Source organism: Dermacentor variabilis, chromosome 4 (genome assembly GCF_050947875.1).
Source record: "Dermacentor variabilis isolate Ectoservices chromosome 4, ASM5094787v1, whole genome shotgun sequence".
NCBI lineage: Eukaryota > Metazoa > Arthropoda > Arachnida > Ixodida > Ixodidae > Dermacentor > Dermacentor variabilis.
Window position 1 is genome coordinate 108724908 of NC_134571.1, and position 131563 is coordinate 108856470.

The 131563-nt window shown below is 48.4% G+C and overlaps 3 protein-coding genes and 1 non-coding gene across 4 annotated transcripts; all 4 read left to right on the plus strand.

Moving 5' to 3' along the window:
- Positions 1-29410: 29410 nt before the first annotated feature.
- Positions 29411-32291, plus strand: LOC142578292 (bifunctional arginine demethylase and lysyl-hydroxylase JMJD6-A-like). The gene is made up of 2 exons (XM_075687690.1): positions 29411-30273; positions 31997-32291. Exons 1-2 carry the CDS (start codon positions 29411-29413, stop codon positions 32289-32291), a joined length of 1158 nt encoding a protein of 385 aa, XP_075543805.1.
- Positions 32292-40331: 8040 nt separating this feature from the next.
- TRNAL-CAA (transfer RNA leucine (anticodon CAA)) lies at positions 40332-40448 on the plus strand. Its single transcript has 2 exons — positions 40332-40369; positions 40403-40448. It is a non-coding gene; the product is annotated as a tRNA-Leu (tRNA).
- A 7425-nt stretch (positions 40449-47873) lies between these two features.
- Positions 47874-63820, plus strand: LOC142577875 (uncharacterized). The gene is made up of 4 exons (XM_075687306.1): positions 47874-48931; positions 51136-51305; positions 60087-60392; positions 63428-63820. The coding sequence occupies exons 1-4, from the start codon at positions 48289-48291 to the stop codon at positions 63734-63736; spliced, it is 1428 nt and encodes a 475-aa protein (XP_075543421.1). The 5' UTR covers positions 47874-48288; the 3' UTR covers positions 63737-63820.
- Positions 63821-66826: 3006 nt separating this feature from the next.
- LOC142578293 (uncharacterized) lies at positions 66827-100727 on the plus strand. The gene is made up of 5 exons (XM_075687691.1): positions 66827-67036; positions 86986-87351; positions 90464-90780; positions 94175-94529; positions 100133-100727. The coding sequence occupies exons 1-5, from the start codon at positions 66827-66829 to the stop codon at positions 100400-100402; spliced, it is 1518 nt and encodes a 505-aa protein (XP_075543806.1). The 3' UTR covers positions 100403-100727.
- The last annotated feature ends 30836 nt before the right edge of the window (positions 100728-131563 follow it).

The window sequence follows — 131563 nt, forward strand, 5'->3', positions numbered from 1 at the left end:
TCGCAGTCACTACTATCTCCTTATGTTGCGGTCATCCAGCATCGTCGTTGTGTCGTAGGCATACATTCATTGCCGTAGCGTCGTCGAGATGACGTCACGGTTGTTCCATTGTTATTATTCTATTTTCTGCATCCGACTATCGTCATACCGTCGTCACGCTGTCGGTCGTTTTACCATCATCATCACTTCACTTCAAACCGCCTTCGCCGATTTATCGATGTCATCTTCTCTCATCGTTAGGTCGCGGCTATGCCGCCATTGTCATGCCTTCGTCGTCATTGCGTCGTCGTCAAATGGTAGATATCATGCATCCAATCTCATACGTACTGTCGTCGTTATGCCGTCATAGGCATGTCATATATCGTCGTCACTCAGTATCGTCATCCAGTTGCCGTCATACTTTCGTCGTCATGCCATCTTTTTCATACACTCTTCGTCATCCTAGGTGTTATATAAGGCGTCGCTGCCTACCGCAGCGCCATTAGCAGGCGCGCGCTTGGAGCCGCCCAAGGGGGAGGAAGAGGAAGATGGAATAAACGCAGAGGATGAGTAATGTCTCCATTTCTGTCGTACTGAGTAATATGCACGATATAACACTAGGGTCCTCATATCGTGGTCCTAACGCTGTCGTCGTTATACCATCGTCATCATTTCAGACTCATCTCATTATCGTCATGCGACTGTCGTCATACCGCTTTGTCGTTCCATCTTTGTCATTCCATCATCGTTACTGAGTCGGCGTCATCCAGTCATCGCCATGCCGCCAAGCTCGTGGGTGACCTTGGCAAGCGAGTGACATAGCAAAGCGGGAAGACACCGGAGTATGTCGCATACACCCGAAGCAACGGAAGTCTCAGAATGACCACATGCATACGTTAAATAAACGAGACTTGAGAAATACGGTGTATCGCTACATTATTTGAATGCTAATCGCATTACCATCGACATTCATCGTGAGACGAGTTTTTCTGCCGTAATCTCGTGTGTGTCTAGGCGCCGCGCACACCCCACATGAAAAGGACTTAACATAGACATCGAATGGCACTCAGACAAGAGTTCTGACCTTTTCACCACGGCAGATATTCTCCTTCTTCTTCTTCTTCTTATTATTATTATTATCTTATATTATTGTTACAATTAGTAATTGTTGTAGTTGCAGTAGTTGTTGTGCAGTGCCGGAATAGTAAGGCCATGGTTATACTGCTCGACGAAGAGATGATCCACCTTGTACGTATTTAGCGGAGGCCTGCATAGAACGTGGCTCTGCAAGCACTTCGAGTGCTACGCACGGCGATGTGAAGGCTGCGGTGCATGCCCTTACAAAGGTTGACCCCATCTTAAAGGGGTACTGAGAGGAACACGAGGTTGAATTGTAATAGTAAATTACGCTTCTGCAATAGCAGAACCCACTGGTATATTCTGAGAGGGCGGCTTGACATATAAGCCATGAAATACGCAAACACGAAAGACGGCAGTGGCGACAAACCGCCTTCAAGTTCCCACACCAGGGATGCTATTCCTGACATTGGACACCATCAAATTCCACCGTATTGTCAAATTCGCTGTCTCGCCAGTTCTGGTTTGGTCACAGGGTCGCTAGCTACGCCCTCTCTGATTGGTACAAGAAGTGAACACGTCGGAAGTAGAGAACATCGCAAATTTTTTAGTGCCAATAATAGCCCTTTGGTTCACCGTGACGTCATGCATTTTAACAGCGTCTGCACCTGCACGGATATAGGCGATTTCGAATTGGTAACCCAACTCCGGGTACCCACTGGTTCAAATGGGCAAAAGTGAACCACGGCCTGTGCTGGCGTGCAAAAAAAAATAAATAAAAAGAAAAGAAAAAGAAAAATACATATGTTTGGACCACTCCCATGGCGGCAATTGTTTCCTAAAGGAAATAAACGCACAAGGTAGGAAGCTTCGAGAGCTAGCGACAAGATGACCCAAAGAGGAGTAGATATACTTTGACGTCACAAAGACGTGCCGACGCTGATGTCATTACGATCAATTCAAAAAAGGGGGAAGCTTTTCTTTCATCGTCTTTAACAATAAACAACCTTTTCCGCCAAATGAACTAAAATTGGGTTTCGAAAAATTATGTTACCAGTATAAACTCCTTTAGAATCCAGAACTATGCTCCGTAATGCCAAACACAATAGAACTTCTAAACATTGCGCAAATTCCCAAGCCCAGAGACCCGCGTAAACACGCAGACAAAGGGTTCAGGGCAGCCAGAACCACACCCAAAGAAACCAATGCTTTGCACACATATACACTGATGTTAGCGTCAGTGACGAGGCCCCGGTAATAGCTGACAGTAACATCACCCTTGTTAAAGGATGCGTGCCCACAATGGAAACTATAACGGGCCGAACTCGCAGCAGTTCTTTCAACATACGCCTAACCGAATCACCCGCACAACTATATGGATTTGCAAGCGCGTAAGATCCTGCAAAGAGGGCAAGTTCCCAAAGAACTATGCACGAGTGCTATCAAACACATCCGTATACTAACAGACGTTGTCTGAATATCTGAGCACGAGGGACCGTCAGGAAATTAAATAGCTAACTAGCTAACACGCCCTATACACCACACCGGGCGCTTGAAAACCCATGGAACAAACCAAGCAACCTCGCAACCGATATGTGACTCTTCTTACGCACTTGCCAAATGATAGAAGGATCTTTCCTAAGATCAGTGTCAAAGTAAGCCGAAGACAGGGTTCAATATTTCAACAAGCGCAAACAAACGATTTGCCAACACCGGCTCGATTCCATATGGTATGGGGCTTGATCAAAGCAACGGAGTCCAGCGAAACTCGCTTGTGTGGTAGGACCTTTTCAAGCACTAATGTCGACATGCCACCTGCCGTGGTTGCTTAGTGGCTTTGATGTTGCGCTGCTGAGCACGAGGTCGCGGGATCAAATCCCGGCCACGGCGGCCGCATTTAATTCGATGGAAGCGAAATGCAAGAACACCCATGTATTTAGATTTAGGTGAACGTTGAAGAATCCCAGTTGGTCAAAATTAATCCGGAGTCCCCCACGTCTACACCATTCCCCACTACGACATGCCTCATAATCAAGTCCTGTTTTGGGCACGTAACATTACATAATTTAATTAATAGCGTTGACTTAGCGAAAACAAAAAGGCGTTACATTTTTATTTCATCTGCTTTGTTCAGTCGCTGTATATTGCATATAGAAATTATTGTGTTCTGGAGGTTCAGCGCCATTGGTGTCTCAAACCCGTAACTGCCACATCGTATGCACAAAGTGTTGACTTTAATTTTGTGAGCTATGGCTGTAACCATACGGCACATTTGGACCTCTACTTGATCTCATCTTTGCATTAAATCGCAAGAAGATAAAGCGCAGAGACTGCAGATCGCCCGGACGCCATATTTTTGTTGTCCCTGTAGACCACAACACAGCAGAAGGAAAGAATCAACATATTGCAAGTTCTCGAGTGACATGAATTATAACTGCAAGGCAAAGGGATAGCTGGACACAGCAGCGTTTTGACAAACCGATCGAGGCTCCGGCTCCGTGAATTCCGGCGGAGAGATGGCGATGTGGCTGCAGCACACGGCATTCGTTTTTTCTGCATAACAATTAAAAAGAAGAACCTAAAAAATGAGCGAGTGTTTTCCAAGACAGCTCTCATACAAATTCTACTTGAAAAAGCACGTTATACTTATGTAGAAAGAGATCCGCGATCTCGATTTTTTGTCCATAACGTGCCCCCCCCCCCCAAAAAAAAAAAGAAAGAAAGAAAGATAAATAAAAATAAAAGAAACATTCGCCATCATGTCATAACGGTATAAAAATCCGCATGAAAGAAATAATTCTCAATTATCCCACTCCATTTCCTCCCTCCGCAGTTCGTTCCCCGTATACTAAACGATTTTTTGACCTTATTGGACATTAAACCCATTTTCATTTACTGCGTGTCAGTTGGATGTCAGCCACAGGTTCATTGTGGCAGCTTTACATAAGTTCATTGAAGCGCCCGGCTGGTTACGCTGCTAGGGGTGACGATCGGGGACCTCATATGTTTTCTTTTGATTTAAGATGTAAAAAAAAAAATACGATGGTAGGTCCTTTTTAGGGTCGGCTACTATGAAAGTAATAATGAAGAATACAATCAAGGAAAAATTCTAGACACGTATTAAGCACACTATCACAGCACGCACACAGACAGTATCACTATACGGCAGTAAAGGTATATAGTAAAGGGCCTCTCACCAGGTCTGGCCATGTTGAGCTGACAAGCGCAGAGCGCACAATGCGCGCTAACGTTCGTGTTTGCAAAGTGTCACATCGCTACGCGCCGCGGAAAGGTCTGAAATTTCAATCCGAACCCCGTTTTCCCTTACCCTCGCGGCGACCGCACTCCAACAACACCCTCTAGGGAACTTCAGGCCTTCTGGCTGTACCCTCTCCCTTTGAGCTACGTTCAGCCTGCTACGAAGCGGCGCACCTGTGTTCGCTAACCATTGAAGATCCTGGGGACGTACCAACTATCTCTGTGAACGGTGTTGTGTCTATGCTGCGTAAACTCGCAGATAAAAAATCCGCGGGTCCCGATGGGCTTCCAAATGCCTTTCTGAAGCGTTTTGCAGCACAGGTATCTGTTTTCTTAACGAGGATCTTTCAAGTCTCGTTACTTTCGGGAGATGTGCCGGAGGACTGGAGGATGGCCCGCGTTGTGCCAATTCTAAAAAAAGGGGACAAGCTAACCATTTCTAATTATCGACCAATCTCAATCACTTCCTCTTGTTGCAAGCTGCTTGAACACATAGTATCGGGTTATCTTAACTCCTATCTTGCTGAAAATAACATTTTATCACCTGCACAGCATGGCTTTCGGAAAGAAATGTCCACTGTGACACAGTTAGTTACAACAATTCATGATTTTTCTGTTGTGCTTGATAAATCAGGGCAGATTGATGTACTTATTTTAGATTTCCGCAAGGCATTTGACACAGTTCCCCACAGTAAACTTATTTATAAACTGGAAAGTATTGGCGCCCCTACTTACCTTGTTAATTGGATTAATGCTTATTTAAAACACAGGACACAGTATGTAGAGGTTAATGGTTGTAAATCTGAAGTGCTTACAGTTACGTCAGGTGTACCCCAAGGAAGCGTTTTAGGCCCGCTGCTCTTCTTAATTTATATTAATGATTTGCCGGCTGCTATTTCCGAAAATGTCTCTGTCAGGCTTTTTGCAGATGACTGCATTCTTTTCTAGAGCATAGCGAGCGTAATGATCATTACCTCTTACAAAACTGACTATTAGCTGTTCACCAATGGTGCCTTAAATGGAATATGCAACTTAACCTAGATAAAACTGTCCTCTTGCGAATTTCGCGCAAAAAACAGGTTTTTCCTTTCTCTTACAGCCTTCTAAATCATTCTATTATGGAGGTCACACATCATAAATACTTAGGGGTTACAATAACAAACGATTTAACCTGGTCTGCGCATATTGCAGACATTTGTTCCTCATCATTTTCCAAGCTGTACTTTCTGAGGCGAAAGCTTAGAGGCGCTCCAAGTAAGCTTAAACGTCTTGCATACATAACATTCATCAGATCAAAATTAGAGTACGCGTCGGTCTTATGGGACCCGTTCATAAAGAAGGACATTTACCAGCTTGAGATGGTGCAAAGGAAAGCGATTAGGTTCATTTATAACAAATACAGAAGGCTTGATTCACCTACGACACTAATGAAAACAAATAACATCCAACTACTTCAAGTACGTAGGAAAATGTCCCGTTTGTTGTTCCTGCATAACCTTTTAGCACATAAACTAAACATTTCGCATCCCGCAGAACTTAAACAGTTATCGTCTAGACGAACACACCACACAGGAAGTCATTTACTGGAACCAATTTTTGCAAGAACTGAAACATTCAAACACAGTTTTTTCCCGAGGACCGTTTCCGACTGGAACTGTCTTCCAGGGGCCATCTTCCAGTCCCCTAATTTTTTTAAAGCTCTAGAAGAGCATTTGTTTGAGTGAATGAGTGCTGTATATGTACGTATGCGTATATATATGAATGAATATGTACATGTTGTATATATATTTTTCTGCTTGTCTATTAGCGGCAATCTGTTAAAGTGCCGTTCTTTCTTTTTCTTTTTTCTTTTTTATGTCACAGTGTATTTACATGCCTTGTATAGCCCCTCCTGCATGGGCCATAACTGTTGGCCTGCAGTATTCTGAAATAAATAAATAAATAAAATAAATAAATAAAATGAGGCGTGGACGACGACGGCGATAACAATTCGATTAGTTCCGAGAACCCTGCCGTTCCTTGGATAACTTCGGGGTTAGAAAAGTCCTGGCATGGTGCGCGACGTGCTTCCCAGCGCACTTTTTTTCTAGACGTGAATCATGCATGTAGTTCTCTGCGCTTGTGTGTCCCGCAAGCATTCACTGCCGCGGAATGTGGATTACGTTCGTGCCAAGATATGCCTAATAAGTGCTGCGCGCCCAATTGCTGGAGCAATTACAAATCGGGGTCAGAAAATCATGTGTTCGTGTTTCCGCAAGATGCATGACAGAATATTAGATGCCAGTGCTAAGGCAAGGAAGAGAAAAACTGGAACTCTGCGGAATAAGGCAGCTGTTTCTTTGTAAATAGTTTCGCGAATATGTTTTGTATCTCCATTGCTAAACTCATTTGGGGTGTTGTAAGTATGTGGACTGCGGCACTGTATGTAATAATGCCTCGAAATCGAAATTATTCGTTTAAAGCCTAATCTAGAAAGGAATAAATACACGTGTCCCGAACGCGAAGAAGGACACAACAGTGAAGTTGTCATGAGATATGTGTTATGGGGCAGTGCTAACATTTTGTTGAAGAACTTCTGGGGTCACATGAACGGCAAGTCTTTGACGCCGACGGTACATCAAGGCAAATAAGCTACTCTGAAGAAGAGGGCAGCACCGTGAATTCTCAATATAAGCCATACTCCCTGTCATCGTGTACCCGGAATTCGTTCTCATTCCTGAGGTTGAGCCATTTCATGTTTTAATGGATGGGCTTTTTAATAAAGCAGCGCGAGAATAGCTTTGCATAAAGAAAATAATCTTGGAACACAATCTATGCTCTGCGGGCCATCTGTTCAACTGTGCCTGAAAAAGAAAACAATAGACAGTTTTAGTTTAGCGTACGTAACTATAGCGTACGCTATACGCTATTATATAGCGTACGCTAAGCAGCGCACGTTTTCTACAATAGAGAGTTTTAGAATAGGGTCCCCAAACGTTTTGGGGCCCCAAAGAAATAGCGTCGAAGCCACTGCGCATGCGCAAGACGCAAACTCCGTTTGGGTTTTGCGTTGGGAACGCTATTTCACCGATTTAGCGGGAGCCCAAATAGCGGCCCCAAAAACTTTGCGTCGGAAAACATGGCGGCACCCATCGAAGCGACGGCTCTAACCTAGCACAAAACTGGGTTCGATTCGCGGTAATGCGTGAAGTTCGCAAGCAAGGAGAAGTGAGTGCAGTTATCGCTTTCTCTCAACTAGCGTGTGTTATGAAGATTGACTCATTAGACGCCGTTGATTTTAAATTCGATTGTGGATTTTATGGCTCGTAGGCCTAACACGGCTAAGCTTGGCTGGTGAAGGCTAGTAAAGTTGGTTTGCTCAAAACTAAGCGCAACTAATTGTTTGCTGCTTACAGAGAATAAGCTCTAAATTGTAATTAAACGCGAATACACGCAAGTAAAAATTATTATTCCTATCATAAAATCGTATATTTTTTAAAATTATTTCTAACAGTTTTTCTTTGACGCCGTAGTGGCGCTGTCAGCGCAAGACGCTATCCGCAAACGTCAAACCGTATTCTAAAACTCTTCACTCCTACGTGCCCCAACGCTAACACCCGCAAAGCTCTTTGGGGCCCCAAACTATTGGGGCCCCTATTCTAAAACTCCCTAATGTTAGTTGGCCGGCAATATCTTCGAATCTCAGAGGCCATATGCCATCGTTGCGGCTATTTCGCGCCTGTAGCGATAGGTGGCGCTGACATCTCGAACGTTTCTTTCGTTAGGCTTCGACTCGTTCGAAACGAGAAGCGATCTTGAAAACACCACGAGGTTATCCATAATACTGTGTCGACGAAGCGGCCTGAGACTAAGTGAAAGCCGTTTACACAGTCATTTGCTACGAACGAAGTGCATTTTACAAAAGCAACGCCAAATTCAATTCGAAGCGGGCAGCCGGGACCGCCGCCATGTTTCCCGCAAACTCCGCAAAAACGCTAACGCTAACTCATTTGCGTTGCGTACGCCCGCTATACCCGCTATTTCGTTTAGCGTTCAGCGCATGCGCAGTGACGACCCGCTATTCTTTAGCGTACGCAATGGTATAGCGTACGCTATACTAAAACTGTCTGTTAACTGCGCTCCGGTTAACGTTGTACGCAGGTGCGCGATCCCTTCATTTAGTCCGTATCCCCAAGCGCGCCGTCGGCCTCTTCTCCGTGACGTCACTCGCCGAGTGCTCAGGCCTTCTCTTGTCTAGGTGGTGTTGGTTCCAAGCCGGGCAGGGACGTACTCTTGTGTAGAGTGTACTAGAATACGGTTGAGTGAGGCGAGCGGCTGTGGCGGTGTATGCTTTGCAGTGAGGCGCGCGGCGACGAAAAATACTGTGGCAGCGCTGCAATCGAAGTGGATTGGGCCGTTTCAAGGTCGCACCATTGGAAACTGCTGGCGATACTTCTCGTAAACGGTGTTTATATGACATGTGCTTATGCTTTAGTAATAGATGCATTTCTTTCTCTTCTTTATTTCATTTTATTCATTTTTTAATTGATGCTCGGTGACTGCGCGTGCATTGTGGTCGCAATGTCGACTTTCATTCTACTACGTTATTGTAGGATTCCCTCTGTAGAACAAATATTTTTCTTGATCTTCAAGCTGTATGTATCTCTCGTGTGTATTTTTGCGCATACAGTTTTCCATTGATAGGTCTTGCGAAAGGCAGGCGCAAAAACATATGAAACTCCCTGCCCTCGCCGCTTCAAACGAATAAAACATATCTGCCCATCCGGTGCCCTGTATTCGGATTTACGTAAAGTATTCTGATAGGAAAAGAAAAAGAGTTGCAGTGCAATGTTCCATTCATGTTTCCGTCTTCCTCGCGTAACAGAATGTGGAGTAATTAATACGGGTTATCTTATTGCGGTCGGACCTCGGGCGCCGAAAACATTTGCAGGTAGCCATTATATATATGCGAATCATTGGCCTGTAAGCCGTATGAAATTTTTGCCCAGTCCGTACTTAACAACAACAACGAAAACAAACAAACAAACAAACAAAAACAAGGTGACGTGGAAGCCTGATTAGTGGCCGTATAGTGATATGGCGTTGCGCTGCTAAACTCGAGCTCACGGGTTCAAACCAGTTCGCGGCATTCGATGGGAACGAAAGGAAAAAAAAACACTCGTGCAGGTGCACGTGCTTCAATCATATTGTCACGTGGTAGTAACGTATAAAGAACACAGTAGTAATACTGTGAAAGACGAAACTAACTTTTATTGGGCGAACGTGTGCCCACAAAAACAGGCTGCATTTAAAGAACGGCGAACACAGTCGGCGATCGTGAAAATCTGATCAGCGGGTCAAGCGCGTCGGCTTTTATACATCAGTCGTCGAATGTTCCAGTCTAATCGCTGGGACCCGCGTGTCTTCCACAAAGTTCTACACCATTCGCGTCACGCGATGAAATCAGATAACACAAGGCTATAGGTAAAAACAGACAGCGGATAGAACGATCGATAACTTTCGAGAAACTTCCGATACATGCAGGCGCGTCCTGTGCTGTGCGATAAGATTTGTTAGGCGGTGAAACGTGGTCGCCCGATAGAGATATAGGTACACGTGTCAATATCGCCAGACATAAAATGCCAGAATTTGTTTAATTAAAGAAATAAAAAAGTGGTAGCTACGTCCTTCGGCTTTTTATCAGGGGTGTAAACGAATGAAATTATTCTTAGAACGACAGAAAGCTGAGCTAGTTGGTAAGGATTCATTATGCAAGAAAGGTCAGGCGTGCAGACAGGACACAAGAGTAGAGAACTGGACAATGCGAACGCCAACTCTCAATTGAGGGGAGCACTGAGGCGAAGAAAAGAAATAAGACACAAAACTCATCTGCGCAAGCTCTGGAATGGTATCAAGATCTAAGCATACGTGGTATCATGGACATGTCCATGATACCACGTATGCTTGGATCTTGGAACTGTTCGGTAGCGAGGTCAGCGAAGCAGACAGCGAAAATACAGAAGCAGAAGGTGGCAGGAACATCAGTAGTATCGTCTGGGCGGTGGTACAAGCAGTTGGCATCTTGGTGTAAAGGCGTAAAAGCAACTGTTTACGAGCATTTTTGTACGCGTAGTGCCCAGTGACCCAGGCGATCGGTAGGTTCTTTGAGGGACGAAAGTCAGCAGAGCGCATGGTGGTTTGTGGTGAATGTAAAGGGCCGACCATATAGGTAAGGGCGAGATTCCGCCACTGCCTAGAGAAGTGCAAGGCACTCACGTTCAGTAATAAAATAATTCCGCTCAGCTGGAGAAAGCAGATGGCTGGCGTAGGCAATGATGCGGTGGTGGCGTCGTTACTTTGGCCAAAAACGGCACTGATTCCATGACCACTGGCATCAGTGCGGACTTCTGATGGAGCAGGCGGGTCGAAGTGCGCAAGGAGGAATGAAGATGTTCGGAGAGAGGTAAACTTCTAGAAGGCAGTTCAGGTCTCCAAGAAAATGAAACGTCTGCCTTCAGAAGAGCAGAGGGTGGGTGACTTCCGCAATATTGCGCATGAAGTGGCGGAAATACGAGCACAGGCCCACGAAGTTCCAGACATCTTTATGCACGATGGCACGGGAAACTTCTGTACGGCACGAGCTTTGCCCGAGTCTGGGCGCACACCAGATGAATCAACAAGCTCACCGAGGATAGTAATTTGGCGGCGTCCGAAGTGACATTTAGACGAATTAAGTTGAAGGTCAGCACTGCGAAATGCAGAAAGAACGAGCGAGAGGCACACCTGGTGCTTGGCAAATGTAGGCGTAAGAAGGACGGCGTCATCTAAGTGGCAAATACAGATGGGCCACTTGAAGTCATGAAGGAGTGTGTCCGCCATGCGTTCAAAAGTAGATGCAGAATGACATAAGTTGAAGGGCATAAATTTGAACGTGTATAAGCCATCGGGTGTTATAAAGGTGGTTTTCTCGCGGTCCATGCCGTCGACGGCAGTCTGCCAGTAACCGGAGCCAAGGTCCATGGAAGAAAGGTACTTTGCACCATGGAGGTACTTTGCGCCATGCAATTTGGCCATTGCAACAAGCGATGTATGGGACGGAGCATTGTCTTGGTGAAAGAGGAGTTTTTCCGTGCTGACCCGTGGTCGCTTAGAGCGCAATTATTTTTTCAGTTGACCTAGGAGTGTTACATAGCATGGTCCTGTTATCGTTTTGCTATTTTGTGAGTAGTCTACGAAGATATTTCCTCGTGAATCCCAAAATACAGTCGTCATCACCTTTACGGCTGAACAATTACAGTTTTAAATTTGCCCTTTTTGGAGCACCTTCATCAGGCCCAGTCCATTGATTTGACTGCTGTTTAGACTCTGGAGTGTAATGCTGCATCCACTTCTCATCAACTGTCACAAATAGGCGCCAAAATTCCTCTGGATTGCGATCAAGCATCGATAAACACTGCTTCAAGATGTCTGCCCTTATGCGCCTTTGGTCGATCGTCAGCCGTCGCGGCACCCCACGTGCACAGACCTTCTTCATCTGCAATTTCTCATGAAGAATATTGTGAACTCTCTCTGCCGAGATGCCTACAATTTCAGTTATCTCACGTTCTTTTCACTCGGCAGTCCTCCATGACAATTACATTAATTAATTTTCGATATCATTTCTGGCGTGGTGACTTCCACTGGACGACCAGGGCGTGCTTCATCTTGCGTCGAAGTTCGGCCACATTTGAATTCATTTACTCAGCAGTAAATGATCTTCAGTGATGGTCCAGAGTCTCCATGAACTTGTCTCAACACGGCTTTAATTTAGGCAGCCATCCAGTGTCTTAAATAAAAACGTTTGATCCACTTCTTTTTTCGAATTTGGCGGGAATCACCACACAGCTCAGTGCCAATGCCTGTCAGAAGCTTGCTAACTGCCAGTACCAGCGTAAACAAGTTCTGCCGTCATATGAAGGGTGCTTATCGCGTGCCACCTAGAAGAAAACAGCATTGTAGCGCTATCTCTTGTATATTTACCGCACTTATCAAATGACCCTCGTATAAGGCCAATCTCTATCTGTACGTATAAAATCCCGAGGAACTAAGTTTCTCTTTTTTTTTTCAGAATTAGAATCGTAACGGTTGCGCATAAATAAAACATTCCATACCCACGATAAGTGATAGAGGATGTTCCAAACTTAAACACTGGTGGGGCGTGCTCTTATGAGTTCTAGATTAAAGATATGTAATTAATACATTGTCAGTAGTAAAATAATACAAAGAACAATGTCGAAACACTAACGAGGCAATACATTTCCTTCAATTAGAAAAATTGCAAAAGAAAACTGAAAAAACAAAGAAACGCGAGGGTTCTTCTTGGATATTTTGATAAGGCGGGGTTTCCTAATGTTCAACGGTAATGATTTAAATAACCGAGAACTAAGTAGTGTGGAGATGCTGGACTTTCACGCGTCCCCCGATGTTGTTTTCCCCGCATGGCTCTCGCGTCTCCTGTATTCCGGCTTCTCCCCGTAGCTAAGCGCCGGTGGCGGTCGGTGTGGTGTCAGCATATTACGAGAGATGGCGCAAGTGTTGCGCTGCTAGCGCCACCTAACGGCGGGGTTAGTCCGGCGCGATAGGGATAGGGTGGTTAGAATGTCCATTCTAACAGGGAGTAGGACCTTCCTTTTGGCTTGGGAAGCTGGCTCTTTATTCTATGGCTTGTGTATAGTGAACTAGAAAGCTTTCTAGTTCACTGTAGCTTGGGGCCGGCGAGCCGCGTGGACCTTTCCGTGCGTGCGCCGATGCGCTTCGCGGGACCGTCTCGCGAAAGGCTTGGGAGCAGCTAAGACACCGAAATGGACTAACACGATCATTCGAACGCGCCACCGTGCGCATGACCCTATAGACACGAGCGATTAGGCGTTGGTGTATAGCATGCGGGCGAACATATTCGCTCGCTGTACGGTCGCGGTGAGTCGCGCTTTCCCAATTTGTTGCGCACCAATCGGCGTGTTCTGAGGATAGTAATTCGGCTAGCATGGCATTAGTCTACGAAAGGTGCAATGAACGTCCTGTGATCTTTTGCACTACTGTGTTGTGGTTCCTTTGTCCCAAGAGCATGCATGAGACCCCACAGTAGAAAAATTCCGGTAGTTACCTTTCTGTGTGGGAAGTAGTTAATTACCGAAAACAAGGCGGATGGACCTGGAAGCAATTATTGTTTTGTAATTGTCGTGAATTACTCGATAATTGTCTCCTTTTATGAACTGGCGCATTAAAATGTGTTTGTTGAATTCGGGACCATTATTTTCCTTGCCGTATGTATTTGTTTCCTTCCAGGCCCTTTTTTTTTTTTCTGGGTGATGTCGATGATGTGGAATGCGTGTCCTCAGGTGGTATTATCTTTCTGGCACGCGGGCCGCCGTCGCAGCTACGACACTCAGGCTTTTCTTATCAACACGTACGGTTGCTTTGTTGGCTGTCGGCGATCCCGTCGGAAAAGTGGCGTGGCCTCACGTGGTCGATCCTTGCGGCGAAATTCAGTGTCACGTGTTTGTTCGAGCGCATCGATTTCGTCTGCGTGGCGGAAGCAACGGGCTGAACATCCGTTGCAAACCGCGGTACACGTTCTTTCCACAGAGTTGCACGCGTAGAATGTTACAACTGTGCAGGGTCAACCTAGCACTATAGTGTTTACGCGCAAAGCAACTAGCCTATCACGGAGAAAGAAAAAAAAATGGTAGGAAGCTTATGACGGGATGAAATTGAATCTCCACCTTCCCCTAAAAATTTTAAAATATATTAATGGAAAGAAGTTCAGCACGGGACCACGTCGAAGTAGGCTTTAGTTTAATTTCAGTGTTGCCCACCACTGGGGTCTCTCAGCGCGCACACTTCCACTATTTGAGGCTCGAGCTGGTTGTGTAAGGACGAAAACATACCGGAGCAACCATTCGCAACAATGTGGGGCATGTGTCTGCCGCAGCGAAAATTCGGAGACCACTCAGCACATCCTAATGTAGTGCGAAGGAATTCGCCCAGTGAGACCCGTATATAGGTAACGTACACCTTCCAGAAGCGCTTGGATTTCAAGCGAATGGAAGCATCAACCGGCTAGCAGTCGAGGTAAGCAAAAAACATTTGGAGTATTGGTGTAAAAATAGTAGGGAAGAGATTGATACGACCGGATCCGTTACAGGCATAGAACGTGGTACAAGGTAGACAGACAAGTTTTGAGCAAGTGAAAAAAAAAGATTAAGGATATGTATACAAAATGCTAGAATGAAACGCATGTATAGCATACCTGATTAACTGAAACAGGATAGGTGACTATTTGTCACGGCCCCGTTTCAAAGGGGATGCAAAAGATCGTTGTCATCATCCGAAAAGACAATCAACGGTGCGAGATCAACGGGCGGCTGCCGCATTCGCACGCTGCGAAGAAGGCGATAAATGAGTACGTTGCAATATTAACGATTGAAGCTGTACAAGCGTATGGGGAGGAAACGTACAAAGAACATTTCACAAAGCACCGGAACAATTGCGCGTTGAATAAAACCTACCATGAACCAAACGCCCCGGGCGGAGCCTGATAAGAGCAGGTTCACGTTTTTGCGCCGAATTTCGGAAACCCGAGGAGGAGAAAAAGTGAAAGGGGCGTACGGCTTCACAGAGCGCTGGCTGCATGGTGTCAGGTTTTCTCCCATAATATAAAGTTAATTTCCTTCATCTGTGACCAGTATATTCTAGCGCAGTACACAGACATCATTGAGAGCTGAGTGAACATGGGAATGGTGGACAACACGCGGAGTTCAGGGAGGTGTCGGCGTGCACGGGCTAGTCGGTAACCTAGTGACGCTGCAAGAGAGAGAGAGAGAGTAAAACATATTTATTAATAATATTTGAATGGCGAGAGCAGTGTGGAAGGAACCCTCAGTCCAGGGCCCCTAAGATGATTCCGGCGATGTTTCGCTGCAAGAGGCGCTCAGTGGGAGAATCGTCATCCTCGATCGCAAGGCTAAACCGACCTGATCGGTCGTCAGACTTCTGACGACCGAACACCATATATGCGTTATAATTGTACCATGAACCGCGTCTCTATTTTTCGTTTTTCGTTGAGCAGCTTGGCTATATCGTTAGCTGGGACACACGGTACACCACGACCTGTACCAACGCTACAAGAGCACGTGCAAATGAACAGTCCTTTGTGAGCTTGTTGATCAATGACAGCATGGAATGAAAGCACACACCGACAGCCGCGGCGCTCCTTCCGATTTTTTTTTTTTGCCGCAACTTTACGACATTGGAGAACCTTTCATTGTGGTATTACACAATAACCAATAACAAGACGACAAAGCTCCGCCGACGAGTCGGACTGGTTTCAACGACTGAAACGATCGTACCTTCCAGCAGCCCTTGGATACTGGATGTGTTCCAGATTATTGGAATTCCGCCATAGTAATTCCTATATTTAAATCAGGTGATCACAATAATCCTAATAATTACAGGACCATCTCGCTCACGTCAACATGTTGTAAACTACTAGAGCACATAATATACACGCACGTAATGACCCGCATGAATAAAAGAAAGTTAACGTACGCTAAAGCGGATTAAGGCGCGCGTTCACGAGACATTCATTAAATTACTTGACATTTTCATTCGAATGCGTTGTTACTTCCTATTACTTGTTTTGTCCCACCAAAGGTTATGGGCTCGAGTGCTGTAATTATACATCATAGGTCGCAGGTACGACCATCAATGGCGGCACCATAAATTTTGTTGCCACCAAAGGTCATGGGTTCGAGTGCCTTAATCAGCTATATCTTAATTAACTGTGTCTTAATGAAATTCACCTTAACGCCAAAGGGCGTGGGTTCTACTCCCATTAATTTTGGTGCCATAACGCCTGACGGTAAATTTTTCGATAATGCCGGACATCGGATTTTTCGGTCCATGAGCCGCTTAAGGATTCCGCCTTCAATAACTTGCTTATTGAAAATCAACACGGCTTTCGGCATGTTTCAGACTCATACCAGAGGCAGCTGTTCGAGCCTTTGATCGCGTGCCTCACTACTACCTACAAATAAAAGATACGCGACGTTCAGCTCGATGACAGCACAACGCGACGAATAAAAGAATTTGTCACGAACCGAACTCAGCCAGTTAGAGTAGACCACTTAATTTTCAGAAGCAGACAAGGCATATCCGGAGAGACTCAAGGGTCAGTTCTAGGCACCTTATTGTCCCTAATTTATATTAACAGTATAGCAACTAACAACACTTCTCCTCTCCACTTGTTGGCCAATTAATGCGTAATATATAGAAAAATAGCTAACCAGGATGACGTAATTAACTTATGATCAGATATATCCGAACTCCAGAAATGATACTTGGCGAATAGAAATAAATGCCAGCAAGGCGAAGCAAGCTACGTTCAGAAATAGGCTCACCAATTCACCTAACCGCTATATAAAATAAATAACATAGAAATACAATTCGACCGTTCCCTTAAATACCTAGGCGTGTTTCTTAGCTCACTCGCCTGCAGGTTCGCGCACGGCTACAGAAAGCAGCAACACAGGCATCTGACTACCTTCACACACAAGGCCTTACTATCTCAACAGAAAAATGTGCGTTAGTCGCTTTTACGCGAAATGCGATGACTCCTTATCCAGTATGCATCAATGGTCAGCCTATCTCCTACAAGAGAAATCACTTGTTTTTGGGCGTCATTGTAGACCGGGACCTCACTTGGAGCTCTCATGTTGCCCACTTAAAGAAGAAGCTCACATCTATTGTTCACGTCTTCAAGTTCATCGCCGGCAAAACATGGGGATCGTCAGTGGGCTCCATGCTGCAGTTATATCGAGCACTGTTCATCGGATTCCTACGCTATAGCTCCCCCGTGCTTGCTAAAACATGCAAGTAAAATCTTCGAGAACTTCAGAGCGTGCAGGCGCAGGCACTTCGTGTTTGCCTAGGCATTCCGCGCAGCGCCTCAATAGCTGGAACCATTATAATGGCTCAAGACCATCCGATCACGACTTACATTAGCACCGAAACGCTTAGAGCCCATGTTCGTCATGTTTCACGGATGCAGTAAAGCTCTCTTGCGTGCCTGCCAGAACGACGACCACAGGCGTCCTTCTCCAACAAGGTCAGCATCCATCGTGCCTCCTTACCATCGGGTTTCACCCCCTCAGCACGTTCAACCTCAGCTTTGTGGTGTTTAAAACAACCTCAAGTGCATCTTACGGTTCCAGGCATAAGAAAGAAGACCGACCTGCCTATCTTGGCCTTGAAGCAAGCAGCTCTGGATTGTTTGCACACTTTCTACTTTGATCGAGTCCACATATATACGGATGGCTCTTCCACTCAGACCAGCTCCACCAGCGCAGTGGTTATACCATCACGATCACTAAGCATCCAATACAATATTTCTCACTTGAAAACATCGACCGGTTCGGAGCTTGTTGCCCTCCGAGGTGCCGTTGATTATATTAATAACAAACTGGCTAATCGGTGGGCTATATTCTGCGATTCGAAGACGGCCTTACAATGTCTTCTGGCATCTCTTCGTCGCGGGTCATGTGAACAACTCGTGTCGGAGATACGAGAAATGCACTATCACATGATCGCGAAAGGACACGACGTCGTGTTTCAGTGGCTGCCTGGTCATTGCGGTATCTCCGGCAACGACCTCGCTGACGAAGCTGCTAGAAAAGCACACGAAGGAGCAACCCTTGTTTCAATACCTTTATCGCGGACCGACGCAGCCCAACACTTAGGCAAGCTAGCACACTCATTTGACATTGGAGAAGTGGCACACACTTGAATTCACTCAACATCGCTTGCATTCCCTCGATCCCTCTATGCAACTGCGGCTGTTACCAGGTCTTCCGCGAAATGAGGAAACAGTGCTGTGCCGCTTACGTTTGGGCGTCGCATTCACCAATGCTTATGCATTTCTGATTGGAATGGCTGATAGCGCCGAGTGCAATGCCTGCGGTGTCGAGGAAACCATAGAACACCTACTGTGCTACTGCCCATCTTTTGAAAATGAAAGGCAAGACCTCTGCACAGCTCTCAACCAGCTAGATGGACAGCCGTTTACCTTGAACAAGATCTTGGGACCATGACCTCGCATGTCGCAGCTACAAAAGGCCACAAAAGCGCTGCTGCGATATTTGAAAGCGACCGGATTGAGTCAGCGTCTGTGATCCGGACTGAGTGACCGACTGATATCTCCAGTGGACTTTCTCTTCGTTTAATCTTTCCGTCCCCCTTTCCCTTTCCCCAGTGTAAGGTAGCCAACCGGGCTCAGTCCTGGTTAGCCTCCCTACCTTTCATTTATCATTTTCTCTCTCTCTCTCTTAGCTCAGATTTAAGTTGGTCTACTCATGTTGAATACATCACTGGCAAATCCCTGAAGAAACTCGGTCTCCTCGAACGACGCCTATACTTTGAAAATAGCTAAACCAGACTTCAAGCATAAGTCTTTAATCAGGCTATCACTGTAGTACGCATAGGTCATATGGCATCCTTACCATGATAACTTCACCCCCATGTTCGAATCAGTACAAAAAAAGGGCGGCAAAGTTCATCGCATCATGTTACTCGCAAATACAGTCGCTTGCAATGCGCAGAAAACCAATACCACCTAGAAGGCACAAGGCCTGTTCATTCCGATTCATGAAGTCATGCTACCTGGCCCGAAATTTCTTCTGCCAAGGCTGGCATGATTAAACCGTGATGTCAAAACCACCACGGCTTACTCGGATGGATGGATGGATGGATGCAAAACTTTAATGAAGGTCCTGAGGTACGCGACTCAGCGCGCTGCGGGCCGCTCCCACGTTGGGACAGTCAGGCCATGCCCGACCGCCGCATCGTGGGCCCTCTGGACAGCCCATAGTGGCGCCCCGGCATCGGGGCTCTTGATAGCGGAGAGCCACTTGTCCTCATTAATTTGTTCTGTGCCTCGTAACGAGGGGCAACGCCAGAGCATATGGTCTAGGCTAGCGATGTCATTACAGTGCCTGCAAGAATCAGTGGCATAGGTGTCGGGATAAAGCTTGTGGAATAAAGCTGGGCTGGGATACGAGTCTGTTTGCAATAATCTGAGGGTCAATGCCTGCGCTCTATTTAACTTCTTGTGTGGAATCGGAAAGTCTCTCCTGCCGAGATAAAAGTGCTGCGCAATTTTATTGTATGTGGTCGGTTGATCTCTGTTCTCCACCACTGCGGGCCGGCGTTGGAGTTCTCCATTGTCGCGGAAAGCGAGACCTCGCGCCTTGGAGTGGGCCAGCTCGTTATCCATGCCCATTATCCCCATTATCCCCATTAGACTCTATGGCAGTCGGACCAGCTAGCATGACGTCATGGATCGGAGTGAACAGGCCTTGTTCTGTCCATGTGGTCTTGAGAAAACGCGCCCGCTAATCATTCTTTCACACATTGTGTCAAAGCAAATCACCCTTTGCCGCGACCCACATTCAACAAGCTCATTATAATTCTGAGCGGATTGACTATAATCAGAAGTTAAAACCTATCTTTGCGCGAACAAATAAGTTCCAATACTGCCCTCTTCTTGAGCTGTCCATTAACGGACGGAATTCATTACCAGCAAATGTAGTTGCACTAACAGAGCCGTCGTCTTTTCAAAAGGCATTGCTAACCCATTTGGAAAGCGGCAGTGATTTTTGAGTAAATACCGGTATCACCACTCATTCTTTCTTTCTGTCTTTGTTCAGTTTCATTACAAAGACACGGCTCATTCATTGAACTAGCTTTTTCTCGTTTTCTTTTTAGTAAGCTTAGTGTTTGTATAATTTGTTAAATGTGTCACGCGTTGTATGATTGCTCAAGTGGGTTTTGTTGTTTTAGTACACTTATATTCTCGTATACATTTCTAGGTGTACTAGTTTGTGCATTATGACTTATTACTGATCAAGTGAATGTTTTTGCTAACCCTCCCCCCTATGTAATGTCCGGCAGGGCACTTAGGGTATCTAATAATAAATAAATAAATAAATAAATAAATAAATAAATAAATAAATAAATAAATAAAAATGGATGACGTACACAAACGCGGTAGTTAATCCAAGAGGAGGGCAAATATCTTTCCGAAGCCCGACACTAGAGCCAAGCTACCCGCAACTATACAACGGCTTTCAGATCCGTTATTACTTGAGCTTCAGGCCATACACGTACGATACGATTGAAACTACAGTCAAATTGCCTAACGCCAACGAAGCCCATATATCTATACTGACCGCCGCAGTGCAGTTTGGCAGCTCGAAGAAGCGACAAAGGTCTGCGTATTTGTGAACAGATTCATAGACTTTTAGCAACTTTTCACGTGTTGACATATCACTCTGTGCTGGAAACAGGCACATGGTCATGACCGCACCAATGAACTTGCCGACAGCAATGCTCCCTCTTTCTCGCCATTTGCGACTCCTTCTCTCCCCTTCAGAAGAGTATATATAGCTGGTTGGTAATACATAGTTATACTGGAAGCATAGCGCGGGAGGGACGATCGACAAAGACTAGACAGGACAAGCGCTAACTTTCAACACAGCGTTTATTGCGGCTTTTATGTCCTTCTTTCTATTAGCAGAATCAGTTGCATGCATATGCTCCTCTTCCGCAATAAACGCTGTGTTGAAAGTTAGCGCTTGTCCTGTCTAGTCTTTGTCGATCGTCCTTCCCGCGCTTTGCTTCCTGTATAACTCTTTCCTTTGTTAGTTGATTATTCATCATGGTCCCCAAGACCGGGCGGCGCGCGTGTTCGCGCCGCGCGATCTCGGAGGCAATGTGTTTGGGTTGCATAATTGAAAAATATTGATTGATTAATTAATTTTATTGGTGCAAGGGTCACATATATGGCGAAATAGCGCCAGGGACATGAAACCTTCAGGGCCATAACGGAAGACAGTGCAAAAGGCACGATCGTCACTGCCTGTCGCACCTGATTTTGTACTTTTACGTTTCGACATGCCACAATTTCCAGCTTTCGTGGGTGTGCTTGTGCCGTGCCGCCTCGCTGAAGCTGATGACTACCATCATTAATTGCTTCTTCCCTGTGCGCCTTTCACTGCGTCTGCAATTTCTGTCCCACTGTATATTTTAACGAGTGCAGGTTAAGGCCTTCATTTACCAGTCATGAACGTGCAGTCTTAAGTAAACTCGGCGTACGAGCATTTGATCTAATTCCAGCAAATTTTAACGACGACGGCAACCACCAGGAGAGCACATCACTGAAATTGAGAGCCTACAGCAGTGCTCGCATACAATAAACCCCCTCGTTTCTCTCCAGATGAAATAATGTTGTCTCTGTGCTCCTGAGCCTGTCTTTGAGAATGGGTGTCGCCACATGTGAAAAACGGGCTTAATTAACTAAAGGTCACTATCGCGCGGTGTGCGCGTCTCATGGTAATGATTTCTTTCGTCCACGGCTTTCGTCATAAGGCTTGCCCGCGTCAGCTCATACGATATATAAACCGACTGCGTGACAACAGTCACGTGAATCCTGCACCTATACCTCCGCGGTTATCCTGGAGGCACACAGGTGCTCATACACAACGCTCGCACCGAAGCGACCTATATACAGAGGACGTCCTCGCCAAATTCAAAATAAATGTCAGATATGTATAGTGGGCCGCCCGACCTATAAACTGCATCTATGACGAAAATGAGATGTTATACCGCCGGTACGTTCGACCTGCCACAATATATAGCGTCAGAGTGACAATTTACCACCCATTGTGGGAGTGTGTGGGCCTGCGTCAACCATGCAGCCAGTTTCTCACCACCGATATCAACTGCTTGATGAATTCAATAGTACCTCGAAATCTCGCTCGCCCCAAGGACACCCTGCTATCGCTATGTGGGCTTTCGCGCGCAACACAGGCGGTCGACCACGGAATTTTTATCCCCCTCCCCCTCGCCTTTAGAATAACTAGACCGAAGAGTCATTCTTATCGCCATTAAAGGAATACAAGCAATCAAAACTTACGAACAGGCTGGTAAATACTTCAGCATTCACGCACGCCGAACTTTATCTCCTGCGTTTGAAATGAAAAACAAAATCGAGATAAGAACTGCGTCTTTTAAACGCGGCCTTCTTTCGCACTTGCCTCGCACCGCGAAAATCACAGGCAACCGTGTTGACAGCCGTGTTGACAGCTTATGCCGCCCTGATAAGACCTTTATGCGATAAGGACGTGCGACGGTCCTCATCTCCCAAGGTTCCCGACTGTATGCGTATAGAGGGCTTTAGTTTTCACCGGCGAGGCTTAATGCACTGTGCACAATCTAAACCCATACGCGTTTCACGCAACGAAAGCTTAGCCGTTGAAGAAAAATATGCTAGCTCTCCCGTAGACTCGGCGATCAAGGATGCGTCCAGGTGGGAGGCTGCACTTCGCAGCCCGGACCTGGATGAACAATTCTGGGCTGTCCAGTAGGCTCACGACGTGGCCGTGAGGCTTGGCCTTCCGGTCCCGACGTGGGAGCGGCCCGCTTAGTGGTTAATTATCACTACTTGCAGGACCAAATAAAGTTTTCCTTCCTTCCTTCCCGTAATCGAGAGTAGATGTAAGCATGAAATAGCTATCAGCAAAGTAGATTGGTTGGAGCAATTACGACGATTACTCACAGCCATCTCAGAACCATTCGGTGCGCTGTATCTGCTTTTTGAACGTCGTTATTGGAAATGACAAATAAAACTTCAGCGTACTAGAAGTTACACGTTGAGTGGTATTGTGAACAAACATTAGAAAGAACTCGGAAGCAATATTTTTTTATGTTTTGGCAGTAACTAGCGTAAGTAATGCACGGTCCTGTGCAAAGGGTCGGGGGGCCAAAGACCGCATTTTCTTAAGCTTTGACTGGTTTCCCGGATGATCTCATTTTGTTCTCGCAACCGAGCTAACTGCCACGCCAGCTGTCTTTCCATTTGTTTCACCAGCTGAGCCGCCGGAAGTTTGTGACTCATCCATAGTCGAGGACGAACTCTTTTCGGCTTTGAAGTCTATGAAGCATATTCGCAGATACAGGATCCGATGGTTTGACAGCTGAATTTTATGTTTAGGTTCGGAAAATGTTATGAAAGCCGTTCACATCATTGGTGAACAGGCTACTCAGTGCGGGGACTTTGTCAGCGTCTCAAAGAAAGGGGCTAATCACTCTCCAGTGTAAGGATGAGCCGAGAAGCACCGATCTAAGAGCATGGCGTCCAATCACACTTCTGAACTGCGACTACGAGTTCATTGCAAAGTGTTTGTGTATGTGTCTCACTCTAGTGCTCAACATTGCTTTGGTCCCATACTAGGCATGTTGTATCCAGGGGCGTTTCACTCAACTTCACAGTTAAGCAGTAAGGGAATTCCTTCAGTGGGCGAATGCAAGGAAACGTCCGGTTGTTCTCTGCTCCTTCGACCAGAAGAAGGCTTTCGATATCATTAGCCACAGGTACCGTTTTCCGGTTCAAGTTGGAAGAGGCTGGCTTTAGCGTGGGTTTGCGGCGAATGGTCCAAGCTTTGTATTCTCGACCGACTTTTGCTGTTCTCACACAGGGTCGCGTCTCGGAAGCTTTAATTGTGGATTGTGGTGTGCGGCAGGGGGTTCCTCTCTCACTTGCACTCCACGTGCTCGCTTTTGAACCGCTTCTGCAGAGGCTATCCTGTGGCAGTAGAATTGGCAGGTTCCTACTTCAACCAGGTTCCCTTCCAGTTGCACTGTTTGCCTATGCGGACGACTTGTCTATTGGCGTCCCGGACGACTCATCAGCTTGCACCATCTCGAATGTCATGGACAGTTACTGCAGGGCGAGTGGTGCAAGGTTGAATAGGTCGAAAAGTGCAGCCATGTACTGGAATTCCACTCCATCCAGTCCGTAGCCCGTTCATCGTGTACCCGTGAAAAGGCGGTCGCGAGTTCTATGTTTCCAATTCGATCCATACGGTCTGTTTGCTGAAAACTGGCAGCAAGCTAAGGATAAGCTTGAAACCAGGACTCAGGAATTCAGCGCGTTGTCGTGTCCATTGACAGCTCGAGCGACAATTCTTCGGTCACTTCTCTTTTCCTTTCTCACGCACGTAGCATGTGTGTTTATTGTCCCAACCCGAACCAAACTTATCTTGGAGAGGGTTCTTTTTCGTTTTCTTCGGAAAGGGAGAACTGGCTGTGTAGCTCGGCAGGTGCTTAAGTTGCCCAAGGATAATGGAGGACTCGGAATTCCCGACCTGGGCATCGTGGCTACTGCACTATATACCTGGTGGACCTAGGTAGCTCTTAACTCGGATATGCTCCTGACACAAAGCTTTACTTCTTTTTTTAGCACTCAAGTCCGTTTGTTTTCACAAAGCACATTTTCTCACTGTGTGCCTCGCTCAAATTCCCCGTCCGCCACTTATGCGGCCGCCGCCAATTCTCTGGTACGCCTCCGCAAGATTCACCCTGGCATCAATGTAGTTTCAACTCCAATTCAAGAACTAGTCCATATCCTCACCCCAGACCTCCCCCGCATTGCCAAAGGTACGACCTGTCCTTCCACAGGCCAAGCTGGAAGGTCATTACCGCCAGCTTCCTTGACGCCAGGCGAGCTACGTTCATGTACCGTCTGGCACAGGGCTGTCTGCCGGTAAGCTGCATACGCTGCACAGCCATCCAGACGCAAGGGGTGTGCCCTGTTTGTGGTGGTCGTGAGGATATGGTCCATATTTTTTCGCAGTATTTGTTTGCCGCAGCTCTTCTTAAACGGATAGCTAGTATTTTTAGCAACCCAGATGTTCTGTTTATGACAGTTCGTTTTTCGCACCCTTTGCCTTAGCAGGCGATCAACCAGTTCGTGATTCTTGTCGAGTGCTCATACTGGTTTTGGTTAGCACGCTGCGATGCAGTTTACGGGGGGTGGGCGCGGGTCTTCCCGAAGTGCTTGCGAAGGCACGGAAGGAGGCCTGGTTCCATCTCACTCGGGAGCAGCATCCCTTAGGCGAGAAGTTTCTCGAAGTGTGGGCTCGCCCTGCCATAATTTTTGACGAGTCAAGTGGAAAGCTCTCCATTGAAGCTATGAAACATGCCTCTAAAGCCGCTCGAATTGGCAGTGCGAGCCAGGCGATCCACGTGTTTTTGTTCGCTTTAGTGCAACCCAGAGTCAGAACCGGTCGTGGCGCACCCTCGTGCTGTCGCGCTGCCTAGCGGACGGATTTGGTGGCCTCTATGGCTGTTTGCTTCGACCTCTTTTGTGTTAAGGCAAACCGAGGGACCGTCAGGCCAGAGTCCTGCAAGACCGACATGGCTGTTTTCGTGTGGAGCACAGTAGCTCAGTAGCACAGTAGCTCAGGACCGTTGACCCGAACCAAAGCCTCCCGCCCAGTCAACCCGGCTGGAAGGGGGTTGCCGGGGTCAGTGTACTGAATGATGCTGGGTTGATGAGCACATGTAAGCTCTGGGCTGTGGCACCGCCGGTTGCCAAGTCCTCTTCCCATCTGACAATGGCAACAGTGCGCGGATGGTCTCGTATAAAGGCTCTGGCTTTTGGCTCAAAGTAACTTGAAGGTTGCTGACAACGGGAGCTAAAAGCATTTCATGCTTAAAATTCATCCTGGTCTGGGCTTTCCTCTTCTCCGAACTTTGTTTCTCCAAGGGGGTCAAAATGGCTGTTTCGTGGCATCACGAAGTGAATCATTCTATATAGGAAGCAATAATAAACAATTACGGTATAAAACTGTGCTAAGCGCTATGTATAAATAACGGAAATTTTGTAGACATTTCCGTGTATCCAGCGGCTCGTTAAAATCGGGTTTTTACTAAGTATTTCATTACAGCCTGCAGATGTCACACTCGGTGCTTGCGAGAAGCAGCGAAGTACAGGGCGATGCAGAATCAAGCTCGTCGCTTCTGTCCGCCGCCAATCAGGTTGTCCAATATTGCACACACCTGGGGGTATGTAGTCGGAGCCTGTAAACAGCGTTCTTTAGCACTCGGTGAAGCGATGACGAAACAATGTGACGTCGAGACAATGCTCCGGCGAAACTGCCACAACAATATGACGTGCAGAAACTATTGTTGAAGGGAGCGAGGCAATTTCTCGGCCGTGCACTTGGCGTACCCAGGCATTTTGTCCCCAAAATTCATCGATGAATACATTACTGTTCATTTTTTGTCGCCCAGTGTGCAAGGAAGGCTTCGTTTCTATTATATATTGACATGCTTTGAAAAATAGGAGGTAGGTAGTTATGGGTATAGATCGATAATAAGAGTGAACAGGTACGCAGCGGTGGGCAGCACTTTGATGACAAAAATAGTGAACTGTGCGAGTTCACTGGGATTCAGGGTTAGGAAAACACGAAGAGACAAAGACGACAGAAAAAGCATGACGAGTGCTTTGTTCAGCAGCTCGCTTCGAGAGACACTTAGAATAAGCACCCCCACAGAGCGGCTTTTGCTCTTCTTATTATTGTGTGTGTACGTGCTCTTCTTATTTTGTGTGTGTTCATGTGCGCTGCCTTTCATTTTCATAACCGGCCCATCAGTGTACCTGTCAAGCGAACGGTGTAGGCAACATTATTTAGGGCACTCCAAGGCCTTCACTTACAGACCTCCGCTTCTAGCAAGTAACGAAAAGTAAAAAAAAAAAATTCAAGTCCACTGCACGCGATGAGCTTGACGATTAAGCTTCGGCCGTTTCCGAAGGGCAGCTTCTGTCTGCGACTGAGGCGCCATGCCGCGCAACGTTTTGCTCCCTCTAGACACCGTGCGCGGTCCAGCTTCGCTGAGCGCTGAGGCCACGGCTTGCTGCGCTATTCATGGCACGCACGCTCAGGAATAAACAAGCACAGACGCGCGCTGAGGGGCACGTTGTCGAAAGACGGAGGCCGCGAATAGGAATGCTGGAAGGGCAGTTATCTCTTAAGAGGCCAGTGGACTCGTCGCGCCGAAGGCATCACTAGTCGAGGCCGAGGAGAACGCTTTGATGGGAAGTACTATGTCGTTGTGGGACCGGACACGGAAATGCAGCGGGGCTTTTCCGTCCACCCCTCTCTTGCTTCGTGCACTACGCGCTCGTGAGCGCGTGTGTTTTCTTGAGCTCTACTTCAGTAAGGTGGGCGCGTTTCCCTCGGTTCCTCGTTTTTCACCGCCCCTTGAATGCGTAATGATTTAATTGGAACATACCCGCTACAGTTCTGCTTTCTACTGAGCTTCAATCGCCTGTTCGTTCCTACCCCCTCCCCCCATGTGTTTAAAATCCATGCTATGATTAATTACGCATAATGGGAAGTTTGGGAACCAACCGTTAAAGTACACTTAATATGAAATGAACGAGAAAAAAACAGGGGCAAGGGGGGGGGGGGATCCGAGGGGCTTGATTTTGTGTTGTCACACCCATATATTAAACCAACAGATAATGAAGACAACGAAAGTACGGGGGAAATCATTTGTTATTTTAATTGAAAAATAGAAGTGATAAGCTAAAGGGAAATTAATGAGGATGAGAAAACAACTTAATTGCCGCGTTAATATGAAGTGTGCAATATTGAGTAGGGGGCGTAAAGAACTCGCAACTTGTAAAGCCCCTCCAAGTTTGAGGGGCTTTTGGAACTTGCGTCCAGGAAATGCGCGAGCTGCTTCAACATTCTTGCATCGCGAAGAGAGTTGCAGGTGCCCATCGGTTTACTCACCACCGTTCGCTAACCACCTGCAAGGCCCCTGTTGCTAGAAATAGCGCTCTGAGGAACTTATCTCTGCAGAAAGGACGGGTATATTCAGTTCGGTGGCACCGAGTGCTTAAATTATTCTAAAGCGACTTTTACTGAAATCACAACATTGCACACTTGTTCAACATGCGACAATTTTTTTCCGCACAAAGAGGAGACTTTCGCTCTGAAAATCACACCTATTACTCATGAAACCAGATTTGCGAGTCTTCAATCGGTTGTAGAGTTTCGTACGGCTATTACGAAAACAAAATATTGCTTTTTATCCAGAACTTTCATAATTTTTTTGCTCATTTAGTGATCAACGAAATAAAGGAATGCTTAGTTTTGTACACATGTACACTGCCGTGGCATTATTTTGCGTCGATGGCCTCATGTTAGCTTAGTTTTATCCTGATCTAGTTTAGAGTGCAATTCAGCGTCGAAAAGTCAACTCTGAAGTTTCAAAAACCTTGACGAGTATCCTTACAAGGATGGTCATTCCTTTTTCGCAACAGCGAAAAAGACACAAAACGCAAATGGACTCTTGCACTCGACCCACGCAGACGAGTCGAAGCTCCAACACGATGAGGCAACTTTCGACAAAATGTGGAAACAGGAAAGAAAAGCGGCAAGAGAAGGGGAGAAAATTTCTACACCGGCCTTCTTCTCACACAACGAGAAGTCAATTTTATATGCGTAAGGTGATGGCGATGTTGATGCCAGACATTGACTCATACCCACAGCGGGGGATGTGCCAACAAGCAGGCGGTAAAAGGAAAGAAAAAAAAAGAAAGAGAAAAATAAGGCGCGGATAGTAGTTACAGTATAATAAAATATTAAAGCTAGATCTTATTACTAATAATATTTTAAGAAGAAAGTGTTGTTTAGCAGTCAGACGGAAGTCAGAACAGGGTAAAGAAGAGCAAAAAAGAAAGAAACGAAGGAAGAGAGAAAGAAAGGAGCATGGAACCCAGGATTACCTGAAAACGAATGATATATTTTTTCAACAGCGCAAAGGACAAGGACGACACGAGTGCACATACACAGCGCTGTGTATGTGCACTCGTCTCATCCTTGTCCTTCGCGCTCTTGAAAGAGAATCTCACACCAACTTGCCCAAGCTTCAACACAATGATATAATAGTCTGAATGTGAATGTGCAACTTCTTGTAAAGAAAAATAAAGACCTATGTTTTACTAACGCAGGATTTTTGATATTTATTTTTTACATATAAGTATATTTGAACATGAACGGAACACCTCCTCGTCTTCTACGTACTCCGTGACCAAGAAGAAAGAAGACACACGCTTGCGCAGCGAAGGCGACGGCGCGCGGTCGGAGGAGCAGCCGGCGTCATGGTCCGCTCAGAAGATTAGGCCAGTACGGGACGGTGAGGCACCCTTTCTTCCTTCAAAATTGGCGCCATGTCGTCGCACTACCTGCAGTTCCAGAAAGTGGCCATTGACCGCGTCGAGCGGGTCAAGGCCAAGCTGGGCCTCAAGGACCGGAAGCACCACACGTCGCAGGCGTCGGCCGCCTCATCGCAGCACGACAGGTCGCAGCTGCTGGCCACGCTCAAGACGGGCAAGTCGACGCCCTCGGACACCATCGAGCGGCTGCACGCCAAGGACCTGCCGCTGGACACGTTCCTGCGCAAGCACGACAAGCTATGCCGGCCCGTGGTCATCCAGGGTCTGCTGGACGAGTGGAAGGCGCTCGAGCGCTGGTCCCTCTACAACCTCGTCTCCAAACACAGCGACGACGAGTTCCTCGTGGGCCGCGACCAGAACCAGAATAGCGTGACGGTCAAGATGAAGTACTTCGCTTACTACCTCAAGGAGTACCGGGACCCGTCGCCCTTCCAGATTGTCGACGACCTGGCCTCCGGCGGCAAGAGGCGGCTTCGCGACGACTACGAGGTGCCGTCGTACTTCAAGGACGACATCTTCAAGTACGCCAGGGAGTCCGACCTGCCGCCGACGCGTACCTTCAGCCTGGGGCCCCCGCTGGCCGGGGACAGGATTCAGACGAACCCGCTGCACTGCAACCTGTGGAGCGCCCTGGTGCACGGCAGCCGCCGCTGGTGCCTCTTCCCGCACCATGTGCCGCAGGACCTGCTCTGCAACGACCACAGGGCGGCGCGCAAGGACCGCCGGCTCGAGACGGCCGTCGCGTGGTTCGAGCGCATCTACACGAAGACGCAGTCCTCCCGCTGGCCCCGCTACTTCAAGCCCCTGGAAATTCTGCAGGCCGCCGGCGAGGTTGTCTTCGTGCCCGCCGGATGGTGGTGAGTTCCTCGCTCCCATAACCTGCAACGAGGCTCTGGTTTCTCCTCGATCCGAGACTAAACACGTTCAGTGCTATTTAAACAGCAATGCATTGTACATTTGAGCTGTTAAACTACTGCATTATGCATACGGCTGTCTGTCAGTTTGCCGATCTGTTTGCGTTATCATAAATAAGAACGGTAACTTGTATGAAGTACTCGAAGAAACATTCAATAGCGCATTGCACTCAGCTTGAGGCTTGTAGCCCGTCACATGGGAATATAATGCGCTCAAGTTTGATATTATTCCGACCTATAGCGGCTAAGATGTTTGCACGACCCTGCTTAACTTGCTTACGCAACATTCTGCCAAGCGTGAGTTTAAGTACCCCCATCCTAAACACACACACGTGCACTCTTCTAAGACGACAGGTAAGTAGAGGAAAGATACCCAGTATATGTATATACCTCTGCTCAAAAGCCTTACCTGTGCACTATGATACACCGGTGCTCTATGGTATCCCTTGTCTCTATCGACCAAATGGGCAAGATAGGCAAGTTTTTCTTTCTTTAAATGAAATTCATCCGACAGCTTGGACACATAAGCCGATTAGCGAAGAACACCACTTTCTAGAGGCCTACATCAGCATGTATTGTATTTTCGCGATCTTGATTGTGAGATAATTATTATTAAAAATTCAGTTGGGGATGCAACATTGTATCGTGTTCTTTGTGCGTTTTTCACAGTATAGTCAGCCAGTTCCAGGACAGTAGGTGCGAACTAGCTCATTCAGTTAGAACAAACGTCACGTTTGTTCTAGTATCTTCGGGTACAAACATAATAGGGACATGGAGGATCGCTGTCTTGTCTGTTTCACGTTTCTTTTTTTTTTTGTTCTCTGAAAGTGCATTAGTGGAACCGCCAATATTAAATTTTTTTGTCTTTACCTCCAGTATATTATACGTGCCACAGTCTCTATAGCGATGTCTACCGGTTTACATGCGTAAACGACATTTTCTTCGCGGGCATAATAGTTGCAAGATAAACGTTTGGAATAATTTACAGGTAATGAATTTTACGAAACGGAAAAGCATAAGGCCACGCCCAATGCGAACTTCCGGACAGACACACACAGACAACACAGACAACACAGACAGACAGACAGACAGACAGACAGACAGACAGACAGACAGACAGACAGACAGACAGACAGACAGACAGACAGACAGACAGACAGACAGACAGACTGATTGATTGATTGATTGATTGGATTGATTGATTGATTGATTTGTGCGGAGAAGTATATGAGATGAAGATGTTGACGGATTACTGGAAAGGAAGAAAGAGCAAGAGAGAAACGGGCGTAAAACATGATTGCCCATTTGCAGTCACTTATGCTTCCATGTTTTGCCTACATTGTCGTGGTCAACCAACTTTTAGGTGTCGTATTGACCCACGTGTCATGATCACACGGCAGCATGCTGAAAGCCTCGATCACTTCCATGCTTCCTCCTGTGAGATTCATGCCAACACGTGCTTGACCCGTTCAAACAACACTTTACAAGAAGCAGACAAATTGTAGCATAGTATATCTTGGGTCTGTTGGTACATTATCGTCAATATGACTGACAATAAAAGGAGAGATATGCGCTCGTCTGGTCCAGGTCTTCGTCTCTGGAATGTGTTCGTGTTCGCGTAGCCAATTGCATGCCAACGCAAGACAATCATTTTCGTGTGCTCCAGGTACGTGGTGATCAACCTGGATGTGTGCGTGGTGATATCGCACCACCACTGCAGCGCGAGCAAGCTGGCCCAGGCGTGGCCCAAGCTAACGCGCTCCAACAAGAAGCTGGAGCGCGCCTGGTTCGAGGCTCTGCGCCGGCGACGCCCGGAGCTGGCCGCGCTGGTTCCGCGCAAGCAGAAGCGACGCTCGCGCGACAGCTATTCGGACGCCAAGACGGCCGACAGCAGCGCCACCTCGTGTTCGAGCGACGTCGACAAGGACGGCTCCGACGAAGTGGCCTCGGACAACTCCTGAGAAGCGCGGGCCGCAAGCGCAGCGAAATTCACGACGACTCGCCTCGACCGCTCCTCACGCTACGCGGCAACCATAAAATTCCCCTCGGATATTCGCTTTGTCTGTACGAGTGCATACCAATGATTGCTGCGCCGTTATCATTGAGTTGCGCTTGCACTTTGCCTCCGGCGTGACGCGCAGCAGGGCAAATCGGGCATACATAAGTGTTTAAGGTAGCTTCGAGTTCAGTGGTTATCATGAGAATGATCAATGATAGGACTTATACATAGATTTGCTTCTTTGTCCTTCTGGCTTCAAACGACCTTCTTATTTTGTTAATTGATCAACTTCAACAATATTTTGCGTTATAAAGGCAGTATTTGAAATATTTATGCACGTGCGCAAGAATTTAATGATAGGAAAGTGTGATTGCTTGGAAATTCAGAAAGGTAAAGCTTTATCAGTGCGGACACAAGAACGTCTGGAGCCATAAGCGCGTATGTTGGGCAAATATACGTATTATCCATTAAGATATTATGGGGTTTTACGTGCCAAAACACTTTCTGATTATGAGGCACGCCGTAGTAGGGGACTCCGGAAAGTTAGACCTCCTGGGCTTCTTTAACGTGCACCTAAATCTAAGTACACGGCTGCTTTCGCCCCCATCGAAATGCGGCCGCCATTGCCGGGATTCGATCCCGCGACCTCGTGCTTAGCAGCCCAACACCAGTACCACCCATCTTAGCTGTGGTAGTTGAACGATCACCTCGCCAATTTCACTCTAGCAATTTTAGTACGAAATTCTATGACCTCCAGAAGGCCATCCAAATTGTACCCCTATGAGTAGATCTTCGACCGAGCTGCTGCAAATAACCTGGAGTTAAGCGGATGGAGCGAGCTACTAGATAACTTGCTGATATGTGGTGGGTTCGAAACAGTTAATTGGCGGTCGCTAAGAGAGGCATAAGCGGAATGAATCTCTAGTGTTACTCTTCTATAGAAACCTGCAAACGTGGTTTTATGACAGATGACGGCTGCACAATTTTTTCCGCGATTGGAATCGTCCGTGGCGAACGGTCGATCGTTATGGTGATCTTCGAGGTCAGAGACCGCCGGGAATTAGTCTGCTTTGAGTCAAAAACTTGCACACAGAATTACCACACTGCCATAAATCGCCCTGCAGAGTGGTGTGAAGGAGTAGCACTAGCGAGTTCCTCAGTAGAAAAATGTAATAAAAAAATCGGAGTACACCTACGCACTGCTTACAAGTTGTGAACGCGGAAACATTAATGTCCACTTGAACGTGCGGTACGTGCCGTCCGAGCCAGCAGGCAGCAGCAGCCTGTGTGCCAACGCCGCATCCCGCCCAACGCGACAATGCCCCCTCCCCTCACTCAACACCTGGCGCACTATCGGGCAGCGATAGTGCGCCAGGTTTCCTTTCGCCCGCTCTGACTGGCTCTGCTCTGTCGAGAAGCGCTTGTGGCGAGAGCGAGAGCGAGTGTTACGTGGCGTCGCGGCGATTCCCTCTCCCCTGATGCAGCACCTGGCGCGTTAACGTTGCAACAGCTGTTCCCTTCTGCCCGCTGTGCTTTGTCGAGGCGCTGCTTGTGACGCGGCGACGCAGCCAATGGGAATGCGACTTTAGGCGCCTTTTCGCTGCTACAGATGACAGATGCCGGATTTTTCGTGGTGTGAAATTTTTTCGTGACATAAGATAAATTGTCGCAGTTTCGCCCGAAAGGAAGGAAGGAAATCAACTTTATTCAGGTCCTGCAGGCCACGAGAGCTGCAAGCTCTCATGGAGTGGGCGTCTCCCACGACGGAACCGGGAGGTTGAGTTTCCTGGCGGCGTCGTGGACCTGCTGGACGGCCCAGAGTTGGGGAGCGAGTTCTTCGCTCCGGATTGCCTCTTCAAACTTGCGCCCGAAAGGCGAACGATCGATTGCGTCAGAAAGTTATTAGACAGCTAATTGAAGTGAGGATAGCAGTTTTGTCGGCCGTATAAACCCGTAAACATCCACGGTACATCTTTGAGCAGCGCTCACAATTAGACGAAGGGCGAAACAGAATCACATAGGACAGACGCTGACGTTGAACTGACATTTATATTGAAAAACATGAAAAACCGTCTAGTTGTGAGCGCTGCACGAAAATACGCCACGAGCGCTGCACCAACTCGTTCAGTTTTCTATCGTAATGTTGTAAACATTCGCTTACTAACTGATGTGATGATGGTGATAACTGATTCGATGTGAAAAGAGAAGGCTGGCGCTATCCTCTGCAGCCCTTGAGGGAGCACGGCTCAGCGACCGCCGGCGTGGAAGGCAACTGCCGTTCTCCTCTCCCGCAGCCCACACAGGGGGCGAGGGGGACAGTGAGAGAGCACGGGTTGTTCTTGCGCTTCAGCAGCACGTAAACTTTCAGACGCCCCAAACTCTCGCGCGACAGCATGTGCGTGACCGGCCGTGGCGTATCAAAGCACGAACGCGCAGCGCACCTCGGTGGCGCGAGAGCACACGCCCTTTGCATAATTGCCTATGTATCAGCGGTGAAACTTCAGCCGTCGATCTAAAAAAAAATACGGGTGATAGAGCCAATAAAAACTTGTGACGTGCTTGAGACTACCTACTTAATTATAATCCACCTAGCTTTATGTCCACAGCAGAACGGTTTCTTCCAGCGATATCCAGTTACCTTGTCTTGTGCTTGCTGATTCTAACTTGGGCCTGCAAATTTCCTCATTTCATTATCCCACCCAATTTTCTGCCGTCCTCGACTGCGCTTCCTTTCCCTTGTCACCCGTTCTGTAAATATAATGGTCTACCGCGTATGTGCCCTGCGCATTAGAAGACCTGCCTAACTCCATTTAGGGAGGTAGGAACTTCTACTTCATACTTGTGGTCTAACCTGGATGAAGCGTTGGTGGGTGGAGCAAAAATAGCTTCTTTCAAAAGAGGGTTATAATGGTAAATTTCAAGGAAGAGGAAAAGGCATGAACACTTAAGACATACTGAAAGATCTAGCAGGTTTAAACTGGTCCTTATCTACGTCACGCTGGCATGAATGAATAATTAGAAAGAATGAAACGAACGGCTTTATTTTGAATACCTTCAAGTGCGTTAATAATAGTGAGCTGACCGCGGTCGCAAATCTCAGAGGCGTATTCCAGTTTCGATCTAACAAATGTTCTACAAAGAAAAAGTTTAAGAGAAGATAGAGCAGAGTTAAAAATTCCACGTGGATAGCCAAGCATGCGGTTAGCGTTGTTATAAATGTAGTCTACGTGGACGTACCAGGATAGATTGTTAGCAATTTGAGCTCCACCGTACTTGTAGCAGGTGACGTTGGCAAGGGATAACCGTTAAGAAAATAGTTGCGCGCCGGAATGGTGTTAGAAGATACGAGTCACATGCATGACTTTACTTTTTTCAGTATTTAATGTCATGCACCATTTAGTACACCGTTCTGACACATTATTGAGACCGTGTGGAAGTTTGCCAATGTCAGATGAGTCAGTAACTTTATGATAGGTCATCAGCAAACATTTTAATACATGAAAAGCTGACGCAGTCGGGAAGGTCGGTAATATAGATTAGAAAGATGAGTGTTCCAAGAACTGAATCCTGGGGAACGCCTGAAGTTACAAAGGCAGGACTTGAAGAGAAGTTATTTGCAAATAGATAATGGGCCATATTGGAAAGGAAACTCTTAATCCCAGTAGGATACTTCATTCATCTTAAGTTCAGCTATTGCTAAGAGGAATAAGTCGTGTGATGCAATATCAAAGGCTTTAGCGAAGTCTAAAAATATACATTCACTAGCAATTCCAAGATCATCATTTGCAGATAGGTCATTAGTGAAAGTTAAAGGTTGTGGTTCGCAATAAAAATGTTTTCTAAAGCCATGCTTGGAAGCGCGTTAAAAATCGAGTTAGCTTCTAGGAACTCTGCTAAGTTCGGATATATGATGTCGTCTAATAACTTGCATGCTATACTTGTTAATGAGATGTACCGGTACTTACTAGGAGAGGGCGTGTTACCTTATTTGTGGACTGGAACCACCTTGCCTACTTTCCAGTCGTCGGGCAGAACGAAGCACTGTAACGACTGAGTGAAAAGAGAAACAGAGAGAGAAATAGAAGAGAGGAAAGGCAGGGAGGTTTACCAGACGCACGTCCGGTTCGCTACCCTGCACTGGGGGAAGGGGGTATGGGGACTGTGTGAAAAGTTGAGAAAATATCGGAAGAAAACACTTCGGAGCACTTGAGTATTTTAGAATTTAAGGAATCAGCCCCACACGACGAGGAAACTTCTTTAATTTCTGAATTAGGCATTTAACACCGGCAGAATTCAGAAGAATTGGATCCCATGGCTAAAAAATTGAGGCTAGACGTATGCTGAACAGCGATTGGCGTAGGGCTGTCAAAATGGGAAGCAGTGGGACTTCTGTCTCTGAGGACAAGTTGCGCCGTGTATATACTTCATGGCCGTCACGTGACCTCGCGGACGCAATATTAGCAAGAAATGCATTCCCAGCAATAGACAGCTTCTGCTGCGTGGCTATAGATATAAGCCGAAAATGAGCCAATTCGAATAACGCGCGCAAGTTTTTTATTTTTTCAAACCACTAATTTTCAGTTCATTGCGGCTGTCGTACAGGCGATCCAATAGCAGGCTCAAAAGGCTGTGCTCACAGCTTTTATAGGGACAGCTTTTCGATGAAGCCAGTGCGAGCCGTCTATGCTTCGCTTCAGCAACACACTGTAGCGTAGAAATTGCTACGAATTGTGACAACCAATCAGGGACGAGAACCTGAGAACCGGCCGTGCATTTCATGTATGTTTTTTCTATAGTTCCTCCAATTGGCTCTGAAAGGCACCCGCATTTATTGTTGTACGCAAGTCTCACCTCTGGAAAGACCGGCGCTGCAGTATGTAGTTTTTGCTTAGAAAGTGACGGGTGCACATTGACTCCGCATCAAGGCCCGTATTCGTAAAAGGCTGTTACGCAAGAATCGTTCGTAAGAGGTAAGGTCAGCCAATCCTAGTGCTGGACATATTATTAGCGAAGAGGCCGACCAATGGCAAAGCTTACGAAAGAAAAGCTCTGTGAATTCAACTATATTTATTGACATTAGCGCTGTCAAAGCTACGAATTCAACTCAATTTGCGCTCTTCAACATAAGAATATAAAGTGTGTAACAAATGATTTTTTTTTTATCGTAGCTCTATACAGTCATTTCTCCTTAAAAGCATAGCCACGATAATAACTGCGCCGCCATGAATAAGGACTCAGAGTCCGTGGTGATAGTGCTCCCATTGCTCTTATCGTAAGTTTCTTTTCTTTTTTTTTAATAAATGTTTCTCCTCCTCCTCTTTAGTGCACAATAGAACGCCTGCAACTAACTTGTTGCGGCTTCCGGTGGATGTCGATGTGGGCTGCCGCTGCGATAAATTGAGCGTTGCTGAGCATTGAGACACTTAAACGAAACAATAGATTGCGGTATAGCAAGCAATAAGAAATTCACGAGAAAAACCTAGCACATTGTGACAGTGGCTGACATCATAAAAACGAAAGAAAAGAAAGGAAGAAGGGAGGGGAACATAATTTTCTTGAACGTTATTTTCTATAGAAAAAAGCTCGCGCAGCTGGGGCAGAATTCACAAAGCTTTTTCGTTCGTAAGAACTTAACGTGATATTGGCCGGCAGCCTTCGCTGTACATACCAATATGTTTCGCTATCAAGGCCCGTCGGCGCCTGCTCTTTGGAAAAGTTTTAGCGTAAGAAATTTTTCGTCAATACGCACCTGCAGTTTGCTACTCTTATAAGACTCAAGGGCACCCTTGAACTTATCAATTGTGCTGTTAATTCATAACATCTCTATCATTCACTGCCCTGCGCGCATGATTTCCCCAGGTTTCACTTGGGGGCCGCTCGTGCGTGAGTCAGTGAGTGAAAGCGCGCGCGAAGGAGGTGGGGAGGGAGAAATCAGCCTACTACAGGTGCCCGTTATTCTACAAGCCGGAAAGCCTGCTCAACTGGATTTTTCTACGCATCCAATACTTGCGGAGCTTGAAGAAGGTCCGAGCAGAGTTTGTTTACCCTGCCCTATAAATTGCGCTAAGTTATTTCTGCCTCGCTCGGCTGTATTAATTGTTTCATTTAATGAGCACCTTTCTTTTTCAGTCGCGATGCTGACTGTTGGCTACGTATGGTCGCGACCAATGAAAATCGGGTCCCTCAGTTACACTCATTCACTTTCATGCATGACGGTAACCAAGTATACGTACGCTCTAAACAAGGTAAATTGTAATTCCTTCCTTGCCCTGTTTAAGGTCTCGGATATGCTATTTAATCTATATATTGTCGGGACTTCACATAATACAGATGTTATAAAAGGGAAAATTGTCCGTTTGCAAGCTTGCGCACTTGCACTAGATTCGCCAAGTGGGATTGTGCGACTGAAGTATGTTTACTTCGTTTTCAATGGGCGCTTGTCGTCAGATCCTTGTATCTCGAAGTCCTCACGAATGAAACATCTATAATATAGGTAAAACCATAACCAGTGAACATTCAACCATGTCAAAAGTGAAATAATTGTGTGTTTTACGTGTAGTTTTAATCCTAGATGTGTTACTAAATGGAACGCCTTCCCCTTACTCTGTTAAAATAAATTATGGGGTTTTACGTGCCAAAACCACTTTATGAGGCACGCCGTAGTGGGGGACTCCGGAAATTTGGATTAACTGGGGTTCTTTAACGTGCACCTAAGTCTAAGTACCACGGGTGTTTTTGCCCCCATCGAAATTGGGCCGCCGTGGCCGGGATTCGATCCCGCGACCTCTTGTTCAGCAGCCCAACACCATAGCCACTGAGCAACCACGGCGGGCTCCCTTACTCTGTTATGCCAGCCACATGTATTGAAGGACTTTTGAAATGTGCGTTTCCGCGATGCGTAGGTGTCCGATGCTTTTATGTGCATTGCTTATATTACTGATTCGCTGCTCTGCTGAGACATTTGTGCTTTTCTTTCAGTTGTTTTGATGCTGTGTTCACATGTGTTAGTGCCTTCCGCTCCTGCAACGGTCGTTGACTACTATGACCTAATGACCTACTATGACCTATGACCTATGACCATGGAAGACTACTAATGTATCAATGAATACAGTGTACTTTTCATATTTAGAGCTGTCGTAATAATTCTGTAGCTTTTGAGCGAAGCTGTAACCAGCCAGTATGTATACTTGTCAGCCTTGAATAGGAACACATTCGAGAAATGCGCCCCAAGCATTCTCACATTTAAAATATTTTCAACGTTATATAAGTCGTTAGCGTGGTGTTAAAAAACGAAGCGAAACAACATTTCAGCACCTTCATGTTTGATTTCATGTCACTAATATTTCAATTCGCAGTCGGCTCGGCGTTTAAAAAAAAAAAAGGAAATTTCGAGGTAAGGCCCCTCCATCCACGCGCCACCGCCGACCAGGTTGGATGGAGTGGGCTTTAGTTCGAGGTAGAGGGTTCGATACTAACAGTGGCGGCGGCGTTTGAATGGGGCGAAATGCCAATTTTTCTTACGGACAGTTCTGGCTCAAAATGCCTTTGTGAATACGGGCCCAGTCTTCTTTTAAAAAGGCCACAAGCCCTGCCGCGACACAGCGCTTTTGCAGATCAGTTCCTAGGTGACGCGTACTTATTTTACCTCTACGAGTTTCAAAGGACTAACTAACAAAAACGTTTTAGTTATCTTTATTATTAGAGCATTCGTTGCAGTTGTTTATGTGGCAAACTTGGAGCATTCACAAAGGAAAAAAAGAAATTTGAAAATCGCACTAATTCTAGCAATTCGTCCTCGAATTTCAACGCTCAATTTAAGCCGCGCGCTCTCCGCTCTTGCGTCGTATACAGAAACGGCCCGTGACGAAATGTGTGACGAAGTGCGATAAAGCCGGATGACCCCTTTCCCTACGAGGCAGCTGTACGCAATAATGTGTGCCTTATACGGGTGACAAACGACGCCTCGCTTTGCACCAATGCTTGTAACTGAGTCAAACGTGTTGTCAGGATGGCCGAGCGGTCTAAGGCGCCAGACTCAAGGTTCGACCTTTCCTCTCATAGAGGACACGAGGCTTCTGGTCCACGAATGTGGGCGTGGGTTCGAATCCCACTTCTGACAAATATTTTTTTTGTTTCATCAAGAATATGCGCGTAAATTTTTTTTAACAAGAATGATTTCCCCGCGGCGGTGTGCACAAAACAACAATGGCAGAAGTTCGAATCCGGCTTTGAGCAATACGCGCAACATTTTGTGAACTCCTTTTTTATTAATTCAGCAACGTGAACTCCTAGAATGACCATTACTTTCTGAAAGCGTTCCGAGATGTACAAGCACATGTATCCTCACAGACGTATTGCGTATTTTCGACCTTCTCGTCTCTCTTCCCCTCAATCTCGTTCATCGGCCTTTCAAGTTTTAAGTGGCGTCGTTCCTATTCGCGTTTTATGTGAACACTTTGTTTGCGCACAATAAGTTTTAAGATGAACACTTCTTCTTTTTTTTTTTCACAGCGAAGCACAAGCTGGTGAACAATTTCTGGCACAGGTGTCTAGTCTACACGTCAAGTTTAGTGCCGCGTTTGTGCAACACACGCGCCAGCTTCCGAGCCGGCCGACGTCGGCTGCTCGCCGCTGCCTCGGTCAACCGCAGCGCCCGGAGTTTCCTTCGTGGAAGAAAGGTGGCGCCACCAACACGCTAGCTGGGGCGTCGGATCAAGTCAAGGTCGCGAAGCCGTTGAACAAGCGTACGAGATGAACGTCACCGTGTAGAGAAAGGTCACTGTGCGAACTACATGGCAGCTGCACAAGTTGGTTCTTTATTCTATGGCTGCACGCCGCAAATTAGCATGTGCCCATGTTATAGATCGCCCGTTTCCTCACTTTAACGAATACTCGAGCGCAGGCTGCGAGAATGACTTGAAAAATCAGCAGTGCAGCACCTCCGTTGCTCGTGACGTTCACGGTTTTTAAAGCGAACAGCTTTTTTTTTGCTTCTTTCACTCCGCTTTCGTGGTAGGCGATGGTTGATGGTCGGTGTTCGCATATGCGATTTGCGAAACAAGGGTGCCGAGGGGAAAGGGCGCGCAACCGAGTTGTGGGGAGGTGCAAGAGGGTACTGTACTGTGGCGCCGCGCGTGAGCTCTCGCGCTAGCAATGGAGTTTTACGAGGAAGGGCGGGAAGGATGGGGAGGGAAGCTTGTCGCTCGTTCGCTCAAAAAAAAAAAAAATAAAAAATAAAGAACAAAATTTGCCACTTATGTATAGCTACGTCTTTTGAATGCGCAAGCATTATGACTTGTCTAAGTTACCACGTTCAATTAAACCTTCACCTTAATCCACCTGCGTCTGTGTCTGTGCGTTTTGTGTGCCTCCTTCGTCTCCGTCGGTTGCAGCGCTGAAGCCTTCAACTATGTTCAACCAACAAGCCCAAGTGGTTACGCTAATCCACCTTGCTCTAATTTGTACCAGCCTTAATCCACTTTAATCAACATGCAACCACTGGGCCGATTTTAATGAAATTTGTGTCATTTGCGAGAGAAAGTAAAATTCTAGTGACTGTTTGAAGCTGGATTTCAATTTAGGAACTGAATGTTTTTAAAGAAATCTTCAAAAATTGGTAAGTTTGAAAACACAAATATGGAACCTCGAAGTTTACACTTCGCAGCTCTGCACCTAGAACAGGTATGGCAGTTCTGTAAACTGCATTCATTCGAGCAATCAAAGCGGAAAAATTTAATATATCAGTTTTTATCTTACATGAATTTGTTACAGTGCCTACAAGGGTTTTGCAAAAGTCCTACTCACATATTAGTGATAAATTTGAGAGCCATATGTAATAAATCAATTTTGTTCGCTTTGGATGTACTATTAGGTGCACTTCACCGAATTATTGTATCGTTTTTCATTGCTGAGTTACAGAGGTGTAAACCTTATAGTTTCGTTTCCTTAAAATTTTCGATCTTAACAATTTTTATTAAAACACGAGGCCACGAAATTCCAAGAAAGTAAAACTGACAAATAAGGATCGACTCGAATCGTCTCAGTGGAAATTCACACAGCCTTAACAGTGCTTGCACAGTACATATTTTAAACCTCATCTCTAAGGAAGGAAATCGATGGCACGCCGATTGCAACAAGCTTTGGTTGCTCTGAGCGGAGTGCTTCCCGTTCTAGCAGAATCAGCTAGAGCAGGCCTTATATAGGCGCCGGAGAACAAGCTACATCAAAACTTTGAGTACGCAGTAAAACTACAGCGCCTAGAATAGCCACTGCAGTAAAACTCTCCGCCCTGTTAGAACTCAGCAGTCTACGCTAAAAAAGTATTCAGTTAAACCCGAGATCGTGCCTTCTATCCGTATTTTACACTATCGCATGCCTTGGATATGCTGTACGTATATATTGTGGCATCGCACCTAAATTAATGATTTCTGCTCTCCGATCGACCCGACTGCGCCAGATTGACAGTCTAGGGCATACATATAATCTGAGAGTGCTTCGGTAATTCTCTTTCGGTCATAAATTTCTTCACACGTGCATGCAATACCCTTTCTATTAACAAAAGTTCAGGCTAAGGATACATAAACCGAATGCCGTCTATAGTAGGATACAATTAAAAAAAAACAGCAATTGGCAACCAAGGCGCACGGACCGCGCGGTGTTGTGTTACTCCTCTAGCCAATCACAGAAGTAAACGAAGTCGTCATCATGCGACGTTTTCAAAATGGCGTCGTACTTTGTACAAGTATTCTAGTGCACTGTACCTCCGGAGCGTATGCTGTTCTTGAAGAGCCTTTTCATCGGCGGAAGCGATGAGGTGTGCAACAGATATGGACAAAGTGTATGGAGTCTGAACATCTCACTCTTCAAAAGCCCGCGGTACAGTTCGTTTCACTGCTGACACCGTTGTACTCGTGAAACTTCACTGCCATGTGAAGTGGAACTTGACAGTAAATAGTTTCAGCGAAGCAAACGTTTTATTCCAGTTCAATAAAGAATTAGGCTTGCGCCGTTCCAATATAATAGACGAATGAGAACGTATAAAATTACGCGCTTATAATTTTACTTTTGTGGTTACTGCCTTATTTAGGTAGCAGGGAAAGGTCGAAGTACGAACTATTTGCGGCCTGGCGGAGGAACAGTGGCTGGCTGTTATGAGGGCGTGGGCGGGGCTTCACTGCGTACTTAAGTATCCGACTATAGCCCGTATACCCTTTGCTTTTAGTCTTTGAGCAGCGGGATCGCCCTTTCGATTCTCCGCACAAAAGGAATCCGCGCATTTTGCATAGAATAGTTAACAGCAGATAACAAAGCGTTAGAAGCGACTTCAAACAAAATGATCGACACCGTCACATAGTGGCACTAGATATACTGGCGAATTATTGTGTAAATACCATATGGACATAATAACACACCTAGTACACACACGGCGCTGCACATTGTCTTGCGCTATAACTCGCCTAGACAGAATGAACCAACAGGCCCCCATCGCAACCACGGTCGACTGCATCGGGAACTGATGCTGCAGTCACTAAGCACGAAACGACAGAGGATAATTGTGCCAGCGAAAACTGATCGAAAACATCTAAAGAGCCAAGCCTCCGAGGAGAGGGAGAAACACACAGCCTGGTAATATTTATGAGTTGTTCACCTTATGGACACTGTGTTCAAAGGTTGCGGAATGATTCTCTTTATCCTAAACACCGAAGGAACACACGCTTCTTATTCGTTCTTGAAAATTACTCAAAGTATTCAACACTGTAGTAATATTTTACTTCGAAAGCCGTCGGTTTAAATGTTCCTGCAAGAAATTCAGGCATAACCTCATCCATTGGGGATGTTTGTCTTTGCTAATGCGATCAGTATTCAACTGGTAGTGCACATGTAATTTGGTTGTGGAAGATTTATTATTGAGAGGATTGGTAAAAATTCGTTTATTGTAACGTATAATTATGAAATTTGGGCATACTGTAACTGGAGGTGTAAGGCTCATATATTATATAAGGTATTCCTCTTTTAGACAATATACATTTTTTATGGAAAATTATCAGAGGAGGCGGACATACTTTGCCGCTAATAAATTGAGCTTCAGAAAACTAATCAACAAACTTCAATAATTGGCTTTTTAATTAGTGCCTTGGGGGCAGTTGTCTAAATGCGAAATTTGGAGGCAGTGACATGTTTATGCACGCCCATCTTTCAAAAATCTTGAAAATCGCACTTAATACCGGATATCGATCATCAAATTCCAAAGCTCAATCGAGGCAATGCCGAAGCTGAGCGCGTACCGGAGCGCGTCAGACGGCCCCGTAAAGAAATGTGGGTTGACGTTTGAGTGATAGCGTGCTCCGTCAAATCCTGGCCCGACAAACAAAGCGGCACGTATGCTTGCCATCGGCAAAGCGTGAGTGAGTGAGTGAAACAACTTTATCTGGTCCACTATAGACGTAAGCAAACTCCACGTCACCTGGCTAGGCCCACTCGGGGACCATCAGGTGAAACCTGACGGCCCTCTCGCGAGCCCTCTGGACTGCCAGGATTTGAGAGGTCTGATCCTGGGCCCTAATTAGCCTCATCATTTCCTCTTGGGTGAAAGGGGGACCGGCAGAGGCGCAGCCCCACAGGACATGTTCGAAGTCCGCATAATCACCACACAAAGGGCAGTCCGGGCTTGGAAACCGTTCGGGGTACATTGTGTGCAGCGCCGCGGGGCTCGGGTAAGTGCTTGTTTGCAGAAGTCTGAGAGTGACTGCCTGGGCCCTGCACAGCGAGGAGTGCGGCGAAGGCAGGAGTCTTCTTGACAGATAATTATGTTTGCGTGCCATACGATTTGCTGGCGCGACTGATGATGATGATGATGATGACCTTGATGAGTTTGGCGCACACCCACTCACGGGGATTGGCCAAGAGTCGGGCAGACTTTAGTTATGTGTTCAGGTAATGAATTTATTGTGTATAATTTTGTTGCATAAATTGAAGCGAGGAAAGTTCAAAACGGTTCAGTAGACTGTCATTCAATCAGGCCGAGACGTTCGGTTTCCAACTTCCTCGCGCTTGTGGTTACGGGGCGTTTCGGTCTTTTATGATAGCGGGGTCGCCTTTTCTACGGTCCCATGGCTCTCGGTTTCAATATCTTCTGGAGTTACCGTTGAAATTCACTGGGTAATATCCCGAATTAGGTGTGGCTTTCAAGACATAAAAAAAAAGAAACTGTACATTAAAACGTGACTGCCTTCAGATTCGCCACATAAACAACTGGCTCCAAGGTAATAAAAAGTTTACTAATACATTTTTGTTAATTAGTATTCTGAAGCTCACGTTAATAGCGGCAACGTATGTCCACCTGACCTAGTAATTCTTACGCAAAAACGGCAAATTCCATCAGCGTGCGTCATAATCAAATCGCGGTTATGGCACGCAAAACACCGCAATGCAATTCAGTTCAAAGAATACAAACTTATTTTTAGAAAATTTGCAAGATTGTTACTGTTTGTAAATTATGAAACGGGAACATTTAATGTTTGTTAAGTTATGGAACATGCATACATTTACACAACCCTTCGTGACGTCAAACGCAATGGAAAGCGCAGGTGCGTGCATGATTGAGGAGAGCACGTGTGGGCGCGCGTTCAGAAACGCATCTTGGCGGTGTATCACTACTGCTTTCTTATCGCGCGATCTTGTTTAAAGGTCACTATAGAGAACTGAAGGAGTCGCCGCCGAAACACGTCACACATTCATGTGTGAGCCGTGTACTGCAGCCGTGGTCTTCTCTCTTGCGTTTCCTTCTGGACACGCTGCGACATCTGGCGATGCGTGCGCGAAGTCTCTCGTTTTTTGCGTGGCCTTCGAGGTTGCACTGGTGGCGCCCCGATGTGTGCTAACGACAGTGGCGTAGCAATAAGGGGGGCCGGGTGGCCGTGGGCCCCGGGTGCGAGGGGCCTGTGGAGGGGGGGGGGGTGTCATATACGTCTGACACCCCTCTTTCCTGCCGTCTACACCCGGTGGGCGGGGGGACAGAAGACCTATGGGCCCCGGGTGCCAGACGACCTAGCTGCGCCACTGACTAACGATGAGAATTGATCCTTCGTTGCCCATCTCGCGATAGGGGCCGAGCGGATACAGCATCAACTGCGCTGCTGTGCTCGGAGTCTCATGTCCGCTACCGACTGCTACCGATGTTCTTGAAGTCTTTCCTTTTATTAGAAAGACCACCGGAGTAAATAGGCTAAAAACACTATACAGGTGTGAAAACAGCAAAAGGGGGAAAGTGCGCTAAAAACGCTAAGCGCGCGTTAAAAACTAAGCATGCACTATAATTCTAGTTCCTGGGAGGCGCTGCTCAAGCATGAGTTTCTGCCATGGAGGAAGAAAACTGAGGAGAGGCCCTACCCCCTCCGCGCGCTAGGAGAAAAGTGTGGAGGAAATGACGTAGTAGGTTCTCCTTTGTTTTGCTGTTTTTTTTTATTTCTTTGCTGTAGCGGCCACGCCTTTCGGGCCACAATGGCGGCTTTGTTATTGTTCTGTGCGCTCACACATGTTGCTCCGTAGGTTTCGTATACCGTGGCAAAAGCGCCGTGCGGGCAGGTTTGCGTTAGTCTCCGTGTTTTGTTGCGCTGCGTTATCTGGACCGTGCTCTACCGGATGTTGCTTTGGCCAGATCGGACAGGAGGGACTAAAGTTGGTGGAACGAACGCGCATGCAACGTTGTACGCAATGTACCGCACCACGGCAATGGCAACGGACGAAGGAATATCCGCGGGAAATTTTGCCGTCTTTGGCGGAATCATGCTAACGTGCGAACGATTGTTTATTATTGCTGCGGAGCGCGCGGGTCCGAGCAGCACGGTTGCGCGCAGCGCGGCGTGGTTTCGCGAGAAATGTAAACAAGAGAGGAGAGCTGGCCCGATAGGCGGAGCAACGCCATGAGCAACGCCAACTTCCGGCTTCACTTTAGCTTCACAAAGAGTGACGTCAGGGCCTCTCCTCAGTTTCCTTCCTCCGTGGTTTCTGCGTAGTTTTCTGCCGCCTGTACAGTCCCGCGAGCTGTCATCATTCCGCAAATAACTAGAAATAGAGTGTTTACTTGCCTCCACTTCGAACTCAGATATTTTTTTTTTCAGTAGGTCTCTAAGGCAGAAAAGTTACGTCAGCTCACATTCATGATTCTGAATGAAGGCTGAAAATGGGCCAGCAACCGTTTTTCAAATCGATGGTAATCAACAAACAAACGTATCCGAGCTTGCTTAGAAGATCATGGTCAAAAAGTCACCCCAAAAACCACTAACTGGATCGTAAACGCTCTTTTAGTCCCATAATTCACCGCCTCCCAGGAGCATGTAGAAAGAGAAACCAGAAATATGATCCAGCGTATAGATCGAAGCAGTCCGGGAAGATATGTAACAGAACCCAAATTATGACCGAAAAAGTATTGTTGACTTTGTTCACATGTGTGGGATTTACGAACTCGGAAATAAGAATAGGGCACACACTCTCCTTCTTCCGGCGGCATCGTCATCATCGTTTCTCACGCGTGACCGGGCGCGACTCGTGCGCGAACGCGCTGCTCGTGGAGGTAAGAATAAGAAGGAAGAGAACAAGGACAAGAAGAATATCGCCATGCGCTAGTTCCTAGGGCCAACTACTACTACATGCCTGAAGCGCTAAGGACCCTTCAAGGACGCCGTCGCGGGCAACCTACCTTCCGGAAGGCGTTTGTTCCAGCCTTCTGTCAAGGGCAGTGCTTCTACCCGAAGCTCTCGAAGGCACTTTTCCGTTTTGGCCGCCGAGTCCGAAGCTGCTAAAGCGAAAGTCGTCCATAGCGGCGGTTTCCATTTACACAGAAGTATAGATCCGCGGTCACGTCTGCGGTACTCGCTAGTGCTCGCTCGGTGCCAGCCAAAACAGAGCCGAGTCCTGTTGCTGACAACTGCGCAGCCGCCGTGCCCCTTCGTAGGCAGCCTATGGAGCCCAAAGACTCGGCCAAGACAGCGGGAAGGCGCGCGTCGCGTTCTTCAACCGGCAGTGTTTCCAAGCGCAGCAGTCGACGTGTCTCCGACACGTCCTCGGCACCTGATGGACAGCAGGACGACGCCGCGGATCAGGGAGGGCCTGCCGCCCCGAAGAGGGTATCGTCGGATGCATCCGCCTCACACGGGACAGACAGGGTGGACCATCCTGCAGACCCTGAGGCAGCTACCTCTCGTCGAGAGTCCGTGAAGCCCGAAGGGGCCGTCAAGAACGCTGGCCTGGAAAAGAGGCGCAAGCCGACGTCTTCTCGCAGGAGCGCCTCGTCTCGAAAATCGTCGAGTAGGTCGTCCCGACGCTCGTCCCGGTCCGCACAGCTGGCGAACGACGGCGGTGCCGCGGAGAAGACTGCAGCCTCCCACTCTGCCATGCGCAAACAACGTAGAGAACGCAAATCTCGGAAGCAATCCAAGATGCTGGACGATGCGCCCGCCTTTGAAAGCGATAAGGCCGCCGAGAGAAGTGCTTCGCAGCCTTCCACGGTGCCTGGCAGCGGCGCTCCGTCGGCGTTGATGACCGGTCTACAGATGACAAACCTCTGCAGCGAGTTCTCCGCCACCAGAGAGCCTGGGACAGCAGGTACTTCCCCTCTTTCTTTACTTGCGATAGCAAGTTATGTTTATGTTATCGCACATGGCTCGTGAACCCTCGTGTCATAAATTGTGGGGTTTAAGGACCAGGAACTGCACAATGGATTATGAGGGACAACGAAGTGGAGCGCTCCGGATGAACTCTGACTTCCAGGTTTTTTCTAACGTGCACCCAAAGCATGGCACACAATCGTTCTTGCAGAAGCCTCTTTTGTATCATATGTGGCCCCGGGATTTCTAACCACGCAAACGTTTACTTGTCATAGCAAGTCTGCGCTAATTTGCCTGATCTTTTTGAAACCTTTTGTGTGACGTATGCTTAATAATACACACACACATTTCACAAGGCTGTCGGAACGAAATGTTGGTTGTAGTTTCGTTCCACTGAAAAAAGTTCCGTGCCGGTTCTGCTCCTGAACCAAAAAATAAAAATAACATAATCCTTAACGCTTCATAACGGTTTTGGGTCACATGCAACAATTTTCGAAGTAACGATAAAAATACGTTATTAATTTTTTTCTTCAATATGTGACTTATGGACTCTGAGATCATGCTCAGTGCCTTTAGTCAAGGCATTGGACATGGTCTCAGAAGCAGCACGTCATCGAGTGTACTCGCCGAAATACGAGACTGCTGTTCCAATAAAACGAACATAAACGAACGAGTAAACGTCCGTAACAAAGCGTTGTACCCTTAGAAAACAAAACGATAAGCTCTTCAGCGTGCAAGCCGTGGGTTTTGCTACGATGCCCATCAGCTGGTGCACCGAAGCTCCGAGCGACATGCTTTGATTAGTGGAGCGCTCGACCCGCACTATCCCTGCCTAAGATACGCGCCAATGCGGATTCCGTAGATGCGCACTTATGATGACGTTGCCTGACGTCGCTTGTTTCGGATTGCCGACTTCCCCTTGAACCGAAAACCTATAAAAATATTTTGGTTTCGCTCTAACAACAAAATAATAAATAACGTTTCGGTTACGTTGTCATTCCAGTCAAGAATATCGTTTGTTTTTCGTTTTCGTTCTGTTCCGACACAGTGCATGTTACACACACACACACACGCGCGCGCGCGCACACACACACACACACACACACACACACACACACACACACACACACACACACACACACACACACACACACACACACACACACACACACACACACACACACACACACAGAAACTCCTCTGTGAGTTGTCTTAGGTATGCGTAAGCATTGTGCTACTTGCTCACCTCCACGCAGCCCGATATCATTATCAATGTTATGAAACTTGATTCGTCCAGTACAAACGACGACACGAACTGGTGCGGATGGCGCCGCAAGGAGCATTTATGACGCAAGCAAAGTACTGCAGGTGGCGGCGCCAGGTGCTCCGATGACGTTCCCGTCATTATAATCGTTATCGCCCTTAAGCGCCTTATATATCCGCGTCGAACCATTATGAACCGTGATCAAACCTACTCGGCCGGCGGCATTGCCAAGCGGACCGTGCCTTGAAAGCGATCTGCGACGCCGACAAAGAGTGCCGGCTGCTGATAGGTTCGCGCGCTGTGTTCTCGCCGCTTACTTAGCGTTCAAGAGAGACGCGCTGGCCCGTATCTTGAAAGCGATCTGCGAAAGCGGCTGAGTGCGGCGCGTGCTGTGCAGCTCCGTGAGCGCTGTTCTCGCCGCTTCGTTGGCGTAGAGGCAGCACGAAGGTGAATTCGCTCGCTGCTGCGGAGGCTCTCATAAAAGCGGTCGTTTTACGAGACGGACGGGAGGACGGGGGGGCGGACAGTTATATCGTCGGGCAAGCATAGAAATGCTTAGGCATTTAAAAACAAAAAGGATGCGAATAAATACGGAATTGCGTGCGCCGAAATTTAGCAGACAACAGCTGTTCTTCGCCGAGTGCATGGTGGCGCCACACAACCACACCGCAGCAAACGCGGAGGCTATTTCAAAAAGGCCCGTAGTATATCTGCAACTTGGCGGCGAAAGTTGGTCAGCGCGCTTTGGCAAGTACTGTACACAAGCAGCATCGGGTGCGAGAGAAACATGAATTTAGTTGTCATTGCGAGTCCAATGAGTCGCAGTTCCGCACAGATAATCATTAGCTGATGGGGATTTTTTATTTATTATTATTATTTCGATTATTTCTTGTGATTTGTTTCGCCATACGCCTTCACTGAGAGAGTCTTTATTACAGACGGCTGTGCGGCCAGTACCTACGTGAATCCGACCCCGTTGTTGTCAACGGTGCCAGCCGGTGCAACAGAGGAGCCGACAGCTATGAAGGCATCGATGACGCAGGCGTCTCCGTTTGAAATCATTAAGTCCCCCCGCGATCCATACTCCTTCCTGGGCATCTCAATGCCGGTGAGCAGTGTGGCACCGGACTGCATGAAGCGCCTCTTATAATGCGTAGTATTACACACATGCGCACGAATACACGAATACGTGTGCTTCGCGGCTTCAAAGCCCTTCGCTCGCGAATGGCGCTAATTAGCTCGACTAAGCTCACATTCTTGCGCATCTATATTCTAACGTCGAATCACAGAGGCTTGCGGTGGTTCGCTTCTAAATAATAAGTATAGAGTCTTGGTTTTACGAGCGCAGGCACGAATAGGTACGTTTTTTAATTAAATTCTAGTGTTTTACGCTCCAGAACCACGACGATCTGACGTAGGCACGCCGTAGTGAGCGACTCCAGACTAAGTTTGACCACCTGGGGTTCTCCAGCGTTCATCCAGTGAACGGTACACGAGAGTTTCTTTAATTCCACCCCCATCGGGATGCGGCTGCCGTGGTCAGGATCGAACCCGTGACCTCGCGCTTGACAGCTCAATGTCACATCCACTGGGCTGTACCGTGGAGGGTAATAGGTGGTTTTATAGGACGCTAGGCTTGAAGTTAATAAAGCAACTAATTCGGAAAACCGTGGCGGCGTAGCATGGTTTCCTTTCGCTTGTTTATTTCACATTTTATTTCATATTCGTGGCATAAATAAGCCCATTCATCGCCGAAATCAGACAGCATACAGCGCACTTTCCTTTTTTATTTCGAACACTTAAAAAAAAGCCCCCTAATGGTTACTCGAATTACGTCACTACAGATGGATTGGCTGTCCACAGTGGACATCATTTGCAAGAGAAAGCAATGCAGTTAATTTACTAATTAAATGTGTCGATTACGGTCCTAGTTGCCAACCTTACGCCAGGTGTACACATGAGATAGTCGAACCGGAATCGTCACAAAAGTCCAGTTCCGCTTTCCGGCATTTCAAAACGGTCGCTTAAACCGAGAAAAAAAGAACTGGTGTCAAATTAGTCGCTTCGATTACATGATTCTACGCATGCGGGACCGCCAAGCGCAGCTCGCAGTGAAACCTCCCGGTTATGTATATATATGGCGGCGTCAAATAAAGCTCGGGGGTATAACGCGCGATAATGAGGTCCGTTCCGCCGCGCCTAAACTAAATGCATGCAGTCCGGAGATGAGCACCGCACCAGTCGGAATAAGATCGCAGTAAGAGGCAAGTGCGACAGCATGCAGCTTCACATTACATCGCACTTTTACGTCACACAGAGTTTAGAGAGAGAGCCGCGTTTCGCGGTGTCGGGTGCGCAATCAGGTAAATTTAATAAATAATTGGGCACCATTTATTTCGGTCTATATGGCCATATTGACATGTAGAAACACGGAACTAGACTACCTTCCTTCAGCTTTTCCATATAAACATGTGACTTGAAGTTGTCATCTACGAGGTGAATTAATGAAATTAATCTAATTAGAAAATTGATTGCTTTTTGCGTTTTCTTGCAAACGATGTCCTCATAATTCGCGAGTAACTTCGTAGGTTTTAGAGCGAAGTTGTATACCTCTACCGTCCAAGGAAATTTTCGTGTCGTAAGCAAAAAAAAAAAAAAAACTCCCCATACGTGGGCCGATACCGAAGATAGTGCAATGCCGGGCCCACCTGCGGCGGAGGTGAAGCAGGTGTGAAGCACTCACCGTACGTGGGCCGATCGCGAAGATAGTGCAATGCCGGGCCGACTCGCGGATGACAGCTTCGCTGGTCATCCTTCTTCACAGAGTTGAAAGGCACTGAGATTTTTTTTCTAGTTTTGATATCACGATGTCTACTTTTGCGAGCCCTTCGTAACGCATCTAATTGTATTCCAAACTATTTGGATCCCACCGATGGCATCGGTTGTTGGGAACTCGGCGCTGACGCCCGTGGTTGTACCTGGGTCGCAAGCCCCAAGGGTAGCGTTGGCCTGGCGGCCTGGGGTACAACTGGAAGCATCCGAAGGTCCCGGCAAAGCATGAGTCGACTGGTAACAACAAAACAACTTGTTTATTTTAACATCGCAAAGAGTTGGCGGTCAGGTTGACCGAATTAGAGAGACGGGAGAGCACTTTACTCAACAGAAGAAATCGGAGCCCTCCTTTTGGCGTCCGGGGGCAGCTGTTTTTATACTCTCGCGGTTGAGGGCAAGAAGGAACCCCTCAATAGACGAGCACGTGAATGTACAATGGGCTAATGGTGACGCACACTGTCGTAGCGCTGCCGGTCGGGCACAATGACTGGAATGAGAGGGTGATCCCTGCTGTCGCATCGCCTGGTTCGGGCACAATGACTGGAATGAGAGGGTGACCCCTGCTTTCGCATCGCCTGGTTCGGGCACAATGGCACATACACTCACACACGCACATGAAGACACGTGGCATCGGAACATGCCTGGAAACGCCTGGAAACGCCTGGCGGGGAGCGTTGCGGCGACGACGAACGGGCCAAAATGTCTGCCGCCCCGCCGCAGTCGCGCCGGCAAAACCGCGTGTCGCAGGCGAAACGCAACAGACCGCCCCGCCGGGGGAAGGAGATCCCGATGGACAGGGGACTGCATCCGCTGTCCGGAGGGATGTCGCTCGATGATGCTCATAACCGAAGTCGGGCGTCCCTCGACGTTTCTTGAGCGCAGCGCACAGAGAAGGCCTCGTTCTCTCGTTCAGGTTCGCACGGGACACTGCAAAGTGACTTCGGGAGAGTTCACATTTTTGTTCTCGTTCCCGGCAAGCGTTAGAACTACGCTGAAACTCAACCGCTCAGTCAGCAAGCACGGCACAACCCTCACTAAGCCCTGCCAGGCTCTTTCCCCTTTTTATACCACTGCCTAGTTCCTTACAGTAGTCTAGCATCACTCAGAACGCGTCCACAAATTGAAAAATTGCACTAGAAAGCATATCATCACTTTGAAACACTAAACAAAAGCAATATGTTAAAAAAAAATCCTGCCTCAGGAAGAAAAACATCAGTAACAAACAATTTTTAGGCTGATTCCTACGTTAGGGGCTTCGACTTAAGCCATCGGCGTTACCGTTGAGACTCCCCTTTTTGTAACGCACCTCAAAGGAATATTGTTGTAAAGCGAGGCTCCAGCGCAGGAGGCGGCCATTTTTGGGAGAGATGGTCTGCAGCCATTGGAGAGGGCAGTGATCCGTCTCAATGATAAACCTCGAGCCGGCTAGATAGCATGATAATTTCTGAACGGCCCACACGAGACATGCACACTCTTTCTCGGTGGCGCTATACGCCTGCTCACGACTGGTCAGCTTACGACTAGCATACAGGACGGGGTGTTCTACTTCTCCCTTTTCCCGTTGGCACAGTACAACGCCCATGCCTCGCTCACTAGCATCGCATTGAACAACGAACCCTTTTGTATAGTCTGGCGATCGTAGCACAGGCTGGCTTGTTAGGGCACTCTTTAGGGCGCTAAAAGCTCTTTCCTTTGTCTCGTCCCAGACGACTGTTTGAGGCTCTGTCTTTCTTAGAGCATCCGTCAGGGGAGCCGCGATATCAGAGTACCTGGGGATGTACCTCTGATAGTAGCCGGCGACACCTAAGAACGACCGAATATCGGTCTTTGTGCGCGGTTGCGGAAAGTCTCGCACAGCGGCCACTTTTATTTCAGAGGGGCGGCGACGACCCTGACCAATCACGTGACCGAGGTAGACAACCTCGGCCTGTGCTAACTGGCACTTAGGAGCCTTGACTGTCAAGCCCGCTTCGCGCAGGCGGGTTAGCACTGCCCGCAAGTGTGCCATATGCTCAGACCAGGATGCGGAGAATATCGCTACGTCGTCTAGATACGGTAAAGCGAATTCTTGCTGTCCCCGCAACACTTTATCCATGAGGCTTGAAAAACAGTATGGCGCGTTCTTCAAACCAAAACTCAACACTTTAGGACGGAATGTTCCCATTGGTGAAATGAACGCCGCATACCTACTAGCCTCTTCTGTAAGTGGAACCTGCCAATAACCCCTGACAAGATCTAGGGTGGAAATAAACTGAGCGCTACTAACTTTCTCCAGGCGCTCCTCGATGTTAGGGATCGGATAAATTTGATCCTTAGTGATGGAATTAAGCCTGCGGTAGTCGACGCAAGGACGAGGTTCCTTGCCCGATACCTCAACTAAAATCAAAGGGGAGGTATAATCACTCTCACCTGCCTCAACAACACCGAGCTGTAGCATTTTCTTTACCTCAGCCTCCATAATATCGCTCTGGCGGGGTGACACCCGATACGCCTTGGATCGTACTGGCTCTGGGGAGGTAAGTTCTATATCATGAGTAAGTACAGAAGTCCTACCAGGCCTCTCAGAGAACAGACCTTGAAACTCTTGTACTAGCTGGTGTAGTTCGGTTTTCTGCTCGAGCGACAGCGGTGCTTTACTGATAAGGTCACTAATGACTTGACCGGTGTCTTCCCTGTTCGTCACTGAGCCTAGTCCCGGAAGCTCGACCGGAAGCTCTTCAGGAACGTTTACCATCATGCACACCACTGCTTCCCTTTGTCTATAAGGTTTGAGCAGATTACAGTGGTAAACTTGCTGTGCTTTCCGCTTTCCTGGCAGACTTACCACGTAGTTAACGTCCGGCAGTTTCTGAACAATTCGTGCTGGGCCCTCCCACTGCACGTCTAGTTTGTTGTTTAGCGATGTGCGCAATATCATGACCTCATCGCCCACCTCAAAACGACGGGCCCTGGCTGTCCGATCATAATAAACCTTGGCCCTCTGCTGGGCCTTTGCCATTGCTTCACCTGACAACTCCTGTGCCCTTCTTAAGCGTTCGAGGAGCTTAAGCACGTACTCCACCACGACTGGGTCGTCGCCCCTACCTTCCCACGATTCTCGAAGCATGCGAAGCGGAGATCGAAGCGAGCGACCGTACACCAGTTCAGCTGGCGAAAACCCCGTAGCCGCATGCGGCGCGGTCCTTAAAGCAAACATCACCCCAGGCAGACACAGCTCCCAGTCAGTTCGATGTTCAAAACACAACGCTCTCAACACGCGCTTCATGACGGAGTGGAGCTTCTCAACGGAATTCGACTGTGGGTGGTACACTGAGCTGTGTAACAGCTTTACCCCACACCTTTCGAGAAAAGTTGTCGTCAAAGCGCTAGTAAACACTGTGCCCTGATCTGATTGGATTTCCGCAGGGAAACCAACTCGCGCAAATATGGACAGTAGTGCATTAACTATCTCAACTGAGCTGAGTTCTTTAAGCGGCACTGCTTCAGGGAACTTTGTCGCTGGGCAGATCACAGTCAAAATGTGTCTGTACCCCGTGGCTGTTACCGGCAGAGGTCCCACTGTATCAATAACGAGCCGTCTAAAAGGCTCCGTAATGATAGGTACCAATTTCAACGGCGCCCTCGATTTGTCCCCTGGTTTGCCCACCCGCTGACAGGTGTCACATGACCTCACGAAGTGGTCTGCGTCCCGAAAACACCCTGGCCAATAGTACTCTTCCAAGAGACGGTCCTTAGTTTTCTTAACTCCTAGGTGTCCGGACCACGAACCCCCGTGTGACAAGCGCAACAGATCCTGACGATAGCATTGAGGCACGATCAGCTGATCGAACTCCACTCCTCGGCGGTCTAGATACTTCCGGTACAGGACTCCACCTCTTTCCACAAAACGCGCAGTTTTCCTGGCGATACCTTCTTTGACATTGCAGCGTATGTTTTCTAGGCTACCATCCTTCTTTTGCTCGGCTATCAAAGCCGACCGGCTGACTTTTAGCAACCTATCCAGTCCGTCTGACGTAGGCGCGATGAGCAAATCAGTAGATAGCTCTTCTAACTTTCCCGCATCGGGACTTTCCTCTCCGGTATCTGGTGCCTTTAACGTTACAGACTCAAGTTTATTCAGTTCGGGCGTGCTCTGAATATCCGCTTGCTGCGCCTCTGACCCTTTTTCGTTGTTTGATAACGTCGGCCCCGCAACTACCGCCTTTGCAGCGAGCTCCCGAACCTTCGATCTGGTTAAGGCCTGAACACTAGCTTCACCAAACAAAAGCCCCTTCTCGCGCAGGAGGTGATCGGACCTGTTTGAAAATAGATACGGGTACTGGGGTGGCAGCATAGATGACACTGCCGCCTCCGTCTCAAGCGCTCCAAAAGGTCCTTCAATAAGCACCCTTGCTACTGGCAGACACACGCTATGAGCTTCCACGGCTTGCTTGATCCATGCGCACTCGCCCGTGAACATATGGGGTTCTACGTAAGACGGGTGAACTACATCCATCGTAGCTGCGGAATCGCGAAGCACTCGGCACTCTTTCCCGTTCACGAGGAGGTCTCGCATGTAAGGCTCGAGAAGCTTCATGTTCTCGTCAGTGCTGCCTATTGAAAAAAACACAACTTTTGGTGTTGTTTCCGGACACTGCGCCGAAAAGTGACCCGGCTTCTGGCACGTATAACAAACGCGCGCTTGCCTCATCTCGAACCGCTTTCTGCGTTCGGCTTCGGCTGCCGCCGTCTCCTTAGGTTCGGTCGCACTGCTCCCACTCGCATCCGCACTACGCGTGTTCCCCTTTGCTCTCATGGGTGTGAACTTCGGCCTCTCAAACTTCGAGCCAAATTCACCCTTTTGACCGTCCTTAGCTCCACGAGCCCGACGCGTCACAAACTCCTCGGCTAGCTCAGCGGCTTTAGCCACCGTACAAACGTCTGGCCTATCCAAGACCCAGTATCGCACGTTCTCCGGTAACCGACTATAAAACTGTTCTAGCCCGAAGCACTGCAGAACTTTATCGTGGTCACCAAACGCTTTCTCTTCTTTGAGCCACTCCTGCATGTTTGACATAAGCCTATACGCAAACTCTGTATATGACTCACTTTTGCCTTTCTCATTTTCCCGAAACTTCCGACGGAACGCCTCCGCAGACAGCCGGTACTTTTTTAGAAGACTCGATTTCACTGTGTCGAAATCCTCTGCCTCCTCTCTATCCAAGCGAGCGACTACGTCGGCCGCCTCGCCGGGTAACAAAGTGAGCAAGCGCTGTGGCCACGTTTCCCGAGAGAACCCCTGCTTCTCGCACGTTCGCTCAATGTTAACCAGGAACAAACCAATGTCCTCTCCAAGCTTAAACGGCCGCATCAGGTCAGTCATTTTGAACAATACGCGTTCTCCTGCACCGTGTGCCTGACTTCGATTACGAGCGCGTTCCATCTCTACCTCAAGACGCTTCATTTCCAAAGCGTGTTGACGGTCACGCTCTTGTTGCTCTCGCTCTTTCTGTTCTTTACGTTCACGCTCTTCTTTTTCTTTCTGTTCTTTACGTTCACGCTCTTCTTTTTCTTTCTGTTCTTTACGTTCACGCTCTTCTTTTTCTTTTTGCTCTTTAAGTTCGCGCTCCTGTCTTTTTGCAGTCTCCCTCTCCTCAATGGTCTCAAGGCATTCCGACAGCTCGTCATCCTCAGCCTCTAACTCAAGAATAGCCTTTAGCAGTTCAGGTTTTCTTAGTTTGTCTGAGACATCCAGACCCAACTCTCTTGCAAGCTCCAACAATTTCGGTTTGCGCAACGACTTCAAATCCATGGCTGCTCTGAATGCTGCTTTCTCTACTGCTTACTATTGTCTTGCCGCAAACTAACCCGGCAGCAACGACAACCACAATTACCAGCTCTGTTTCTGACACTAACAAAAGCCTGGCAAAGCTCAGAAGAAGAAAGTCCCGCACTCACCAAACCTCGCAGCCAAGAGTCCAGCGCAGTCGTTCCGCTGCAGGCAACCAGTCATCACACAGGGCTCGTTGCACTGCTCCCGGATCGTCGTTGAGCTGCTCAGCATACAGTCAACTGCATCTCTTCGCTGCTGGCCTCCGTTGTCGCGATCTCACCGCTGGCAGACAGTTGTTTGAAGTCGGAGGCGATCTCACCGCTGCCAACCAGATATTTGGATCCCACCGATGGCATCGGTTGTTGGGAACTCGGCGCTGACGCCCGTGGTTGTACCTGGGTCGCAAGCCCCAAGGGTAGCGTTGGCCTGGCGGCCTGGGGTACAACTGGAAGCATCCGAAGGTCCCGGCAAAGCATGAGTCGACTGGTAACAACAAAACAACTTGTTTATTTTAACATCGCAAAGAGTTGGCGGTCAGGTTGACCGAATTAGAGAGACGGGAGAGCACTTTACTCAACAGAAGAAATCGGAGCCCTCCTTTTGGCGTCCGGGGGCAGCTGTTTTTATACTCTCGCGGTTGAGGGCAAGAAGGAACCCCTCAATAGACGAGCACGTGAATGTACAATGGGCTAATGGTGACGCACACTGTCGTAGCGCTGCCGGTCGGGCACAATGACTGGAATGAGAGGGTGATCCCTGCTGTCGCATCGCCTGGTTCGGGCACAATGACTGGAATGAGAGGGTGACCCCTGCTTTCGCATCGCCTGGTTCGGGCACAATGGCACATACACTCACACACGCACATGAAGACACGTGGCATCGGAACATGCCTGGAAACGCCTGGAAACGCCTGGCGGGGAGCGTTGCGGCGACGACGAACGGGCCAAAATGTCTGCCGCCCCGCCGCAGTCGCGCCGGCAAAACCGCGTGTCGCAGGCGAAACGCAACAAAACGTAAAAAATTTGCGCAGGCGCAGTTCTGTACCTACTTCATGCGAAACTATATGCTTATATTGCGGCCCAATATTTCGTGCAGTTGGCCTAATGTTTGCAGTATTTAAGACTCTGGATATGCGCTGAGAAAAGAAAACCCAAGAAAGTCATTTACTCCTTTGGGAAATTTTAAATTTGTGGAGCTGTGGAAATTTTGCATGTGGCAGTCTACACTGTCGCTGTACCTCCGCAGGAGTACCAGCCGCGGAGCAAGAACTCGCATTCGGCAAACGTACGCTGCAGGATGGCGGTCATCGTTCTCTTCCTGCTGGCTTCCGTGCTGCTCCCCTTGCTGGTCGTCACGTGGCTCTACTTGTTCGCCAATCAGGACGCGCCGAGCTCCTTTGCCGTCTGCTCGACCGACGGCTGCCTGAACCACGCGGCGGCACTGAGCGCCAAGCGGAACCGTTCCCTGGACCCCTGCGAAGACTTCGGCCTGTACGTCTGCGCGGCCTGGAAGCGCAAGCACACGGGCCTCACCAGCACAAAAGTTGAGGAGGTGCCTATCGTTTTTCTGTATTTCCTCATTAAAAAAATTATGCTCAGCCATTCAAACGCGATAACCGTCCCGCATGGCTACCGGTGCTTTTTGCGCCACCGGCGAGCGATATGGGGAATCGTTGGGGGTCAATAAGGCAGTCACAATACTTCACAAAGACACCTGCTTTCATCATACGCCATGCACACTGCAACAGCTAGGTGTCCTCAGCGCTCACTGGTGGCGCGAAAAGCGCGGGCTTCCATTGCGGCCCGATTATAGCGTCTGAATCGCCAAGGACTGCACATGGGTTTAAGTGCGTGCCGTTTTCCGTAGGGTAACGTAAAGCACTTCGCAAAACCGTTAAAGGCACACTAAATGGAAACATTCAATCAGTTTAGACCGATAAAGTATGCTTTCAAAACTGCATTTGCAAAAGTTCCATTTTGCCGATCATCGCGCCGAAACTCCGCGGAGCCCCGGTACACGAGTGCGACGTCGCGTGTTTCAAACCGTTTTCTCGTATGTGAGCTGGTGTGGCCCAGTAACTGTTTTTTTTAAACATCCAGTCTTTGGATGTTTTAGAAGTCCATCTTTACTGATAAAAAGTTAACTATAGGACCGAGCAAATGCCGTCAGAATTCATGACGTCACGCGTTGAGCTGGTGTGAGATATTGACGATGGCGTCGCCACCCGTGTTTTGTTTTTGCGCCTTTTGTGGCTTACGAAGCTTCCTCTGGTAGCGGACTTCGTGGTTGATTAATACACCTCGACTTATCCTTTCTCTTTAGTGTACCTTTAAGCTGAGTTATCTGGCAGAGGCTTTTCGAAAAAGACAACATATGTTGCCTATCCAACAACCTCATAACAACATGAAAATCCCGCATAAAATCTCGTACGTTCCCATATGTTCACGTGGGAGTATTGAATATAGGGTATATGAGATTTGTTTTTCTTTTGAGATAGAGCGCCATGGCACAATTTCACAATATGTGCGGCCTGCGAATTGTGAACGTTCAGTGTCTGTATTCGCAAGAAAAGCTCTTACGCTAGAATTGTTGAATTGCGATTGAATATCGCGACAGATGAAAACGAAGTCGCCAAACCAGACATGATAAGGTCAATTTTCGTCGACGATGATATAAATACTAAAAAGCTGGAAGGAATGTAAATAGGGTGTTCGGCTCATAGGACGCAATGAAAGAAACTGATCAAACATGGCGACCTCTATATTGAAGTGTATATAGCCTCAGGGATCCGGAGAACGACTGCATAGCATTGCGATACGAGTTGCGGGGCAGCCACACGATAGCATATATGTGTATGATTCGCTGGCCGTGCGTGCATGAAGCAGGGTGTGCTAAAAGGAGCACAGAGTGTATATAAGAACGTGCGTTCATCGTACGATCACAGTGTGGAAGAACGTTTGATACTCACATAAGTAGCTTATTCGTCGTCAACAGGAGTTAATTTCTTCAGGCCTTTCCAATATGTTTTTTCTATGGTCGGGCATATAAGCATCGTCTAAAAAGATTCTGCGACTATAGGTATAACTTTTTTTTCGCAGGAAATATGGAAAAACCGACGAGAAGGCGAAATCTTTTAGGAGCAATATTCAGGCTGTTAGGTCGGGAAGGATTAGCAGCGAGAATCAACGGAGAACATCTCATCAACGTGCGGTTTGCAAATGATAGGGGCTTAATGCCCGCTAGCTTGAACCGGAGTTGCAGACTAAGACCCTAAGCTCCTTTCCGGAGAGTCAAAATCCCCGTTAATTCCAATCCTTCTTTAGAAGTCCATCTTTACTGATAAAAAGTTAACTATAGGACCATGACGTCACGCGTCGAGCTGGTGCGAGATATTGACGGTGGTGGTATGGACTCCTCAGTATGGACCCTTCCCACTCCTGGAGTGGCTGGGCTGAACGTTGACTTGAAGCGCAAAAAACGTGGGTACAGAGGTAAAGGAAGACCAGACAGGACGAACACTAACTTGAAATTTGTGTTTGTCTTGTCTGGCCTTCCTTTCCTCTCTCCCCGTCTTTTTAGCGCTACAAGTCGAGTATGCAGTCTCACAGACTCGCCCAAACTTCAGCTCTTATGAGATAAGCCATTACATTCTTCAAATTCCAGTAAACGAAACGTTTCCTAATTGTTTACTAATTGCGCATGCGTGCCTCGTAACTACATAGAAAACAAATTTTCGAAGTCTTAACGACGTTCCAGCTAACGTAACGTGTGGGGTTTCTTTTTCGTCCAATGAACATGCTCCTCGCGTGTTATCTCTGCAGCACGTTGGTGCCTGTAATCTCTTTTATACTGTTGTAAAACGACGTTTTCTTTGCGAACACTTCCTGACTTCACCGACCGTGGTGGGGTGCTGCTGTAATACAGAATACCTCATGCTTAAAAAAAGAAAAGAGAAAAAGTTGAATTATGTACCCGATGGTGAGATCGAAGCTCGGACTTGGGGTACCGACGCCACAATTGCACGTGCACTTCTATCGGGCCAACGCCAGCTATAACTGTCTCAGGTGATCGCCGCATGTGTTAATTGCGTAGGACGGGAGCGCAAGAACAGATGCGGATTAACCAGTTTCCTCTACACGAAAGATGGAAGAAGTAAACGTGCACATTTATAGCAAATATAAAGCGTCGACACGTAAATACCAAAATGTGTGTGGACCCGCGTAATTTTGATTAAAGAATCCTTTTCTGAATTTTGGTTTCTGCAAAAATCTGTCTTCCTATATGTGCCATGAAAAGGTTCACCAGCCATCAAAAAGAAGCATTGCGTGAACACATGGGCGGTATATAGCACATGCCTCGTCAATACAGTATTAATTTCCCGTACGCAAGCAACGATATTTCACATGGATATATACAAGATGCGGACGCAAGTCATTTATACGCGTGTAATAGGACTAGACAAACACATAATAATCTATTACATAAATTTAATTGTCTTCCTTATCAAATAGCATCAAAGCTTTTTTTTTTTAGGTGACGTGCCTTCTATATACCACTCGTGACGTAACACCGTCGTTCGTACGTAGGTGGTCCTGGACTCCATTCTGGAGCAGAGCCGGCCGAAGATGAGTGAATACCACGGCGACGTGCCGTTGGGACAACGACCCGAGCAGTTCATGGCGTTGTGCGAAGCGGCCAGGCCGAGTGATGACGTCTCAGCCGTCAGAGCGTTGAAGGAGTTTGTGCAGGACGAGCTTGGTTTCCTGGATCCTCCTCAGAAGCCTCCTGGCGACGGGAGGCTGCCGGCCAACAGCAGCCTACACGCACAGCTTCTCAAAGCACTGGTCGTTCTCAGCGGCAGGGTATCGTTTGTAGTTGGCTCACGGCGTCAATGATACATATATAGAAAGAGAATAAATTGATTGCGATTCAGCACCTGTAACTATTGGTTCAGGACTGGGCTATCCTTCCAGTGTTCTCCACGTTTCTACGAATTTCAGTGACACTACAGCAGTTTCGATATATATATAAATGGAGAAGCAGTCCGTTACGTTAGGACTTGCCAGGTTTGGCTATAGCTGGCGCTAATCTGGCGCAGCAATTTTAGTTGAAGGTGCATAGTTTCACAATTGCGTACGTGTTGCAAAAGATCGCTAAGAAGATTCAATTTGGCGTAACCTAAAGGTGGGATCTTCACGAAGGTTACTGTTACAAGTGCGTGGCTGGCTGCTATTGAAGCACCTTAGCTAAAAGAGTTTCTGCCTTTTTGTGGTCCTTCTCGCTGTATGTATGCGTGCGTGCTTGCTTGTTTGTGTTGTTGTTGCTATGTGCTTTACAATATATGGTTATAAATGATCTTTTTAATCCGTGGATGGCTAGACGTACGGCCAGCATTGTTGTTTGGTAGTATAGAAGCGCACGTATACGAAACCGTGCTAATCCGAGGCGATACCTATGCCGCAGGTGGTGAAGATGAAATTTTTATCTGATATTGCATTGTTCCAAATAATGATGATTATGTACAATTTCGTACTGTCAGGTTATGCACAGTTGTACAATGCACAATCGCATTCATAATCATCTGCAACATGATGCCCGGGTTCGAAAGGGCCCGAAGACTGCACGGCGAAGCTGAGATACAAAAAAAAAAAAAAAAAGAAATCCCAGGGGACCCTATCGATGAATTTCGACTGTAATGCGATTAACATTGACGCAATGTAGTGACACGCCGTATTGCCAACGCCGAAACGTGCGTGCACTGGGCTCCTCTCGCACTGCACACACTGCGCCATCAAGCGACTCCGTAACGTTGTCCGCGCAAGGCGTGGATTATATTCCACCGAGAACACGCGGAATTTTAAAGGATCTTTTTTGGTCATTGGAGAGCGGCACTTACGCGGTGGTGTATGTCCATTTACGCGAGTTGGTATCAAATAAGTTTATCGAAGAGCGGCACATACATAGTGGCACAGACCCAATGACCCATGCTCCTGTCAGGTTCACTGAGGAGCGGTACAAACTAGGTGGCACAAACCGTGTGCTACATGTTAGCATAAAATAAGTTTATCGAAGAGCGGCACATACATAGTGGCACATACCCAATGACTCATGCTCCTGTCAGGTTCACTGAGGAGCGGTACAAACCAGGTGGCACAAACCGTGTGCTACAAGTTAGCATCAAATAAATTTATCGAAGAGCGGCACATACATAGTGGCACATACCCAATGACCCATGCTCCTGTCAGGTTCACTGAGGAGCGGTACAAACTAGGTGGCACAAACCGTGTGCTACAAGTTAGCATCAAATAAGTTTATCGAAGAGCGGCACATACATAGTGGCACATACCCAATGACCCGTGCTCCTGTCAGGTTCACTGAGGAGCGGTACAAACTAGGTGGCACAAACCGTGTGCTACAAGTTAGCATCAAATACATTTATCGAAGAGCGGCACATAGATAGTGGCACATACCCAATGACCCATGCTCCTGTCAGGTTCACTGAGGAGCGGTACAAACTAGGTGGCACAAACCGTGTGCTACAAGTTAGCATCAAAGAGGTTTATTGAAGGGTGGCAATACGTAGTGGGACATATCCAATGCCCAAAGCTGGCGTCAGGTTCACTGAAGAGAGGCACATACCATGTGGAACAGACACAGTGCCCCAAGTTGGCTTCAAAGAGGTTTATTGAACAACCATACACTCAGTGGCACAAGTTGGTCTGACGGTTAGTTTCGAATCATAGGTTCCCTCAGCACAGCATGCCGCTGTGCTACCGATTATTAAATGGACTACCCACTCTCAGTGACCCAAATTGACTTACAGATAAACAGACGGACGGACGGACGGACGGACAGCAAACAGACAGACAGACAGACAGACAGACAGACAGACAGACAGACAGACAGACAGACAGACAGACAGACAGACAGACAGACAGACAGACAGACAGACAGACAGACAGACAGACAGACAGAAAGACGGAAGGACGTCATAATTTTATTATGACGGACGTCATAATAAATGTGAACTAAACACCGTTCGAATTACTGGTATATATCAAAAGAATTTTGCGCATGTCGATGCCACTATGCAGTCTTGGAGCCTTTTCGATCACGTGTGTCATGTTGATTCTAATATTAAACGTAACTGTAGACCACTTGACATAATTACTCAAAGTCTGTTCAGTGATTGTTATTTCGACCGTCTTTTGACTGGAGACATCGCTTGTGGTTTCATTGCATGCTGGTTTCACCGGTTAGCGTGGAACGAGCCCAATGTGCGTCATTGCTGACGTCAGTGCGCAATGCAATAGAATCCGAGAGCGGATGTGTCAGGAGATAGTGACTGCACATTGTTTCATCGGCACTCTACCAGCTCTAAAGGTCACAGTGAGTGCTAGCAGGGCATTTTAACAGTTGTTTACTCCAAATGCAGTTCTAGATCACTGTTTGAGACTGTGTTAAAGTGCACTGCATTCCGGATTGGCCTACGAAACCGATCATCTACCCTGCAGGAAAAACCGCTCTATATTCGCCAGGAATGCTTCGCATTTGATTTAAATTGCACAATTTAATACGATGTTTATTCATGGATGCGGGCGCTTATTACCTCATGCTTAAAAAATAATCGTTTCGAAGTTTAGAGAAAAAAGAAAGCGTAATTAATAATTGGACAAGAACGTCTGAAAGCCACAAGCACGAAAATGAGACAAATCCACCTACTGAACCCGTCATTTTCATGCATAATAACGCTGAACAATCGCAGCGCCGGGGTTCCCTAGCTCTGTTCTTCCACTCTTCTTCGGTCTTGTCATTTGTGTTCAAGTGTCCTACGGCTTTCCTTGTCGTGCGGCAGCGTATGCAGTTAGCACATGCTTGAACAAATTGGGAACACACACATACAAGCACGCGCGTGCGAGAAAGAGTTTAAAGAACGCCTCTCACTTTGCTGCCAGTGGCTCGTGCCGCTCTGGTTCCGGCTCGACATGATCACGCGGAGCGACGAGCCCTACATCTTGCTGTCCGCGGAACCGCTCGTGCAACTGTGGCAACGTGTGCACAAGAGCCTCAACCAGGCGTTGTACCAAAAGTATGTGGAACAGTTCATCGATGTCGTCTACAACAACGGCAACGCCTCGGGTGGAGCTTCGGAGTCGTACTTGCAGTTCCTGCGCACTAGGAGTGCCCACGTGCAGGTGAGTGTTGACCACCCCGTGAATCCGCTGCTGACCGTGATGAACTTATCAATAAGCTTCGTTGTAAATTAATAGGGGCACGCTGACAGCCATTCAACTGAATGAACCCTAAAGAGAAAAATAAGTTGAGGTGTACTTTACTACAGAGCTGAAATTCGGCCTTGTTGGTTATTCATGATCTTCGAATGCCAGCACATAAAAAAAACAAGGGAGTTGAAAGTCATGAATTTTGACTACATGTGCTTGGGCCCAGCAGATATTTTTTTGGTAACGAGGGACTAGACTACATTGTATACTTCACGAGCACCAAAGACTTAACTTAGCAAGTTTCTCAAAAATCTTATTGCGCAGCAACGAGGCTCAAGTACGAGTTAATGTGAAATCCGTGGCGTCACGCTGACTTACCACCGATTGGGTTTCGGTGGGAAATTTGAAAGAAATGAAAGTTTATGGCTACCATTTTCTCTTCTGCATAATGTTGCGATTGGGGGTCTGAAGATTTGTGGCGTCCCTTGAGCGTGGAAGTGTAAGCGGGGCTGGGCCCGATATCCAAGACGTTTACACACACACGTTTTATTACATTATGTACAAGAAGCCAACAAACAGACACCAAGGACAACACAGGGGAAACTGCTTGTAATTACTAATTGAAATAAAGAATTTATAAATTAATGGAATTGAAACTGGATGAAAGAAGAGCTGGCCGTAGGTGGGATACGAACCCACGTCTTCGAATTACGCCTGCGATGTTCTTACCAATTGAGCTACCGCGGTGTCGTTTTCCCATGCAGTTTCTGAGCCATTTATGCTTTACTACTAGGACTAGCCCTGGCTGTGTTATCCAGTGCCACCGCTCACAAAACTTCGAGGCAGATGTGGACCATCCTTTCTGCCGCAGGTGTCACGATTACGTTATCTTTTTGGGTGAAGACAACTGGTCAATAAACCCACACGTGCTACCTGAAGGCATCAATTTTGCCGGATTCGAGGCCATATTAGTATAACGAACGAGAAGAAAGGGATCCGAGGGGTAGATATACATATATATATATATATATATATATATATATATATATATATATATATATATATATATATATATATGTGTGTGTGTGTGTATGTGTATGTATGTATGTATGTATGTATGTATGTATGTATGTATGTATGTATGTATGTATGTATGTATGTATGTATGTATGTATGTATATTGCCACATTCCCGCATCTCTTCGCGACGAAGTCCTACATGCCTGTCACAACGAGCCGACCGCTGGTCACTTGGGATACACCCGCACATTGGCAAGAATTAGGCTAAAGTGCTATTGGCCAAGACTTGCGTAGATCGTGAAACGTTACACACAGACATGCCTGGATTGCTAGCGCCGCAAAGCCCTACCCGGCAAGCCAGCTGGACTGCTGCATCCTGTTCAGATACCGCAAGCGCTGTTCGAACAAATTGGCATGGACCTTTTAGGTCCGTTTCCACTGTCTACTGCCGGAAATAGATGGATAGTCGTCGTCACGGATTATCTTACTCGATACGCCGAAACAGGTCCTATCCAACGTGGAACAGCAGCCGAAGCAGCGCGATTTTTCGTCAAAGCTGTCGTCCTAAGGCATGGCGCTCCCGCAGTGGTCATAACAGGCAGAGGATCTGCGTTCACGGCTGCGCTTCTGGATACCGTGTTGCGACTAAGTGGTACCACTCACCGAAAGACCACGGCTTATCATCCCCAAACAAACGGGCTGGCAGAACGCATGAATAAGACTCGGGCAGACATGATGAGTATGTACATCGACGTCGACCACAAGAACTGGGACGAGATTTTACCACATGTTACATTTGCGTATAACACGGCTCGCCAAGAGACAACACGTGTGACGCCTTTCAACCTCGTTTGCGAACGCGAAGTGACAACAATGTTGGAGGCAATGCTGCCACACGAGTGCGGTGACGACGAGACTGGTGTCGAAGAGTTTGCGCAACGCGCAGAGGAAGCCAGGCAGCTTGCGCGTTTGCGAATCCAAGAACAACAGGAATACGATGCCCGACACTACAATCTTCGGCACAGACCCGTCACATACAACGTCGGTGACCAGGTGTGGGTCTGGACTCCGATTCATCGGCGGGGGCTGTCTGAGAAGCTCCTGCGAAGATACTTCGGCCCGTACACAGTTCTGCACCGCATCAGCGATGTGAATTATGAAGTTGTCCCCGACAGTCCTAACTGCTCCAAACGCCGGCGGCATCTGCCCGAGGTTGTGCATGTGCTTCGTATGAAGCCATACATTTCCTCATGACCTCAACTTTGCACCGTCTGTGCACAGCCTTCGGCGGTTGGTGCATCGGGACGATGCCTTTTTTTTTTTCAAAGGGGCGACAAATGTCACATCCTATATGGTCGCCGCGGGTATGTGCCAGGCGATGAGAACGACGCTGAAGTAGCGTGCGAGTGGGAAAACAGAGACAACTACGTCGCGTTGACTGCTCTCATAAAAGTGCTTTTACACGTCATCTACGCCGCCTTTCCCGTCTCCTACTAGGCTACATATATATATATATATATATATATATATATATATATATATATTGCCACATGGTGTGGCACAGCAAGGGGACTGCGGAAGAAGGGAACGAGGTTCGTCTCGGCATCGCGCGTCAACCGTTACGTTTCGTGAAGTACAGACGCCTGGATCCCCATTCAGCGTGTATACTTCAGCAGGGTATACGCGACAATTTGGTGGAGCTTGCTGGGCACACCGAACTTACGCAGGAGACCCCCCATTGGGCAGCACGAACCTCGCACAATCGTAGTTGGCTCCAGTTCACCGCACAAGCCGGCGAATCCGAGGCCTCACCCCAGAATTGGGAAAACTCCAGGAAAAAGTGATGACTACTACCACCGCGACTTCTACGGAAAGGGTGACACCGACTTAACTAACGCTGCTGAACCCCTAAGTGCCGACGGCTTTTCAAGGCGACACATTTGAAGACGTGGAAGACTGGCTGGCGGCGTTCGAGCGCGTGGCTGCGTTTAACGAGTGGGACAACAACGCCAAACTCAGGAACGTCTACTTCAGCCTACAGGATGGTGCTCGCACGTGGTTTATGAATCGCGAAAGTGCCCTGTCATCCTGGCCTGAATTCCAGCGCAAGCTCCTGGAGACTTACGCCAGCGCCGATCGCCGGAAAAAAGCGGAGCGAGCCCTTCACTCACGCGTCCAAAAGCCCAACGAAAGCGTCACGATGTACGTGGAGGACATGACGCGTCTCTTTCAGCGTGCCGATCCGAGCATGTCGGAAGAGAGGAAGGTGCGTCATCTGATGAGAGGCGTAAAGGAACAGCTCTTTGGCGGTCTTGTTCGGAATACGCCGAAGACTGTTGCGGGGTTCTCACCGAAGCCACCGCAATGGAGAAGACGCTTCAGCAACGGTCGAACATGTACAACCGACAAGTAAGCCGCCTGCTCTCCGGATACGCCGGTAGGCTTCGGGTGCGACGTCGCCTTGCTTTGCGAGCAGATTCGCTCAGTGGTTCGCGACGAGCTGCAGAAGCACCACGGTACGTCGCCACCGCCAGTCAGCTCCCTCGCCAGCGTCGTACGCAACGAAGTACAGCAGGCACTGCAGGCATCTCTTTCCAGCAGTGAAGCGCCACCTCTGCCAAGTGAGCCCCGGCGCAAGACTTACGCAGAAACATTACTGAGCCCCGCCCAAGCTTTCGCACCTACTTATCTTGCGTCGCCAGTCGCGTTGCAATCGGCGCAAGCCGCTCCGTCAACTCTGCTACCGTACTTCGACGACCGCCGAACACCCGCGAGGAAATAAGACGTTTGGCGAGCACCCGATCGACGACCGCTATGCTACCACTGCGGCGAAGCTGGGCATGTGTATCGGGAGTGCCCCTATCGACGACTCGGACTGCGCTGTTTTTCTATCAATTCGCCTCGACCTAGGTTTGGCCAGAGGCCTCCCGACATCGCAGAATTCATCGAATGAACAGCAACGCAGGCCGGGCACATCGCAGCGGCAGTCACGCTCACTGTCACGACGGCGATATTTCCCTGCTCGTGATACCACCTCGAGGACGACGTAAGGGAGATCACCAAATCCACGCCAGGAAAACTGACGTCAGCGACCTTCCGAGGCGGGGCCGCTGATACTCGAACCGCTGAAGACTTCGTATTGTGCCGACCGCAGAGCTACACCAGTTCCCGCGAACAGGATTTCACTGGACATACCTGTGTTGATCGACGGCAGAAAAATGAGTGCACTTGTAGATACCGGCGCCGATTACTCTATATATTCTTAGTGGCAAACTGGCGAGCGTTCTGAAAAAAGTTACCGTACGTTGGGCCCTGAACGGGGCACCAGTTCATACGGCGGGTGGCCACGTCGTCACACCGGTTGGCTTATGCACGGCGAGAGTAGAAATTCGCGGTGCTGCTTTTCTCACCACTTGTCTGGTTCTACGCGAGTGTTCCCGCGATTCAATTCTTGAAATGGACTTTCTCCGGGAATATGGCGCCATTATTGACCTCTGCGAGCACTGCATCACTTTTTAGACGCAAAGGGCAACAACACAGACCGACGCCGTTGGACACAGATCCGCACTTCGCGTTTCGGACGACAGCCCACGAGCTTGTGTTCTTGGATTGCCGCTAAAGAACTCAAAGGCCCGTGTTTTCTAGTGATTATTTTCGTTTCCCATTGATTTCGTCCTCAGTGCACTAGCCCGCGAACGCCGCGGTTTAATCCGAGATCGCACGGTTACCGCGATGAGTGATAAAAAAGTAAAGAGCGGAAAACCTAGTGGATCGTTGCAAAATACAACCCCAGGTTTACAGAGGAAGCCAGCAGCCGTCTACTGTATAGACCTTTTACCGCGAGCAGTCTGCACAACACGCACCAGGGGCGGCCGCAGGCCCGCCGCCATTGATAGCCTTCTGAATCGAGAGCAACAGCCGCCGCCCACCGCACCAGCAACGTTCCGCCGAGAGGACGGGAATCACTTTATTATATTTAAAATGTGCAATAGCAGAGGGAAGCCATGCTCTGTCGCAAGCAGCAAGGACTGTGGCAGTGACGTGAAGGTACGGGATGAGACTGTGCGAGCCTCGACGCGCCGCGGTGGCTTAGAAGCCATATATGGACACATGTGCTTGTTTATCTTGTGACCGCGTTTCATCGTCTAACAAATCTTATCGCGCAGCGCAGGACGTGCCCGCGTGTATCGCAAGTTTCTCGAATGATATCGACGGCTCTATCCGCTGTCTGTTGCTACCGAACCTTGTGTAATCTGATTGCATGTATGCTCGACGCGAATTGCGTAGAACTTTCTGGAAGACACGCGGGCACAAGGGATTAATTTGGCACCTTCGAAGACTCATGTGTAAAGGTCGACGCGCTTGACCCGCTAGTCAGATTTTCGACGATCGCTGGCCATGTTGTGTTCTTTGAGGGTAGCCTGTTTTTGAAGGTACAGGTTCGCCCAATAAAACGCAAGTTTAGTCATGCACAGTTTTGCTGCCTTCTTCACCGTCACTACAGGGTGACAATACGGTGTTGCGCTGCTAAGCAGGAGGTCGTGGGATCAAATTCCGGCCGCGGCGGCCGCATTGCGATGGGGTCGAAACGCGAAAACGCCCGCGTCTCATGCGTTGGAGGCACATTAAAGATCCCCAGGTGGTCGATATTAATCAGGAGTCTCCCACTACGGCGTGCCTCATAATAAAATCGGAGTTTCGGCGCGTAAATCCATAGAATTCAATTGTGTGCGAGCTTTATTGTCCGCCTCAGCTGCGCACATCTTTCCGCAAGACGAGCGCAGGTTCTGCAGCCAGCGCTGGATAGCCTGTTGGCGGCAATGACCGGCAGCCGACTGTCGGCAGTGAACTCCACGCTAACACCACCTGCCGCAACAACACAACGTTAACGCCACCTCTGGCACAAAATATCACGGAACGTTGAACTTCCAGAATGATGCAAGGTCAGCGCCAGTTGCTCCCCACGCAGGCGCGACTGACATGACATGAAAACTGTTTACAGCGCAAACACATGCAACCACAAAGTATAAGGGACAGGACACAAGCGCTGACTGTCAACTAACTTTTATTAACAGAAGACGGGTGCCTTATATAAGGGGAAAGGCAGAAGTGAAGGGGGAAGGGAGTGATACAATCGGGGAAAATGACGATGCGCATCGGTGAACGAACGTGCAAGCAGTCAACGCATTCAGACGCGAAGAAAAAAGAAAACGAAAAAAGTAGAAAACACTAACAAAAGGCGAGGGATACTAAGATACAATGAATTCAGTAAGCAGCCGCTTCCAAAAAATGAAGCTCTGCCGCAAAAAGCGATACAGAAGGGGTGCTTACGCACTTGCTGCCATATTTGTGTATGTAGAACGCTTCCAAACTGACGCGCGCCGTCACGTCGGCACTTTTGCCGAGAATCAGTTTTCATGTCAAGTATGCACCAACTCGCCCAGAAAGAAGTTTTAACGCGACTGACATATTCGAAAAACCTCCACTTTCTGTAAGAGCGAAGTCAAATGTGCAATAATAGGCGGGCAGCACGAGTTTTCTTTCTGCGCCGGGGATCAAACAAAATGCGAGCGAGCGCTCGGCCACTCGCAACATCTTTTTGTCCACGCTTACGCGAATACAGTGTAATTTGCGCTATGCGTAATCAGAAAGTCATTCCCGAGCTATTTGATCAGCGCTGGCGGCAAGAATTGCCCAGTCGAAATCAACCACCGCGTTTTCAGAGCAGGTCGCAAACAAGCGTTTCCTGGGCGCGAGCGCAGACAGGCCTACTCTAGAATAAAGTTGTTACAGATACACAGTTAACGACGACAACAGGTGCCACGACCGTGTTCCTACAAATCCACAGCTATATATAGAGAGACTATAGAATATAAAGGGTAAAAGGCTAAATGCAAACATCAGGCTGCCTTCAGTCGGTGTAAGCTTGCACACTACTTAGATTGCAGTGCAGACAGAATGGATAAATAAAAGGCATGCTTACACTGCCTCTGCAGCTCTGGCCAAAGCGGTGTGTCGTCTACCCATGTATGGGTAGACGACATTCGGCCACCATGCTTTTTCGGCCACCACGGTGGCCGAAAAAGCATGGTGGCCGAATGTCGTCTACCATCCATGCTGGCCGAAAAAGCAGTTGTTTTAGCCGTGCCGTAAACCATGCACAAACAAGCGATGAAACGACGATCATAAGGCGCTAAATTAAGGTCGGGTGCTAGCACGTGAGCAAATATGGCAGCGCTCATGGGTACGGTGCTGGAGGCGCAGTGGTAGCCCAGTGGTTTCGGAGTTGCGATGCTGAGCTCGAGGTCGGGGGTTCAATCCCAGCCTCAGCTGCTGCATTCCTAGGGGCGGCATGCAAAACGCTCGCGTACTGTGCATTAGAGGCACGTTGAAGAACTCCACGTGGTCGAAATTAATCCGGATAGCCCCAATCACGGCGTGCCTCATAATGAGATAGTGGTTTTGGCACGTAAAACGTCATATTTTTTTTGCATACTCAACTACGACGCTATAGTAACCACACGCACCGTTTTCAATAGCGTAAGATCTATACGGTATTACTCGCGGCCCATGGCGTTACTCTGGGAAGTGAAACTCCGTCGATCAATCAAATCAGTGTTGTAAGCTAATTGGCTTTATAGTTGAAACGTGTTATACCCCGTAGTACCACCACGTTGGGAGGGCAAACTTGAGAAATACTGGCAAAAGTGCAAGTTCAGAATTAAATTTTGTTTTTTTATTGGGGGCCGGAGGAGGGAGGTGAACTACTACTCAGCGTTGCATGCAAGCGACACTCAACTCGCTCAACAATAGTGGCAAGCACGGTCATCGAATGTGAACTGGTGGGTCAAGTCCGCCCGGTATTTCTCGATTCGCTCAATCCAGAGTAATATCTGGCACTCATCATCATCATCATCAGCCTGGTTACGCCCACTGCAGGGCAAAGGCCTCTCCCATACTTCTCCAACAACCCCGGTCATGTACAAATTGCGGCCATGCCGTCCCTGCAAACTTCTTAATCTCATCCGCCCACCTAACTTTCTGCCGCCCCCTGCTACGCTTCCCTTCCCTTGGGATCCAGTCCGTAACCCTTAATGACCATCGGTTATCTTCCCTCCTCATTACATGTCCTGCCCATGCCCATTTCTTTTTCTTGATTTCAACTAAGATGTCATTAACTCGCGTTTGTTCCCTCACCCAATCTGCTCTTTTCTTATCCCTTAGCGTTACACCTATCATTCTTCTTTCCATAGCTCGTTGCGTCGTTCTCAATTTGAGTAGAACCCTTTTCGTAAGCCTCCAGGTTTCTGCCCCGTAGGTGAGTACTGGTAAGACACAGCTATTATATACTTTTCTCTTGAGGGATAATGGCAACCTGCTGTTCATGATCTGAGAATGCCTGCCAAACGCACCCCAGCCCATTCTTATTCTTCTGATTATTTCCGTCTCATGATCCGGATCCGCCGTCACTACCTGCCCTAAGTAGGTGTATTCCTTTACGACTTCCAGTGTCTCGCTGCCTATTGTAAATTGCTGTTTTCTTCCGAGACTGTTAAACATTACTTTAGTTTTCTGCAGATCAATTTTTAGACCCACTCTTCTGCTTTGCCTCTCCAGTTCAGTGAGCATGCATTGCAATTGGTCCCCTGAGTCCCCTGAGGCGATATCATCAGCGAATCGCAAGTTACTAAGGTATTCTCCATTAACTTCTATCCCCAATTCTTCCCAATCCAGGTCTCTGAATACCTCCTGTAAACACGTTGTGAATAGCGTTGGAGAGATCGTATCTCCCTGCCTGACGCCTTTCTTTATTGGGATTTTGTTGCTTGATTTATGGAGGACTACGGTGGCTGTGGAGCCGCTATAGATATCTTTCAGTATTTTTACATACGGCTCGTCTACACCCTGATTCCGTAATGCCTCCATGACTGATGAGGTTTCGACAGAATCAAACGCTTTTTCGTAATCAATGAAAGCTATGTATAAGGGTTGGTTATATTCTGCACATTTCTCTATCACCTGGCACTCGCGTGCATTCAAGTACCTATATACAGCATATTCACGTCGCATGCGCAATACGATAAGACAAGACTTCTATGGAGCCGGCGACAAGGACAGAATATAGGCCCATCTTGAGAACGGCGACTGCAGATAGCCCGCCATCCACCCTGCTACAGCAGGCGCGTGTTGCACCACGCGATAACTCGATACTGCTGAGTAGACCATAAGTATGATTGATCGCTTGGCACAAACAAGGAAGAACGGGAGGGAACAGACAGACATGGGGTGCCAGTCGTATTCTATGCGCCACGCAAGCTTGCCCAGCTGTGTCCACGCATACTTTCTCATGGGGGCAAGAAACGTGGTTGTAAAATACACGCCAAGCCGTACGCAAAATGTGCTACCGGAGTCGTCTATGAGTATCCGTTGTCTCGCGGTAAGACGTAAGTCGGCCAGACTGGACGTTGCGTAAATGAGCGTGGGCGGGAACATGAGCTGTCACTGAAAGGTAAACACGGAGCACATTTGCCTAAGCACTGCAATTCACATCCGTGCGAGCCACGACTGGACAAGATAAGGATTCTTGGAAAAAGCAGGGAGACCACGGCACGCGAATTGTTAGAGGCGTTTCATATTAAAGAGCGAGGTTCATTTTGTAGTAGCGACACATCAGTTTCACTTTTACTTGCAGAAGGAAGGTTTTCTTTGATAGCGGGCTGTGACTAGGGCGTTGTGCGATTGAAGCTCGTCTGAATGTTGCGCATTCGGCTGCGTGTATATGTTGGATGGCACACAATATAGAATAAACAGTCGAAAGTTTGCGCTCCCCTTGTTCCCTCCCGTCCTTCGCGTTTGCGCCAAGCGTTGTTGGAATCGCACCGCTGGCACGAGTTGTTGGGAACTCGGCGCTGACGCCCGTTGTTGCACCTGGGTCGCAAGCCCCAAGGGTAGCGTTGGCCTGGCGGCCTGGGGTACAACTGGAAGCATCCGAAGGTCCCGGCAAAGCATGAGTCGACTGGTAACAACAAAACAACTTGTTTATTCTAACATCGCAAAGAGTTGGCGGTCAGGTTGACCGAAGTAGAGAGACGGGAGTGCACGTTACTCAACAGAAGAAATCGGAGCCTCTTTTGGCGTCCGGGGGCAGCTGCTTTTATACTCTCGCAGTTGAGGGCAAGAAGGAACCCCTCTATAGACGAGCACATGACTGTGCCGCTCGGGAACAATGGGATAAGGTGGCTCATACGTCGTGTCGGCGCCGCTGGGGCACAATGGGAAGAGAAGGTGGACGCATCCGTCGTGTCGGCGCCTGTCAGACCCCCTCGCTTCACAGTTGTTGGGAGCTCCTCTCCCCGGCTGCCGCGCTTCGACAAGCGTGGGCACCAACATGCACATACACACACACACGCACATGAAGACACGTGGCATTAGAACAGGCCTGGACGCGCTTGGCGGGGAGGCGTAGCGGCGGCGCCGAACGGGCCAAAATGTCTGCCGCTTTGAACGAAGCCCCGGCGTCCGTTGCATCCGCGCCGGCTTTACCGCGCGTCGTAGGCGAAACGTAACAGACCGCCCCGCCGGGGGAAGGAGATCCCGATGGTCAGGGGACTGCATCCGCTGTCCGGAGGGATGTCGCTCGATGATGCTCATAACCGAAGTCGGGCGTCCCTCGACGTTTCTTGAGCGCAGCGCACAGAGAAGGCCTCGTTCTCTCGTTCAGGTTCGCACGGGACACTGCAAAGTGACTTCGGGAGAGTTCACATTTTTGTTCTCGTTCCCGGCAAGCGTTAGAACTACGCTGAAACTCAACCGCTTAGTCAGCAAGCACGGCACAACCCTCACTAAGCCCTGCCAGGCTCTTTCCCCTTTTATACCACTGCCTAGTTCCTTACAGTAGTCTAGCAGCACTCAGAACGCGTCCACAAATTGGAAAATTGCACTAGAAAGCACATCATCACTTTGAAACACTAAACAAAAGCAATATGTTAAAAATCCTGCCTCAGGAAGAAAAACATCAGTAACAAACAATTTTGAGGCTGATTCCTACGTTAGGGGCTTCGACTTAAGCCATCGGCGTTACCGTTGAGACTCCCCTTTTTGTAACGCACCTCAAAGGAATATTGTTGCAAAGCGAGGCTCCAGCGCAGGAGGCGGCCATTTTTGGGAGAGATGGTCTGCAGCCATTGGAGAGGGCAGTGATCCGTCTCAATGATAAACCTTGAGCCGGCTAGATAGCATGACAATTTCTGAACGGCCCACACGAGACACGCACACTCTTTCTCGGTGGCGCTGTACGCCTGCTCACGACTGGTCAGCTTACGACTAGCATACAGGACGGGGTGTTCTACTTCTCCATTTTCCCGTTGGCACAGTACAACGCCCATGCCTCGCTCACTAGCATCGCACTGAACAACGAACCCTTTTGTGTAGTCGGGCGATCGTAGCACAGGCTGGCTTGTTAGGGCACTCTTTAGGGCGCTAAAAGCTCTTTCCTTTGTCTCGTCCCAGACGACTGTTTGGGGCTCTGTTTTTCTTAGAGCATCCGTCAGGGGAGCCGCGATATCAGAGTACCTGGGGATGTACCTCTGATAGTAGCCGGCGACACCTAAGAACGACCGAATATCGGTCTTCGTGCGCGGTTGCGGGAAGTCTCGCACAGCGGCCACCTTTATTTCAGAGGGGCGGCGACGACCCTGACCAATCACGTGACCGAGGTAGACAACCTCGGCCTGTGCTAACTGGCACTTAGGAGCCTTGACTGTCAAGCCCGCTTCGCGCAGGCGGGTTAATACTGCCCGCAAGTGTGCCATATGCTCAGACCAGGATGCGGAGAATATCGCTACGTCGTCTAAATACGGTAAAGCGAATTCTTGCTGTCCCCGCAACACTTTATCCATGAGGCTTGAAAAACAGTATGGCGCGTTCTTCAAACCAAAACTCAACACTTTAGGACGGAATGTTCCCATTGGTGAAATGAACGCCGCATACCTACTAGCCTCTTCTGTAAGTGGAACCTGCCAATAACCCCTGACAAGATCTAGGGTGGAAATAAACTGAGCGCTACTAACTTTCTCAAGGCGCTCCTCGATGTTAGGGATCGGATAAATTTGATCCTTAGTGATGGAATTAAGCCTGCGGTAGTCGACGCAAGGACGAGGTTCCTTGCCCGGTACCTCAACTAAAATCAAAGGGGAGGTATAATCACTCTCACCTGCCTCAATAACACCGAGCTGTAGCATTTTCTTTACCTCAGCCTCCATAATATCGTTCTGGCGGGGTGACACCCGATACGCCTTGGATCGTACTGGCTCTGGGGAGGTAAGTTCTATATCATGAGTAAGTACAGAAGTCCTACCAGGCCTCTCAGCGAACAGACCTTGAAACTCTTGTAAGAGCTGGTGTAGTTCGGTTTTCTGCTCAGGCGACAGCGGTGCTTTACTGATTAAGTCACTAATGACTTGACCGGTGTCGTCCCTGTTCGTCACTGAGCCTAGTCCCGGAAGCTCGACCGGAAGCTCTTCAGGAACGTTTACCATCATGCACACTACTGCTTCCCTTTGTCTATAAGGTTTGAGCAGATTACAGTGGTAAACTTGCTGTGCTTTCCGCTTTCCTGGCAGACTCACCACGTAGTTAACGTCCGACAGTTTCTGAACAATTCGTGCTGGGCCCTCCCACTGCACGTCTAGTTTGTTGTTTAGCGATGTGCGCAATATCATGACCTCATCGCCCACCTCAAAACGACGGGCCCTGGCTGTCCGATCATAATAAACCTTGGCCCTCTGCTGGGCCTTTGCCATTGCTTCACCTGACAACTCCTGTGCCCTTTTTAAGCGTTCGAGGAGCTTAAGCACGTACTCCACCACGACTGGGTCGTCGCCCCTGCCTTCCCACGATTCTCGAAGCATGCGAAGCGGAGATCGCAGCGAGCGACCGTACACCAGCTCAGCTGGCGAAAACCCCGTAGCCGCATGCGGCGCGGTCCGAAATGCAAACATCACCCCAGGCAGACACAGCTCCCAGTCAGTTTGATGTTCAAAACACAAGGCTCTCAACACGCGCTTCATGACGGAGTGGAGCTTCTCAACGGAATTCGACTGTGGGTGGTACACTGAGCTGTGTAACAGCTTTACCCCACACCTTTCGAGAAAAGTTGTCGTCAAAGCGCTAGTAAACACTGTGCCCTTATCTGATTGGATTTCCGCAGGAAAACCAACTCGCGTAAATATGGACAGTAGTGCATTGACTATCTCAACTAAGCTGAGTTCTTTAAGCGGCACTGCTTCAGGGAACTTTGTCGCTGGGCAGATCACAGTCAAAATGTGTCTGTACCCCGTGGCTGTTACCGGCAGAGGTCCCACTGTATCAATAACGAGCCGTCTAAAAGGCTCGGTAATGATAGGTACCAATCTCAACGGCGCCCTCGATTTGTCCCCTGGTTTGCCCACCCGCTGACAGGTGTCACATTACCTCACGAAGTGGTCTGCGTCCCGAAAACACCCTGGCCAATAGTACTCTTGTAAGAGACGGTCCTTAGTTTTCTTAACTCCTAGGTGTCCGGACCACGAACCCCCGTGCGACAAGCGCAACAGATCCTGACGATAGCATTGAGGCACGATCAGCTGATCGAACTCCACTCCTCTGCGGTCTAGATACTTCCGGTACAGGACTCCACCTCTTTCCACAAAACGCGCATTTTTCCTGGCGATACCTTCCTTGACAATGCAGCGTATGTTTTCTAGGCTGCCATCCTTTTTTTGCTCGGCTATCAAAGCCGACCGGCTGACTTTTAGCAACCTATCAAGTCTGTCTGACGTAGGCGCGATGAGCAAATCTGCAGATAGCTCTTCTAACTTTCCCGCATCGGCAATTTCCTCTCCGGTATCTGGTGCCTTTAACGTTACAGACTCAAGTTTATTCAGTTCGGGCGTGCTCTGAATATCAGCTTGCTGCGCCTCTGACCCTTTCTCATTGTTCGATAACGTCGGCCCCGCAACTACCGCCTTTGCAGCGAGCTCCCGAACCTTCGATCTGGTTAAGGCCTGAACACTAGCTTCACCAAACAAAAGCCCCTTCTCGCGCAGGAGGTGATCGGACCTGTTCGAAAATAGGTACGGGTACTGGGGGGGCAGCATAGATGACACTGCCGCCTCCGTCTCAAGCGCTCCGAAAGGTCCTTCAATAAGCACTTTTGCTACCGGCAGACACACGCTATGAGCTTCCACGGCTTGCTTGATCCATGCGCACTCGCCCGTGAACATATGGGGTTCTACGTAAGAGGGGTGAACTACATCCATTGTAGCTGCGGAATCGCGAAGCACTCGGCACTCTTTCCCGTTCACGAGGAGGTCTCGCATGTAAGGCTCGAGAAGCTTCATGTTCTCGTCAGTGCTGCATAATGACAAAAACACAACTTTTGGTGTTGTTTCCGGACACTGCGCCGAAAAGTGACCCGGCTTCTGGCACGTATAACAAACGCGCGCTTGCCTCGTCTCGAACCGCTTTCTGCGTTCGGCTTCGGCTGCCGCCGTCTCCTTAGGTTCGGTCGCACTGCTTTCACTCGCATCCGCACTACGTGTGTTCCCCTTTGCTCTCATGGGTGTGAACTTCGGCCTCTCAAACTTCGAGCCAAATTCACCCTTTTGACCGTCCTTAGCTCCGCGAGCCCGACGCGTCACAAACTCCTCGGCTAGCTCAGCGGCTTTAGCCACCGTACAAACGTCTGGCCTATCCAAGACCCAGTACCGCACGTTCTCAGGTAACCGATTATAAAACTGTTCCAGCCCGAAGCACTGCAGAACTTTATCGTGGTCACCAAACGCTTTCTCTTCTTTGAGCCACTCCTGCATGTTTGACATAAGCCTGTACGCAAACTCTGTGTATGACTCACTTCTGCCTTTCTCATTTTCCCGAAACTTCCGACGGAACGCCTCCGCTGACAGCCTGTACTTCTTTAGCAGACTCGATTTCACTTTGTCGAAATCCTCTGCCTCCTCTCTATTCAAGCGAGCGACTACGTCGGCCGCCTCGCCGGGTAACAAAGTGAGCAAGCGCTGTGGCCACGTTTCCCGAGAGAACCCCTGCTTCTCGCACGTTCGCTCAAAGTTAACCAGGAACAAACCAATGTCCTCTCCAAGCTTAAACGGCCGCATCAGGTCAGTCATTTTGAGCAATACTCGTTCTCCTGCACCGTGTGCCTGACTTCCATTACGAGCGCGTTCCATCTCTATCTCGAGACGCTTCATTTCCAAAGCGTGTTGACGCTCTTCTTTTTCTTTCTCTTCTTTACGTTCACGCTCTTCTTTCTCTTTCTGTTCTTTAAGTTCGCGCTCCTGTCTTTTTGCAGTCTCCCTCTCCTCAATGGTCTCAAGGCATTCCGACAGCTCGTCATCCTCAGCTTCTAACTCAAGAATAGCCCTTAGCAGTTCTGGTTTTCTGAGTTTGTCCGAGACATCCAGACCCAACTCTCTTGCAAGCTCCAACAATTTCGGTTTGTGCAACGACTTCAAATCCATGGCTGCTCTGAATGCTGCTTTCTCTACTGCCTACTATTGTCTTGCCGCAAACTAACCCGGCAGCAACGACAACCACAATTACCAGCTCTGTTTCTGACACTAACAAAAGCCTGGCAAAGCTCAGAAGAAGAAAGTCCCGCACTCACCAAACCTCGCAGCCGAGAATTCAGCGCAGTCGTTCCGCTGCAGGCAACCAGTCATCACACAGGGCTCGTTGCACTGCTCCCGGATGGTCGTTGAGCTGCTCAGCATACAGTCAACTGCATATCTTCGCTGCTGGCCTGCGTTGTCGCGATCTCACCGCTGGCAGACAGTTGTTGTAATCGCACCGCTGGCACGAGTTGTTGGGAACTCGGCGCTGACGCCCGTTGTTGCACCTGGGTCGCAAGCCCCAAGGGTAGCGTTGGCCTGGCGGCCTGGGGTACAACTGGAAGCATCCGAAGGTCCCGGCAAAGCATGAGTCGACTGGTAACAACAAAACAACTTGTTTATTCTAACATCGCAAAGAGTTGGCGGTCAGGTTGACCGAAGTAGAGAGACGGGAGTGCACGTTACTCAACAGAAGAAATCGGAGCCTCTTTGGCGTCCGGGGGCAGCTGCTTTTATACTCTCGCAGCTGAGGGCAAGAAGGAACCCCTCTATAGACGAGCACGTGACTGTGCCGCTCGGGCACATAGGGATGAGAAGGTGGCGCAGCCGTCGTGCCGGCGCCGCTGGGGCACAATGGGAAGAGAAGGTGGCTCATACGTCGTGTCGGCGCCGGTCAGACCCCCTCGCTTCACAGTTGGGGGGAGCTCCTCTCCCCGGCTGCCGCGCTTCGACAAGCGTGGGCACCAACATGCACATACACACACACACGCACATGAAGACACGTGGCATTAGAACAGGCCTGGACGCGCTTGGCGGGGAGGCGTAGCGGCGGCGCCGAACGGGCCAAAATGTCTGCCGCTTTGAACAAAGCCCCGGCGTCCGTTGCATCCGCGCCGGCTTTACCGCGCGTCGTAGGCGAAACGTAACAGCGTTCATATTTATGGTCTACTCAGCAATATGTACCAACTAGCCCAGCAACATGTACTGTTGGATAAATTGATAACAGTGATGATCCGGTGTAAAGCGGTCATCGGCAAAAAGTCAATGCACGCGTGAGTCATCACAATATTTTTTAGCCGGGTGCATAGTGTATACATTAAAATCGCTGTGTTAATGCTGTATTTGCCCTCGGCAATATGATGAGCCACAGAGGCACCATATGTGCTTGTATGCAATTGTCTCACTTTCTATAGCGATTTAAACTTGTGATGTGCGCAGCTTGGACAACGTGGACTAATATGGGCAGTCATTTTCAAAGCAAAGTGCCAGCAGTCAAGATAGCTATAGTCAAATGAACACCAGTGCATAAAGCTCCAAGGAAGCTTGCAAAACTTTAAATTGGCTGTAGAGTGCACCAGTAAACTAGGCATTTCGAAGAAAAACGCCGCCGTTTGTCGTGATATCCATTCGAAGTCCTTGCGACGATAATGGCTATCGATCAATGCGATGGCGGTCGTTCCAGGAACGCGCAGGCTTTTGGCGTTCCATAGCAACCCCATGCATATCACTTGCAATAACAAGCTCATTGCAACGCAGGCACACCGCGCTGTCTTGTTTTGCATTCTGTCTCCGTCTGCTCGCCTTGTGCGTGCTTGAACTATACGCACCAAAGCCCAAGGAAATGTGTTAGAAGCTCATTGAAGCTGGCAGGTTACTCCATCCAGGATAAAATAGTTCAATGGGGACCGACGGTTACATTTACCTTGAGCAAAGTTTTAATGACACATAAATTGAGTCAATATGAATATGTCTGCTGCGTTCGGGGAAAGGCTGTGAGAACAAAACACACGCACGAACCGTCGGATTCCACTAGACTTGCGACGGTACGTAATTGTTCGTAGTTGCCATTGCGCTGTATATTTTTTTTTCTTCAGAACCCGGTACGTTTTTAAAAGCTTGCACCAAGTGTTTAAAGTCCAGCTGTCTCAAGTCCGGATTCCCAGCGCAAGCTCACGAGCGCCCCATGAAAACGCCATGCAGAGTTTTGATTTTGGACCTTAAAACATGACGATCGACAGTCTCTTGTACTTGTTAGAGTGACTGAAGTATCAAAACGTTCCCTCCTTTGCTTTCAACACTCTCAGCGAGCGAAACGCCTCTTTCAGCGGTCACACCGCGACGGGACACATTGTTGTCGAACGCATGGTCGAGCGCTTGTCGAGCGCCTGGCCTCGTGTCGCACAAAATCCAGCGTCCAGCGTCGACCGTCGTTTCGGCAAGAATCATTCCCAACCTTGCTAACCCAACAACGTATATCCAACCACGCAGACCCTCCGTCTAGCACAAAAAAGTTGCTGAACTAATTGAATTTCTCAAAGTAAAATACGCCAGAAAAATCGCAATATACGACTTACACACAACCTACAAACATGATAGCGTCGGATTGTAATTTGAATATGCGAGAAACCATCATTAATTACGCGGAAACTCAAACACAAATATTTTTTCTAGCTTTGCTGCCAATCATAGACCGGCCACGGCGTCTGAGATTTGCGAGCGCCAGTGCACGCAAATCTCCGAGGCCATGGAGAGGTGCGCCCGGTTTCTTGCAACACCTCCAGATGGCGCTCGCCTCCGCCGCATCGCGGCCCACGCAAGAGGCCGCGTTTCTACCAGAAAGCTCGCCTTCGCGTATAGCGTTCGCCGCCAGCGTTTCCCGGTAAACATTACGGTTACATAAGCTGCAGTGGCCGGGAAACGTGAGAAGCAGTCAGGGATCTTAGAATGCTATCGCGTTCCCCTCTTGAAGGCGAAACTTAAAGAGCCCCTCACCAGGCCTCATGGCAAATTTGGTTATACGCTGTAAGTTGTTACGTGTCCTGTAGGGAGCGTTCTGCCGCAAAAAGTTTTCAAATCGGCTTATTAATAGCCGAGATGGAAATATTTCAGTGCCGCGAACCAACGATTTCAGAAGGGGAGCTTCACCGCATAGCGAGACACTCCCTCCACTCGCCCCGTCTAGCTTGCGCAAGCGAAATTCCTTCCCTGCGTTCTCCCATACCGGACCTCGAGGATCACGTGACAAATACGTCACGGGCCCCGCCTTCATTTTTTTACTTCTCGCTTTCTTTTTGGCGCTGCGCACTTCCGCTGACGGCTTTGCGCGCGAGCTGTTGTAATGTTTCGTTTCGCGCAGCGCACGATTTTGCGCACTGTGCACAAGGACACATGACTAGCGGTATAATTCAGTGCTACACGAATACCGAGGCAATACAAGCGGTTCTCAGAGCATGAACACGGGCGCTGGAACACGTTAGAAAATGGCATAGTTTGGGTACCTGCGCACATCACTGCACGACCGTGAGAACAAGCAGACGAAGTGGAAGTACATCTCTCTTGCTTCGGTGCGAAGTAAAAAAATTCCGTTTGTGTGTTTTATTACTTCTCTAAGCTTCAATTCGTCAACTCAAGCAACAGATCACACAAATAACCTATGTTGCCTTGAATAGTTCTCGAAGTCACTACAAGCGACGTCACAGTGCGGACACGAGTTCGTTGGCGCAGACGCACGAGTACGTCACCGTCCAGCTTGGAGCGCGGTCGCCGCGAAGGAAAGGGAAAACGGCGTTCGGATTGAAATTTCAAACCTTTCCGCGGCGCGTAGCGATGTAATTCTTTGCAAACACGACCGTTAGCGCGCATTGCATGCTCTGCGCTTGTCAGCTCAAGATGGCCAGACCCGGTGAGGGGCCCTTTGAGCGTCCTCCAAATTTTTCGTATGCTGCTCAAATAACAAAATCTCGAACGAAGACAAAACGGAGGGGTCATAGGAGTACGGAGATTCGATGCGATAAACAGCGGATGAGCAAATGAAGCCTCGTTTCAACGAAGTTACATGTCTTCGTCAGGTCAATTGCAACTGGTTCGACCGCTGTTGGTCAACACAAATGGTATCGGACAGAACAACCTGCAGGAGGCATATTCAACGCAGCCTCACTCGCATATGTATTTGCCCTTATGGATATTGTCTTTACCTTCACCCACCGCAGTGCTTCGCTATCGCGTTGCGCTTCCGATCTCGAGGTCGTGGTTCGATCCCGGCCGCGGCGGCCGCATTTCGATGGGGGCGACATGCAAAAACCTCTCGCGCACTTAAATTTAGGCGCAAGTTAAAAAACCCCAGATGGTCGAGAATAATCCAGTCTCCCCACCCCCCACCCCCCTAATGCGGCGTACCTCATAATCATACCGTCATTTTGGCACGTAAAACCCCAGCAGTTGACTAATTTTTCAGTCTTCACCTCCTTGGAATCGAATCTGACCTTACGCATGGTCGTTGCTGTCGACGCCTTTTCAGACCAACATCTTCGAGGAATTGAGCGGGCCCTCTCGCGAGCGGCACCCGTTGCCCGTTCACGGCCACATCAGCGACCTGCGTGACTTCGTTCCGATGTTCTCGGCCAAGGACTGGACGACCGCGCTTAACGCTGCGTACGACGCGGTGACCCGCGATAGGACCCCTGTGTTCGTGAGCAGCCGCGGCCTGCTGGACTCCATGAAAGCCCTGCTCAGCGCCTTCTCGGCGCTGGAGCTGCTCTACCACACGGCCTGGTGGTTCGTGCAACAAATCGCGACCCTCACGAGCAACGAGCTATACGAGGCTGCCACCGTCACCTTCGGCTCTAACGGGAGCCTGCTCATGAAAGTATTGTGTGCTGTCCAGGTAAGCTGGCTGGCAGATGTAGATGGCAGGGCAAGTTGTGTATGCTAGCTACAATCATCATAATGACAGCTATTTGTTCCCATGAAGATATCATCATCATGAGAACGAAAGCTTCTCCCAGATATATCTCCATGTTGTAAGATACTGCTACGCTCCACTCGAAGATGATGATGCCGACCCTTGGATTTAGTAGGACGTACCCTTAAGTGGCCACTGTGTGATCTGATGACGACGACGTGCCTTCCTTGCTGTCAGCTAGCTTCCATGTTGGTCAATGCTTACTACCCTTGTAAACACACCTCGTAAATAGTTTCCCTACTGTACTTCCATGTAACAATATTATTCCGGGCTATAGTTGGCGCATATCGACTGGTTCGGCCAGCATACCGTTACACAGGGGGGCGGGGGGGGTCAAGAAGGACGCAACCTGTTCTTGTTTCCTTACTGTCGTGCCTGCGTTTTGTTACGTGGGCTGAACCAGTTGACTTCCTGTTGCCCCTGTAGTTCAGTTGCCAATTCCAACCTAGACCAGCAAGTTGGCTTATCATGTCCCCATATACCTAAATGTATGCTGCCCTCGACTGTATATTTACCTTTTTCTTGACACTCATCATCATCACCATCATAATCACCAGCTTATTTTATGTCCACTGCAGGACGAAGGCCTCTTCCTGCGCCAACCGATTCCAACTAGCGCCGGCGAACTTCTTAATTTCATCACCCCACCTACTATTTTGCCGTCCTCGACTGCGCTTCGCTTTTCTTGGCAACCATTATGTAACCCTAATAGTCCACCGGTTATCTAGCCTACGCATTGCATGACCTGCCCAGCTCCATTCTTTTTATTATTTCTGCGCATTACGTGACCTGCACAACTGTGTATGTCATCATTTTAATATCAATTTCAATATCAGCAACCTGTGTTTAGTATCTAATTCATAATGCCGTATTTCGGTTTCTCACTTTTATCATTGTTCGTTCCATCACTTGTTGCACGGTTCATAGCTTCCTTTCAAATGGACTGTAATTATCCGAGTTTCGGCAGTGCCACCACAATGCACTGATAACGATGAAAGCAGCGCGGAGATGGAACACGAAGCAGAGAAGGACAGGACAAGTCCTGAACACCATGACAGGATGAGCGTCTGTTTCGCTCTTCGCCGGTACGTGATCCGCCTTCGTGTTGCTTTCACAATGATTAGAAGTGTACCTACTCGCTCAGTTCTCAATTCTTTTGCAAAATGTATTGTTTATATAACTTCGAAGGATACCGATTAGCTGCCGTTCGTGGCTTTACATGCTACTGTTCTAAAACGCATGTTTATCCATATGCAGATTCTTTTTGCGAAATGACGCGAAATGGGAGTAATAATAATAATAATATTTGGGGTTTTACGTGCCAAAACCACTTTCTGATTATGAGGCACGCCGTAGTGGAGGACTCCGGAAATTTTGACCACCTGGGGTTCTTTAACGTGCACCTAAACCTAAGCACACGCTTGTTTCCGCATTTCGCCCCCATCGAAATGCGGCCGCCGTGGCCGGGATTCGATCCCGCGACCTCGTGCTCAGCAGCCCAACACCATAGCCACTGAGTAACCACGACGGGTTCGAAAGGGGAGTAAGGGAATTCGTCTAATTACATGCAATGGCGTAGCTTTCTCTATTTGTTTTTCTGGGGGGGGGGGGAGGGGGGAACGGTGGATGGGGGTTTGGTTTTGCGAAATTCCACAGAAGATGCTGTTTAAAGTGATCAAGTTGTGTGTGCCGGGCTGCGAAACAATAAATGTCGCACCTTCGGAAGGAATGATAGCGATGGCGAAGTACTGGGCCACTGACAAAGTAAGGTTGGCGGTTTCAGTGGCCGTATAAATTGCAGTAAAGATTGACTTACTATTAAATTAACAAGCAGTGTCACGCGCGAAGAGGCAAACATGAACAGATCTCATTCAGTGACCACGAACACTCGCTGGCGTGGTGAAGAGCACCGTCAGCGGGGATGGAGCGCTTCGTGCTGCATCTCGCTTTACCGCTTCTCAGAAACTTCCGGTCACGCGACCTTCAATACTAGGCGCGCAGGAACACAGAGCTCATGATGCCACCAGCCATCTCAGCTCGCCCTTAGCGCTTGCATCCGCCGCGTATTACATCCAAGGTACGGCGCGTGGGCCGTATATGCGCTCAGCCGTGCGGGTAACCTTGCGCAGCCACGGCCGGGCTAGAGGAGGAGGCACATTCTCATCTCCAACCCGTCCGCGCTAGGTCGCCCTTGATCACCTGACTTCCAACACTGAGCGCGCATGATGATGGTGGGCATCACGCCATTATCGTTCTCACCCTCGCACGATTTCCCTGGCACCCACGACACACAGCACTCGGGGTGCGATAGGACCTTACCGCACGTGGAATGTGTACGGAACGTCACGGCGGCGATGACGGCGAAAATTAGCCTCGTGTATTTATTTATAATTGCTATCGCAATATAACAGAAAGCGTGGGGAATTTAAAAGCGGCAACGTCACCTCTCTCTGTTTGGTACGGTGCTTCATCTATCCTGTAAAGAACGAAATAACGTAATTTTTTTTTTGTCTCTTGAAAAGGCTCACCCTTTTCATTATATATAGCCCCTATAAAAGCGTACAAATGGGCGACCTATACAGAAAACCTGTACGGCTGGCTGCGCAATTTCAGCCAGCCGGGCAGGTTTTTTTCAAATGCCCAGGTCTCTTGAAATTTGAATCACCTATACACGGGTGAATGAGCGTTTTAGATTAGGGGACGCAAGCCGCACCCATGCGCTGGGGGGGGGGGGGGACGCATAGTCTGCTGTGGGCTCTTCGCGCTCTTTTGCGCCCGCTTCCCGTTCTGTTGCAAACGCGCCAAGCGTCCTCCAGCGCTTGGGTGCGGCTGCGTCCACTGACATAAAACTCTGTAATAACATAACGCTTATGCGCGAACGTGCACGAGCGCTTGTGCACTTGCATGTGCGTGCATGCGTGCGCACCAGCGCCATTCCAACGATAACCTCATCGCAACATAACTGCACAGTCACTTCATCTCGCCGCGCGAGCGAGCCTGATCCCTGAAGCGTGCGACTGCGGCTCTTCGCCAGGTCAGCATCACGTACAACGCACTCGTGGCCGACAACTTCTGGGTGCAGCGAACGGACGCCGACAGGGAAGCCGTGAGCCGCATCTTGCGCGCGCTGCAGGACGCGGTGCGGAACGGAACGCGCGCCTCGGCCGCCCTAACCGTGCGCGACTCCCTCGTCTACATGCTGGGCGAGACGCGGCCTGTCGCCTGGCCCGAGGCGCCGCTCGACTTCCGAAGCGGTCTGCTCCTCCTCTACGGCGAAGTGGTGGACAGCGAGCACGGCTTTTTCGGCCACTGGCTCTCGAGCCACCGCACGATCCAGGCCTCCTACGGACGGTGAAATTGTGCTCCTCGTCTGATTTCTTATGTAGCGGTACTTTGCGCCACTCAGCGCGTGTTCTTCGTCGCCGGCTTTCGATCCGTGCCCCCTCGAAGCCCTTTCCCCCCTCTTGCGTGGCACTTGCATTCTTTACCTGGACGCCATTGGACGCCGACCTCTTTAAATGTGAAAGCATTTCTATGCTTACCCAATGGGAAAAATTTGGAGGACGCTTAAGCTTCGCCTTTAAGAGTAGAACGAGACAGCATTCAAAGATCCCTGACGGCTTCTCACGCTTCTCGGCAACTGCAGCCTATGCAACCGTAATGTTACCGAGCAACGCTGGCTGCATGCAAACGCTATACACGAAGGCGCGAGGGCGAGCTCTCTGGTAGAAACGCGGCCTCTTGCGTGGATGGATGGATGGATGGATGGATGATTGTGGCTCAACCCTTTGAATCGGGCGGGGGCGGCGCGCGCCACCTAGCCTTTAATGGTTCTATATGCATGCATTCCTATGTATTTACTCCTTTACTTTTGCGTTGATATTGTCCACCAATCAGATAGCCTCCGTTTAGTTATTTCTACCTGTTCAAAGTCTATTCTACTTTCACTGTCTTTAAAACCCAAGGCTTTGAATAGTTCCCCGTTAGATTCAACTGCAGGGTGAAGTTGTTTACAAGCAAGTATCAGGTGTTCCGCCGTTTCCTCCTCCTCTTTACACGCCTCGCACACCAAATCTATCTCCTGGTATCTGGCTCGGTACGTTTTAGTCCTCAGTACACCTGTCCTGGCTTCGAACAACAATGAGCTTCCCTTAGAGTTATCGTAAATATTTTCTTTGGCTATTTCTTGCTTAAACGTCCTGTATGTCTCCAATGCCGATTTGGTTTGCATCTCTGTACTCCACATACCCCTCTCTGCCTCCTTAACCTTTTTCTTGACAGATGATTCCTTACTTGTTCCCCCGCTACTGCCCAAGTATTTGCTTGTCAATTTTCTAGTTCGCTTCCTCCACCTCGTGTCAACATTCCTCGTGTATAAGTAACTGAAAACCTTCCTAGCCCACCGAATTTCCCCCATTTTTCTCAATCGCTCCTCAAATGCTATCTTGCTACTAGCCTCTCTGCCCTCGAAAGAAGACCATCCCAGATCCCCCTGCACTCCAAGATTTGGTGTCTTGCCATGTGCTCCCAGAGCGAGCCTACCCACACCACGTTGCCTAATTTCCAACTGTTGCCGGGCCTCTGTTCTAATACATAGAACTGCATTGGCAAAAGTCAGGCCTGGTACCATTACCCCCTTCCATATCCCTCGCACTACCTCGTACCTATTGTAGTTCCACAGTGCCCTACTCTTCATAATCGCTGCACTTCTGTTACCTTTAGTCGTTAGATATTTTTCGTACTCTGTCAGATACTCAATGCCATTATTTATCCACACCCCAAGGTACTTGTATTTATCGACTATCTCCAGCGTGGCCTCCTGTATCTTATGCTCGCCGCAACTGTTATCATTAAAAATCATGACTGCTGATTTTTCTTTGCTAAACTTCAAGCCTAACCTGTCTCCTTCTGTACCACATATGTCCATTAATTCCTGCAGATCTTCTGCATTGTCAGCCATTAATACAATATCATCCGCGTACATCAGTCCTGGTAATGACTGTTCAATCAATTTTCCTTGCTTGAGAAATGATAGGTTGAAGCCGAGTCCGCTTTGCTGTATTTTGGCCTCTAGACCTTATAGGTACAGCATAAACATCAGAGGTGACAATGGGCACCCCTGCCGAAGCCCCCGCCGAATCATCACAGGCTCCGAAACCTGCTTTTCCCATTGTATAATCACCCGGTTACCTTTATAGATATCTTTTAAGAAATTGGTTACTCCATCTTGCACTTCTAAAGTTTCCAGAATGTCCCACAAGCCCTCTTGAAGTACACTGTCATAGGCTCCCTTGATGTCCAAAAAAGCCAGCCATCGCTCGCCTCCGCGTGATCCGCGGAGGCGAGCGCCATCTGGATGGCGTTGTCAGAAGGAACCGAGCGCAACACATCGCTCTACGAATGGTATAAACACTGGAAAAGGTCTTTATGTTTGAGTTTCTGCATAACAGAATTATGTTTTCTGGTATATTCAAATTACAATCAGGCGCTATCATGTCTGCAGGTTGTGTTTAGTTGGCGCTTTACGATTTTTCTGGCGCATCCTACTTTGATGAATTATTTTGGTAACGCCTCTGCGCCACGCAGAGGGCCTGCGTGGTTGTGGTTCGGAATGAGTTTTCGCCAAACAACGTCCGACACAAGACGCTGACACCGGATTTCTTGCGACACGGGACGCTTAACGCTCTCGCGTTAAAAACCGTCTGTCCCATAAGACGACCGCTTTCAAGATAGCGACCGCAGAAGCAAGCGAATTCACCTTCGTACTGCACATCGCTTCAGCGCGTCAACGAAGCGACGAGAACACAGCGCTCACGGAGCTCTCAGCACACGTCACCCTTTGCTCCGTTCGCAGATCGCTTTAAATATACGGGCCCACGCGTCTCCAACGCTAAGCGGCGAGAACACAGCGCGCGGATCGGTTCAAGATACGGTCCGCGCGGCCGTGCCATACATAGCCGCCACACCATACGCAGTCGCCGCCGGAGTGCGTATGGTCACAGGGGTATGTAATGGTTCGACGCTGATGGATAAGGCGCTGAATAGTGATAATGGCTTATAATGATCGGGACGTATCGGCGCACCCGGCGCCGCCGCCTGCAGTATTTTGCTTGCTTTCGTAAATGCACTTTGCGCCGCCGTCCGCCCCAGTTCGCGTCGCCGCAGCTCTGTCGTTTCGACTGGCGGGATCAAGTTTCATAAGATTGATAACGACACCGGGCTGCGTGGAGACGAGCAAGTGGCACAATGCTTGCGCTTAGTTAAAACACGTTGGCGGACTAGCTGGTTAGAATCCGTGGTAGAGTGTATAAGCGTGACTGAACGAGGACGTAGAAAGAAACAGATACAGAGACACAGCGCTTCACTTTCAACTATAGATTTTGTTTTCGCACGCATCGATAAATATGTACCGTGCGAGCGGAAACAAACGTAACAGCAAAAAAGAACATTCAGTGGTGCATTTCGATGAACTGTACACGTGTGCAAGGCATGGGGAAAACATGTACTGCAACGGTCACAAAGATAATCCGAGGAATCGTATCTCCTTTTCAGATAGCGACACCGAAGGCTCGCTTATGCACTGAAATACGATGAAGATTCGACTAGAGTGTTTGTAGTCACATATATATCTATCGAGCAATCGCGTTTGATTCAAAAATTACAATGTTTTATAGTACCTCTAGGGGTTTTTTTTTTTTTCCTTTAACAGCCACTGTGACTTCTTTGCGGCGCCTCCCCCATATAGATCGTGGTACAAGGCTGCAGGCCTGGTGTACAGACTGGACACCAGCGAGCTATCCACGTACAGCCCGGTGCAGGGCGTCATCTCGCTGGCGACCGCAGCAGCGGAGCCTCCCGTCTACTACAACACGGGCACGCCCGCCATGGCTTTCGGGGGCCTGGGCTTCGTCTACGCGCTCCGCCTGCTGCTTGCCATGGACGTCACCGTACTGCTCAATTCAGCGGCGCTCGACGGCCTGGTGGTCGCCGAGGTCAATGACCACCTGGCAGAGGTGCTGGTCTGCCCCGACCACGAGGAGAAATATGACGCGTTTCCGTTCCTGCCCGCGTTGGAAGCGGCGCACGCAGCCTACGTGCAGGTATCAGTGTGGGCCACCCGGCACACGTGGCGGCGTGTCATTGCGCGAGTCATTCGCGCCGATCCCCAATTTGCGGATATCGCTTGCAAGTACAGTAGCAGCGCAGCATCTGTCAGCACATTGCGTAACACGCGTTGTTGCAAGCTCTTGAGGCAGTCGAAATAAAGTTACCGTTAAGCACAGAGATAAGAACGCGCGTGAACTTACAGATGTTTCCCTATAACAAGGCAAGAAGGATGAGTATGTATCTGAACCCCCTATATAACGTGTGTCCTAGCTACGCAGACCAACCTTACTTAAAGAAGAAAAAAAAAAGGGGGGCGGCAGTTCGAGATACGACGATGACACCAACGGTGTTTTGTTAGCAGTCGCCTTGCGGAACCTTGTGAACTTTCTTGTTTTCGTTAATTATTAACTTCGTGCGCGACGTATGGTGGCGCTGCAAACGACGCACCAGTGACGTCAGTTGGGGGACCCGCCTTTGTCGTCTGCTACGTTCCGGCTATAGAATAGCTTCCTATTCGTGCGTTTTCTCGTGCTCTGACTTTGTATCGCGTAGCACAGTGCTCTCCAATTACTGTCTGTATTTTTTATAGCTTTATTTGTATAAATGACAGCATTCGGAAGACAACAAACGTTGCATATTTAACGTATCTACTATACCACCGCCTGATGCAGTAGCGCTGCTAAGCTCGAGTTCGATGATTCGTCCCAGGCCGTGGCGGTCCCATTTAGGTATAGATGTAAGTATGCGCGAAATGCGGGAACGCTCGCATGTGCTTACATTTAGTTGCACGTTAAAGAACCACACGTGGTCAAAATGAATCCTGAGTCAAAAATTACGACATGCCTCATAGTCATAGTGTGGTTTTGGCACGTAATATCGCACAATTTCATTTCTTTAGTGAAAAAAAAATTTGCTATAAGCACAGCCCTCGAGGGCAGGGACAAGATCTCGTGACTCAGTCATAAAACATTGCACCGAGCGAGTAAATGACAGTCCACGCAATTTTTGGAACTGAAGCACGATCGCGGGACTCATTCACAAGATTTCACGGTGGCTAAGTGACATTGTAGTTGAATACAAATTTTAAATATCGCTGGCAATTCTAGTCACTCTGTGTTGCACACATAAAACTTCATCTGAGCAGAAAAGTATAATTTTTTTTCACTGACAAGCGGTTTATCTCGAACATTAGTTGAGCCATGCTCTATCATGTTTAGCAATCGTTAAACATGCTTCACACTGTTTTTCTTGCTATATTGTTTGTTTAGGTTAGCATATAGGACTATTTATGTTCAACGCACTTTCAGGCTGCCGGAGACCACTCGGAAGACGTCAGTTTATCAGGGTAGAAATAAAAATATCGTTATAACGAAAAGAAAACGCAGGAACGTGCGTGAGCATTTTATTGCGCCTTTGTACCTTTACCCTGACCCCTCCCTCGTCTTTTATTTTTCCTAGTGTGTTAAGCACTCCAGATGTTCATTCGTTCAAGTACACCAGCCAGCCTGAACTTCTCAACTTTTTTGTTCTGGTTTTAAATACGTATTAATTACTTATTTATTTAAACATACTGCCAATCCCAAGAAGGGATTATTGCAGGGAGGGCAAAAAAAAAAAAACGTACAATACAGAAATACAAATCGACGAGTGAGTATACAAGCGGACTAATTTCTTGTGGAGTAGTGAAAGTATTGCAGTGTTGCTGTATGATGCGCTTACAGAACAAAGTATATTGAAACTGATATAATCAAAAGTTGTCACCTGTTTTTATAGCGCTAATTCTCATGGCTGGATGAACTTCTCCCGGAAAATGTGCTTGCTACCCGTCGTAGGGGCGAAGAAAGAAAGTTACGCTGAGCCGACTAACTCACAGTGGCGAGCTGTGTCACTGTCACGCTGGAAGTAATTTAAGCCTAATTAACATTATATTGCGAAGGTCAGCACAGCAGCACAAGACTACGTAACTTTGTCTTGCCCACTATAGCTTTGTACGCCCTTCTATCAGACGTCCCAGAACGCATATTGGGTCAATGCTGCTAAAGCAGTGCATGCATTGACGCACCGCAGCGACCGCCTCGTTTCAGCAGAATTGCATCTACCGTCCTTCGTGATATGCTTAAAGCGCTGGGCTGCAACCAGATCGGAATGCCTGTAGCAACGTAGCGGGCGATCGAGCACGCAGAATGCGCTGCAGGACGGATAAACACGGTATTACAGCCCAGACACAGTAGCTAAGGTCAAATGCCGCACTTTATCGTGGAAAAAGGGCCAACAAATCACTACGAGTGCCCCGCGACAACGGAACAGCAATGACGAGTAACGAATGCCGTACATGTATACGTGCGCACACTGATGACTATACATAGCCGACGACGCCAGGAGCAATCCACACTAAGCGTGGTAACGACGGCGGCTCCATTCAATTTCGCAGGAAATAGTGGCCGGGAACATTCCGTATATACTGTCCTACAAGCCTCCCGACACGCATTTCAAAAACTCGAGTATAGAGTAGGTCGGTCGACGGAGCCAAGTTGCCTTCACGTAGCGAGCGCCTGGCGTCGCAGCGGAGTCCTCCCCCTTCTGACGTCACACGCGAGAGGGCACCACTCAAAGATAGCGGGGCTAATAGCCAATTATAGCCACTAATCTAAATTTATCAGTTCTTGCATAATTGCGTAAGCTCGAATGTCAAATTGTGCATCCAATTCCAAAATATATTTGTTGGGCGCTCGGTTTAGCGAAGGAATAGTTGTGAAACCGCGACACCTGCTGCTCTACGGGTTTGCGACAGGCAAAATAGTTGCTTTCAATGAGCTTATTTGAGGCCACCGCTTTATGATGCGGGTGGGAGTGCCAGTCACGCGGTATTTTTCACATTTCGCGGGGTTTATTTATCAGTCGGCAAAAATTAGTACGCGGTGAGTACGTCGCTGAAAATACTGCACTTAGATGTTCCTTAGCTGTGTCTACAAATGCCTCATTGTCACTTTGATAATAAGGGCACTACACCTCTAGTTAGATAATTATTTACAATTGCCTGATTAAATCTCAGTAACGAAAGAATTACTGGCGGCTACTCCACTCTACTGGAAACAATGTGCACTAGACTTTCTTGAAGTAACGCAACTGCTCTATATTAATATCTTTGTGCATGATAGTTGGGACACCATGTATATATTTATAACATCTGCATGCAAGTAGCGATGTTTCCCTAATAAATGGTGTATTAGAGGAGCATTTTTTTTTTCATGAGTCGTTAGCATTGCTTACTGAAAAGAGAAACAATGCTGAGTCAGATATCATTCACATGCATTTCAAACGCCGTTGATAAAAGAGTCTGCCGAAGGGGTCACTGAAGTCGGCAGGTATTTTTCAGGGTCAAAAAATCACGCAAAGCAATTTGAAGAAAGGTGAACATACGCTACATATTCATTCTGTAAGTATAGGCTATCCATATTCTTAGAAATAATTGTTAATTTATTACCTCCTTCTTTTTCAAAAATATAACAAACTTTGTCCTGTGTGTATATTTAAATATATTATATATGTACGTGGTGTTTACAGTAGAAAATTAAAACAATGTTGAAGTGATAAAATACGAATTAGGCTGGTGCTTCTGATGCGTTTATTTTTGTCCTCCTGTTGTCAGAATTTGCAGGAATAAACTGAAAGTGTGAATTAAATGTCGTGCACGTCCGCGCCAACAATGATGCAGTAAGCTATTAGCCACAATAAAATTTTAAGTGAAAAGGTAGAGGCAACTCAAAAGAAACTGCAAATGATGTGGGGGACAAAACTCTGGTAATTACACTTTACGTGGGGCGAGGGGTAGCCTGCGGCTTGACCAGGGGGGCCTCTGCCCCCCCGCCCCCCGGAAAACTTCAGGAAGCTCGGGCCTCAGAGCACCCCCCCCCCCCCATTCCTGTATTCGGCGCCTATGGCAGTCGCCTTGTCACTTTTTTCGCGGTCACCAAGTCAACCATAGAGTATAGCGTTGATTCCTTGAAACCATTCTTGAGAGCGCTGCTGTAGCGAGCACGAGTCAATGGGCGTGCTGTTCTTGCAGTACAACACGTTGCGGCGCTAGTTGGTTCATAGCTTTCAAAAGATGGAGCGCCAACAGAAACAGCATACCAATGAAGAAACAAACAATAACAGGACAAGGTGCCTTGTCCTGCCATTGTTTGTTTCTTCATTGGTACGCTATTTTTGTTGGTGCTTTAGCTTTTGAAGAGTGCTGTTCTTCAAAATTATGGGGTTTTACGTGCCAAGACCACTTTCTGATAATGAGGCACGCCGTAGTGGAGGACTACGGAAATTTCGACCACCTGGGGCTCTTTACGTGCACCTAAATCTATGTACACGAGTGTTTTCGCATTTCGCCCCCGGCCATAGAAATGCGGCCGCCGTGGCTGTGATCAGATCCCGCGACCTTGTAGTGCTGGTCTTAATGCCCACTATTCGGTACGATCATTTCAAAGTTTTTCAGAACACTTAAAGATTTCCTGTGGCAGATGGCATAATTCTGGTCCTTGAGCTGGATTATTCAAATAGGCGGACATTACTTAATGCACGAGAAATCGAAACGCATAATCAACTAATTGGTCAAAATTCACTAATTCGCTTTTTAATTAGTTACATTACGGCACATATTGGGACTTATGAATTGTAGCCGGTAAGCTTGCAAGGCATATTCATTTGGAACAAAGTTTGAGGATGGCATGGTTTTCGAGATGTGCGCCATCAAACACCCCGTTAATTTCCACTGTTGTTTCACTTCTTTTAAGAAAACGATATTTCATGCATTGAAGCACAAACGTCGCCTGGTACGCCCACGTATTTCGTCTCACACTCTGGGAAATAACTTTATTTAAACTGGTTTCATGCTGGCAATTAACTTCAAGTGGGTACGCCTTGCAAGTTCACCGCGGTTAGAATTCGTAAGGTGCAATATGTGCTGTGAGGTACTTCGGAAGTTAATGAGGAATCCTCTGTTAATTAACAGAAAACCTCTTTCGCTGTCCCGGGCTGATAACGTCCGCTTCTTCGAATAATCCAGCTCAAGGACAAGGATTGGGCTTTCTGCCACAAGCGATGTTTCGAAATTCCGCAAACCTTAAATGTGATAGCCCAATATATGATTTGCAAGTGGTTCTTCTACTATTACCAGTGCTGATCAATGAATGAATTCACTCATTTCAGAGAGTATGGCTCCTGGCCTAACTAAAAAAAAAAGGAAGAAGGATTATGATGCTGGATAATTGAGAGAGGTGGTAGGAATCCGACAGTAAAAGGATTTCTCTATATGTGATAGAGAACACCAGTCTCCTGGGTCACTGCAAGAGTGCCAGTGACACCTCCGTAGATTCCTTCTTTGTTGGAGTGAGCCATCCTTTGAGGAGTTGACGCTGCATATCCTTCATGCATAGACCTTCGCTGCTTTACGAAAGTTTGACAGATTGTCGTACTTGCAGATCTACTGCAGTGCCCTGGATGTATAAGCTAGGGTTGCGCGGTGGAGACTCCGCGAGCTCCTCCGTGATGTGGTGGTGGTACACACTAGCTATTGACATCCGCGTCCTTTACCCATGCGCAGTCCGTCAGCGGCACCGTAGAAGCGCGGTTGAAAGGCTTGGAGGACTTCACCGCAGAGCAGGTCTTCTTCATGACCATGTGCCTCAGTCTGTGCCAGGAGGACGGCGCTGGGAGGCGCTCGTCGCCCCCCTGCAATGCGGCTGCGCGCAACTTCGCGCCCTTTGCCGCGGCCTTCCGTTGCTCCGACAAGTCGGCCATGAACCCGGCGGAGAAGTGCCGATTCCTGGAGGGCGATCAGGCAGCGGAGAATTCGCGGAGCAATAGGAAATGACGTCACATCGACGAGCCAAGATGCGCTGATTGCGAGAACGTTTGGTGCAGCGGAGAGATCTTGAGAGCGAGCGTGAATTTAGCGGATCTACATACTTCTGCGCGTCCCAGGCGCGTGAACGCGCGATTATTTGACTTTACTAGCTCCTCCTGTTTTTATACCGCTTGCTTGTATCTTCATGCAGTCATGATGCAGACGAGCCATATGTATTCAGCGATGTATACGGTGAAGCAAGTGCGCTGCACAGCTTCCTACGACGGACTTGTGCGGATGTTGATTTGTGTCTATGTTTGCAGCATATATATATGTGCGTAAATATTGCATTTATTTAAGGATACCTTACAGGTCCCTAGAGGCATTGTGCAATGGGGGAGAGCGCACTCATAGATTATAACATGTTCAATAGTTAGAATACATATGTGAATACATATATGAGGGCGAATCAGAAAGTTCTTGCCCCTATTTTTATTAGCCAAAAATAAGGCTGCAGATGCGAAGTCAACATACCAATTCCCAGCGGCGGATCTTTGCTGGATTGGCACGGCTTTATCTGCCGGTAGCTCCGTGGCACGGCGCTGCTGACAGTTGTTGAAGATGGCGGTTGTGCTTCATGCGTTCACGGCGTACGAGCAAGGAGGCGTGACTCGGTTTTTATGGGGCAAAGGACCAACGCCCATCGAAATCCACAGGGAAATGCAGTGCACGTATGGAGAAATTGTCTCGCTTTAAGAAGTGTGAGGTGGTGGTGTTGCGAGTTCGCAAAATTCCGTGAAGACTCGCATGACAATAAGCGTTGAGGCCGCGCGCGTGCGGATTCTACCACAGGGGCATGTCAAATTTATTGCTGCGATGGGACAAATGTCTAAACCGGTGTAGGGATTATGTGGGAAAATGGTGTGTGTGTGTGTGGCGGGGGGGGGGGGGTGAGACTAGCCCCACTGGAGCCCCCCTTCCCCAGGCAGCGGCGACACCTTGGGTCTTGGCGGCGTCGTCGGCGAGCCGGACAACCGAGATTTGATCCTCCGGCCATTCACTGAGCAGCGTGGCCTCCCACTGCTCGGGCGCGGTGATCCTGGATGTAGGACTGGCGCTGTGTTTGATATTGTGTGGTGCTGCGGGGCGTGCCAAGATGTGGCCAAGATGTGCGCGCGGCGCCTGGCATATGTTTTGCAGCTGGGTGTGAAGGCATCGGGGTAGATGTGATGATACAGGGACGGTGTAGGATAGGTGCGCGTCTGTAAGAGCTGCCACGTGGTCGATTGATGCTTGTTGAGAGACTTGTCGGGAGGGGGCTATTTGAGGCGGTCTTTACAGTAGCACCTAGAATAGTACGTATATTTGTATTGTAATTACCTAGCTGTATGCACCTTATTCAAACATAGGGGCAAAGGCTTTCTGATTCGCCCTCATATATATATATATATATATATATATATATATATATATATATATATATATATAGTGTGTGTGTGTGTGTGAACGAGAGAAGGGAGACCGAGCGATTGAATAAACTTTTACTGGGTCCAGCAAAGCGTGATATAACGCGCACCCGACTAATCCCACGACGGGTCTGACAGGTCTAGCCTGCCGGCCCGATCGCGGGCGCGCTGGACGGCTAGGATTTGGTCCTCAAAGAGGGGACTTCGCGGGAGCGCGTTCCACTCTTCATTGGTGAACTTCAGGCCCAGCGACCCTGACTCCCAGATCATATGAGGCAAATTAGCAACCTCACCACACGCCACGCAAGAACAATTCGGATAAATCTCGGGATATATGCTGTTAAGGGACGCCGGATTTGGGTAGGAGTTCGTTTGCAAGAGTGAGTGAGTGAATAAACTTTTATTTGGTCCAGCAAAGCGCGATAAAACGCGCACCCGGCTAATCCCACGACGGGACTGACAGATCTGGGGCTAAATTTTTGGTAATCGTGACTCTGTAAAGCCAACAGATCATGAAGCCAAGGAAAGCATTCCGAAGAAATAAACTGCGGTTGAAATTTCAATTTCATATTTATTTCATTTATTTATTTGCTGGGGTTTTTGTACTGTGAACTGAAGCAGTACTAGCGCGGCAGTATGGAGGACCTAAATGGTTGAGTGCCTTTTCCAGTATTTTATATACTGGGTGTCCCAGTTAACTTGGACCAAGATTAAAAAAAAAAAACGCAAGAGCTCTACAGAGAACTTGTACCGTCTGCATAGTAGCGGCAGTCATATGGACTCACAGCCAGTATTTTTTTAATCACGAAGTATTTTTAATTAGTGAGCTCTTTAATTATTGCTTGAATGGCGAACATGCCGATTACAAAGTTGCAGGGCACCTTAATCTCCGAATCAAGCATTTATTTCGTGCTGAAGTGTGCCTTGCTGTTTATCCACGAAAAAACAAAAGCCCGCGAAATATGAAATAGGTGCGCGCTCGCGCGCGGCTACTCAAGCCGCCTCCAAACAACCTTTGAAAGATGTACGGCTGCATTCGTTTATCGCCGCATCGTACAAGGTTCGAGAGGTTTCGCGACCTAACTAGCGTGGTGCGATGAGCGTCAGCATCTGCTGTCGCAAGAATGTTGTGCTCGATCCTGAGGCACTCGGGATAGCTTTAACCTTCGCGTACCATGAAACAAAGCTACAAAAGAAATTCAACCAATGTTAAAAAATAACTGCGCAAAAGAGCACGAAAAAAGAAAGAAGGCAGCTCTCGGAAGAACAGAAAGGAGCTACTCAGGAGTTTATTTCAATAAAAGATAAACCGAAAGCACATAAGGTGTCTCAGCTGTCCACAAAGAAACATCCAAATGTGCAACTGGTTTAGCCATTTGCCCTTTCTACCCCTTTAACTCCCGAAAAGAGGCAAAACAAAGCAGTTTTTTACCGGTTTCTATCTTTGTCGCAAGCTTTTTTTTTATGTAAGGATAGCGTGACACCATGGAGGTGCGGTAAACTGTCACGTTTAAACACATCTTGAGCGGTTATTTTCCACTGCCACTTTTAGCGCGTGCTCGAACAGGTCACCGTCTGAAGCAATGCAGTACTTGCTTCTTTCCAACAGATGTGCTGTTGAAGCCTTGACCGACGACGTTGCAATCCCGTGGGAGACTTGTTCTTGCCTCTAGGGCGTCCGGTGTGGTAGTTCCGCTTCTACACGCGCGATCTTTCACGTAACCCCACAAAAAGTAGTCTAGCGGTGTCATGTCCGGCGACCTTGCAGGCCGGGGTACAGGTCCGTGCCGGCCAATCCACTGTCAAGGAAAAAGCTTGTCGCGCCACGCTCGAGGCTGACTACTACTATGCGCAGGAGCGCCACCGTGTTGAAGCCAGATCGGTTCCGAAAGTGCGCAAGTGCGAACGTTGCAACAGACTTCGTTCATTCACGGGGCCCTCGAGAATGTCGTTGACGTGGTGGTGCGTCGTTACTGTGTTGTCAAAAAAGATGGATCTGATGATGTTGCCATCAAAAATACCGCACCACAATTTAAACGGTTACTGGTATTGGCGTCATGTTTGTGCCAGCCAGTGGGAATTCCTTTCACTGCAGTAGTGCGCGTTGTGAAGATTAACTTGTGTGTTTCTAGAGAACTTCGTCAATACTTCTTTTTTTGAGCGAGTTGGTTCATCTTGAAACACATGGGTAACAGCGCAAACAGACGACCACAAAAAGGGAGACACGTACACATAAGCTCTAACAACTGGTTTTATTGGCAACTATCCCAGACGAAAATGGGAGGTCAATACCAGCTGGGAAAGCGTTTTCCAGCTTCATTTCCAGCTGGATTTTCCAGCTCGAAAGTGAGTATGTTTGCATTCCCTAGTACAGTCGCCCAAATCTTTAACTGGTGTGCGGGAGCGGCGACTTTTCCGGGCGTTTTCCGGGCGTCAGCGCCGTATGACGCGGCGAGGCTGGAAACAGCCTAGTAGACGATGGGCCCAGCTGAGCGCGCTTTGTCCGCATGCGCTTAGCCTCAGACTGTTTCCAGCCTCGCCCCGTCAAACGGCGCTGACGCACGGAAAAGTCGCCGCTCCCGCACACCAGTTAAAGATTTGGGCGACTGTACATGTTAGCAAACTTGAAAGCTAGGCAAGGCTTAGCACTTTTTCTGAAATCCTGAAAGTTTTCTTTTTGTTTCTAATACACAATTATTTTGGTGTTCTGATGGGCTTGTTGTGCCTTGCACAGGAAATTCAAGAGTTGTGAGAGTGAAACATTTTAGACCAACTTTCTGGTTCCAGGCTCATATTTTACTGTCCTGCTCTTCTGTTTGCTTATAGGCAACATAAATGGTTAAGGTACAAAATTACATTGTAATTCATTTTCAAGACAATAGTATTTGATGCAGGACTGACTTCATTATATATGGTGTGCTTCAGAAATATATGTCCCTTCAGCACATATGTGGATATATACTTTTAGTGTGCAATACTACCTAAAATATAATCTCTTGAAAGAAAACAATAAAATTGGTCGTATGAAAATTTTTTATTGCAATTGATAGGCAAAAATATGTGTGGGAAATGACACCTTATAATTGGAACTAGCGAACAGCTTGAAGTATGTCTGTTCAAAGCATACAGAATGGCTGTGACACATATTTTGCAACTTATTAGGGGGATCAGTAAATGGCAGGACAAAAAAGGACAATACACGGATGGAACCATGAGTTGTTTTTTTTTTCTGAACTCGTCAATCAGCGCTCCATTTTATAAGTTTGAAGATTCGCCAACATGCTTATTTTCAACCATTCGGTATATTGTACAATGTTCATTTCCAAGGTGTGCATGATCCAATAATAAAAATGATAGCTAGTGCATTCGCTTTGTCCTAGTTTCACTGGTTGCACCATACTCAACATTTTTCAGCATTTACATTAAGGGATCACTTTACTTCCAGCTGCATGAATGACTCGCTGATTACTTGTAGGTTAGAACCTGCATAGTTGCTCGAGAATGTGTGTATACACAGTAGCACAAGTCAACACAACACAATGCCATGCCCTTGCAAAGTTTTCTTTGTGCAGCAATCTACGAAGCCATAAACTATAAGAAATACTGCTGTCCCCTTGCTACATAGTATTGATGACAGTGCGGGTCTAATAGCAGTGAACATTACTATTTTTTTACATAGGTTCTGAAAGGTCACTAACTTTTAAACACGTAACCTTCTCGATTGAGCAGACACAGTGCAGACAATCGTTATTTGTTTATATATATATATATATATATATATATATATATATATATATATATATATATATATATATATATATATATATATATATATATATATATATATATATAAACTGTTAAGAAACCTAGACGGGAAGTCGGTCGAGAAGCTCACCGAAGAAATCAACAGAGCGTGGGAAACGGGACAAGTACCAGAGGTCTGGAAAGAGGCCTCGGTCATACTAATACCGAAACCCGGTAAACCACTTTCGGCGGAAAACATGCGGCCAATATCGCTGACCTCGTGCGTAGGCAAGACGGCGGAACATGCCATACACAACCGAGTATCGCGGTACATAGAGAGAGAGGGCCTCTTCCCACATAACATGGTGGGCTTCAGACCGGGCCTCTCCACACAGGACGTAATGTTACAACTCAAAAAGCACATAATCGACGGCATAACCAGAGACACCAGGGGCATACTGGCCCTGGACCTAACGAAAGCGTTTGACACGGTGAAACACAGATTTCTAATGGAAACGATCTCGGTGATGGGGCTCGGCCGGAAATTCCACTCTTACATAGGCTCCTTCCTCAGAGACAGGAAAGCCACGATCAAAATAGGACAGGCCACGTCCGATTGGTACACGCTGGGCGCGAGGGGCACCCCACAAGGGGCGGTGCTCTCCCCGCTATTATTCAATCTAGCATTGAAAGGGCTATCGGACCGGCTGACGAGAGTGACCAACGTCAATCACGCCCTGTACGCAGACGATATTACGGTGTGGTGCCCGGGAGGGTCCGACGCAGAAGTCGAGCGGGCTCTTCAAGAAGCGCTGGACACAACGGAAGAGTACCTGAAGGAAACGGGACTCCGTCTGTCACCCAGCAAATCGGAACTGTTGCTCTACAGGCCCTCGAAACAAGGCATGAGGAATTTGACGCCGATCGATCAAATACCAATCAAATTACACACGAGTGACGGCCAGCCGATCCCCAGAGTGGACACTATAAGAATCCTGGGGCTGCTAATTGAGGCTAAAGGCGGTAACACCCAAACGGTCATGAGTCTCACGTCCAAAACGGAGAACATGCTCCGGCTGATCCTCAGGGTGACCAACCGCAGGGGAGGGCTCAGCGAGAGCAATCTCATCAGACTTTACCACGCCTTCCTCATGAGTCACGTAAATTACATAGCCTCGGCGCTAAAATGGACCAAGAGAGACGCGGCCAAGATAGACACACTGATGCGCAAGAGCATCAAGAGGGTGCTAGGTCTTCCGATCAGTACAAGCACGGAGCGGCTCGATCGGCTAGGGGTCCACAATTCGCTAGCAGAAATAATCGAAGCACAGACCAAGGCACAGGTCGTGCGGCTGTCGACCACCAGGGCCGGCAGACGCATCCTAGAAGAAGCAGGAATAAATGCCGAGGCAGAGTGCACCGCACGCAGCGTCGCGCTCAGCGCGGCGGTCAGGGGCACTTTCAAGGTAGAACCGCTTCCGAGAAACGTCCACCCGCAATTCAACGAGGGGCGCCGAAGGGCGAGGGCCCGAGCACTGCTGAAATCAACCGCCAGCTGTCCGGGACTGGCGGCATTTGTAGACGCGGCCCAGTACGGGCGCAGCGACCGGTACGCGGCCGTCTCGATACGCTGGGATGGCACGATCATCAACGCAGCATCGGTCAAGGGGGTAACGTCCGAGGTGGCCGAGCAGGTGGCAATAGCCATGGCAATGAGGGACCCCGAACGCCCTTACGTATACACAGATTCGCGATCGGCGGCCAGAGCATTCGCCTCGGGCTCGATATCGCGGAAAGCGGCGGCCATCCTCGGCAGTGCGGGAGCCGCGGGTCATCACATCCTCAAATGGTTCCCAGCCCACATGGGGGCCGACGTGCACCCCGACTTTCCCAACGCCAACGAGCTGGCACACGGACGCGCGCGAGGACTCACGCACCGCGGCGATCGTGGCGAGCGAAGTGGCGGGGAGGGAGGGGAGCACCGAGACCCGCTGCTCACCTTCAACGAAATAACCACGCATTATCAGCTGTCGAGGAGGACCTTCCCGCTCCCCCACGCTAAACTTACTAGACCACAGTCATCTATATTCAGAATGTTGCAAACAAGGTCGTTCCCCTCGAGAGGCAGAATGAGCCTTTATTCATCGGACGTAGAGCCGCAATGTCCGGATTGCGGCGAATCGTACTGCTCGCTATCGCATATGCTTTGGCAATGCTCCGCGTTAAGCGGCACCGTGTTCAGCAAAGAAGAAGACTGGATGGACGCCCTGCGAAGCGACGACCACCAGACCCAGCTCCGGGCCGTCCAGAGGGCTCACGAAAGGGCGGAGGCTCACGGGCTTCCCGTCCCAACGTGGGTGCGGCCCGCGACCCCTGCCGACCACTAAACCAAGAGTGGGTGGGAAGGGGTTCCTCAGGACCCAATAAAGTTCTTTCCTCCTCCTCCTCCTACGGCATGAGCCGGGCGAGAAGAAGAGGAAGAAGAAGTGAGCTGGTGCAGCCTCAGGACGCCATCTTGACTTTACCATCCATCTCGTCCCTTGAATAAAGCCGGTTTAACATTAACCGTAACAGTTTTGTGGTGGAGGTGCGGGGTACTTCGACCAAGACGACGGAGCTGCTGCAGCAAGTGCCACGCCGGAGCCGACGCCTCGCTCGACTGCCTCCAACACCGCTTGAGATCCCGATGTCCCACAGCAGCGACGAACAGCCTTCTCTGGCAGCTCCAGTGCGAACAACCGGCGCCTGGATGCATCAGATGGAGCCCCGCCCTTTCTCTGGAAAATTCGGCGAAGACGTGGAGGAATGGCTCACCCACTACAAGCGTGTGAGCAAGTACAACGGCTGGAACTCCACGACTCAGCTCGACAATGTGGTTCTGTTCCTCACAGACACGGCGCTAGTGTGGTTCGAGAACCATGAAGATACGTTCACAACGTGGGACAGCTTCGTTACTCACCTCACAGAGTGCTTTGGCGATTCCACCACGAAACGGAAGCGGGCGGAGCAGACATTGCTTCAGCGCGCTCAAGTCCCAGGTGAGACCTGTACTACGTACATAGAGGCGATCCTGAAGCTTTGCAAGACTGTCAATCCTCGAATGTCCGAAGAGGACAAGGTTGGACACCTTCTCAAAGGCATAGCCGAGGATGTTTACAATTATTTAATCGGAAAGGAGAGTCTCGCCTCGGTCGCCGACCTCATCAAGCATTGCCGCACATTTGAGGCCTTGAAGCTGCGCCGTATCACGCCAAAGTTTGGCAGGCTAGCAAATGTCACAACGGTGGCAAGCGTTGACGAAAACGACAACTACAGCTTTCAACTTGACCTTGCGGCAACTATAAGGCAAATTGTCCGCGAAGAACTTGAACGACACACCAAAGGGGCGCATGTCGAACAGCTTGGTTGCGCTTCCAACCAACCTCAAGAAGATGCATCTGCTGTATCAGCATTGTCTGTCATGCCAGGCGTTGCAGACTGTCGAGGTGATCAGCTGCGACAGCACCGACGTACCTTTCCCGACGACATGACGCACGATCAACGAACTCGTCGAGCTACCACCACGAATCGGAATTCGGAAGATCGCGTTTATTATTCGCAGCGTCCCAGGGTTGACTCCGAGGCATACAACGTCGGTCGCGCATCTCCTGTATGTTACAGCTGTGGCGCCTCAGGACACATTGCTCGTTTTTGTCGCCGGCGCCGACAGACAACAACATATGGCCCACCACCAACTTGGCCTAATTTTGGACGTGATAGTTATAACGACCGTTGGCCGATAGACCCTGCAAACACCACAGGCGCGCCACCTCGGAATACCTTCCGTCAGTATAGTAGAAGGAGTGGCTCGCCAGCTTCTGACCGCAGCCTGACGCCCCCAACCAGTCGCCAACGCCGTTCACCGTCACCACGGCGACGTGCTACGTCTCCACCGCCGTCGGGAAACTAGCCGGCGCGGCCGATGGAGGTAAGGTCGCCGGACAGTCTGTGTATCTGCGAAATACTCCTCTGCCTATTATGATGGTGAAGAACAAAGTGCGTGTGTTAATTGATAGTATACCTGCAACAGCATTAGTGGATACTGGTGCTACCGTTTCCGTCATGAGTGTGACTTTCAAAGAGAGGCTGGGTAGGAAAGTTATGTTCCCGTGGAATGATGGTGTGACGTTTCGTGGTGTCAGCGGAGAGTGCCTAGTTCCCCTTGGTATTTGTGTTGCAAGTGTTTTATTCGGAGGAGAAGATCTTAAAACAGAATTTCTCGTACTACCGCGATGCACTAATGATGTGATTCTCGGGATTGACTTTCTTCAGGATTGTGGTGCATCCGTTAACTGTGGCACAGGCGAAATTACTTTGAATAGCGCACTTCTCGCCACCCTTGCCGACACATCCTTACCAGTGAAAAACTATTGTGTTGTTTCGAACGATTTGCTGCTACCGCCTTGGTCGCTGTCACGTATCCCTGTCAATTTCGCTGCTGCCGACCTTTCATCGTTTGACGCGCAAGTCCAGCCACTTACGTCGAGCTGCGCAAAGAAAGATGTACTTGTACCACGCTCTGTCGTGAGAGTAGTGAATGGCGCCTCCAATTTATGGGCTTTCAATTGTTCTTGCGTCCCTGCCGTTCTCCCGCGTGATATGAAGCTTGCTGAATTTGACGAGATTACTTACAGCTCCATTACAGTTCTAAGCGAGGAGGAGCAGTCTCATACTAGCGATCCCCAAAGAAGCATTTCTGAAGAGCAGATCCTACGAATGATCAACAAGGCACTGCCCTCACATGAGCGCCGCGCTCTCGCACAAGTTTTGTGGGCACATCTTTCTGTGTTCGATTTCACACAAGGCGACAAGCAGGCTTCACTCCCGCGTTCTCGTGCTCGCCACAGAATTGACACCGGATCTGCGCACCCCATTCGGCAAAAGCCTTACCGCGTTTCTTCAGCAGAGAGGACAGTTATTGCTGAACAGGTGAAAGACATGCTGCGTAAAAGTGTTGTCCAAGAGTCTTCTAGTCCGTGGGCAGCACCAGTAATCTTAGTAAAGAAGAAGGATGGATCGTGGCGGTTTTGCGTTGATTACAGGAAACTGAATGCGGTCACCAAAAAGGATGTGTATCCGCTTCCTAGAATTGATGATGTCATCGACTGTCTACATTCCGCTGCCTACTTTTCATCACTGGATTTGCGATCGGGGTATTGGCAGATACCCATGCACCCAGACGATAAGGAGAAAACGGCCTTCGTGACACCAGACGGTCTTTATGAATTTAACGTTATGCCGTTCGGCCTTTGTAACGCGCCAGCAACATTCGAACGATTCATGGATACTATCCTCCGAGGACTTAAATGGGAAATTTGTTTGTGCTACCTCGATGATGTGGTTATTTTTGGCAGCACATTGAGTGAACATAACAGCCGTCTCAATCTTGTTCTGGATTGTGTCAAACAAGCCGGCTTGATCCTAAATTCCAAGAAATGTCGTTTTGGAGAAACCGAGACGTTAGTACTTGGGCATCTGGTCGACAAAAACGGTGTGAGGCCAGATCCACGGAAGATTGAGGCAGTCAGCTCCTTCGAAGCACCGAAGTCAGTGCGGGAGTTGAGGAGTTTCTTGGGCCTGTGCTCGTATTTTCGGCGCTTCGTCCCAAGATTCGCCGACGTGGTGTACCCCCTAACATGTCTTCTCCAAAAAGCCGTCCCTTTCAACTGGACATCGGCTTGCGACGACGCGTTCCGTCAGCTAAAATTTCTACTAACATCAGGGCCCATATTGCGTCACTTCGATGCATGCGCACCTACGGAAGTGCACGCTGATGCCAGTGGCATCGGCATCGGCGCCGTACTTGTGCAACGTCATCAAGGAGCTGAACACGTTGTGGCTTATGCTAGTCGCTCTTTGACTAAGGCGGAACGCAATTACACTGTGACCGAGCAAGAATGCTTGGCAGCTGTTTTCGCTGTCCACAAATTTCGACCTTATATCTACGGACGCCCGTTCACTATCATTACTGACCACCACGCGTTGTGCTGGTTGGTGAATCTCCGTGACCCGAGTGGACGACTGGCACGTTGGGCTCTTCGACTGCAGGAGTACGACTTCGTTATTTCCTACAAGTCCGGGCGTCGCCACGCAGATGCGGACTGTCTCTCCCGCCTTCCTCTGACGACGACGGAGTGTGACGAAGACAATTTTGATGACTGTTTTGCTCCCATTTCTTCTACATTCCCAGACTCGATGACTTTCAAAGCAGAGCAGGAAAATGATATTGGTTTGGAACCTCTATTTGTGGCCGCATCGCGTCCTGGAGCCACCGGTCGATTTTGTGTCCGTGACGGCCTGCTTTACAAGACCAATTATTCGGTTAAAGGCGCACGCTTCCTTCTGGTGGTGCCGCAGAGTCTGCGAACGGACATACTGAGAGCCATGCACAACGATGTGACCTCTGGCCATCTAGGATTCATAAGAACTTTGAACCGGACACAGGAGCGTTTTTACTGGCCCAGAATGCGGGACACGGTCAAGCACTACGTCGCCAGTTGCGAACAATGTCAACGCTACAAGCGCCCTACGACCGCTCCGCCAGGTCCTCTCCAACCTCTGCCGCCGCCTCGCCTGCCATTTGAACAAGTGGGTATCGATCTTCTGGGCCCATTTCCCCGATCATCTAACGACAACCGATGGGTGATCGTATGTGTCGACCATCTGACCCGTTACGCGGAAACGGCGGCCGTGCCATCTTCAACAGCTGCGTCCGTTGCAACGTTTTTGCTTCGCTTCATTATTCTTCGACATGGTCCCCCCCGTGTGATCATTAGCGATCGCGGTCGTCAGTTCGTTGCGGACGCCGTAGAAGAACTGCTTCGTCTCTGCAGTTCGCAATTCCGTCATTCAACGCCTTATCACCCTCAGACAAATGGGCTTGTAGAACGTACGAACAGAACTCTAACTAACATGCTGGCCATGTACGTATCTTCCGATCACAAGGACTGGGATGACGTACTCCCCTTCATCACCTATGCGTATAATACTGCAAAGCATGAGACGACCGATTACAGTCCTTTTTATCTCCTTTACGCACGTTCACCGCTAAGCTGCATTGACACTATACTACCGTTTGACTTTCACAGCGAGTACTCTGTTGCCAAGACGGTTTGTCTTGCCGAAGAAGCCCGGCGTATCGCTCGTCTTCGTACTGTGGCATCGCAAGACCGATCGAAAGAGCGCTATGACAGCCGACACCAGTCTGTCTCGTACGCCAAAGGAGACTTTGTGTGGTTGTGGACTCCTCAACGTAAACGTGGCTTATGCGAAAAGTTTTTACCTCAGTACACGGGCCCATTCGTCATCGTAGATCGCTTGAGTGACTTGACGTACGTAGTGGCACGCTTGACGTCGACTGGTCGTCGGTCTAGCCGGACCCAGTTAGTACATGTTGCCCGTCTTAAGCGGTTTCACCCTACGCTTTCAGAGTGATTTGGACTTGCCCAGCGGGCTTCGTCTGGCAACCGGGGATTGCTACGGCATGAGCCGGGCGAGAAGAAGAGGAAGAAGAAGTGAGCTGGTGCAGCCTCAGGACGCCATCTTGACTTTACCATCCATCTCGTCCCTTGAATAAAGCCGGTTTAACATTAACCGTAACAATATATATATAAAGAACAGGTAAATACAGCTTCAAACAAATATGTGCATTAACTTCTGCAAAAGGACATTAGCTGCTTAGTTTCCGCAAGTATCCCGGGGTCATGTAATGTGCTGAAGGCAGCCTGAAAGTGCTTGCAAAATTGGGTACGTTTAATGACACATTGACTAAAATCCAGCTTTATCATGTCAGCAGTTTGTAACTTGAAGGTTTAGCAGAACAAAAACTTCAGTGAGTTGTAAGGTTCCGTGAAGGTACTTCGAATCGTAAGAAAAAGACTACACATCGAAGGTAAACCAGACAGGATGAGCACTCTTCCTGTTGCACTCATTTAGTCTTGTTTACTTAATTGTGTAGTCTTTGTTATGCTTCAAAGTGAGGTAACTGCAGAAAAAAAAACGAGTCATGTAATACCAGGCTGCATGCACAGATTAATTGAACATGTGACTAAATGTCTCGAATCATGAGCTTATGAGACATGCAGAAATATTAATTGTATAGTTCGTACACTTTAAAACTACATGACTCAGAGTCGAACACATCAATGTAGAAAAATTGCTTAAACTGCTGACAATGCAGGAGAATGCTTGGATAGCATTACTTTTATATGAAAACAATCCTAAATTATTACACATAGTTGTGGCTTATTGAATCACAGTGTAGCACCAATGAGTGCATCTGTTCTTTGTAATCAAGCCAAAAGACGAAGGCATAACACTGGTATACGTATAGCCACCTTAAGTAATTTGCACATACCTGCTTGTACAAAGCCTGCACGATATTAAATATTTTCATAATAGAAGTGTAACATTGAAGTATCGTGCAACATCATACAACCACAACATACAGAAAAAGAGAGTTAAATAAGTCTCGCAAGTGCTGTGGGCATCTATGCTAAAGCAAAGCATCCGACTTGCTAAGTGGCTGTCAGAAGCAGACTGACGGATACCCTGTAAGCAGCTGGTCTTATGCAGCAAGACTTGGATGCAAAATGTCTTGCTACTTGTAGTAAGAGATATATTGCTATCTCAAGTGCAATGCAATAGCACTATAAGGAAGTGCTTCACATGCATGCTGCTAATAGAGGAAGGAAATCTTTTCATCTCTCAAACACCTTCTTACAAGTTGTTTCGTTGATGCATCATGGGGACTGCAAATAAAGGATGCCAAGCACCGTCAGGAGTAGAAAACAAAACACAAAGAAAGCAAAAGAGTACTTGCAAGCACACGGCATTACTGCAGATGACTAATTTTTATTTGATTCATGACAACTTTCTAGCTAAGGTTTTTATAAACCTTTCTAGTTTCACTTGACAGCAGCTGCTGGGTGTTGCACCTTGAACCTACTTGGTTGGTACTGAAGTTAGTTCAGGATCATATAGCATCTCAAAGAGCTAGTGATCGCGAAAAATAAACTCATGAGGTTATATACTCTGCTGGCAGCACATGCAACTATAGCCTAACTAGCAGATCATCAAATGGGATTTGTTATTTTGTTACCCTGTCCTGATCAATATTCTGCATATGGCAACATCTTTCTAAGAATGAAGAGAACCTTATACCTACTGAAGCAATATTTTTATTTTTTAGGCTATCTGGCAGGACAAGAATAAACCAAGCGCCAATTCTAATGCTTCACATTAAAAACTTTGGTGCCACAATTTTTTTATTGTGAGCTATTAGGTCATCAAAACATTCATATGAGTTAACTAAACCGCAAAAGTACTCGTGGTTATTAAAACAGAAATGTATGCATGGTCGTATCTGTGCGCCAATCTTGAGCAGACATTCATCACCTCGTTTTTTTGCGTATTAATGTGCTCACTTGGTAGGACAGAGTCAACAGTGTATACTTCAGAAATAACAAAGAAGTGTTCTCCGAATGGTTCTCTGGAGCAGAATATTCTTTTTACCCTGGCATAAGTGCCATCTGGAAGAACAATAGCAGGGCTATTTGTTCTGACATGTTTACTGTACCGCTCTGATGCAATTACAGTGCACCCAACCTTCATCCTACGAAATTCAACTATTTACTTTCCCTGTAGTACTGTATGGGCAGAAAAATCATCATGACCTGTCTCAGGTTTGCCTAGAGAAGTAATGTTTTCCAAGCATTCTTTTGCAGCATTTTCTTTGATCAGCGAAAGTGAATAGTTACTTGCACGTGCTTTCAGGGCTAACAGACTGCTGCGGATGTTATTAGCTTCAAGAGCCTGCCCATATTTGTTTCAAACGAGAAACAAGAATGTGCCCACAGAGGTCCAAACAAAACAACAGACTTTGGCAAATGTAAAAGCTGGTGCACATTGTATGTCATGCTGCTCCGGCCATACAAAAGTTCAACGACAAACTCTGTGAGTAGTTGTATGCTGAAGTCGACATCTGCACGTGAAATAGAATCCTTTAGCAGGCTGAATACACCTGATGCAAGAAGGCTCCAGTGAGTCATATACTTGTCCCCAAGTACACCAGTGAGAGAAGGTACACTGTAATAAAGCAACGAGTACTGCCATTCTGAGGCCTTCCAATATTTTCTAACCTGCAGCGGTCGTGGCTGACGGCTAACACATACAGGCATTCTTATTTCACCAAGCCGTTCATTTATAACCCTCACAGTAGAGGGCATGCCACAGCAATAATCTGCTCCTGTATCAGAGAGCCACAATTCTGTCAACTGTCTTGCGACACCAAGTAGAACACAATGCATGTAGTCTGGGCACTATGACCAAGCAGGGCTAAAACCTGACAAGTTAATAAGTGCAGATGGGCCCTTGACTCCATGTACAGTAGTGCCAGTACGACAAGCCGCCTTCATGTCCACCAAAGTTTCTTCGTCAGTGCGATCAGGGTAGAGCTGATCCAAGCAGTATTTGATAGTACCTGTTAAAAAACAAAAGTATACACACAGCAAGTTTAATTTATGGGAACTGAATCCCACTTCCCTCTACACTGATCCATACTAGAGATAAAATATACCGAACACTCAACCACATAGACTGGCACATTTTTTTGCAATGGTAGCATGTATTTTAACTGGTCCAGCTTTCTGACCGCTACAAAAGAGCCAAGAGTGGCATAGGAATTGCCGTGTACATTGGTCCATGGATGGTAGCACCAGCTATAACCAAAGTAACCTTTGACCTGGACCATTTGTTGCATTGCAGCTCTGGCAGGTGCATCTGCACAGCAGCATATGCAGAAAACCTGCAGGATAATGAAATATCATGTGAATATATACTCAAGAGTTGTGTCGTAAATGTTTTCAAATTTTCTGTCGGGGATAATTTACCTTGGAGCATACTTGTGTGCCAGCAAGCGTCCACGTGATACCAGTTGCATTTAGCTGCTCCAGTTGAAGCACAAATGCCTGCAGCAGCATTGGCATATTTGGATGCTGATGCCCATACCACAGGTGTGGTGCCATTACATTGCTCCAACGCAGCCGGGGTGGTAATTCATTTAAAATTATTTGCACAGGCCATATGGTGTACTTTGACGACTTGAACACAGGACTACCATCACTGTTCACAGTCAATGTTAAATCATGAGTAGCCATCCCAATCTTTTCACGTGCAGTGTGGTATTGATGGCCATCCAAGATGTCAGTCATTAAGCCATTACTGCTCTGTGGCACGCTGAGGTTTGCTGCTAGCACAGTGTTGGCTGTCTTGCTAGAAAGAATTGCCATCAGCTGCTTCTCAGTTGGCAAAGTTACAAAAAAGCTGCCTGTGCGCACAAGATCAAGGCCTACATATTTTGCGTTGCCGACTGTACATTTGACTTCAAGTTTTTGACGCTGCTCTAGGCATCCCGTTGTTTTAGCAAGCAGATGCTTGCAATCTGCGCAGTAAAAATGGAAAATCACATCCTTCATGTCAATTCCACTATTTGCTTTCTGGAAAATATTTCTTCTCCAAGACGTTCACCAAGGGCTAAGGTGCTCGCCCGCTAAATCCGAGCTCTTGCTCTACAAGAAGAGGCCCAGAGGCGGTTCACACAGGTACTGGAAGCCAGCAACAGAGAGCCACATTACATTATTCACCGGTAAGGGCTCCCCAGTACCGCGGGTAGACACTATCAGGGTCCTAGGAATGTTTATCGAGTCGAACGGGGCCAATGGAGCCGCCCTTAAACGCATTTGTTCCAAGACCGAAAGCGCCCTCGGCCTGATCCGAAGAATCGCCAACAGGTACCGCGGAATCAAGGAAGACAATCTGATCCGGATTATCCACGCCTTCGTGCTATACCACCTCGCTTATTCAGGGGCTATGCACAACTGGCTCGTATCGGAGCGCAACAAGATCAATGCCCTAATCAGAAGAGTCTTCAAGCTTGCCCTCGGCCTTCCCATCCGAACGCACACAAAAGACCTCCTTAATTTGGGAATTCACAACACGTTCGAAGAAATCGTTGAAGCTCAAGAATTTTTTCAGTTTGTCAGACTCTCCGGTACCCCAGCGGGCCGAGCCATACTTGGCAAGCTGGGACGTAACCCCACGGTCGTCAGTCTCGACGCTGTGAAGCTGCCCAGCGACGTAAGGTCCAAGATTTACATACACCAGATGCCACGAAATATGCATCCCACCTACAACGAAGGACGAAGACGAGCCAGGGGTAAAGCTCTGCTCGCCAGTGCCCGCTTGAACAAGGACCGAACATGCTTCGTAGACGCTGCTTCGTACGTTCAAGAAGAGGCCTTCTCCTCAGTGGTACTCGACTGTGATTCTAAAATCCTTAGCTGCGCTACCATCCGCACTTATAATTCCAGCGTTGCAGAGCAGGTTGCTATTGATCTTGCCTTGACGGACAGTGTGAATGACACGATTTATACGGATTCCAAGGCCGCTGTCAGGGCCTTTCAGATGGGAATGGTGGCTCCCCAGGCCCTACGTATCATCCAAAGTGCCAAAGACATGAAACATCACTCTTTGGTGTGGTTCCCTGCGCACCTTGGAACCATTGAGGGTGCCTCGATCAACCCCAACGAGGAGGCGCACTCGGCTGCACGAGGTTTGACTGACCGTGCGCTGGGCAACGCGTGCCTCTCTGCTCGTACAACGAAATCTGCAAATATAATTATCTGTCAAGAAGACTCCTACCTTCGCCGCACTCCTCGCTGTGCAGGGCTCAGGCAGTCGCTCTCAGACTTCTGCAAACAAGCACTTACCCGAGCCCCGCGGCGCTGCACACAATGTACCCCGAACGGTTCCCAAGCCCGGACTGCGCACTGTGTGGTGATTACGCGGACTTCGAACATGTCCTGTGGGGCTGCGCCTCTGCCGGTCCCCCTTTCACTCAAGAGGAAATGATGAAGCTAATTAGGGCCCAGGATCAGACCTCTCAAATCCTGGCAGTCCAGAGGGCTCGCGAGAGGGCCGTCAGGTTTCACTTGATGATCCCCGAGTGGGCCTAGCCAGGTGACGTTGAGTTCGCTTACGTCTATAGTGGACCAAATAAAGTTGTTTCACTCACTCACTCACTCTCCAAGAGGTTGTTGAATAGCTTCTGAATCTCTTCAATTGCAGCCCAGGATAGGCCAAATTTAATTGCCAAGTCCAATAGCAACATATAGGCATCTCCTCTGGTGACTGTTCCACCTTCAATGAATCGTTCACATAGTTCATCAGCATCTATACCTTTCAGATCACCGCTCGGGCACGCACTATTTTCACCCGGCAAGCAGTCTTCGTCCGCGGACACCGGTTGTGAGAAAGATGCATCTAAGTTGCGTGTTCACCTTCCCTAAAGTCACTGCAGTCTTCATCACTGTCCTTCTCTCGGGTTACGTTTGTGTATGTAGACTCATCACAGATTTGGTCCTCGAGAGAGTTTGCTGGCGATGTTGGCGATCTCGTTGATGTTATAGGCGACTTGTGACCTTTTGGTGTTCGCGGAGCGGCGCCAAGTGGATGGTGAAGGAGCCACTTTGTTGACTTCGGCATGCTGTTGCTTGATCCAGGGTCCAGCTAGACTTTACATCTTTTTCGCCGTGCCATTTGGTATCCAAGACAAGTACAGCTATGTAATCACGAACGAGATACAGCTCTTGATCCAAGGACAAAGAGAGCGCTGAGAGCGCGGACCAGATGCACATGGACTAAAATCTACCACAACCTTTTGTGCTGAAGCACCATACCCCACACCGCAAATGCTCCGCAATCGTGCTATTTACGAACTCTTTTGGTAAAGAGGGATATATTGTTTATAAATGAATAATATACAATAATACATGTCAAGAAGTATGAACAAATACCCTTTATTAAAAATATACTACCGTTTTAATTTACGCACATGTGCGATCTACATGTTGGCGTTCCAAACCCTCCGCAGAGCGTGAGAAGGCCAATTAGTGTTCCTCCGCAGTCTCTGGGCATCTGAGCGCGTGGTCCGAGTGTCGTTTGGCTTCGTGGTGCCGCGTTGTTTGTGTTGTGGATCGTTTCGCACGCGTGCATCGTATCAGTAAGCGCGATGTTTGCTCTTGTGCGATTTGTTGAAGACAAGACAGACAAACGATGTGTTATACCCGTAACCGATGTCAAGAACTTCCATCCCGAAAATGAATTGGATTTTGACAATACGGTGCCTTACGATGCCTACTGGCGAGACGAAGACAACGAGGAGAACAGTGGCGCATACGTCATACAGATTCTCAAGCTCGCAAGCAAATACTTTGTTAGAGTGCCCTGCTGATTAAAAAAAGGTGAAATTCACAGAATTGTGATATCGTTCTTCATTGCCGAGTTAGAGTTGTAAACTTCATAGTTTCGTTTTCTCAAAATTTTCAATTTTCGGCAATTTTAAGTAAACAATTAACAACCTCAGTAAAAGATTAGAAACCAACATTCACTAGATATTAAGTTTTGCTTTTAAATGCAACAAACCTCGTCAAATTTGATGCAATGGTTGTCGAGAAAAACGACTTCTCCTTTTACATGTATTTCGATAGGAGCACCGGAGCTAAAAGTTAGATGCACCGACTTTTCAGAAAATTACTGCCTGTCGGTTGAGTGTATTAGAATAAGGATACTGTCTGCGCATAAACTTGTAACAATTTGAGCACGCACTTATAATACTTGTATATTGTTTTAAAGATACGTATTTAAGGGCTTGGCACATTATTATGGTGCTCGAAATAACATTGCATTTCAAAGTGTGAAGTTTAGGGTAGTGGAAATTCAGCTGGCATCTGGCAGGCAGTGCGAGGGGACGTTTTGCGGTGCTTTGACCTCATTAATTGGCATTATTTCAGCATTAACATTATGGCTTCGAAGAAGCCGTCAGAAAATGCAAGTTGGTGACAGCGGTGGGTGGGCGAGCGCGCGCCGCTAAAGCCTGGGAAAAAAAGCGAGCATGCCAAAGGCACATCGCGGAACGGCAAGCCTGTGCCACTGACCTTGCAGTGGCATGGACCAACTGCCTAACATGTTAAATAACTGTGCGCTTATACCTGCTACTTACTACCGCTTGAATATGATCCTTCTTTGCACGATACCGGCACAGTCTGACGGCGGTTAAATGGCTGTTGCCCACTGAATATGCCCTCGCTTGATTAGGACTCGGATAATTACACTTTTGACAATAAAGCAACGTGTCCGCGGAAATGTATCTATGCTAAATATTAAGGGTTACTAGCGTTTCTTGATATATAGTTTTCCAAATATGATGCAGTCAATGAAACATGTTTGTTGTTTTATACTCTTTGCAGCCACAAGGGAAGAGATGGCAAGAGAAACAAAAAACTAGAGAGTGCCCTTTCCACCCATCAGGCTGTCAGATGTGGAGGACTTTACGACATGTTCTTTGCGCCGTCGGCCTTTTTTGGTACCTGTGACAAAGAAGTATGATACTGCTGTGGACGACACGAATGACGCCGGCTGGAAGATGCAACAGCGTAGGCTTAGCCAGTGCCACCAGGAACGACGACTAGCCCGAGCCACATTTGCGTAGCGCTGGAGATCCTGCTGCGGACCTCTGCACGGCGCACTTCAATGCAATCTTCCCCCCTCGCTGAAGATGGAGCCACACAGGTGGCCTAAGATGTGAGGACGAAGTGATCGTGATACGGCTTGAGGCGATCTACGTGCACAGTTTCGTGGCTTCGGCGACGTAGGTTCGTAGGAGGCGTCAGAGGTTCGATGACGTAGTTTACCGGAAAATTTTGCTGTGGGACCCGGTGGGGCTTATGGTATCTGGAGACAAACTTGGAGGAGACACCTGGTGCCGAAGTAGGAGGCAACCACAACCAAACGAGAGCGTCAGACGAAAACTGGTGGTCCCCAAGTCATGACGAAATTTCTGTGGCGCTTGTTCTTGCGTTGTAAGTGAGCGTGCTAGTTGTCGACATTCTTCTGCATACTGGGCGGCTTCGGAAACCGGTTAACCTTCTGACAAGTCGGGACGCGGTAAGGAAGAATAATGTCAATGGGAGGGGACGGCTCTCGGCCACCTAGTAGAAAGAAGGGAGAAAAGCCCGTTGTTGCCTGGGGTGCCGTATTTTAGGCATATGTGACATAGGGAAGGACGAGGTCCCAGTTGGTTTGGTTGGAGGTGACATACATCGACAGCATGTCGCCAAGAGTTCAGTTAAAGCGCTCTGTCCATCCGTTTGCGGGTCATATGCGGTGGTACAGCGATGAATAACGCGGCATTCAGTGAGAAGTTCTTGAATGACATCGGCGAGAAAGACGCGGCCTCGGTCGCTCAGGTGTTCGCAGGTAGCGTTGAAGCAGGAAGGAGGCAACGTCACGAGCCGTCGCGGCTGGCAGAGCAACCGTTTCTGCATACCTCGTGAGGTGGTCTATAGCCACAATGACCCAGCGATTGCCAGCAGCTGTGTATGGCAGAGGCCCGTATATGTCTATCCCAACCCGATCAAAGGGTCGCGAAGGGCGTGGCAGATGTTGCAGTGGTCTGGAATAGCGGCAAGGATCAGGTTTGCGCTGCTGGCATTCTGTGCGAGAGCAAATGTACTTTTGCACAAATGCGTACATACCGCGCCAATAAAACCTATGACGTAGTCCGGTGTAGGTCTTGAAGATACCAGCGTGTGCGCACTGAGAATCGGCGTGGAAAGCGGTGCATACATCAGCGCGGAGATGCCGGGGTGTTACTAGCAGCCAGTTGCAGCCGTCGGAACAGCAGTTACGGCGATAGACGATTTCGTCGCTGATGGCGAAACGTGAAGCTTGTCGGCGTAGCGCTCGCGATGGTGGGCGTGCAGGCGTATCAGAGAGGTAATCTATCAAAGATGAAATCCAGGAGGCCTTGCGCGCTCCGAAGCCATGTCGACAGAAGCTAATGGAGGAAGTGGGTCGTCTAGGACGGAGACGCTGACAATGCCGGCGTGGATAGGCGAGCGCGAAAAAGCATCGGCATCGGCGTGCTTCTTGTCTGAGCGGGTAGACAACCCGGATGTCGTACTCTTGGAGCCTCAGTGCCCACCTGGCTAGGCGGCCGCAGGGATCTTTGAGAGACTACAACCAGCAAAGGACGTGGTGATCAGTAACAACATCGAAGGACCGGCCATACAGGTATGGACGAAATTTTCCTATGGCCCAGATGATTGCTAGTATATGCTAGACATTCTTTTTCCGTGACTGAATAATTCGCTTCAGCCTTCGTGAGTGTGCGGCTCGCGTGAGCAACAACATATTCTTGGTAGCCGGGCTTTCGCTGGGCGAGCACAGCGCCAAGACCAACACCGTTAGCATCCGTATGGCTTTTCGTGGGAGCAGTTTGATCGAAATGGCGCAGTATCGGCTGTGTTGTGAGCAGACTATGTATAGCGTCGTAAAGGCATCATCCCAAGCCGGGGACCACGCGGAAAGATTGGGGTCTCCCCGAAGAAACTCTGTCAGCGGTGCCATAATCGAAGCGAAATTTCGAATGAAGCGGCGGAAGTACGAATAGAGGCCAATGAAACTGCGCAAGTCTTTTAGAGACGTGGGCCTCGCGAATTCTTTAACAGCACGTAGCTTAGCGGCATCAGGGAGAACGCCGTCCTTCGACCCGACATGTAGGAGAATGGTGAGTTTTCGTGCCCCAATGCGGCATTTTTTCAAGTTTAGTTAGAGGCCAGTGTCACTGAGACAGCGTAAAACCTGCTCCAGTTAAGCGATGAAGGTGAGTAGGAAAATTTGGCGCAAACACTGCATCATCCAAATAACACACGCACGGGTTCCATTTGAGGCCTCGGACAATAGTATCCATCATGCGTTCAAATGTCGCGGACGCGGTGCAAAGGCCGAATGGCATCACACGAAATTCGTATAAGATATCTGGTGTGATGAAATCAGTTTTTGTCTTATTGTCTGCAGCCATAGGCACTTGCAAATAGAGCGTAAATCGAGGGAGGAAAAGAACTCTGCACCTTAATTGTAAGCAGTCTAGGGCGTCTTCGATCCGCGGCAATGGATAAACATCCTTTCGGGTTAGTTTGTTTAGGCGACGGTAATCCACGCAAAAGCGGATCGAGCCATCCTTTTTTTCAACTAACTGGCGATGCGCATGGACTGTCGGACGGTTCAATGATGTCATGCTTTAGCATTTCACCTACTTGTTCATCACTGACGCGGCGTTCTGTCTACGATACACGGTATGGTCGCTGCCGTAGCGGTGAGAGAGCATCGGTGCCAATCCGGTGACACAGTCGTCGTTCGGCCCAGAGGCTGTCAAAAGGCTGTCAAATGGCTGTCAAAAGCAGGGCGAAATTTGTCGAGGAGAGGGAGAAGGTCACGGCGTTGCTTGGGGTTTAAAGCGTTGTCGATAACGTGGCTGAAAACGTCTTCAGGTGATGCGCAGTTACGGGACTACAATAGAGGGTGTTGACCTCTGACGATCCAACGGGAAGTTCCAACGTAGTAAGGGTATCGTAAGGCTCCACAGTGCCCAGAGATTCGCCGCGAACCAACGTAATCGGGAATGGGGAGTGGTTGTATACAGGAAGGTGAGTTGCACTAGCTTGAAGGCCCAGCAGCGCAGTTGGGAGTGGTGAGAGGTGGCGATGAACGAAAGCAGTGGAAGGCGTGAAGAGTACAGTAGAGTTGGAGGCAGCTGAACAGTATACAAATGCCAGAACGGATGTATGCTGAGATATATGGATGTCGTAAGTGAGGTATAACTTGGCGCAGGAAAGCGAAACGTCGTTAGATGTGGCATTGCCAAGCGAAGAGAAGGCGACTTCTGCATGGGAGCAAGCAATGACAGCTTGGTGACGGGAGAGAAAATCCCAACCTAAAATAATATCGTAGGAGCAGTGGGGAAGAATGACCATCTCGACTATGTAGAGCACTCCTTGAATTTCAAGTCTGGTGGTACACGCAGCCACCTGCTGGACGTGCTGTGGCCATGCGGAGTAATGGACCGAAGAAAGGCGTCGTGACTTAGCGGCACAGTTTTTCGGCAATTACATATATTGTGGCACCTGTGTCAGTGAGGGTAAGCACAGAGACACCTTCAACAGCGACATAAATAATGTTTGGCGGCAAAAGAAGAGGGCTTGAGCTTGGCGACAATGACGCAGTTCTTGCCTCGGGAACTGCGCCGCTTACTTTTCCGTGTCAGCGATGGAGGGACGTCGACGCATCGGGAAGAGCGAGCGACGACGGGGAGGAGAACAGCGGTCGGAAATTGGTCGAACGCTTGGTCGGGGAAGTTGTCATTCGTGGTCTGGAGCGCACAACGGATGGTCGTACGCAGCTGTGCGTGGGTCGTACACATGGATGAAGTGGACGGCGGCGGCACAGGCGTGCAACGTGTCCGGGAAGACCACAGAAATAGCAGATGGGCTGAATGTCCACAGTACGACAGCGACTAATTACCCTCGAGAGACTGGAGGTCGTGGCGGCGTGGAGGTGAAAACTGATCTAAGCGTCGGAGGCGGAGCCCGGAACGTCGGTAGTCGTGGTCGTGCGACGCCGTCGGCGTTGGTCAATGGCGCGGGGACCTGATGCACCCGCTCCTGTGGAAGGACCTCGGGCACTTGTCCTTGTATAACGTGTCGTATACGGTCGTACTGAGGGATGAACTTGACTCTAGGTGGGTTGGATATGAGGGAGAGCTGGCAAGCAACTTCTTCACGTATGAAAGCCTTGATCTGCGATAGGAGGGTAGGGTGTTGAAAAGGTCGAGTTAAACCCGACAACGATTCCTGATGTGGTACAGGGTGATGGGAGGCGAGACGTTGTCGGAGGAGCTCGTCATAGCTTTGGCACAGCTCAATAACTTGGGCTACCGTAGAGGGGCTCTTCGAAATCAGCATCTGAAACGCGTCCTCGTGGATAACCTTCAATATAAGCTTGATTTTATTGCCCGCGGCCATGGACGCATTGACTCGTTTACATAGGTCGACGACGTTTTCGATATAGCTCGTAAAAGTCTCACCAGGTTGCTGAGAGCGCGACTCGAGACGCTGTTCGGCACGAAGCTTTCGAACAGCAGGGCGGCCGAAGACCTCGCTGAACTTTGTCTCGAACAAGGTCCAGCTTGGGATTTCGCTTTCGTGCTTTCGAAACCACAAGTGGTCAATTCTGGTGAGGTAAAAAGGGATGGTGGTTAATTTTATGATGTCATCCTATTTGTTGTTCACACTGACGCGTTCATAGGATGAGAGCCAGTCATCAACGCCGTGATCGTCAGTGCCGCTGAAGATGGGATGGTCCCGCTGACGGAGTGTGCCGGGGCATAAGTTGGAGTAGGGAGCAGGTGGTGGTGAGCTCGTGATGGTTTGGGTGGTCATGATGACAAGGATTACAGGAGACCCAACGAACCTCCACCAATTATTACAAAGGAGTTTGACACGGCTGTGGACGACACGAATAGCGCCGTCTGGAAGACGCAGCAGCGTAGGCTTAGCCAGTCACACCAGGAACAATATCTATTCCGAGCCCCACTTGCGTAGCACTGGCGATGATGAAACCTTAATTAATGGCACAAACCCACCACAGGGAAAAGGCCACGAATAGGGTGGTAATATGATTGAAAAAATAAAATAAAATAGTTAATAAATAAATAACACAACTGCGGAGCTCTGCACGGCGCACTTCTTCATTACAGTACCATCTTTCGGTCACGCCAACTACGATGGGTTTCTTCGTAATTGCCATATAATGCTTTCGCATTTAAAGGCGTTACGAAAATCGCCTAAATCGCTCATGTCCTTTGCGGCGCCCTTATTGCATGGCTGGCGTTAAAACCAGTAATTTAAAAGATAAAAACGAAATTTTGTTAATTGAACGGACAGCGATGTCTACTAGACATCTAGTATCCAGAATGCTGAAAGAACTAGTGGAAAAGAAAGGATCGTTACATCGCGATTAAACTGTATTAAAAAAGTTGTTTCTATTACAAGAAATTACGCGGAGTATGTGCGAGGGCGAATGAGAAGAGAAAGCCTTTGCCCCTATGTTTTTAGCCAAAATAAAGTAAGTACAGGTAATTACGAATATACGTACCATTCTGCGTAATTTACGCTATTTTTCCCCATAGTCCCCATGCACATCGGTTCAGACATTTGTCCCATCGCAGCACTAAAGTTAGATGCCCCTGTGGTGGAATTCGTCCGGCTGACTGTGGAACCACCGTCGGCCTGCTGTCTTGGCTTCATCGTTGCACGTGAATCGCGGACCGAACACGCAGAAATCGCTAGGGTCGAGGTCCCTGTGGATAACAATGGGCGATCGTCCCTTGCTATATAGAAAACGAAACGCACTTCGTTCCTCGTACGCCGTGCACGTGTCAAGCACAGCCGGCATCTTCAACAACTGACAGCAGCGCCGTGCCGCGGAGCTACCGGCAGAGAAGGCCGGGCCGGCCCAAGACAGGTCCACAGCTGGGAATGGATATATTGACTTCGCATCTACAGCCGTAATTTGGCTAAAAAAAAATCGGGGCAAACACTTTCTGATTCGCCCTCGTATATATCTTGTGGTGTCTCAAACGTACTCTTGGGACAAAGGAGCGACAACACACTAGTGCAGACAATTACAAGAGCATTCATTGCGCCCTTTATACACCAATCTAGCCAGCCCAATTATTACCCATAGAACGCGCCGATGGACGCGCGACAAATCGAGGAAGTCCAACTCGCCGCGATTGGATAGCGTGCGAATATGTTCGCTCCCGTGCACGAAACCAAAGCTTAATCGTTTGCTTAAAACACGTTGGCGGGCTAGTTGGTTAGAATCCATGACAGAGTGTATAAGCGTGACTGAACGAGGACGTAGAAAGAAACAGATACACAGAGACAGCGCTATTTCTGTGTATCTGTTTCTTTCTACGTCCTGGTTCAGTCGCGCTTATACACCCCATCCTGGGTAATCGTTTGCATGTACGGTCACGCGAACGGTGGCGCGTTCGAACGATCGTGTTCGCCCATCCCGGTGCCCCTCTCCGAAGCATTTCTCGGTTCGGCGCACGCGCGAGACGTCCGCGCCGCTCGCCTACACAAGCTACAGAGGGAGCGCGTACTCGCGCTCGCGCCCAAATAACCCCGCCGCTAGGTGGCGTTAGTAGCGCAACACTCGCGCCATCTCTCGTGCTAATCTGCAACCACACCGCCCGTCGCCGGCGCTTAGCTACGCGTGGAAGTCGGATTACAGGAGACAGGAGAGCCATGTGAGGAAAACAACATCAGGGGACGCGTGTGAGTCGAGCGTCCCCACAATATACAGGGTGTTTATTTTTTAGCTGCACCAAATATTTAAAATTAGAAAAATATACATAACGGTAACATTATGTTTACCATTCGAGTGTGCGGATTGGCGGCCTCTAGTTATAGAGCAATTTTCGCACTTACGTGCTCAATTAGCGAAATTATGCTAATTAACTTTCTAATTAACAACAATAGGTGGCTGCAGCAAATGAGTACTTTGGAGCCCGCCCTCGACACTACCTATCCGAACGATCAAATTTTGAATAGCGGAGTTCATGTGGGAGCTACGAGAACAATTAGTTCCTCTTCTTGGCAGGCTCCTTGAAACCGAAACTGGCTGAAAAAAAAAAGCGTCTGTGTCGTCGATGTCGCCAGCGGGGCTTTAAATTTGCCCAATAATGCGCATTGTGAATGTTCACAACTGAATTTCGACAAAACTGGGCTTCGTCTGTCCAAATGATTTTCTTGGGGAAATCTGGATCTCCATCTAGTTGAATCAGCGCCCACTTGCAAAAGTCCAGGCGGCTCAGGAAGTCCGTGGCTCTTAGTTCTTGGTGCAGGCTCAGATGAAATGGGTACACTCGATGTTTCATGAGGACTGTCCACACTGTTGTGGCGTTTGCTCCACAAGACTCGGCAACTTCTCGCGTGCTTTCTCCGGGCTTTGCCACAATATATCCGAGTATGGCTTCTTCGAACTCTCTGCTTATCACATATTCTTTTGGCGTCCTCCCTGTCATTAGCGATTCGGTTGCAGCAAAAACATTGAACACACGTATAAACGCTGTGCGCGCAGGAACGCGCTGGCCTAGATGGCAGGCTTCAGGCACGTACCCAGGGTGGGGTGGGGATGGCGAGTGGACACTCCCCCCGTCCGCGCCCACGCCACTACTCCTCACACACATTCCTAAAGCGTCGCCAAATCAATGGTGAGACTTGACAGCTATTCGGCGGTCAACATGTTGCGGCTTTTTTCGCTCCTTTTGGTTGGCGGTAGTTATCGGCATCTCTTGGGCTGTGAAGGCCAGTTTTCTCATCGGTTCGGTGCCCGCGCGGTTAGCTCGCGATGCGTTCAGTTGGCACCATCTATTCAACGGTCACGCGCATCGCTGTTGCTTCGTTAGTTCAACCTTCTTTGCTTAGACTGATCCAGGGACCAGAAAAGGTATTCGGTTCGTGGTCAGTTGGTCTGTATGCTCGTGGAACGAGTTCTGGTCGGAGAAAACGCCATTTGATTTCAACTTTTCGTTTTCCTTCATTATTTCCTCGAGTGACGGCTCGCCGCGGCCCTGGCAGATCCTCTGAACCATATACAAGTGACATGGGTTAGATAAGGTGGACAATCAAATAATGCGAGACAGCGTCCATCATCGAACCTTGCAATAACCCTTTTACCCATAAGCAATATGACTTACTTCGTCTGACTTTTCCCTATTTGTACAGCACTTTTCGTGTAAACTTGGCAACTGGAAACAAGAGTCGCAAGGAGTTGTGAAATTGAGCGATCTACTAAGGGAGATGATGATGATGAAGCAACATTTACTGGGCCCGAAATAAATTGGTGGTGCACGTAGGCACCAGACGGGGTGGTTCCCTAGTTACGGGACCATTATGTTCCCAGCAGCTCCTGGCCCCTGTCCGTCAGTGCGAGCTGAATCGGTAGGGCGGGGCTGGATAACAAGGTCTACCATCGCTCAAGGGGTTGGGGATTGGGGGTGTTGGTGGGAAGGGGAGGGGGGGGGGGGTGTCTTGAGTTCTGTGCACTCTGCCAAGACGTGCGGCAGGGTGCCCTTTTCTCTTCTGCAAAAAGGACAGAGCATATCGTATTCCGCAGGGTACATGCGGTGTGTGCCTTCCCGTCGCTCTGAAGTAATAGGCCGACAATCCTAATCTGCTGTGTTGGCTTGATGATCGTTCAGGCGATGATCACGTGATAATCTCGTTCGGCGGCAGCTCCTTCTTGGATTTTCCCGGTTGGATCATGAGCAGCTCTGATTTCTGGGGAGCGCAGCTCAGTCCGCACGACTTTGCGTACTCGTGCACGGTCGTTGCCGCCCGCTGCAAGACTTCCTCCATGCTTCCTGTTTGGCTGTTGCCTCGGCTCTACTAAGGGAGAGAGCCGAGGCAACAGCCAAACAGGAAGGAAAAGCGAAAATTAACAAATTTAACCGTTGTTTATGAAAATATTTATGCATCAACATCTTTTTATTTAAAAAGGAAGTAGAGAAAATGCCACCGGAAGTGGAGAACAATTCCGTGCGTTTTGAATGACGCTTCTACAGTTATCACTCGCGCCGCCTGACGTAGCCACTTCTCTGCTGTGCTTATCTAGGTGTTTTTCTAACCTTCCGCGGTGGACGCAGTGCGTCTGGAATGGCAGCGTCCTGCGCTCTACGCGGTTGTACGGGACTGGCAGCCACGCATCGTTACGCAACTTCCTAAATAACCATACGAGTCGGTTTTCGCACTTAACTTGGTAGAGCAGTAAACAAGGAATCCGACAGAACTGTGATTGTTCTTAAAATGTGTATTTCTCTGTAATTCTTCTAGAGCTAATTCAAAAAACGCTACTATAGTCTAATACAACTTAAGTCTGCAGTGAAGCCCCGCCCACGCCCTCATAACCGCCAGCCACTGTTCCTCCGCGAGGCTGCAAATAATTCGTGCTTCAAACTTTTCCTGTTGCCCAAATAAGGCGGTAATCACAAAAATAAAATTATTAGCGTGTAACCTTATACGTCTTCTCTCGCCTGTTATAGTGGAAGGGCGAAAGCCTAATTCTTTATTGAATTGAAATAAGATGCTTGCTTCGCTGCAACTATTAATTGCCAAGTTTCACTTCAGTTGGCAGTGAAGTTTCGTGAGTAAAACGGGCTCAGCACTGAAATCAACTGTACCGCAGACTTTTGAAGAGTGAAATGCTATGATTCCATACACTTTGTCCATGCCTGTTGCACACCTCATTGCTTCCGCCGATGAAAAGACTCTTCAAGAACAGCAGACGCCCCGGAAATACACAAACGACACAGGCGCTCTTTTTCCAGCCAGTTTCGGTTTCAAGGAGCCTACCAAGCGGGACTAAATGTTCGCGTAGGTCCCACATGAACTGCGCTATTCAAAATTTGATCGTTGAGATAGGTAGTGCCGAGGACGAGCCCCGAAGTACTCATTTGCTGTAGCCACCCATTGTTGTTAATTATAAAGTTAATTAGCGTAACCTCGCTAATTGCACACCTAAGTGCGGAAATTACTCTGCATCTAGAGGCTGCCAATCCATACACTCGAATGGTAAACATAACGCTACCGTGATTTATATTTTCAGAATCTAAAAAAAAATTTGGTGCAGCTAAAAAAAGAAAAGAAAACACCCTGTATATATACACGCCGAACACGTACAAGAACCATGCTTTATTGCATCCAAACACACGCCAGAGGGGCAAAAAAAAAAAAGATAAGAAAAAATCTGGAGCCCCTCATTCTGTCATGCATGGCCCGTGAGTTGCTTTGCTGCATTAAAGCCCATAAGTATATCCATACGCGCCGTATTTATTTTATTGTTAACAAAGTCGTATTAGCAAATACAAACATCACACAGTGGTCACAGTAAGATGCCAAAGGAATGGTTAAAATATAAAATAGGCACTTTATTACGGCCACTGTAGTAAGCAATACTTATAAAGCAGACCTCC

Excerpts from the sequence above, each read along its gene's own strand:
- LOC142578292 (XM_075687690.1), top strand. The coding sequence starts at position 29,411 with ATGTCGTCGCACTACCTGCAGTTCCAGAAAGTGGCCATTGACCGCGTC. Across the intron at positions 30,274-31,996 it reads TTCGTGCCCGCCGGATGGTG|GTACGTGGTGATCAACCTGG; the intron begins GTGAGTTCCTCG and ends CGTGTGCTCCAG.
- LOC142577875 (XM_075687306.1), top strand. The coding sequence starts at position 48,289 with ATGGAGCCCAAAGACTCGGCCAAGACAGCGGGAAGGCGCGCGTCGCGT. Across the intron at positions 48,932-51,135 it reads CAGAGAGCCTGGGACAGCAG|ACGGCTGTGCGGCCAGTACC; the intron begins GTACTTCCCCTC and ends TCTTTATTACAG. Across the intron at positions 60,393-63,427 it reads CCAGCACAAAAGTTGAGGAG|GTGGTCCTGGACTCCATTCT; the intron begins GTGCCTATCGTT and ends GTTCGTACGTAG.
- LOC142578293 (XM_075687691.1), top strand. The coding sequence starts at position 66,827 with ATGATCACGCGGAGCGACGAGCCCTACATCTTGCTGTCCGCGGAACCG. Across the intron at positions 67,037-86,985 it reads CTAGGAGTGCCCACGTGCAG|ACCAACATCTTCGAGGAATT; the intron begins GTGAGTGTTGAC and ends ACGCCTTTTCAG. Across the intron at positions 90,781-94,174 it reads ATCCAGGCCTCCTACGGACG|ATCGTGGTACAAGGCTGCAG; the intron begins GTGAAATTGTGC and ends TCCCCCATATAG.